The sequence below is a fragment of the Salmo salar genome, chromosome 27, assembly GCF_965601325.2.
Source record: "Salmo salar chromosome 27, fSalSal1, whole genome shotgun sequence".
Classification (NCBI taxonomy): Eukaryota; Metazoa; Chordata; class Actinopteri; order Salmoniformes; family Salmonidae; genus Salmo; species Salmo salar.
The window spans coordinates 14711189-14855367 of NC_138317.1; the positions used below are offsets into that span (position 1 = coordinate 14711189).

General features: G+C 41.7%; 2 protein-coding genes, 1 long non-coding RNA gene, 1 pseudogene and 3 gene segments (V, D, J or C); 2 read left to right on the forward strand and 5 right to left on the reverse strand.

Annotated features, from left to right (window-relative positions):
• Nucleotides 1-22329: 22329 nt before the first annotated feature.
• Nucleotides 22330-115140, reverse strand: LOC106588303 (Ig kappa chain V region Mem5-like). The segment is given in 4 exon segments: nt 22330-22934; nt 24133-24164; nt 114582-114891; nt 115058-115140. Coding segments are annotated over 4 exon segments (720 nt in total).
• LOC123739883 (Ig kappa chain V region Mem5-like) lies at nt 44398-51023 on the reverse strand. The segment is given in 4 exon segments: nt 44398-45002; nt 46029-46063; nt 50428-50725; nt 50906-51023. Coding segments are annotated over 4 exon segments (711 nt in total).
• On the reverse strand, nt 56837-59052 carry LOC123730949 (Ig kappa-b4 chain C region pseudogene; annotated as a pseudogene).
• LOC123730948 (uncharacterized) lies at nt 83715-88840 on the reverse strand. Its single transcript, XM_045709656.2, has 2 exons — nt 86760-88840; nt 83715-86662 (listed from the first exon to the last, which is right to left on the reverse strand). Exon 1 carries the CDS (start codon nt 88254-88256, stop codon nt 86760-86762), a length of 1497 nt encoding a protein of 498 aa, XP_045565612.2. The 5' UTR covers nt 88257-88840; the 3' UTR covers nt 83715-86662.
• Nucleotides 88972-96583, reverse strand: LOC106588301 (uncharacterized). The gene is made up of 3 exons (XM_014177136.3): nt 95005-96583; nt 94570-94632; nt 88972-92047 (listed from the first exon to the last, which is right to left on the reverse strand). The coding sequence occupies exons 2-3, from the start codon at nt 94593-94595 to the stop codon at nt 90466-90468; spliced, it is 1608 nt and encodes a 535-aa protein (XP_014032611.3). The 5' UTR covers nt 94596-94632; nt 95005-96583; the 3' UTR covers nt 88972-90465.
• LOC145864348 (uncharacterized) lies at nt 108025-113097 on the forward strand. The gene is made up of 2 exons (XR_014382920.1): nt 108025-108248; nt 112368-113097. It is a non-coding gene; the product is annotated as an uncharacterized LOC145864348 (long non-coding RNA).
• Nucleotides 115141-137461: 22321 nt separating the features above from the next.
• The window catches only part of LOC106588257 (Ig kappa chain V region GOM-like), an 11841-nt gene continuing 5123 nt past the window's right edge, over nt 137462-144179 (forward strand). The window contains 2 exon segments of the V gene segment in view: nt 137462-137769; nt 143552-143592. Coding sequence covers nt 137474-137769; nt 143552-143592 — 337 coding nt within the window.

A 144179-nucleotide genomic window follows, 5' to 3' on the forward strand; every position in this document is an offset into this window, starting at 1 on the left:
TGGTGAAAGAGGGACTCAAGTATCACATTTATTTGTACATATCCACTGTGTACATGATTTGTGGCAAATCTGTTTCAATCATGTCTTTGGTCACTTTCACGTGGGTCAAACAAAAACACCCTAATGATTGGTAGACAATAGAGTCTCCCGCATTGCAGGTGATGGCTGCAAGTTACAACTGCTGAGGAGGAACTGCAGAAACTTGCAGTCGACTACAGTCAAAACTTCATGACCTTTGATGAAATGGTTTTTGTAAAGTTCATACAGTTGTTACGAATGTTTCCCCCCATAATGCAACACACTTTGGAAGACGTGTTCAATGATGGTCATGGACTTGACAAAAGTGATCTTGTCGAACACGCTAATTTTCTCTTTTCTGTGTTCTGCCTTGTTAGGATAGAAGGAAAGTCAATGAAGAAAATAAAATGTGTATAATATATACTTGTCTGTAACGTAAAGCAATGCAGAAGCAATAAGCATTGTAAATGATGACCAATCACTGCACATTTACTGCATAATGTGGTTCAATCAAGCCAGACGTCAACACAGTTTTTTCCCTTGTCAGCGCATTTTTGCCACAAATTGGACAAAACAATTGCATATTGCTATGCAAAATGTCATAATTGTCGCTGCAAAATCTAGCATATTTATCAGCTAATATCAAAAAAATCCATGTGAAATCCTGGAGAGATTCACCGGAGTATGTAAATGTATACACTCACTACTGTAAGTCGCTCTGGATAAGAGCGTCTGCTAAATGACTAAAATGTAAAATGTAAAAGATGAAGGGAGAATGTCGGTAGGCTATATATGAGAACTCATAGTCGCTTCCCACTCTTTATACAAATGACCAGTTATTGTCAATATCTTCCAAATTAAGATAACATAAGATAGCAGTCATGGTAGATTAATGCTAGAATCTGTGGCAGGGAGGAAATGAAAAGTGCATTCATCCCACTGGGCAGATGTCATTTCAATGTTTGTTCCACGTTGGTTCAACATCATTTCATTGAAATGACGTGGAAACATGGAGTAGCGGTCTAAGGCACTGCATCACAGTGATTGAGGCGTCATAACAGACCTGGGTTCGATCCCAGGCTGTGTCACAGCCGGCCGTGACCGGGAGACCCATGAGGCGTCGCACAATTGGCCCAGCATCTTCCGGGTTAGGTGAGAGTTTGGCCGGCCTGGATTTCCTTGGCCCATCACGCTCTAGCGACTCCTTGTGGTGGAATGGGAGCCTGCAAGCTGACCTCGGTTGCCAGCTGGACAGTGTTTCCTCTGACACATTGGTGCGTCTGGCTTCTGAGTTAAGTGAGCAGTGTGTCAAGAAGCAGTACGGCTTGGCAGGATTGTGTTTTGGAGGACGCATGGCTCTCGACCTTCGCCTCTCCTGAGTCCATAGAGGAGTTGCTGTGATGGGACAAGACTGTAACTACAAATTGGGGAGAAAAGGGGGTAAATCTGCAAAAAAAACACACACACAGCTCATCAGGAGGAATCTGACCAGAGGCAGTTAACCCACACCTTTCACTTATTATCACTCTATGACATGAGATCAAGAGAAGAGATAAACTTGCAAGGATTTCAAGCAGACTCTGTTTACTAGTGTAGAGACTGTTTTAACAGTATACATTTTTTTTTTAGAAACAAAGAATTAGTTGTCAAAAGTCTACTGTCTTCCAGATACCTGAACTCCTCCAACACCTCCAGCATGTACCCCACCTCCCTGGATTTAGACCCCCTGATTTAGAACATCGTCCTGGGGCTGTGCTGTGTGCTGGGCCTCCCTGGTAACATAGCTGTTCTGGTGGTCACACTGCACAGCTCGTCCCGATGCCCAAACTTTACCCTGTGTCTCATGCTGAACCTGGCGTCCTCCGTCATCTTGTGCATGGCCACGATACCTGTGTGGATCAATACTCTCCTGACTGGCTGGACTCTGGGCCGCCTGCAAGCTGTCTGTATAGCCTGTACTTTCTATGTATCCATATGGTAGCCTAGATTAGTTCCTTTGGTGATCTAACCCATTCAAGCTTGACCTCCATTGGTAAAATCCAGCTTTCCCATGCATGAATAAATTGATTTCGTATTAATTAATAAATATATGTTTTATTTCTCTTACAGTTGGCTACATAGAGGCTACTTCTGCTTTCGTTCAGAGGAGCTCCAACTTCCCATAAAGTGTTAAACTACTTCATCACACTTGTTAAGTTGCCTCAAAATCTTGACAGGTATTGTACTATTGAGCACCATGGAAAAACACATTAGATCAATCCAACAACATTTCTGTTTAAACAGATGAATAAAAGCATGTATTTCATACCTTACACCACTCTGTTGCCCAACATGGGTTCAACAATGCCCGTTTCAGTCTAAGCCACAACAAGAAGTGAAACAACTTGTCAACATGGCCAAACAAAATGTTTCTGGACCAAATGAAGGTAGAACTTGTGATATGTCAGATGTAACACATTATGTAAACAGACAGACAACTTTATCCCCACCTAAAGGACCATGTCTTTTGGTTCAAAATGAGAGAAAAGGCTGAATCATCAACATAAGTAGATACTGTAAACCATGTACTCAACACTATAGGCCATATTTCTATATGAATGAGAAGCCCTCAACTCCTCTGATATGAGGTATGACTGATATAACTGTCAGTCCTCCCTCCTATCGTTAGTCCCCAGTGTAGATGCAAGGATTGACACACCATGAGATCAACATGATACTGTAGTTTAAAACATATTTTGAAACTATAAACAGTTTTTTGGGGTTTATAATAGGGTGGTGAAAAGCACGAGCTGAAGCACACACCAAAAATGCTTCAATAGGTGCTGACTAATGGAAAGTAAACTGGATAAAAATAAATAAAGTTGTAAACTACATATGCTCCCAACAACTTTATGGATATATAGAGTGTGTAACTCTCATTTAATACGGATCTGGGGGAGCTTGAACTCATAGTAAAACACCCAGTTTACTCATCACACAAACTGCCATTACACAGTCTGGTCAAAGGAGGGAGACAGAGCACCACTACTGTCCATCTTGAGAAGGTTTGAAACATACAGAGGCAGTAATTCTACTGTGAAACTTAATTGACCTTCTGAGACTGACAACCACTGTTGATGGACATAAACCACTGTGTAAGTGAGTCAAAGTAGGCCTCATTTAAGATATAGTTGTTATATTGTGTGGTATATGAGTTCAGTATTCTCAAATGTAATATACAATAGGCCTACCTTTGGAAACTGTTGACTTCTTTTATCTGTGTAGTGTATTTGCATGAAATATTGGTGTTTTGCATATATGTCCTGCCTCACTGCTCCACATACTTTTAAACCCCAGTGTTGATCAGTGACTGTTCACTCCTTTCAGAGCCACTGACACGCAGCACAATGATGATGTCACTGATTCTACTGCTGGGGACACTGGGGCTCCTTGTTCAGGGTGAGAGACACTTTGACCAACTTTGATTAATGATGAGTTTGGCTTCAGAATTACATTTCCTTTTGTGAATATTGAAGATATTAATAAAAACAAATCTGGTTTTGCCTGAAGTTTATTAATTGGCTTTGGAAGATTAGCAATGTCTATTTGTTGTGATAACATTACTTACTAATCAGCCTTTCTTCACTTTTATTTTATTTTTCAGAATCATCAGCAGATATAATTCTGACTCAGTCTCCTAAATCTCAGTCTGTTCGCCTGGGAGAGACTCTCTCCATCAGCTGTACAGCCAGTTCAAGTACTGGTAATAATCTCCAGTGGTACCTGCAGACACATGGAGACACTCCCAAACTTCTGGTTTATCATGGTACAAACCGTCAGTCTGGGATTCCAGGTCGTTTCAGTGGGAGTGGATCTGGTAGTTCATATACTCATTACACTCTGACCATCAGTGGAGTCCAGGCTGAAGATGCAGGAGATTACTACTGTCAGCAGGGTGGTTATTTTCCGTTCACACAGTGTTAAAGCGTCGTACAAAAACCTTGTTCAGCTAAAGAGGAACTGCTCTGACTCAACAACTGCAGAGCTACGGAGTCTCCTGTATTCTAAAGTATTCTAAACACCAAATCTTCGAAATATGACATATACTGGCACATATCTCTCAATATATTCTCCAAAAATGTTTAATCTTTTTAAACACACTAGGACCACTAAGGATACAGAGCTGTAGAAAATGCTTTCTTTTGAAGGACATGTTAATCAAAATTCAGAATAGGTTTATATTTACGCTTTGATTTCTCTTCATATTGTAAGAAGAACCCATTTCAGTATGCAATAGCATGAAAGTTGACCCTGTCCAAACCCAACTATTCATGCCCTACTCAACTTCTTTACCCCTCCAAACTTCAAAGAGTGAACACTGTCATATCGATTGCATTCAAGTACCACTTTGATATCATTAAGATACAGTATATATCTGTCACAAAACAATGTAGTTTACATAGCCATATAAAGACCTGAGAGTGAAGTCCCCAACTTGAACGTTATGCAAAGTCCAGCGTGAAGTCTGGTTCCCCAGCACTAGTCAGCCCTAGTCAGACACACACAGCTGCCCAAGTCCCAGATGGTTTGACGCTGGGCGATTGTGAGCTGTGGTGTGGTTAAAGTAATATTTGCATGGGCAGGGTTACTGCAACACTCCCAAAATAGACCAGCACTGTAGCCAGATGTTCTCTTGTCCACAGAGAGTTCCAGTGAGTTTAGAGCACATGGCGGTATTAGTAACATCATGAAGACTGGGGAGTGTAGAGAACATGGCTTCAGTATTAGTATCACCGTAGATATCATTTTGACTGGTATTATATTTGGCCCAATCAGCCAAGCTTTCATTGAGAGAGGTTAATTAACTGAAATGTATCTGTAACATTATGTTTCGTGGCAGAGCTCTCCATTCCTTATGACATCTAAACAAATCATAAAGAAAAATATAACTCATTAAAGAATGATATCCAGGCACACAATTTAAAAGATTGACTGTCTTTATTATCTCAACATGTCAGAACCAACAGCATTACTGTAAGGGCTTTCGTCGGAATGAGACAAAGTGCAGCGTGGAACGTGTTCATGATTTTTATTATCCAATGAAACACTAGAACAAAATAAACAAAACGAAAAGCCAAACAGCTTTGTCAGGTAACGAATACAAAAACAGAAAACAATTACCCACAAACACAGGTGGGAAAAAGGCTGCCTAAGTATGATTCCCAATCAGAGACAACTATAAACAGCTGCCTCTGATTGGAAACCATACTCGGCCAAAACAAAGAAATAGAATTCATAGAATGCCCACCCCATATCACACCCTGACCTAACTCAACAGAGAAAAACGGCTCTCTCAGGTCAGGGCGTGACAATTACAGTAATAAGGTTCAGAACACGTGATATGAAAGCCAAACAGATCTATTTGACATCAGAATCAGACATATATTATTTTGTTTGTTCCACTATGCTAAAAGCTCCAGCTGGAGGAAGGATTCCCACACAGGACCCAGCCCAGCATTAGACCAGTGTGCTGGTATTGCTGGAACAGTAAGAAGGAGAGGTGCAGAGTAAAAACAGTGGAGTTAGAGGGGGGAGCTCATTAATCAGAACACTGGTCTCTCCTCAGTGTCTCAGAGAGTGGAGACTGGGAGCCCTGGGTGGCCTCACAGACCACAGAGCCCACCTTCTTCCACTGGTCGACAGGGAGGGTCAGGGTGCTGCTCCAGCTGTAGTGGCCGTCCTTCTCCAGGACCCCGGGGCTCCCGGTCACCTCCCAAATGAGCTTTTGGAGAAGTCATTAGCCTAGGTGTTAACATACTTTTTCCAACCTACACTGTGAATGACAATCACTGATTACAAAGAGAAAACCAGCCACGTCGCGTACACAGACGTCATCGTCCCGGACAAGCCAAACACATTCTTTGCCCTGTTTGAGGATAACACAGTGCCACTGACACGGCCTGACTGGGTGCGGGCCGTGTCGGTGGCACTGTGTTTTCGTTAATTACAACTTGAGTTGGAGCTAAAACCTACAGGAGGGTAGCTCTCCAGGAACAGGGTTGGAGAGCCCTGGTGTAGAAAATCATTGTACTGTCTGAACTGCTGTGAAATATATTTTCCAGAACCATAAATATTGTATTTTTAGCTGTTTGAAGCAGGTGTACAAAACCTGAAGTAAAAGATGCAAAAATGGAACTTAAAAATTTGAAGCATAGAACAATCTACCACTTCTTAGACGATTCTTTCAATGAGAATGACAGATCTATAACTCGTCATTTCTACGTGAATTTGGTCAGGTTGCTGAAAAAGTTACATATTGCAGTTGAATTTAAAATAAATAATCTTTTAATGTTTTCATGATTATCAAAATAAAATGAATAAAGTTATGCTGTAATTTACAAGACATTCTATAACAAATTGAAACCAAAAATATATTCCACAGGAGGTTGGTGGCACCTTAATTAGGGATGACGGGCTAGTGGTAATGGCTGGAGCAGAATAGGTTTCCAGAGGCCGACCCAAAACAATGCCGCTGGAGGAGAGGGTGCCGGAGCGGTCTTCTAGTGAGGCTTCAGATGCGCGCACACCACCTACCGCTTACGAGTATATTACTCGCTAATGTCCAGTTCCTGGTTAACAAAGTCGATGAAATCAGGGCAAGAGTTGCTTTGCAAAGAGATATCAGGGATTGTAACATACTCTGTTTCACAGAAACATGGCTAGCTTGGGACATGCTGTCGGAGTCAGTACAGCCAAAGGGATTTTCAGTTCGTCGCGCCGACAGGAATAAACATCTCTCTGGTAAGAAGAAGGGTGGGGTTGTATGTTTCATGATTAACGACTCATGGTGTAATTGTAACAACGTACAGGAACTCAAGTCCTTTTGTCCACCTGACCTAGAATTCCTCACAATCAAATGCCGACTGTATTATCTCCCAAGAGGACTCTCCTCGGTTATTGTTACAGCCATTTATATCCCCCGCAAGCGGATACCAAGATGGCCATCAAGGAACTTCACTGGACTTTATGCAAACTGGAAACCATATATCCTGAGGCTGCATTTATTGTATGTGGGGATTTTAACAAAGCTAATTTGAGAACGAGGCTACCTAAATTATATATGCATATTGATTGCAGTACACGGGCGAGTAACACACTCGACCATTGGTACTTTAACTACGGTAATGCATATAAGGCCCTCCCCCGCCCTCCTCGTTTATAAGGAAGTGTATAGGAGAGGTTGCACCCACTGTGACTATCAAAACCTTCCCTAACCAGAAATCGTGGTTTGATGGCAGCATTCACACAAAACTGAAAGCGCGTACCACCACATTTAACCATGGCAAGGCAACTGGGAATATGGATGAATACAAACAGTGTAGCTAGCAAAGTGTCAGTATAGAAACAAAGTGGAGAGGGTCTTGTATGTGGCAGGGTATGTGGCAGGGTCCTCAGACAATCATGGATTACAAAAGGAAAACCAGCCCCGTTGCGGACATCGATGTCTTGCTTCCAGACAAATTAAACAACTTCTTTGCGCACTTTGAGGACAATACAGTGCCACCGATGCGGCCCGCTACCAAAGATTGTGGGCTCTCCTTCTCCGTGGCCGACGTGAGTAAAACATTTAAATGTGTTAACCCTCGTAAGGCTGCCGGCGCAGACAGCATCCGTAGCCACGTCCTTAGACCATGACCAGCTGGCTGGTGTGTTTACGGACATATTCAATCAATCCCTATACCAGTCTACTGTCCCCACATGCTTTAAGATGGCCACCGTTGTTCCTGTTCCCAAGAAAGCTAAGGTAACTGAACTAAATTACTATCGCCCCATTGCACTCACTTCTGTCATCATGAAGTGCTTTGAGAGACTAGTCAAGGATCATATCACCTCCACCCTACCTGATACCCTAGACCCACTTCAATTTGCTCACCACCCCAATAGGTCCAGTGACGATGTAATCGCCATCACACTGCACACTTCCCTATCCCATCTGGACAAGAAGAATACCTATGTAAGAATGCTTTTCATTGAATACAGCTCAGCATTCAACACCATAGTACCCACTGTCATGACGTTGCCCTCTTTGGGTACAGTGAGCACCATCCCCCTCTCTCTGCACCATCCCCCTCTCTCTCTTCCCCCTACACCAGGCTCTGTTAGGCAGGTCATAAATTCCTTGAGGGGTTCTCTCCTCATGGCCAGAGTATAAGAGAGAGTGAGTTTTCATAGAGAGAACAAAATAAGTTCTTCCACCTCACAGAACTTGAGAACTGAACAATATTCATGTTCTGGAGAATGTATAAATGGTCGGTGAAGTAGCCTGCTATGAACTGGTCCGTTTTGAACAATTTTGTGAAACTCATGAGAGACAATACAGCCACATTACCATAACCCTGTATATACAAGAGTCTCAGTTATGAGGCTGGCATCTAATTGTAGTTTAAAATGAATGAGTAAAGATGCATTGTTAGCCGAGAACGAATAGATAGGTCTAGATTCACTGTGATGGTATTGACAGACCCACCCATCCACATTGTATAGTCATCAGAGGATCTGATTGAGATCATACAGACTCAATGAGACTTGATAAGGATTGGGAATTCTGGTTGGAAAGAATGGACTGGCTGTTTGAGATGGTGACAGTTACTGTAAAAGGTTGAGGTTTCAACTGACAAAAGATAATATACTGCTCAAAAAAATAAAGGGAACACTAAAATAACACATCCTAGATCTGAATGAATGAAATAATCTTATTAAATACTTTTTTCTTTACATAGTTGAATGTGCTGACAACAAAATCACACAAAAAGAATCAATGGAAATCCAATTTATCAACCCATGGAGTTCTGGATTTAGAGTCACACTCAAAATTTAAGTGGAAACCACACTACAGGCTGATCCAACTTTGATGTAATGTCCTTAAAACAAGTCAAAATGAGGCTCAGTAGTGTGTGTGGCCTCCACGTGCCTGTATGACCTCCCTACAACGCCTGGGCATGCTCCTGATGAGGTGGCGGATGGTCTCCTGAGGGATCTCCTCCCAGACCTGGACTAAAGCATCCGCCAACTCCTGGACAGTCTGTGGTGCAACGTGGCATTGGTGGATGGAGCTAGACATGATGTCCCAGATGTGCTCAATTGGATTCAGGTCTGGGGAACGGGCGGGCCAGTCCATAGCATCAATGCCATTGTCTTGCATTAGGAGGAACCCAGGGCCAACCGCACCAGCATATGGTCTCACAAGGGGTCTGAGGATCTCATCTCGGTACCTAATGGCAGTAAGGCTACCTCTGGCGAGCACATGGAGGGCTGTGCGGCCCCCCAAAGAAATCCACCCCACACCATGACTGACCCACCGCCAAACCGGTCATGCTGGAGGATGTTGCAGGCAGCAGAACGTTCTCCACGGCGTCTCCAGACTCTGTCACATCTGTCACGTGCTCAGTGTGAACCTGCTTTCATCTGTGAAGAGCACAGGGCGCCAGTGGTGAATTTGCCAATCTTGGTGTTCTCTGGCAAATGCCAAACGTCCTGCACGGTGTTGGGCTGTAAGCACAACCCCCACCTGTGGACGTCGGGCCCTCATACCACCCTCATGCAGTCTGTTTCTGACCGTTTGCACATTTGTGGCCTTCTGGAGGTCATTTTGCAGGGCTCTGGCAGTGCTCCTCCTGCTCCTCCTTGCACAAAGGCGGAGGTAGCGGTCCTGCTGCTGGGTTGTTGCCCTCCTACGGCCTCCTCCACATCTCCTGATGTACTGGCCTGTCTCCTGGTAGCGCCTCCATGCTCTGGACACTACGCTGACAGACACAGCAAACCTTCTTGCCACAGCTCGCATTGATGTGCCATCCTGGATGAGCTGCACTACCTGAGCCACTTGTGTGGGTTGTAGACTCCGTCTCATGCTACCACTAGAGTGAAAGTACCGCCAGCATTCAAAATTGACCAAAACATCAGCCAGGAAGCATAAGAACTGAGAAGTGGTCTGTGGTCACCACCTGCCGAACCACTCCTTTATTGGGGGTGTCTTGCTAATTGCCTATAATTTCCACCTGTTGTCTATTCCATTTCGTCAGAATGCACTCCCAGGACTGCTACTTCCACAACAAATGTTGTTTTTGTTCCAAATAATCCATAGTTATGTCCAAATACCTCAGTTTTGTTCGTGCGTTCAGGTCACTATCCAAAGGGTAACGCGCGAGCGCATTTCGAGACAAAAAAGTCAAAATGTTCCATTACCATACTTAGAAGCATGTCAACCGCTGTTTAACCTGTTAGGGCTAGGGGGCAGTATTGACACGGCTGGATAAAAAACGTACCCGATTTAATCTGGTTACTACTCCTGCCCAGTAACTAGAATATGCATATAATTATTGGCTTTGGATAGAAAACACCCTAAAGTTTCTAAAACTGTTTGAATGGTGTCTGTGAGTATAACAGAACTCATATGGCAGGCCAAAACCTGAGAAGATTTCAAGCAGGAAGTGGCCTGTCTGAGAAGTAGTGTTTCATCTTAGCTCTTTTTATTGAAGACTCAGGATCTGTGCAATAACGTGACACTTCCTATGGCTCCCATAGGCTCTCAGAGCCCGGGAAAAAGCTGAACGATATCGAGGCAGCCTCTGGCTGAAACATATTATCGCTTTTGGCAAGTGGCCGATCAGAGTACTATGGGCTTAGGCGCGTGCCCGAGTCGACCCCATGCTTTATTTTCTTTCGTCTGTTTACCTAAACGCAGATTCCCGGTCGGAATATTATCGCTTTTTTATGAGAAAAATGGCATAAAAATTGATTTTAAACAGCGGTTGACATGCTTCGAAGTACGGTAATGGAATATTTAGATTTTTTTTGTCACGAATTGCGCCATGCTCGTCACCCTTATTTACCCTTTCGGATAGTGTCTTGAACGCACAAACAAAACGCCGCTGTTTGGATATAACTATGGATTATTTTGAACCAAACCAACATTTGTTATTGAAGTAGAAGCCCTGGGAGTGCATTCTGACGAAGACAGCAAAGGTAATAACATTTTTCTTATAGTAAATCTGACTTTGGTGAGTGCTAAACCTGCTGGGTGTCTAAATAGGTAGCCCTGTGATGCCGGGCTATCTACTGAGAATATTGCAAAATGTGCTTTCACCGAAAAGCTATTTTAAAATCGGACATATCGAGTGCATAGAGGAGTTCTGTATCTATAATTCTTAAAATAATTGTTATGCTTTTTGTGAACGTTTATCGTGAGTAATTTAGTAAATTCACCGGCAGTGTTCGGTGGGAATGCTAGTCACATGCTAGTCACATGCTAATGTAAAAAGCTGGTTTTTGATATAAATATGAACTTGATTGAACAAAACATGCATGTATTGTATAACATAATGTCCTAGGGTTGTCATCTGATGAAGATCATCAAAGGTTAGTGCTGCATTAAGCTGTGGTTTGGGTTTATGTGACATTATATGCTAGCTTGAAAAATGGGTGTCTGATTATTTCTGGCTGGGTACTCTGCTGACATAATCTAATGTTTTGCTTTCGTTGTAAAGCCTTTTTGAAATCGGACAGTGTGGTTAGATTAACGAGAGTCTTGTCTTTAAAATGGTGTAAAATAGTCATATGTTTGAAAAATTGAAGTTTTTGCATTTTTGAGGTTTTTGAATAACGCGCCACGGGATTACACTGGCTGTTGAGTAGGTGGGACGCAAGCGTCCCACCTAGCCCATAGAGGTTAATAAAAAGATCTGTCAGCGGTATTTTGTGGAAGAGTCACACTATCTGGAACATTCTCCCTAGTAAGTGGTACCTGCTCCACGGAGCAAGCATATGCTAGGCAGGACATGACTCCAATGCTTGTCACAGTTGTGTCAAGTTAACTGGATGTCCTTTGAGTGGTGGACCATTCTTGAAACAAAAGTTGAGCATGAAAAACCCAGCAACGTTACAGTTCTTAATATAAACCGGTGTGCCTGGCACCTACAACCTACCATACCCCATTCAAAGGCGATACAATCTTTTGTTTTGCCCATTCACTTTCTGAATGGCACATAATACACAATCCATGTCTCAATTGTCTCAAGGCATAAAAATGCTTCTTTAACCTGTGTCCTCCCCTTCATCTACACGGATTGAAGTGGATTTAACAAGTGATATCAATAAAGGATCATAGCATAGCATTCACCTAGATTCACCTGTTCAGTCCTTGTCATGGAAGAGCAGGTGTCCTTAATGTTTTGTACACTCAGTGGAAGGTGATTTGTAGACCTGTCAGTCGGCATTGGCCTGCACTGTCTGCTGCAATGTCGAACATGTAAGGATCGACGCTGGAGATGAGAAGCAGGTACAGGGAGTGAACATTTAATAACCACGGACAGGAACATAAAATGGAAACGACAATAATGTTGACACGGGGACGAAAGAGAGGAAACAGACAGATATAGGGAAGGCAATCAAAACGTGAAGGAGTCCAGGTGAGTACAATGAGCGCTGATGCGCGTAATGATGGTGACCGGTGCGCGTAATGAAAGGCCTGGCGCCCTCGAGAGCCAGAGAAGGAGAGCGGGAGCAGGCGTGACAGAACAAACCCAAGGAGGGAAGTTGTGGGAGGTGCCTCTGCGACAGTTGAAGTAAGCATGTCTCCAACCCCCATATCCCACACTCACAAACTGAAAAGATGTGTGAACATTGAACAATCAATTGGTGAGAGAGGGACTCAAGTATCACATTTATTTGTACATATCCACTGTGTACATGATTTGTGGCAAATCTGTTTCAATCATGTCTTTGGTCACTTTCACGTGGGTCAAACAAAAACACCCTAATGATTGGTAGACAAAAGAGTCTCCCGCATTGCAGGTGATGTCTGCAAGTTACAACTGGTGAGGAGGAACTGCAGAAACTTGCAGTCGACTACAATCAAAACTTCATGACCTTTGATGAAATGGTTTTTGTAAAGTTCATGCAGTTGTTATGTAGGCTCAAGTCAGAATCCCCCCCCCCCCCCCCCCCCAATAATGCAACACACTTTGGAAGACGTGTTCAATGATGGTCATGGACTTGACTAAAGTGATCTTGTCGAACGCGCTCATTTTCTCTTTTCTGTCTTCTGCCTTGTTAGTTTAGAAGGAATAGATGAGTCTAGAATCTAGATTGACTGCGAATAGTATTGACAGACCCACCCATCCACATTGTATAATCAGTCATCTGTGGATCTGATCAAGTTTACAAAGACTCAGTGAGACTTTATAAGGACTGTGAATTACGGTTGGAAAGAATGTTTGAGATGTTGACAGTTACTGTAAAAGGTTGAGGTTTCAACTGATAAAAGATAATATTTGGACAGTGAAACTAACTCAATCAAGAAACAAAGGAGAGAATAAATAGAAGAAGGAAAGTCAATGAAGAGATGAAGGGAGAATGTCGGTAGGCTATATATGAGAACTCATAGTCGCTTCCCACTCTTTATACAAATTACCAGTTATTGTCAATATCTTCCAAATTAAGATAACATAAGATAGCAGTCATGGTAGATTTATGCTAGAATCTGTGGCAGGGAGGAAATTAAAAGTACAATCATCTCCCTGGGCAGATGTCATTTCAATGTCTGTTCCACGTTGGTTCAACATAATTTCATTGAAATGACGTGGAAACGTGGAGTAGCAGTCTAAGGCGCTGCATCGCAGGGATTGAGGCGTCATGACAGACCTGGGTTCGATCCCAGGGTTCATTACAGACCTGGGTTCGATCCCAGGGTTCATTACAGACCTGGGTTCGATCCCAGGGTTCATTACAGACCTGGGTTCGATTCCAGGGTTCATTACAGACCTGGGTTTGATCCCAGGGTTCATTACAGACCTGGGTTCGATCCCAGGGTTCATTACAGACCTGGGTTCGATTAAACGAACAGTGTCAAGAAGCAGTGCGACTTGGCAGGATTGTGTTTCGGAGGACGCATGGCTCTCGACCTACACCTCTCCTGAGTCCATGGGGGAGTTGCTGCGATGGGACCAGACTGTAACTACAAATTGGGGAGAAAAGGGGGTAAATCTGAGAAAAAAAAACACACACACAGCTCATCAGGAGGAAGCTGACCAGAGGCAGTTAACCCACACCTTTCACTTATTATCACTCTATGACATGAACTTGTGAGGATTTCATTCACTCTGTTTACTAGTGTAGAGACTGTTTTAACAGTATACATTTTTTTAGAAACAAAGAATTAAATGTCTAAAGTCTACTGTCTTCCAGATAGGTCTTAGATCTCTTATCTTTCATCGACCTTGCAGCACCTGAAATCCTCCAACACCTCCAGCATGGACCCCAGCTCCCTGGATTTAGGCCCCCTGATTTAGAGCATCGTCCTTGGGCTGTGCTGTGTGCTGGGCCTCCCTGGTAACATAGCTGTTCTGGTGGTAACACTGAGCAGCTCGTCCCGATGCCCAAACTTTACCCTGTGTCTCATGCTGAACCTGGTATCCTCCGTCATCTTGTGCATGGCCACGATACCTGTGTGGATCAATACTCTCCTGACTGGCTGGACTCTGGGCCGCCTGCAAGCTGTCTGTATAGCCTGTACTTTCTATGTATCCATATGGTAGCCTAGATTAGTTCCTTTGGTGATCTAACCCATTCAAGCTTGACCTCCATTGGTAAAATCCAGCTTTCCCATGCATGAATAAATTGATTTCGTATTAATTAATAAATAGATGATTTATTTCTCTTACAGTTGGCTACATAGAGGCTACTTCTGCTTTCGTTCAAACGAGCTCCAACTTCCCATAAAGTGTTAAACTACTTCATCACACTTGTTAAGTTGCCTCAAAATCTTGACAGGTATTGTACTATTGAGCAGCATGGAAAAACACATTAGATCAATCCAACAACATTTCTGCTTAAACAGATGAATAAAAGCATGAATTTCATACCTTACACCACTCTGTTGCCCAACATGGGTTCAACAATGCCCGTTTCAGTCTAAGCCACAACAAGAAGTGAGACAACTTGTCAACATAGTCAAACAAAATGTTTCTGGACCAAATGAAGGTAGAACTTGAGATATGTCAGATGTAACACATTATGTAAACAGACAGACAACTTTATCCCCACCTAAAGGACCATGTCTTTTGGTTCAAAATGAGAGAAAAGGCTGAATCATCAACATAAATCGATACTGTAAACCATGTACTCAACACTATAGGCCATATTTCTATATAAAAAAGAAGCCCTCATCACCTCATATGAGGTATGACTGATATGACTGTCAGTCCTCCCTCCTATCTTTAGTCCCCAGTGTAGATGCAAGGATTGACACACCATGAGATCAACATGATACTGTAGTTTAAAACATATTTTGAAACTATAAACAGTTTTTGGGGTTTATGATAGGGTGGTGAAAAGCACGAGCTGAAGCACACCCCAATTTTTTTTGAATAGGTGCTGACTAATGGAAAGTAAACTGGATAAAAATAAATAAAGTTGTAAACTACATATGCTCCCAACAACTGAATGGATATATAGAGTGTGTAACTCTCATTTCATACGGATCTGGCGGAGCTTGAACTTATAGTAAAACACCCAGTCTACACATCACACAAACTGCCATTACACAGTCTGGTCAGAGGAGGGAGACAGAGCTCCACTACTGTCCATCTTGAGAAGGTTGGAAACATAACGAGGTAGTAATTCTACTGTTAAACTTAATTGACCTTCTGAGACTGACAACCACTGTTGATGGACATAAACCACTGTGTAAGTGAGTCAAAGTAGGCCTCATTTAAGATATAGTTGCTATTTTGTGTGGTATATGATTTCAGTATTCTCAAATGTAATATACAATAGGCCTACCTTTGGAAACTGTTGACTTCTAAAGAGGAACTGCTCTGACTCAACAGCTGCAGAGCTACGGAGTCTCCTGTATTCTGAAGTGTTCTAAAGACCAATTCTTCTAAATATGACACATACTGGTACATATCTCTCAATATATTCTCCAAATATGTTAAATCTTTGTAAACACATTGGGACCACTAAGGATACAGAGCTGTAGAAAATGCTTTCTTTATAAGGAGATGTTAAGCAAAGATCAGAATAGGTTTAGATTTACTCTTCGATTTCTCTTCATATTGTAAGAAGAACCCATTTCATTACACAACAGCATGAATGTTGACCCTGTCTGAACCCAACTATTCATGCTCTACTCAACTTCTATACTCATCCAAACTTGAAAGAGTGAATACAGTCATGTCATTTGCACTAAAGAAATACTACTTTGACATCATTATGATACAGTATATCACATGGCGTCAGTATTATTTTTCACTTGGCTCTGTCATATCCTCACATGGTCTCTCCTATCATTGCTATGCAGACGACACACAATTCATCTTCTCCTTTCCCCCTTCTGATAACCAGGCGGCGAATCGCATCTCTGCATGTCTGTCAGACATATCAGTGTGGATGACGGATCACCAGCTCAAGCTGAACCTCGGCAAGACGGAGCTGCTCTTCCTCCCGGGGAAGGACTGCCCGTTCCATGATCTCGCCATCACGGTTGACAACTCCCTTGTGTCCTCCTCCCAGAGTGCTAAGAACCTTGGCGTGATCCTGGACAACACCCTGTCGTTCTCCACTAACATCAAGGCGGTGACCCGATCCTGTAGGTTCATGCTCTACAACATTCGCAGAGTACGACCCTGCCTCACACAGGAAGCGGCGCAGGTCCTAATCCAGGCACTTGTCATCTCCCGTCTGGATTACTGCAACTCGCTGTTGGCTGGGCTCCCTGCCTGTGCCATTAAACCCCTACAACTCATCCAGAACGCCGCAGCCCGTCTGGTGTTCAACCTTCCCAAGTTCTCTCACGTCACCCCGCTCCTCCGCTCTCTCCACTGGCTTCCAGTTGAAGCTCGCATCCGCTACAAGACCATGGTGATTGCCTACGGAGCTGTGAAGGGAACGGCACCTCCATACCTTCAGGCTCTGATCAGGCCCTACACCCAAACAAGGGCACTGTGTTCATCCACCTCTGGCCTGCTGGCCCCCCTACCTCTGAGGAAGCACAGTTCCCGCTCAGCCCAGTCAAAACTGTTCGCTGCTCTGGCACCCCAATGGTGGAACAAGCTCCCTCACGACGCCAGGACAGCGGAGTCAATCACCACCTTCCGGAGACACCTGAAACCCCACCTCTTTAAGGAATACCTAGGATAGGATAAAGTAATCCTTCTAACCCCCCCCCCCCTAAAATATTTAGATGCACTATTGTAAAGTGGTTGTTCCACTGGATATCATAAGGTGAATGCACCATTTTGTAAGTCGCTCTGGATAAGAGCGTCTGCTAAATTACTTAAATGTAAATGTATTAGTAACATCATGAAGACCAGTGGGTTTAGAACACATGGTTTCAGTATTAGTAACATCATGAAGACCAGTGGGTTTAGAACACATGGTTTCAGTATTAGTAACATCATGAAGACCAGTGGGTTTAGAACACATGGTTTCAGTATTAGTAACATCATGAAGACCAGTGGGTTTAGAACACATGGTTTCAGTATTAGTAACATCATGAAGACCAGTGGGTTTAGAGCACATGGTTTCAGTACTAGTAACATCATGAAGACCAGTGAGTTTAGAACACATGGTTTCAGTATTAGTAACATCATGAAGACCAGTGGGTTTAGAACACATGGTTTCAGTATTAGTAACATCATGATGACCAGTGGGTTTAGAACACATGGTTTCAGTATTAGTAACATCATGAAGACCAGTGGGTTTAGAACACATGGTTTCAGTATTAGTAACATCATGAAGACCAGTGGGTTTAGAACACATGGTTTCAGTATTAGTAACATCATGAAGACCAGTGGGTTTGGAACACATGGTTTCAGTATTAGTAACATCATGATGACCAGTGGGTTTAGAACACATGGTTTCAGTATTAGTAACATCATGAAGACCAGTGGGTTTAGAACACATGGTTTCAGTATTAGTAACATCATGAAGACCAGTGGGTTTAGAACACATGGTTTCAGTATTAGTAACATCATGATGACCAGTGGGTTTAGAGCACATGGTTTCAGTATTAGTAACATCATGAAGACCAGTGGGTTTAGAACACATGGTTTCAGTATTAGTAACATCATGAAGACCAGTGGGTTTAGAACACATGGTTTCAGTATTAGTAACATCATGAAGACCAGTGGGTTTAGAACACATGGCTTCAGTATTAGTAACATCATGAAGACCAGTGAGTTTAGAACACATGGTTTCAGTATTAGTAACATCATGAAGACCAGTGGGTTTAGAACACATGGTTTCAGTATTAGTAACATCATGAAGACCAATGGGTTTAGAGCACACGGTTTTGGCCCAATCATCCAAGCATTCATTCAGAGAGGTTCATTAACTGAAATGTATCAGTAGCATTATTTTCCACGATACCTGTGTGGATCTATACTCTCCTGGACGGCTGGACTCTGCAATCTAGCCACCATCCTGCTCTCCCTCAGCCTGTATGCTAACATGCTATTTGTATCTCCAGGTGCTCTACCCGCAGATGTGGAACCGGCTGGTGCGCAAGGGGGAGGTGGCACTGCTCCTGGCCCTGTGGGGGCTTGCATGCGGCCTGACTGCCCCCGCTGTGACCACTCGTGAAGTGGGCGATGAGTGCCGCCGAGACACGGGCTGGGGTTCATGATCCCATTCTCTGTGCAGGTCACATCTTACTGCTGCCTCCACGGGCTGCTGAACCAAGTTGACGCAGCAGATCACCAGTGTAGTGGTTGCCTTTCTTCATCCTCTGGATCCCTGTGATCCATCAGCGTGGTGGACATCGCCGGAATGGTGCTGTGTCTGTCTGAAGTCGGTCTCTGCAGGTTTGACTAAAGGGATGTGGCGGGCATGCCAACCCATAACTCTAACCCTCACCCTACCCATAACCAAACCCCTTAACCCTAACCGTAACAAATTAGGATACTCACAAAATTAAAAAAAACGTACAGTGTTTTGGTTTGGTTTTTAGAGCAGACAATTTTTCTATTTTGTCCTCAACAAACCCCACTTTTTGGGTTGCTGACTCTGGATCTGTATAGCCTATAATCATAGGATAGCCGAGATTAGTTCCTTTGGTGGTCTATCTCCCTTCGAGTATGGCCTCCATTGGTCAAATCCTAAATTCTATTACATCTGTCAGCTTTCAAATGCATAAATACATTGATTTTGTTTTCATGAATACATTGATTTGTTGTTTCTCTTATAGTACATCTACTTCTGCTTTGGTTCAGAGGAGCCCCAACATCCCATAAGGTGTTGGACTATTTCATCATACTTGTGAAGTTGCCTCATTCTATGTCAAAATCTTGACAGGTATTTTAGTATTGAGCACAATGGAAAAACACACTCAAGATCTATGCAACAACATTTGTGCCTGAATAGATCAACAAAAGGATGCATTTCAAACCTTTCACCAGTCTGATGCCCAACATGGGTTCAACCATGTCAGATTCAGTCTAAACCGCAAGAAGAAGTTACCAACACTGCCAAGCATCATGATGATGAGGCTGGAGACACTTTTCTTCTTAAAGTCCATGATTTTGACAACTTGACTACTGACATGCAGTACATTTTGGGACTGTGTCAACAGTGGACTGATGAAATTTTTTCCAAAAGATAGTTTTTGAGTGAAGTTCCCCTTTAATTAGAACACCACTCTACTCATCATACAGACTGCCATTACACACTGTGGTCAGAGCAGGGCGACAGAACACCAGTACTGTCCACCATTAGAAGGTCTGAAGGATACAGAAGAAGATGTTCTACTTTTAAAAGGGCAATCAGCAGTTGCTACATTTATTTTGTACTCATAAATTCATTAAATGTTCCCATTGATTCTTGAAGAATATAGTGTAACTTATAAATGCCTCATGAGCTTCGTTTAAATGTCATACACCATCAAAATGGAAAATATAAGCTTGTTGGACTCCAATGTTTCTAAACAAATTAAATGTCAACCAACACCATATAGCCTAAAAAAATATAATTGTATTATAATTTTAGTGTCATGGAAGTCCAGTCCTTACTGGACTTCCCTGTCGATGAATTTGAGAGTGGTTACATTTCTCCAGCCACATCCCACAGCTTTTTACCGAAACAGGGACGTTAAAAATACTTTGTTATTGCCGTTTAAAATGTTATTTACCTTCTCCTGAGACTGACAACCACTGTTGAGGGACATAAACCACTGAGTCAGTCGGTCAAACTAGGCCTCATTTAAGACATAGTTGTTAAAATCTGTAGTTTTTTATTTTAGTATTCTCAAATTTGATATATAGTAGGCATACCTTTGGAAACTGCAAACTTCATTTATCTCTGTGTGTGTGTGTGCATGTGCACGGTGTGTGTATTTGTGAAAAATATGAAAGCTTTGCATAGCTGTCCTGCCTCACTGCTCCACGTACTTTAAAACCCGTGTTGATCAGTGACTGTTCACTCCTTTCAGAGCCACTGACACGCAGCACAATGATGATGTCACTGATTCTACTGCTGGGGACACTGGGGCTCCTTGTTCAGGGTGAGAGACACTTTGACTAACTGTGATTCATGATGAGTTTGGCTTCAGAATTAAACTTAGTTTGTGAATATTGCAGATAAGGATACAAATAAATCATCTGGTTTTGCCTGAAGTTTCATGATAGGCTTTGGAAGATTAGCAATGTCTATTTGTTGTGATAACCTTACTTACTAATCAGTCATTCTTCACTTTTGTTTTATTTTTCAGAATCAGCAGCAGATATAATTCTGACTCAGTCTCCTAAATCTCAGTCTGTTAGTCCAGGAAAGACTGTCTCTATCAGCTGTACAGCCAGTTCAAGTACTGCTGATTATCTCCACTGGTACCTACAGAAACCTGGAGAAGCTCCTAAACTCCTGGTTTATTATGCTACAAACCGTCAGTCTGGGATTCCAGGTCGTTTCAGTGGGAGTGGATCTGGTAGTTCATATACTCATTACACTCTGACCATCAGTGGAGTCCAGGCTGAAGATGCAGGAGATTACTACTGTCAGCAGAGTAACAGTTATCCGTTCACACAGTGTTAGAGCATCGTACAAAAACCTCCTTCAGCTAAAGAGGAACTGCTCTGACTCAACAGCTGCAGAGCTACAGAGTCTCCCGTATTATAAAGTATTCAAAACACCAAATAATCAAAATATGAAACTACAATAATGTAATTGATTAGACTTGTCTATGGACTATGATACTGTACATATCTCTCAATATATTCAGCAAAAATGTTAAATTTTTGTTAAACTCGCTGGGACCACTAAGGATACAGAGAAGAAATAGAAAATGTTTTCTTTTGAAAGACATGTTGAACAAAATTCAGAATTGGTTTAGATTTTTTTTCACGCTTTGATTTATCTTGATATTGTAATAAGCACTCATTTCATTCCACAACAGCATGAATATCGACCCTGTCCGAACCCAACTATTCATGCCCTGCTCAACTTCTATACCCCTCCAACCTTGAAAGAGTGAATACAGTCATATTGATTCCATTCAAGAAGTACTACTTTAATAGTATTACTTTTCATATGTCACAAATGAATGTAGTCCACATACTGTATACAAAGCCATAAAAAGACTGTGAATTCCCCGATTTGAACGTTATGCAAAGTCCAGTGAAAAGTCTGCTTCCCCAGCCCATGTTCAGTTCTTTAGTCAGACACACAGATGCCCCAGTCCCAGAGGATTTGAGGCTGAGTGATTGTGAACTCTGGTGGGGTTGAAACTCAGATTTACATGGGCAGGGTGACCACAACACTCCCAGAATAGAGCAGTACCATGGCCAGATGTTCACCTGTTCACAGAGAGTTCCATTGAGCTTGGAGCACATGGCTTCAGTATTGGTAACATCTAGAGTCATACATTTAGAGAGTTAGGCCAACTTTTAGAGTTTGTAATATTGTTCTAATTCTAGACATTCAGTTACACAGCATTGTTGTAATGTTAATGGGGAGCTACTATGTCTGCCACAGAATGTTGAAGTGTCATGTAAATACATCATAATGCAGAAACCTCAATGTCCTCTCTAATACATGGCTCTGGTAACATCATAAAGTCTGGGGAGTCTAGAGAACATGGCTTCAGTATTAGTATCACTGTAGATATCCTTTGGACTGGTACCAAATCAGCCAAACATTCATTGAGAGAGGTTGATTGAGTAAAATGTATTAGGAAAATAACTTTCCAGGGTAGAGAGATCGACATTCCTTATAAAATGCAATAAATCAAAAAGATCTCAATGTCTAATGGTAAAAGTCATTAAATAATGATATCCAGGCAAACCATTTAAAATATTGAATGTCTTTATTATCTCAACATGTCAGAACCAACAGCCTTACAGTAATAAGGTTCAGAACACATGTGATATGAAAGCCAAGCAGATCTATTTGACATCAGAATCAGACATATATTCTGGTGTTTGTTCCACTATGCTAAAAGCTCCAGCTGGAGGAAGGATTCCCACACAGGATCCAGCCCAGCATTAGACCAGTGTGCTTGTATTGCTGGAACAGTAAGAAGGAGAGGTGCAGAGTAAAAACAGTGGAGTCAGAGGGGGGAGCTCATTAATCAGAACACTGGTCTCTCCTCAGTGTCTCAGAGAGTGGAGACTGGGAGCCCTGGGTGGCCTCACAGACCACAGAGCCCACCTTCTTCCACTGGTCAACAGGGAGGGTCAGGGTGCTGCTCCAGCTGTAGTGACCATCCTTCTCCTGGACCCCGGGGCTCCCGGTCACCTCCCAGGTGTTACTGCTGCTGCTACCGTCCACCTTCCAACTCAGCTTCCAGTCTGAGGGGAAGCCCTTGTTGGCCAGGCACATGAGAGTGGCCTTCCCCTGCTGCAGCTCCACACTGGAGGGGGGCAGGACTGTCAGGGTGGGACGAACATCACCTAAAAGAAAGGTGGGAAGTTATGGAGAGGGGAACTATCAATCAATCACCAGACTGATACGACAATAATGATGCAGCAGTTTAACATCTTAGCTGTAAATGAAGGCTTTGTCCATCAGTAGGTTTCTGTTCCTCAAACAAACAGACAGCTGGTTTATCAGTCTTTATGTCACTCTTTCACTTCCCTTTGACTAGCTACTGAAGCATATTATAACTACATGAGATGACTGAAAATACATTCAACTATCTTCAAAGTGTAACTATTTAAAATGTGAAATATTTACATTTACATTTACATTTAAGTCATTTAGCAGACGCTCTTATCCAGAGCGACTTACAAATTGGTGCATTCACCTTATGATATCCAGTAGAACAACCACTTTACAATAGTGCATTTCAGTATACTCCTCCCTTATTGTAATGGATTAAACTCCTAGGAATCAAACTGCATTTCATTATTAATTATTATTATTATTATTTTAAAGAACATTTCACAGAATGTATGAACAATTCTTAAATTATGAATTCAATTAAAATTGGTTGATAAGCCTATGCTGAAGAAATGAATTCCAGTTGACTGTAAACATCTAACAATGATATACATTTAATTTAAAAGACACACTAAAACATTTAAGTTTTAATTTATCGAAAGAAAATGAATAAAGTTATGTGTAATTTACAAGATTTTGTATCAAATTGAAAATAAATCTATATTCATATGAACAGCAGAAAGCTGGACTTCGCAAGATAGCAAGTCTTTTCAATAGATAGCAAATAGATAGCAAATAGCAAATAAAACAGCAAATGAGATCAAATAAGATAGCAAAATAGTAAATAGCAAATAGATAGCAAAGCGAAGCAAAACTTTGCAGCTGAATGCTGAAGGAGTAAATTTATGTTGAATTTAACCATCTTACAACAATTATATACATTTAAAAGACACATTTAAATAAAATGAATAGTGATATTATTTACGAGAATGGGTCTGTTAACCAAAAATAATAGCTTCAAATTTGAGGTTTAACCAAAATATATTTTTACACAAATGTGGACTCCTATGAAGAGAATAACTCTTTTACCAAAAACATAACTATGCATAGCATTTATTTCAATTTTAATCTTAGTTTCTTCTCTCACAAGATCAATGCATCTATATGCAAGGTCAGAACATTTTCTTTATTAGAGGTAGGTAAACTTACTTCCAATATCCAGTCTAGTGCCTCCACCAAAAGTGTAACCACAGTGATACAATCTCATTCAGCGGCCGTACAAAAACCTCTGACACTATAGAGACACTGCTTTTGCTCTTTGTAAAACTACATTTATCTAAACCACTCTGATTTGAACAGTATCCCTGTTCCAAATGAATACACACTGTATAACCTTGTTTGATATATTACATCTTGAATAGGCATTTTGATTTAACTAAATTTATTTTAAGGAAAATAAATGCAAAACAAATTCTCCAAAAATAAATATACATGTCTACTTTCTATTTAAGGGAGTTGTAATACTGTTAAGAAAATTAATTGGGATTTTGATATCAGAGGTCAAGATCTAGAACTGAATACTTACTGCCAACACTCAGTTTGGTCCCTCCACCAAAAGTCCACCACAGTGATAGAGTCTGATTGACTGGCTGTTCAAAAACCTCCAGACAGACACAGAGGGGAATGGTAACAGAGGCATGGAACTGATCACTGAATTCTGCATTGTAACTGATGCCCCCTACTGGTACACTCTGGAGCTCCAGTAGACTGGACACATTCATGTTCCCCATTGAACTTTCAACATTTTGAAAACGGCTGTGGACTATGTAGATATACAGTGCCTTCAGAAAGTATTCACACCCGTTGACTTTTTCCAAATGTTGTTGTCTAACAGCCTGAATCGAATGGGGACTTTTTAAGAAAGTTACAGAGTGTGATGGCTGTGATAGGAGAATACTGAGCATGGATCAACAACATTATACGGTAGTTACTCCTCAATACAGTACTAACCTACATGACAGAGTGAAAATAAGGAAGCCTGTGCAGAATACAAATATTCCAAAACATTCATCCTGTTTGCAATAAGGCACTAAAGTAAAACTGCAAAAATGTGGCAGAGAAATTACCTTTATGTCCTGAATACAAAGTGTTATGTTTGGGCCAAATCCAATAAAACACATCACTGAGTACCACTCTTCATATTTTCAAGCATGGTGGAGGCTACATCATGTTATGGGTATGCTTGTCATCGGCAAGGACTCTGGAGTTTTTTGGGGGGATAAATTAAATGGAATAGAGCTAAGCACAGGAAAAATCTTAGAGGAAAAGTTGGTTCAGTCTGCTTTCCACCAGAAACTGGGAGACAAATTCATCTTTCAGCAGGACAATAACTTAAAACACAAGACCAAATATACACTGGAGTTCCTTACCAAGATGACATTGAATGTTTCTGAGTGGCCTTTAAGTAGTTACAGTTTTGAACTTAGATAGTTGACAAAAATATGACAATTAAATTCATTAGAATCCCATCTTGTTACACAACAAAATGTGGAAAAAGTCACACAAGTCCACATTTTTTACATTATTACTAATAAAAAGATCTGTCAGCGGTATTTTGCGGAAGAGTCACACTCTCTGGAACATTCTCCCTAGTAAGTGGTACCTGCTCCACGGAGCAAACATATGCTAGGCAGGACGTTAGATACTCTAGTTCGTTCAAACAGTATCGTCAGTGTCTGATATATTTTAGATGCCGGTTATGGGCGGGACACGCAGAAGGTGTGTTTGTGAATGAATTTGATCAAGCTATGTAGCCTTTTGATTCATTCTTCATGAATAAATTCAACGGACATGTTTTGTTGATTCTTTGTAATACTCGCCACCTAGCAATTTTATCAGGTTGGCTTTAGCTAGCCAGCTAGAAAGGTTCTCAATCTCCCATCCTCATAATTAGCTACCAATCTCTTGCCCTCAGAACAGCCCAGCCTCAATTCGTCAGGGCATGGACTCTACAAGGTGTTGAAAGTGTTCCACAAGGATGCTGGCCCATGTTGACTCCAATTCTTGTCACAGTTGAGTCAAGTTAGCTGCATGTCCTTTGAGCGGTGGACCATTCTTGAAACAAAAGTTGAGCATGAAAAACCCAGCAATGTTGCAGTTCTTAATATAAACCGGTGTGCCTGGCACCTACTACCTACCATACCCCATTCAAAGGAGATTCAATCTTTTGTTTTGCCCATTCACCTTCTGAATGGCACATAATACACAATCCATGTCTCAGTTGTCTCAAGGCTTAAAAATGCTTCTTTAACCTGTGTCCTCCGCTTCATCTACACGGATTGAAGTGGATTTGACAAGTGACATCAATAAAGGATCATAGCATAGCGTTCACCTAGATTCACCTGTTCAGTCCTTGTCATGGAAAGAGGAGGTGTCCTTAATGTTTTGTACACTCAGTGGAAGGTGATTTGTAGATCTGTCAGTCGGCATTGGCCTGCACATTCTGCTGCAATGTCGAACATGTAAGGATCGAAGCTGGAGATGAGAAGCAGGTACAGGGAGTGAACATTTAATAACCACAGACAGGAACAGAAAACGGAAACGACAATAATGCTGAGACGGGGACGAAAGAGAGGAAACAGACAGATATAGGCAAGGCAATCAAAACGTGAAGGAGTCCAGGTGAGTACAATGAGCGCTGATGCGCGTAATGATGGTGACCGGTGTGCGTAATGAAAGGCCTGGCGCCCTCGAGCGCCAGAGAAGGAGAGCGGGAGCAGGCGTGACAGAACAAACCCAAGGAGGGAAGTTGTGGGAGGTGCCTCTGCGACAGTTGAAGTAAGCATGTCTCCAACCCCCATATCACACACTCACAAACTGAAAAGATGTGTGAACATTGAACAATCAATTGGTGAGAGAGGGACTCAAGTATCACATTTATTTGTACATATCCACTGTGTACATGATTTGTGGCAAATCTGTTTCAATCATGTCTTTGGTCACTTTCACGTGGGTCAAACAAAAACACCCTAATGATTGGTAGACAATAGAGTCTCCCGCATTGCAGGTGATGGCTGCAAGTTACAACTGCTGAGGAGGAACTGCAGAAACTTGCAGTCGACTACAGTCAAAACTTCATGACCTTTGATGAAATGGTTTTTGTAAAGTTCATACAGTTGTTACGAATGTTTCCCCCCATAATGCAACACACTTTGGAAGACGTGTTCAATGATGGTCATGGACTTGACAAAAGTGATCTTGTCGAACACGCTAATTTTCTCTTTTCTGTGTTCTGCCTTGTTAGGATAGAAGAAGGAAAGTCAATGAAGAGATGAAGGGAGAATGTCGGTAGGCTATATATGAGAACTCATAGTCGCTTCCCACTCTTTATACAAATGACCAGTTATTGTCAATATCTTCCAAATTAAGATAACATAAGATAGCAGTCATGGTAGATTAATGCTAGAATCTGTGGCAGGGAGGAAATGAAAAGTGCATTCATCCCACTGGGCAGATGTCATTTCAATGTCTGTTCCACGTTGGTTCAACATCATTTCATTGAAATGATGTGGAAACATGGAGTAGCGGTCTAAGGCACTGCATCACAGTGATTGAGGCGTCATTACAGACCTGGGTTCGATCCCAGGCTGTGTCACAGCCGGCCGTGACCGGGAGACCCATGAGGCGTCGCACAATTGGCCCAGCGTCTTCCGGGTTAGGTGAGAGTTTGGCCGGCCTGGATTTCCTTGGCCCATCACGCTCTAGCGACTCCTTGTGGTGGAATGGGAGCCTGCAAGCTGACCTCGGTTGCCAGCTGGACAGTGTTTCCTCTGACACATTGGTGCGGCTGGCTTCCGAGTTAAGTGAGCAGTGTGTCAAGAAGCAGTACGGCTTGGCAGGATTGTGTTTTGGAGGACGCATGGCTCTCGACCTTCGCCTCTCCTGAGTCCATAGAGGAGTTGCTGTGATGGGACAAGACTGTAACTACAAATTGGGGAGAAAAGGGGGTAAATCTGCAAAAAAAAACACACACACAGCTCATCAGGAGGAATCTGACCAGAGGCAGTTAACCCACACCTTTCACTTATTATCACTCTATGACATGAGATCAAGAGAAGAGAAAAACTTGCAAGGATTTCAAGCAGACTCTGTTTACTAGTGTAGAGACTGTTTTAACAGTATACATTATTTTTTTAGAAACAAAGAATTAGTTGTCAAAAGTCTACTGTCTTCCAGATACCTGAACTCCTCCAACACCTCCAGCATGGACCCCACCTCCCTGGATTTAGACCCCCTGATTTAGAACATCGTCCTGGGGCTGTGCTGTGTGCTGGGCCTCCCTGGTAACATAGCTGTTCTGGTGGTCACACTGCACAGCTCGTCCCGATGCCCAAACTTTACCCTGTGTCTCATGCTGAACCTGGCGTCCTCCGTCATCTTGTGCATGGCCACGATACCTGTGTGGATCAATACTCTCCTGACTGGCTGGACTCTGGGCCGCCTGCAAGCTGTCTGTATAGCCTGTACTTTCTATGTATCCATATGGTAGCCTAGATTAGTTCCTTTGGTGATCTAACCCATTCAAGCTTGACCTCCATTGGTAAAATCCAGCTTTCCCATGCATGAATAAATTGATTTCGTATTAATTAATAAATATATGTTTTATTTCTCTTACAGTTGGCTACATAGAGGCTACTTCTGCTTTCGTTCAGAGGAGCTCCAACTTCCCATAAAGTGTTAAACTACTTCATCACACTTGTTAAGTTGCCTCAAAATCTTGACAGGTATTGTACTATTGAGCACCATGGAAAAACACATTAGATCAATCCAACAACATTTCTGTTTAAACAGATGAATAAAAGCATGTATTTCATACCTTACACCACTCTGTTGCCCAACATGGGTTCAACAATGCCCGTTTCAGTCTAAGCCACAACAAGAAGTGAGACAACTTGTCAACATGGCCAAACAAAATGTTTCTGGACCAAATGAAGGTAGAACTTGTGATATGTCAGATGTAACACATTATGTAAACAGACAGACAACTTTATCCCCACCTAAAGGACCATGTCTTTTGGTTCAAAATGAGAGAAAAGGCTGAATCATCAACATAAGTAGATACTGTAAACCATGTACTCAACACTATAGGCCATATTTCTATATGAATGAGAAGCCCTCATCACCTCTGATATGAGGTATGACTGATATGACTGTCAGTCCTCCCTCCTATCTTTAGTCCCCAGTGTAGATGCAAGGATTGACACACCATGAGATCAACATGATACTGTAGTTTAAAACATATTTTGAAACTATAAACAGTTTTTGGGGGTTTATAATAGGGTGGTGAAAAGCACGAGCTGAAGCACACCCCAAAAATGCTTCAATAGGTGCTGACTAATGGAAAGTAAACTGGATAAAAATAAATAAAGTTGTACACTACATATGCTCCCAACAACTTTATGGATATATAGAGTGTGTAACTCTCATTTCATACGGATCTGGGGGAGCTTGAACTCATAGTAAAACACCCAGTTTACACATCACACAAACTGCCATTACACAGTCTGGACAGAGGAGGGAGACAGAGCTCCACTACTGTCCATCTTGAGAAGGTTTGAAACATACAGAGGCAGTAATTCTACGGTTAAACTTAATTGACCTTCTGAGACTGACAACCACTGTTGATGGACATAAACCACTGTGTAAGTGAGTCAAAGTAGGCCTCATTTAAGATATAGTTGTTATATTGTGTGGTATATGAGTTCAGTATTCTCAAATGTAATATACAATAGGCCTACCTTTGGAAACTGTTGACTTCTTTTATCTGTGTAGTGTATTTGCATGAAATATTGGTGTTTTGCATATATGTCCTGCCTCACTGCTCCACATACTTTTAAACCCCAGTGTTGATCAGTGACTGTTCACTCCTTTCAGAGCCACTGACACGCAGCACAATGATGATGTCACTGATTCTACTGCTGGGGACACTGGGGCTCCTTGTTCAGGGTGAGAGACACTTTGACCAACTTTGATTAATGATGAGTTTGGCTTCAGAATTACATTTCCTTTTGTGAATATTGAAGATATTAATAAAAACAAATCTGGTTTTGCCTGAAGTTTATTAATTGGCTTTGGAAGATTAGCAATGTCTATTTGTTGTGATAACATTACTTACTAATCAGCCTTTCTTCACTTTTATTTTATTTTTCAGAATCATCAGCAGATATAATTCTGACTCAGTCTCCTAAATCTCAGTCTGTTCGCCTGGGAGAGACTCTCTCTATCAGCTGTACAGCCAGTTCAAGTACTGGTAATAATCTCCAGTGGTACCTGCAGACACATGGAGACACTCCCAAACTTCTGGTTTATCATGGTACAAACCGTCACTCTGGGATTCCAGGTCGTTTCAGTGGGAGTGGATCTGTTAGTCCTTATACTCATTACACTCTGACCATCAGTGGAGTCCAGGCTGAAGATGCAGGAGATTACTACTGTCAGAAGGGTGGTTCTTTTCCATTCACACAGTGTTAGAGCGTCGTACAAAAACCTTGTTCAGCTAAAGAGGAACTGCTCTGACTCAACAACTGCAGAGCTACGGAGTCTCCTGTATTCTAAAGTATTCTAAACACCAAATCTTCGAAATATGACATATACTGGCACATATCTCTCAATATATTCTCCAAAAATGTTTAATCTTTTTAAACACACTAGGACCACTAAGGATACAGAGCTGTAGAAAATGCTTTCTTTTGAAGGACATGTTAATCAAAATTCAGAATAGGTTTATATTTACGCTTTGATTTCTCTTCATATTGTAAGAAGAACCCATTTCAGTATGCAATAGCATGAAAGTTGACCCTGTCCAAACCCAACTATTCATGCCCTACTCAACTTCTTTACCCCTCCAAACTTCAAAGAGTGAACACTGTCATATCGATTGCATTCAAGTACCACTTTGATATCATTAAGATACAGTATATATCTGTCACAAAACAATGTAGTTTACATAGCCATATAAAGACCTGAGAGTGAAGTCCCCAACTTGAACGTTATGCAAAGTCCAGCGTGAACGCTGGTTCCCCAGCACTAGTCAGCCCTAGTCAGACACACACAGCTGCCCAAGTCCCAGATGGTTTGACGCTGGGCGATTGTGAGCTGTGGTGTGGTTAAAGTAATATTTGCATGGGCAGGGTTACTGCAACACTCCCAAAATAGACCAGCACTGTAGCCAGATGTTCTCTTGTCCACAGAGAGTTCCAGTGAGTTTAGAGCACATGGCGGTATTAGTAACATCATGAAGACTGGGGAGTCTAGAGAACATGGCTTCAGTATTAGTATCACCGTAGATATTATTTTGACTGGTATTATATTTGGCCCAATCAGCCAAGCTTTCATGGAGAGAGGTACATTAACTGAAATGTATCTGTAACATTATGTTTCGTGGCAGAGCTCTCCATTCCTTATGACATCTAAACAAATCATAAAGAAAAATATAACTCATTAAAGAATGATATCCAGGCACACAATTTAAAAGATTGACTGTCTTTATTATCTCAACATGTCAGAACCAACAGCATTACTGTAAGGGCTTTCGTCGGAATGAGACAAAGCGCAGCGTGGAACGTGTTCATGATTTTTATTATCCAATGAAACACTAGAACAAAATAAACAAAACGAAAAGCCAAACAGCTTTGTCAGGTAACGAATACAAAAACAGAAAACAATTACCCACAAACACAGGTGGGAAAAAGGCTGCCTAAGTATGATTCCCAATCAGAGACAACTATAAACAGCTGCCTCTGATTGGAAACCATACTCGGCCAAAACAAAGAAATAGAATTCATAGAATGCCCACCCCATATCACACCCTGACCTAACTCAACAGAGAAAAACGGCTCTCTCAGGTCAGGGCGTGACAATTACAGTAATAAGGTTCAGAACACGTGATATGAAAGCCAAACAGATCTATTTGACATCAGAATCAGACATATATTATTTTGTTTGTTCCACTATGCTAAAAGCTCCAGCTGGAGGAAGGATTCCCACACAGGACCCAGCCCAGCATTAGACCAGTGTGCTGGTATTGCTGGAACAGTAAGAAGGAGAGGTGCAGAGTAAAAACAGTGGAGTTAGAGGGGGGAGCTCATTAATCAGAACACTGGTCTCTCCTCAGTGTCTCAGAGAGTGGAGACTGGGAGCCCTGGGTGGCCTCACAGACCACAGAGCCCACCTTCTTCCACTGGTCGACAGGGAGGGTCAGGGTGCTGCTCCAGCTGTAGTGGCAGTCCTTCTCCAGGACCCCGGGGCTCCCGGTCACCTCCCAAATGAGCTTTTGGAGAAGTCATTAGCCTAGGTGTTAACATACTTTTTCCAACCTACACTGTGAATGACAATCACTGATTACAAAGAGAAAACCAGCCACGTCGCGTACACAGACGTCATCGTCCCGGACAAGCCAAACACATTCTTTGCCCTGTTTGAGGATAACACAGTGCCACTGACACGGCCTGACTGGGTGCGGGCCGTGTCGGTGGCACTGTGTTTTCATTAATTACAACTTGAGTTGGAGCTAAAACCTACAGGAGGGTAGCTCTCCAGGAACAGGGTTGGAGAGCCCTGGTGTAGAAAATCATTGTACTGTCTGAACTGCTGTGAAATATATTTTCCAGAACCATAAATATTGTATTTTTAGCTGTTTGAAGCAGGTGTACAAAACCTGAAGTAAAAGATGCAAAAATGGAACTTAAAAATTTGAAGCATAGAACAATCTACCACTTCTTAGACGATTCTTTCAATGAGAATGACAGATCTATAACTCGTCATTTCTACGTGAATTTGGTCTGGTTGCTGAAAAAGTTACATATTGCAGTTGAATTTAAAATAAATAAGCTTTTAATGTTTTCATGATTATCAAAATAAAATGAATAAAGTTATGCTGTAATTTACAAGACATTCTATAACAAATTGAAACCAAAAATATATTCCACAGGAGGTTGGTGGCACCTTAATTAGGGATGACGGGCTAGTGGTAATGGCTGGAGCAGAATAGGTTTCCAGAGGCCGACCCAAAACAATGCCGCTGGAGGAGAGGGTGCCGGAGCGGTCTTCTAGTGAGGCTTCAGATGCGCGCACACCACCTACCGCTTACGAGTATATTACTCGCTAATGTCCAGTTCCTGGTTAACAAAGTCGATGAAATCAGGGCAAGAGTTGCTTTCCAAAGAGATATCAGGGATTGTAACATACTCTGTTTCACAGAAACATGGCTAGCTTGGGACATGCTGTCGGAGTCAGTACAGCCAAAGGGATTTTCAGTTCGTCGCGCCGACAGGAATAAACATCTCTCTGGTAAGAAGAAGGGTGGGGTTGTATGTTTCATGATTAACGACTCATGGTGTAATTGTAACAACGTACAGGAACTCAAGTCCTTTTGTCCACCTGACCTAGAATTCCTCACAATCAAATGCCGACTGTATTATCTCCCAAGAGGACTCTCCTCGGTTATTGTCACAGCCATTTATATCCCCCGCAAGCGGATACCAAGATGGCCATCAAGGAACTTCACTGGACTTTATGCAAACTGGAAACCATATATCCTGAGGCTGCATTTATTGTATCTGGGGATTTTAACAAAGCTAATTTGAGAACGAGGCTACCTAAATTATATATGCATATTGATTGCAGTACACGGGCGAGTAACACACTCGACCATTGGTACTTTAACTACGGTAATGCATATAAGGCCCTCCCCCGCCCTCCTCGTTTATAAGGAAGTGTATAGGAGAGGTTGCACCCACTGTGACTATCAAAACCTTCCCTAACCAGAAATCGTGGTTTGATGGCAGCATTCACACAAAACTGAAAGCGCGTACCACCACATTTAACCATGGCAAGGCAACTGGGAATATGGATGAATACAAACAGTGTAGCTAGCAAAGTGTCAGTATAGAAACAAAGTGGAGAGGGTCTTGTATGTGGCAGGGTATGTGGCAGGGTCTTCAGACAATCATGGATTACAAAAGGAAAACCAGCCCCGTTGCGGACATCGATGTCTTGCTTCCAGACAAATTAAACAACTTCTTTGCGCACTTTGAGGACAATACAGTGCCACCGATGCGGCCCGCTACCAAAGATTGTGGGCTCTCCTTCTCCGTGGCCGACGTGAGTAAAACATTTAAATGTGTTAACCCTCGTAAGGCTGCCGGCGCAGACAGCATCCGTAGCCACGTCCTTAGAGCATGACCAGCTGGCTGGTGTGTTAACGGACATATTCAATCAATCCCTATACCAGTCTACTGTCCCCACATGCTTTAAGATGGCCACCGTTGTTCCTGTTCCCAAGAAAGCTAAGGTAACTGAACTAAATTACTATCGCCCCATTGCACTCACTTCTGTCATCATGAAGTGCTTTGAGAGACTAGTCAAGGATCATATCACCTCCACCCTACCTGATACCCTAGACCCACTTCAATTTGCTCACCACCCCAATAGGTCCAGTGACGATGTAATCGCCATCACACTGCACACTTCCCTATCCCATCTGGACAAGAAGAATACCTATGTAAGAATGATTTTCATTGAATACAGCTCAGCATTCAACACCATAGTACCCACTGTCATGACGTTGCCCTCTTTGGGTACAGTGAGCACCATCCCCCTCTCTCTGCACCATCCCCCTCTCTCTCTTCCCCCTACACCAGGCTCTGTTAGGCAGGTCATAAATTCCTTGAGGGGTTCTCTCCTCATGGCCAGAGTATAAGAGAGAGTGAGTTTTCATAGAGAGAACAAAATAAGTTCTTCCACCTCACAGAACTTGAGAACTGAACAATATTCATGTTCTGGAGAATGTATAAATGGTCGGTGAAGTAGCCTGCTATGAACTGGTCCGTTTTGAACAATTTTGTGAAACTCATGAGAGACAATACAGCCACATTACCATAACCCTGTATATACAAGAGTCTCAGTTATGAGGCTGGCATCTAATTGTAGTTTAAAATGAATGAGTAAAGATGCATTGTTAGCCGAGAACGAATAGATAGGTCTAGATTCACTGTGATGGTATTGACAGACCCACCCATCCACATTGTATAGTCATCAGAGGATCTGATTGAGATCATACAGACTCAATGAGACTTGATAAGGATTGGGAATTCTGGTTGGAAAGAATGGACTGGCTGTTTGAGATGGTGACAGTTACTGTAAAAGGTTGAGGTTTCAACTGACAAAAGATAATATACTGCTCAAAAAAATAAAGGGAACACTAAAATAACACATCCTAGATCTGAATGAATGAAATAATCTTATTAAATACTTTTTTCTTTACATAGTTGAATGTGCTGACAACAAAATCACACAAAAAGAATCAATGGAAATCCAATTTATCAACCCATGGAGTTCTGGATTTAGAGTCACACTCAAAATTTAAGTGGAAACCACACTACAGGCTGATCCAACTTTGATGTAATGTCCTTAAAACAAGTCAAAATGAGGCTCAGTAGTGTGTGTGGCCTCCACGTGCCTGTATGACCTCCCTACAACGCCTGGGCATGCTCCTGATGAGGTGGCGGATGGTCTCCTGAGGGATCTCCTCCCAGACCTGGACTAAAGCATCCGCCAACTCCTGGACAGTCTGTGGTGCAACGTGGCATTGGTGGATGGAGCTAGACATGATGTCCCAGATGTGCTCAATTGGATTCAGGTCTGGGGAACGGGCGGGCCAGTCCATAGCATCAATGCCATTGTCTTGCATTAGGAGGAACCCAGGGCCAACCGCACCAGCATATGGTCTCACAAGGGGTCTGAGGATCTCATCTCGGTACCTAATGGCAGTCAGGCTACCTCTGGCGAGCACATGGAGGGCTGTGCGGCCCCCCAAAGAAATCCACCCCACACCATGACTGACCCACCGCCAAACCGGTCATGCTGGAGGATGTTGCAGGCAGCAGAACGTTCTCCACGGCGTCTCCAGACTCTGTCACATCTGTCACGTGCTCAGTGTGAACCTGCTTTCATCTGTGAAGAGCACAGGGCGCCAGTGGTGAATTTGCCAATCTTGGTGTTCTCTGGCAAATGCCAAACGTCCTGCACGGTGTTGGGCTGTAAGCACAACCCCCACCTGTGGACGTCGGGCCCTCATACCACCCTCATGCAGTCTGTTTCTGACCGTTTGCACATTTGTGGCCTTCTGGAGGTCATTTTGCAGGGCTCTGGCAGTGCTCCTCCTGCTCCTCCTTGCACAAAGGCGGAGGTAGCGGTCCTGCTGCTGGGTTGTTGCCCTCCTACGGCCTCCTCCACATCTCCTGATGTACTGGCCTGTCTCCTGGTAGCGCCTCCATGCTCTGGACACTACGCTGACAGACACAGCAAACCTTCTTGCCACAGCTCGCATTGATGTGCCATCCTGGATGAGCTGCACTACCTGAGCCACTTGTGTGGGTTGTAGACTCCGTCTCATGCTACCACTAGAGTGAAAGTACCGCCAGCATTCAAAATTGACCAAAACATCAGCCAGGAAGCATAAGAACTGAGAAGTGGTCTGTGGTCACCACCTGCCGAACCACTCCTTTATTGGGGGTGTCTTGCTAATTGCCTATAATTTCCACCTGTTGTCTATTCCATTTCGTCAGAATGCACTCCCAGGACTGCTACTTCCACAACAAATGTTGTTTTTGTTCCAAATAATCCATAGTTATGTCCAAATACCTCAGTTTTGTTCGTGCGTTCAGGTCACTATCCAAAGGGTAACGCGCGAGCGCATTTCGAGACAAAAAAGTCAAAATGTTCCATTACCATACTTAGAAGCATGTCAACCGCTGTTTAACCTGTTAGGGCTAGGGGGCAGTATTGACACGGCTGGATAAAAAACGTACCCGATTTAATCTGGTTACTACTCCTGCCCAGTAACTAGAATATGCATATAATTATTGGCTTTGGATAGAAAACACCCTAAAGTTTCTAAAACTGTTTGAATGGTGTCTGTGAGTATAACAGAACTCATATGGCAGGCCAAAACCTGAGAAGATTTCAAGCAGGAAGTGGCCTGTCTGAGAAGTAGTGTTTCATCTTGGCTCTTTTTATTGAAGACTCAGGATCTGTGCAATAACGTGACACTTCCTACGGCTCCCATAGGCTCTCAGAGCCCGGGAAAAAGCTGAACGATATCGAGGCAGCCTCTGGCTGAAACATATTATCGCTTTTGGCAAGTGGCCGATCAGAGTACTATGGGCTTAGGCGCATGCCCGAGTCGACCCCATGCTTTATTTTCTTTCGTCTGTTTACCTAAACGCAGATTCCCGGTCGGAATATTATCGCTTTTTTATGAGAAAAATGGCATAAAAATTGATTTTAAACAGCGGTTGACATGCTTCGAAGTACGGTAATGGAATATTTAGAATTTTTTTGTCACGAATTGCGCCATGCTCGTCACCCTTATTTACCCTTTCGGATAGTGTCTTGAACGCACAAACAAAACGCCGCTGTTTGGATATAACTATGGATTATTTTGAACCAAACCAACATTTGTTATTGAAGTAGAAGCCCTGGGAGTGCATTCTGACGAAGACAGCAAAGGTAATAACATTTTTCTTATAGTAAATCTGACTTTGGTGAGTGCTAAACCTGCTGGGTGTCTAAATAGGTAGCCCTGTGATGCCGGGCTATCTACTGAGAATATTGCAAAATGTGCTTTCACCGAAAAGCTATTTTAAAATCGGACATATCGAGTGCATAGAGGAGTTCTGTATCTATAATTCTTAAAATAATTGTTATGCTTTTTGTGAACGTTTATCGTGAGTAATTTAGTAAATTCACCGGCAGTGTTCGGTGGGAATGCTAGTCACATGCTAGTCACATGCTAATGTAAAAAGCTGGTTTTTGATATAAATATGAACTTGATTGAACAAAACATGCATGTATTGTATAACATAATGTCCTAGGGTTGTCATCTGATGAAGATCATCAAAGGTTAGTGCTGCATTAAGCTGTGGTTTGGGTTTATGTGACATTATATGCTAGCTTGAAAAATGGGTGTCTGATTATTTCTGGCTGGGTACTCTGCTGACATAATCTAATGTTTTGCTTTCGTTGTAAAGCCTTTTTGAAATCGGACAGTGTGGTTAGATTAACGAGAGTCTTGTCTTTAAAATGGTGTAAAATAGTCATATGTTTGAAAAATTGAAGTTTTTGCATTTTTGAGGTTTTTGAATAACGCGCCACGGGATTACACTGGCTGTTGAGTAGGTGGGACGCAAGCGTCCCACCTAGCCCATAGAGGTTAATAAAAAGATCTGTCAGCGGTATTTTGTGGAAGAGTCACGCTATCTGGAACATTCTCCCTAGTAAGTGGTACCTGCTCCACGGAGCAAGCATATGCTAGGCAGGACATGACTCCAATGCTTGTCACAGTTGTGTCAAGTTAACTGGATGTCCTTTGAGTGGTGGACCATTCTTGAAACAAAAGTTGAGCATGAAAAACCCAGCAACGTTACAGTTCTTAATATAAACCGGTGTGCCTGGCACCTACAACCTACCATACCCCATTCAAAGGCGATACAATCTTTTGTTTTGCCCATTCACTTTCTGAATGGCACATAATACACAATCCATGTCTCAATTGTCTCAAGGCATAAAAATGCTTCTTTAACCTGTGTCCTCCCCTTCATCTACACGGATTGAAGTGGATTTAACAAGTGATATCAATAAAGGATCATAGCATAGCATTCACCTAGATTCACCTGTTCAGTCCTTGTCATGGAAGAGCAGGTGTCCTTAATGTTTTGTACACTCAGTGGAAGGTGATTTGTAGACCTGTCAGTCGGCATTGGCCTGCACTGTCTGCTGCAATGTCGAACATGTAAGGATCGACGCTGGAGATGAGAAGCAGGTACAGGGAGTGAACATTTAATAACCACGGACAGGAACATAAAATGGAAACGACAATAATGTTGACACGGGGACGAAAGAGAGGAAACAGACAGATATAGGGAAGGCAATCAAAACGTGAAGGAGTCCAGGTGAGTACAATGAGCGCTGATGCGCGTAATGATGGTGACCGGTGCGCGTAATGAAAGGCCTGGCGCCCTCGAGAGCCAGAGAAGGAGAGCGGGAGCAGGCGTGACAGAACAAACCCAAGGAGGGAAGTTGTGGGAGGTGCCTCTGCGACAGTTGAAGTAAGCATGTCTCCAACCCCCATATCCCACACTCACAAACTGAAAAGATGTGTGAACATTGAACAATCAATTGGTGAGAGAGGGACTCAAGTATCACATTTATTTGTACATATCCACTGTGTACATGATTTGTGGCAAATCTGTTTCAGTCATGTCTTTGGTCACTTTCACGTGGGTCAAACAAAAACACCCTAATGATTGGTAGACAAAAGAGTCTCCCGCATTGCAGGTGATGTCTGCAAGTTACAACTGGTGAGGAGGAACTGCAGAAACTTGCAGTCGACTACAATCAAAACTTCATGACCTTTGATGAAATGGTTTTTGTAAAGTTCATGCAGTTGTTATGTAGGCTCAAGTCAGAATCCCCCCCCCAATAATGCAACACACTTTGGAAGACGTGTTCAATGATGGTCATGGACTTGACTAAAGTGATCTTGTCGAACGCGCTCATTTTCTCTTTTCTGTCTTCTGCCTTGTTAGTTTAGAAGGAATAGATGAGTCTAGAATCTAGATTGACTGCGAATAGTATTGACAGACCCACCCATCCACATTGTATAATCAGTCATCTGTGGATCTGATCAAGTTTACAAAGACTCAGTGAGACTTTATAAGGACTGTGAATTACGGTTGGAAAGAATGTTTGAGATGTTGACAGTTACTGTAAAAGGTTGAGGTTTCAACTGATAAAAGATAATATTTGGACAGTGAAACTAACTCAATCAAGAAACAAAGGAGAGAATAAATAGAAGAAGGAAAGTCAATGAAGAGATGAAGGGAGAATGTCGGTAGGCTATATATGAGAACTCATAGTCGCTTCCCACTCTTTATACAAATTACCAGTTATTGTCAATATCTTCCAAATTAAGATAACATAAGATAGCAGTCATGGTAGATTTATGCTAGAATCTGTGGCAGGGAGGAAATTAAAAGTACAATCATCTCCCTGGGCAGATGTCATTTCAATGTCTGTTCCACGTTGGTTCAACATAATTTCATTGAAATGACGTGGAAACGTGGAGTAGCAGTCTAAGGCGCTGCATCGCAGGGATTGAGGCGTCATGACAGACCTGGGTTCGATCCCAGGGTTCATTACAGACCTGGGTTCGATCCCAGGGTTCATTACAGACCTGGGTTCGATCCCAGGGTTCATTACAGACCTGGGTTCGATTCCAGGGTTCATTACAGACCTGGGTTTGATCCCAGGGTTCATTACAGACCTGGGTTCGATCCCAGGGTTCATTACAGACCTGGGTTCGATTAAACGAACAGTGTCAAGAAGCAGTGCGACTTGGCAGGATTGTGTTTCGGAGGACGCATGGCTCTCGACCTACACCTCTCCTGAGTCCATGGGGGAGTTGCTGCGATGGGACCAGACTGTAACTACAAATTGGGGAGAAAAGGGGGTAAATCTGAGAAAAAAAAACACACACACAGCTCATCAGGAGGAAGCTGACCAGAGGCAGTTAACCCACACCTTTCACTTATTATCACTCTATGACATGAACTTGTGAGGATTTCATTCACTCTGTTTACTAGTGTAGAGACTGTTTTAACAGTATACATTTTTTTAGAAACAAAGAATTAAATGTCTAAAGTCTACTGTCTTCCAGATAGGTCTTAGATCTCTTATCTTTCATCGACCTTGCAGCACCTGAAATCCTCCAACACCTCCAGCATGGACCCCAGCTCCCTGGATTTAGGCCCCCTGATTTAGAGCATCGTCCTTGGGCTGTGCTGTGTGCTGGGCCTCCCTGGTAACATAGCTGTTCTGGTGGTAACACTGAGCAGCTCGTCCCGATGCCCAAACTTTACCCTGTGTCTCATGCTGAACCTGGTATCCTCCGTCATCTTGTGCATGGCCACGATACCTGTGTGGATCAATACTCTCCTGACTGGCTGGACTCTGGGCCGCCTGCAAGCTGTCTGTATAGCCTGTACTTTCTATGTATCCATATGGTAGCCTAGATTAGTTCCTTTGGTGATCTAACCCATTCAAGCTTGACCTCCATTGGTAAAATCCAGCTTTCCCATGCATGAATAAATTGATTTCGTATTAATTAATAAATAGATGATTTATTTCTCTTACAGTTGGCTACATAGAGGCTACTTCTGCTTTCGTTCAAACGAGCTCCAACTTCCCATAAAGTGTTAAACTACTTCATCACACTTGTTAAGTTGCCTCAAAATCTTGACAGGTATTGTACTATTGAGCAGCATGGAAAAACACATTAGATCAATCCAACAACATTTCTGCTTAAACAGATGAATAAAAGCATGAATTTCATACCTTACACCACTCTGATGCCCAACATGGGTTCAACAATGCCCGTTTCAGTCTAAGCCACAACAAGAAGTGAGACAACTTGTCAACATAGTCAAACAAAATGTTTCTGGACCAAATGAAGGTAGAACTTGAGATATGTCAGATGTAACACATTATGTAAACAGACAGACAACTTTATCCCCACCTAAAGGACCATGTCTTTTGGTTCAAAATGAGAGAAAAGGCTGAATCATCAACATAAATCGATACTGTAAACCATGTACTCAACACTATAGGCCATATTTCTATATGAAAGAGAAGCCCTCATCACCTCTGATATGAGGTATGACTGATATGACTGTCAGTCCTCCCTCCTATCTTTAGTCCCCAGTGTAGATGCAAGGATTGACACACCATGAGATCAACATGATACTGTAGTTTAAAACATATTTTGAAACTATTAACACTTTTTGGGGGTTTATGATAGGGTGGTGAAAAGCACGAGCTGAAGCACACCCCAATTTTTTTTGAATAGGTGCTGACTAATGGAAAGTAAACTGGATAAAAATAAATAAAGTTGTACACTACATATGCTCCCAACAACTGAATGGATATATAGAGTGTGTAACTCTCATTTCATACGGATCTGGCGGAGCTTGAACTTATAGTAAAACACCCAGTCTACACATCACACAAACTGCCATTACACAGTCTGGTCAGAGGAGGGAGACAGAGCTCCACTACTGTCCATCTTGAGAAGGTTTGGAAACATAACGAGGTAGTAATTCTACTGTTAAACTTAATTGACCTTCTGAGACTGACAACCACTGTTGATGGACATAAACCACTGTGTAAGTGAGTCAAAGTAGGCCTCATTTAAGATATAGTTGCTATTTTGTGTGGTATATGATTTCAGTATTCTCAAATGTAATATACAATAGGCCTACCTTTGGAAACTGTTGACTTCTTTTATCTGTGTAGTGTATTTGTGTGAAATATTGGGGTTTTGCATATCTGTCCTGCTTCATTGCTCCACATACTTTTAAAACCCCAGTGTTGATCAGTGACTGTTCACTCCTTTCAGAGCCACTGACACGCAGCACAATGATGATGTCACTGATTCTACTGCTGGGGACACTGGGGCTCCTTGTTCAGGGTGAGAGACACTTTGACCAACTTTGATTAATGATGAGTTTGGCTTCAGAATTACATTTCCTTTTGTGAATATTGAAGATATTAATAAAAACAAATCTGGTTTTGCCTGATAGTTTCATGATAGACTTTGGAAGATTATCAATGTCTATTTGTTGTGATAACACTTACTAATCAGCCTTTCTTCACTTTTGTTTTATTTTTCAGAATCATCAGCAGATATAATTCTGACTCAGTCTCCTAAATCTCAGTCTGTTCGCCCAGGAGAGACTGTCTCTATCAGCTGTACAGCCAGTTCAAGTACTAGTAATAATCTCCACTGGTACCTGCAGAAACCTGGAGAAGCTCCTAAACTCCTGGTTTATTATGCTACAAACCGTCAGTCTGGGATTCCAGGTCGTTTCAGTGGGAGTGGATCTGGTAGTTCATATACTCATTACACTCTGACCATCAGTGGAGTCCAGGCTGAAGATGCAGGAGATTACTACTGTCAGCAGGGTGCCAGTTATCCGTTCACACAGTGTTAGAGCGTCGTACAAAAACCTCCCTCAGCTAAAGAGGAACTGCTCTGACTCGTCTCCCGTATTCTAAACACCAATTCATCTAAATATGACACTACAATGTGATAATGTAATTGCTTAGACTTGTCTATAGACTATGACACTGTACATATGTCAATATAGGTTTAAATGTATGCTTTGATATCATATGGTAAGTAGTACCCATTTCAGTATGCAATAGCATGATTGTTGATCCTGTCCAAAACCAACTATTCATGCCCTACTCAACTTCTATACCCCTCCAACCTTGAAATAGTGAATACAGTCATATTGATTCCATTCAAGAAGTACCACTTTGATATCATTGTGATTACAGTATCATCTGTCACAAATGAAATGTAGTCCACATAGCCGTATACAAGAGCCATAAAGAGACTGTGAAGTCCCCGACTTGAACGTTATGCAAAGTCCAGCGTGAAGTCTGGTTCCCCAGCCCATGCTCAGTTCTTTAGTCACACACACAGCTGCCCCAGTCCCAGAGGGTTTGAGGCTGGGAGATTGTGAGCTGTGGTATCGCTGAAAGTGATATTTGCATGGGCAGGGTTACTGCAACACTCTCAGAATAGAGCAGCACCGTGGTCAAATGTTCACCTGTTCACAGAGAGTTCCATTGAGCTTGGAGCACATGGCTTCAGTATTGGTAACATCTAGAGTCATACATTTAGAGAGTTAGGCCAACTTTTAGAGTTTGTAATATTGTTCTAATTCTAGACATTCAGTTACACAGCATTGTTGTAATGTTAATGGGGAGCTACTATGTCTGCCACAGAATGTTGAAGTGTCATGTAAATACATCATAATGCAGAAACCTCAATGTCCTCTCTAATACATGGCTCTGGTAACATCATAAAGTCTGGGGAGTCTAGAGAACATGGCTTCAGTATTAGTAACATCATGAAGACCAGTGGGTTTAGAACACATGGTTTCAGTATTAGTAACATCATGAAGACCAGTGGGTTTAGAACACATGGCTTCAGTATTAGTAACATCATGAAGACCAGTGGGTTTAGAGCACATGGTTTCAGTATTAGTAACATCATGAAGACCAGTGGGTTTAGAACACATGGCTTCAGTATTAGTAACATCATGAAGACCAGTGGGTTTAGAACACATGGTTTCAGTATGAGTCATACTGTAGATATCCTTTGGACTGGTACCAAGATCGGCCCAATCAGCTAAGTGTTCATTGAGAGAGGTTGATTGAGTGAAATGTATTCAGGAACATAACGTTTCCAGGGTAGAGAGATCGACATTCCTTATAAAATGCAACAAATCAAAAAGAACTCAATGTCTAATGGTAAAACTCATTAAATAATGATATCCAGGCAAACCATTTAAAATATTGAACGTCTTTATTATCTCAACATGTCAGAACCAACAGCCTTACAGTAATAAGGTTCAGAACACATGTGATATGAAAGCCAAGCAGATCTATTTGACATCAGAACCAGACATATATTCTGGTGTTTGTTCCACTATGCTAAAAGCTCCAGCTGGAGGAAGGATTCCCACACAGGATCCAGCCCAGCATTAGACCAGTGTGCTGGTATTGCTGGAACAGTAAGAAGGAGAGGTGCAGAGTAAAAACAGTGGAGTCAGAGGGGGGAGCTCATTAATCAGAACACTGGTCTCTCCTCAGTGTCTCAGAGAGTGGAGACTGGGAGCCCTGGGTGGCCTCACAGACCACAGAGCCCACCTTCTTCCACTGGTCGACAGGGAGGGTCAGGGTGCTGCTCCAGCTGTAGTGGCCGTCCTTCTCCAGGACCCCGGGGCTCCCGGTCACCTCCCAGGTGTTACTGCTGCTGCTACCGTCCACCTTCCAACTCAGCTTCCAGTCTGAGGGGAAGCCCTTGTTGGCCAGGCACATGAGAGTGGCCTTCCCCTGCTGCAGCTCCACACTGGAGGGGGGCAGGATTGTCAGGATGGGACGAACATCACCTAGGAGACAGGTGGGAAGTTATGGAGAGGGGAAATGTCAATCACCACACTGATACGACAATAATGATGCAGCAGTTTAACATCTTAGCTGTAAATGAAGGCTTTGTCCATCAGTAGGTTTCTGTTCCTCAAACAAACAGACAGCTGGTTTATCAGTCTTTATGTCACTCTTTCACTTCCCTTTGAGTAGCTACTGAAGCATATTATAACTACAGAGAGATGACTGAAAATACATTAATAAACTATCTTACATTTTTTACTATTTAAAATTTGAAATATGTTAGCATACTTCCCTTATTATAATGGTATAAACTCCTGTGAATCAAACTGCATTTCATTATTAATTAGTATGATTGTTTTGAAGAACGTTCAACAGAATGTATGAACAATTCTTAAACGATGAATTTATTTAAAATCGGTTGATAAAATGCCTGTGCTGAGGAAGTAAATTCCAGTTGACTGTAAACATCTAACAATATTATACATTTAATTAAAAGTTTTCATTTAAATTAATGAATTATAGTTGTGTAATTTACAAGACATTCTATCACAAACTGAAAATAAAAACATATTGATACGAACAGCAGAACAGCCCGACTTCGCAAGACAGCAAGACTTTTCAACAGATAGCAAATATCAAATAACATAGCATATAAAATAGCAAATGAGATCAAATAAGAATACAAAATAGGAAAATTATAGCAAAACTAAGCAATACTTTGCTGCTGAATGCTGAAGGAGTAAATGTAAGTTGAATATAACCATCTTACAACAATTATATTCACTTAAAGACACATTACAATATAATGAATACTGATATGATTTATGAGACAGGGTCTTTTAACCAACAATAATAGCTTAATATTTGAGGTCCAACGAAAAGGTATATTCAGCTATTCACACAAATTGTGACTCATGATCATGCATAGTATGCATTTTTAATCTTAGTTTCTTGTCTCATAAGATGCGCAATACATCTATATGCAAGGTCAGAACATGTTCTTTATTAGAGGTAGGTAAACTTACTTCCAATATCCAGTCTAGTGCCTCCACCAAAAGTTAACCACAGTGATACAATCTCATTCAGCGGCCGTACAAAAACCTCTGACACTATAGAGACACTGCTTTTGCTCTTTGTAAAACTACATTTATCTAAACCACTCTGATTTGAACAGTATCCCTGTTCCAAATGAATACACACTGTATAACCTTGTTTGATATATTACATCTTGAATAGGCATTTTAATTTAACTATATTTACATCTAAGGAAAATAAATGCAACAAAAATTCTCCAAACATAAATATACATATTGTTAAGAAAAAGTATTAGCTTTTGATATCAGAGGTCAAGATCTAGAACTGAATACTTACTGCCAACACTCAGTTTGGTCCCTCCACCAAAAGTCCACCACTGTGATAGAGTCTGATTGACTGGCTGTTCAAAAACCTCCAGACAGACACAGAGGGGAATGGTAACAGAGGCATGGAACTGATCACTGAATTCTGCATTGTAACTGATGCCCCCTACTGGTACACTCTGGAACTCCAGTAGACTGGACACATTCATGTTCCCCATTAAACTTCCAACAGTATGAAAACTGCTGTGGATTATGTTGATATACAGTCACTTCAGAAAGTATTCACAGCCATTACTTTTTCAAGAAATTTAAGATTTGAGATTTTGTTTTACTGGCAAGCACACAATACCCCATAATATCAAAGTGGAATTATGTTTTTATAATTGTTTTACTAATTAATATAAAATGAAGAGCTGAAATGTGTTGAGTCAATAAGTATTCAACCCCTTTGTTATGGCAAGTCTAAATAAGTTCAGGAGTACAAATGGGTTTAACAAGTCACATAATACGTTTCATTGACTCGCTCCTTGTGCATTAATAGTGTTAAACATGATTTTTAAACAACTACCTCATCTCTGTACCCCACACATACAATTATCTGTAAGGTCCCTCAGTCGAGGAGTGAATTTCAAACACAGATTTAACCAGAAAGACCAGTGAGGTTTTCCAATGTCTCGCAAAGAAGGGCAACTATTGGTAGATGGGTAAAAATAAAAAAGAAGACATTGTATATCGCTTTGACCGTAGTGAAGTTATTAACTACACTTTGGATAGTATTTTTTTTTTCTCCAGGTAAATGAAACGGAATAGAGCTAAGCACAAACAAAATCCTAGAAGAAAACCAGTTTCAGTCTGCTTTCCAACAGACACTGGGAGACAAATTCATCTTTCAGCAGGAAAATAACCTAAAACACAAGGCCAAATATATCAAATCAAATCAAAGTTTATTTGTCACGTGCGCTGAATACAGCAGGTGTAGACCTTACAGTGAAATGCTTACTTACAGGCTCTAACCAATAGTGCAAAAAAAGGTATTAGGTGAACAATAGGTAGGTAAAGAAATAAAACAACAGTAAAAAGACAGGCTATATACAGTAGTGAGGCTACTGTATAGCAGTAGCGTAAAAGAGGGGTTGGCGGGTGGTGGGATGGACACAATGCAGATAGCCGGTTAGCCACTGTGCGGGAGCACTGGTATACACTGGAGTTTCTTGCCAAGTTGACTGAATGTTTCTGAGTGGCCTACATGTAGTTACAGTTTGGACTTAAATCTGATTGAAAATCTATGGCAAGACTTGAAAATGGCTGTCGAGCTATGATCAACAACCAACTTGACAGAGCTTGAAGAATTTGTGAAAGAATAATGTGCACATATTGTAAAATCCAGGGGTGCAAAACTCTTAAAGACTTACCCATAAAGACACACAGCTGTAATCACTGCCAAAGGCCAAAGGCATGTATTGACTCAGTGATGTAAATACTTATGCAATCAAGATAAGAGCGTTTGCTAAACGTGTCTGCTAAATGACTAAATGTAATATTCATTTTGTATTTTTCATAAATGTTTTACAAATGTTAGAATTCTTCCTCCATTTTGACATTACAGTATTTTGTGTAGATCAAGGACCAAAATGACAATACATTTTTTTTATACCACTGCACTGTTGAATACATGTTTCTAATTGGCTTGAAGGGCATTCTAGAGCTTGCATTATTTAATTGATTATGCCCGAGAAGCCGGTGTTTGGAGGATATATTGTCACCGGTGTTGTTAGGCCCGAGGCGATGTCGAGGGCTGGCAAACTGTGCCAATATATCCTCCAAACATGGGCTTCGAGGGCATTATCACTTTTATACAATGGGTTACCAACATTTATTCATGCTATTTCATCCTTCCATGAGATTTAGTCCTGACAAAAATCTGAGGTTCGTTCTATTGGTTCGGTTGCCAGAGACGCGACCCAGTCGTTCAGTCTTTTTGTTCTCTATCTATGGACCCAACCCAGTCGTTCGTACTAAATGTTCCATTGCAATACTGGCTGGCAACATACTTATTCCTTGCATGCTAGCTAGCCTACTACGGCTAACTTACAGTCGTGTCAAACAGTGCAGCCAGAATAACAACAATAGCTGCATTTGCATTTGTTTAAACTGTTTTTTAGTGACATTTATTTGGATACCTCCATAACAATGAGGTGCGATATTGCCTGGCCTAGAAAATGTGCTGACTCATCAGGACACTGTTGTTCAGAGGAGCAAGCCAACAACACACCTAACACAATCACTTCAAACTGAAGCTGGAAAGACTGCAAACTAGCCACATTTTGTTGAACCTTTTTTCAATTGACATTTCTTTGTATATATCCATAAAAATGATGCCAGCTGATCCATGATTTAGACTGGCTGAGAAACACTTCCTGTCTGTCTCGTCCCGACACGTCCATTACTATGGGACAGCTGGAGATCGAATTTGAATATTGAAACAATGTTGCACATTTTGAAGAGACAGACAGCAAGGTTTATACAAATCTCTGCTTTTGAAAATGAAATGTTAGTCTGAAACAAATGTGAGACAAAGCCTAGATACTTTTTATAGGGGTTATCAAGTTTATAAATTGGCTGGCTGGGCTGATGAGACAATGGTTTGAGCAGTCAGGTGGAACAGAGTAAATAGGCATTTTAATATCATAGATTTTGCTGGTGGTAACTCGTGGAATAGAAACCGTCTGGAATGCGGTTTTACCCAATCAGCATTCAGGATTGGACCCACCTGTTGTATAATTCCCTTTAAAAACTATGTGGTTCGAGTTCTGTGTGCTGATTGGCTGACAGCCAGCCAGGCCGTATACCACAGGTATGACAAAACATGCATTTTACGGCTCTCATTATGTTGCTAACCAGTTTCTAATAGCAATAAGGCACCTCAGGGGTTTGCGGTATATTGACAATATACCAAAGCTAAGGGCTGTATCCGCGTTGCGTCGCGTTGCGTCGTGCTTAAGAACTGCCCTTTAGCCTTGGTAAATTGGCCATATACCACACCCCGTCTTGCCTTATTGCTTAAATAATGCACGGTGAATCAGCACGGTAGAATTCAATGGCTGTAGTTAATTCTTACATGTTCTATTGAGCTACTTTTGAAAGCAAAAGTTGAATTAAAAACATTATTGGCATTGTTTTATTCAATTTTCATAATAGCAAGCTAAGACTGATGGTTTGGTTTGCTGGTTTGTTTGCTTGGTTACCAAGCCAACTTTTGGAGCTATCTAGAAATCTACATCAGTGGATGTTAAACACATTTCTGCCTGCAAATTAACACATTTCTAGCGACAAATGTGTTGAATTATAGTCACGGTATAAAAGGGATAATCAATTCGGGCTCTCTGTGTTCTGTGGAAAATAATACAACTCAGTGGAAGGTAGCGTAAATTCCACTCTGCTGTATGAGACATGAGCCGTGAAGACAGTTCTTATTGTACAGAAACCAGAGTTTGGCCCCTAAGACAAGGTTCCTCTCATCATTATCCATACCCAAGCCATCTCTCCCTGGTACCTTACATTAAACAAACACCAACTCGTTCTATGAAATGCATGCTGTAGGTTTTATCACTTCCCAGAATAGAATTGATATGATTGAATTCACTCTTTCAGGGTTTGTAGGGCATGAATAGTTGGGATGTTGGATTTGGACAAGGTCAACATTCATGCTATTGTGTACTGAAAAAGGTTCTCCGTACAAGATGAAGATAAATCATAGCTTTTAAAAACTATTCTGAATTTTGTTCAACATGTCCTTCAAAAGAAAGCATTTTCCACAGCTCTGTATCCTTAGTGGTCCCAGTGTGTTAACACATTTTGTTGCAGAATATATTGAGAGATATGTACAATATCATAGTCTATTGACAAGTCTAACCAAATACATTATTCTATTGTAGTGTCATATTTAGATTATTTGGTGTTTTGAATACTTTAGAATACAGGAGACTCTGTAGCTCTGCAGCTGTTGAGTCAGAGCAGTTCCTCTTTAGCTGAGGGAGGTTTTTGTACGACGTTCCAACACCGTGTGAACGGAAAGCTGTTACGCTGCTGACAGTAGTAATCTCCTGCATCTTCTTTCTGGACTCCAGTGATGGTCAGAGTGAATTGAGAACCAGATCCACTCCCACTGAAACGACCTGGAATCCCAGACTGACGGTTTGTAGCATCATAAACCAGGAGATTAGGAGCTTCTCCAGGTTTCTGCAAGTACCATTGGATATAAATACTAATATATGAACTGGCTGTACAGCTGATAGAGACAGTCTCTCCTGGACTAACAGACTGAGATTTAGGAGACTGAGTCAGAATTATATCTGCTGATGATTCTGAAAAATAAACAAAAGGAAAGAAAGGTTGATTAGTAAGGTTATCACAACAACAAGCATATCGTAAAGCATAGCCTATCAAGCTAAATCCGTATTTAATCTGTCATGTTAAATTAACAAATGAAGTGCAACTCTGAAGCCAAACCCTTAATGAATCACAGTTGTCAAAGTGTCTCTCACCCTGAACAAGGAGCCCCAGTGTCCACAACAGTAGAATCAGTGACATCATCATTGTGCTGCGTGTCAGTGGCTCTGAAAGGAGTGAACAGTCACTGATCAACACTGAGGTTATAAAAGTATGTGGAGCAATGAGGCAGGACATATATGCAAAGCTCGATCTTTATGCAAATACACGCACCGCGCACATACACACAGATAAATGAAGTCAGCAGTTTCCAAAGGTAGGCCTAGTGTATATCACATTTGAGGATACGAAAATCATAAACAAACCACACATTATAACAACTATATCTTAAATGAGGACTAGTTTGACCCGCCTACATAGTAGTTTATGTCCCTCAACAGTGGTTGTCAGTCCCAGGAGAAGGTCAATTAAGCTGAACAGTAGAATTACTGCTTTGGGGCTCCCGAGGGGTGCAGCGGTCTAAGGCACTGCATGTCAGTGCAAGAGGGGTCACTACAGTCAATGATTCGATTCCATGCTGTATCACATCCGGCCGTGATTGGGAGTCCCATTGGGTGTCTCACAGTTGGTTCAGCGTTGTACGGCTTTGTCTGGGGTATGCCGTCATTGTAAATAAGAATTTGTTCTTAACTGACTTGCCTAGTTAAATAAAGGTTAAATAAAACATTTAAAAAAATAAAACATTCTACTGCATATCCTTCAAAGCTTCTCATGGTGGACAGTAGTGGAGCTCTGTCGCCCTCCTCAGACCACAGTGTGTAATGGCAGTCTGTGTATGTGTAGAGTGGGTGTTTTACTGTCGCACTCTCTATATACCCATTCAATTGTTGGGAGCACATCTAGTGTGTGCAACTTTTCTTGTTTATTTTCATAGGGTTTACTTTCCGTTAGTCAGCACCTCAACAAAGGTTTTTTGTGTCAGCTCATGCTTTTTACCCTCCAATCATAACCCCCCCCATAAAACAACAACATTATTATAGTTATAAACTATGTTTTAAACTACAGAATCATGTCGATCTCATGGACTGTCAATCCTTACATCTACACTGGGGACTAAAGATAGGAGGGAGGACTGACACAGTCATATCAGTCATACCTCATTTTAGAGGAGTTTGGTATTTTAATAGCTGTTGCAAAAGCAGCAGCTACTCTTCCTGGTGTTCACACAAAACATGAAACATGACATAATACAGAACATTAATAGACAAGAACAGCTCAAAGACAGAACTACATCAACAATCTGGTATGTGTGTGTGTGTGTGTGTGTGTGTGTGTCAGAGCTCTGTGTAAGTTGACTTAGCAAACAATTTGGAATTTTCAACACATGAATGTTTCTTATAAAAAGAAGAAGTGATGCAGCCAGTCTCTCCTCAACTCTTAGCCAAGAGAGACTGGCATGTATAGTATATACAGTGCCTTCGGAAAGTATTCAGACCCCTTGACTTTGTACATATTTTGTTACGTTACAGCCTTCTTCTAAAATTGTTTAAATATGCTTTTTTTCTCAGCAATCTACACACAGTACCCCATGATGACAAAGTGTGTGGTGCTGCAGACTTCCCAATTGAGGCGTCGACAGTGCTGCTGTGCCACAGGAGCGCAGCAGCACATGTTGTCCGGAGCTTTACGTTTATCAACAGCTGCCTGGACCCCTTCTTGTACGTCTTCATCTCACAAAGGAGGCCAAGTAATCGTCTGAGACCAGGATGCAGGTACTCCAAAAACAAAATATACATTTTTAAGGTGTTTTGGCTTGGTTTTTAGAGCAGCCAAATAGGGGTCCATCACCCCTGCTATTTTTCCCTCAACAAAACCCTCATTTTGGGTTGCTGACTTTGGGTCTTCATAGCCTGTACTTTCTAGGTATCCATATGGTAGCCAAGATTTGTTCCTTTGGTGACCTATCACCCTTTAAGGTTGTCCTCCATTGGTGAAATTCATATTCTATTGCTTCTCAGCTCTCCCATACATAAATAAATAGATTTGGTTTTCATGAATAAATATCTGTTTTATTTATCTTAAAGTAGGCTACAGGTAGGCTACATCTGCTTTGGTTCGGACGAGCTTCAACTTCCCATAAAGTGTTGGACAATTTCATCATAGAATGTGCCTCATTCTATGTCAAGATCTCGACAGGTACATGATCAGTGAGCACAATGGAAAAACACACTAGAAAAACAACCACACTACTGTACGCAACAACATTTCTGCCTAAATAGATCAATAAAAACATGACTTTCAAACCTTACACCACTCTAATGCCCAACATGGGTTCAAGCATGTCCGTTTCAGTCTAGGCCACAACAAGAAGTGAGACAACTTGCCAACACTGCCAAACAACATTACCATATACTGTATTTCCTGATCTAACAACACCTGGTACACGGACAAACAACTTTATCCCACCCAAAGGATCATGCCTTTCGGTTCAAAATTAGAAAAAGGCTAAATCCTCAATATTGATACTGTAAGCCTTGTATTAAAGACTATAGGCTAAATTTCTTTATGAAAGAGAAGCCCTCAACACCTTTTGATATGATATGACTCTATCAGTCCTCCCTCTGCCTCCTATCTTTAGTCCCCAGTGTAGATGCAAGGATTGACAATACATGAGATCGACATGATACTGTAGTTTTAAACATATATTGAAACTATATATTTTTTCCCGTTGATTATGATACGGTGATGCACACCCCAAAATGTTTTGTAGAGGTGCTGACTGTACAAAGTAAACTGTATAAAAAAGAAAGAATGAAAGTTGCACACTACATATGCTCCCAACAACTGAATGGGTATATGGAGTGTGTGACTTTCTTTTTATAGAGCTTGAACTTATAGTAAAACACCAGGTCTACACATCACACAAACTGCCATTACACAGTCTGGTCAGAGGAGAGAGACAGAGCTCCACTACTGTCCGACTTGAGAAGGTTTGAAACACGTCGAGGCAGCAATTCTACTGTTAAACTTAATTTACCTTCTCCTGGGACATAAACCACTGTTGAGGGACATAAACCACTGTGTAAGTGGGTCAAAATAGGCCTCATTTAATGAGAGGAAGAGCTAGGGACTGACATTTCTGTGGCAGACTGGGAAGATAGCTTGGAGTATATCCACACCTGCTCCATTAACTCCAGACATCGTCTCATACAAGTCAAGGTATTACACAGATTACACTATTCCAAAACCAAACTGCATAGGATATTTCCTGATACATCCCCTATGTGTGATAAATGTCATGCTGTGAAGGGTCCACTACTCCACTGCTTTGCCCTATGCTCTAACTTTTATGGTTGTTGGTGTGGAATTTTTAGGATCCTCTCTGAAGTTCTGGAGACTTCAATAGACCCAGACCCGCTTCTGATCATTCTGGGAGTGTCAGAAACCGTAAACAGATTAACCAACCCCCCAAAACAACTAGTCTCTTAAAGCCTCATTTCAGCAAAAAAAATGTATCTTGTTGTTTTGGAAAAGGAAGGAAGTTCCCTCTACCAAATTATGGATCAGCGAATTGGCAAACACTGTACACTTAGAAAGAATTAGATATATTCTGAACAATAAATTATCAACATTTGATCAAATCTGGCAGCCTTTCCTCTCTTACTTCCACCAGTCGGCGCTGGGAATTTGTACATTTTAACGCACTCTCAATTGTAATATTTTTATCTACCTTTGGGCAGCATGTGCTGGCCCCGCCACCCGAGCAGTCGGGAGGTGAATAGGGGGGGTGACATCTACCCTTTTTCTTTCTACCTGTCCTTGTTCTGTATGTCGTGTTTTGTATTATTTGTTTTGTACCCAGAACTGTGGGTCTTGTTGTTTCTGTCTGCTCTTTTATGTTTAGATAAGAATTGTATACCTGTCTTTTATACCTATACACCATTCTTGTGTGTGTTCAATCCAAAAAAAATTGCACGAAAAATAGGCCTCATTTAAGATATAGTTGTTACATTGTGAGATTTATGATTTCAGTATTCTCAAATACAATACACAGTAGGCCTACTTCTGGAAACTGTTCACATCATTTATCTGGGTGTCTACACAAGCACAGTGTGTGTATTTGCGTAAAATATGAAAGCTTTGCATATCTGTCCTGCCTCATTGCTCCACATACGTTTAAACCCCAGTGTTGATCAGTGACTGTTCACTCCTTTCAGAGCTACTGACACGCAGCACAATGATGATGTCACTGATTCTACTGCTGGGGACACTGGGGCTCCTTGTTCAGGGTGAGAGACACTTTGACCAACTTTGATTCATGATGAGTTTGGCTTCAGAATTACACTTCATTCGTTAATTTAACACGACAGAATTTTTTCAAACATGTTAACATTTAGCTTGATAGGCTATACTTTAAAAAAATAATTGTTGTTGTGATAACCTTACTAAACAACCTTTCTTTACTTTGGTTTATTTTTCAGAATCATCAGCAGACATAATTCTGACTCAGTCTCCTAAATCTCAGTCTGTTCGTCCAGGAAAAACTGTCTCTATCAGCTGTACAGCCAGTTCAAGCACTGGTAATAATCTCCAGCTGGTACCTGCAGAAACCTGGAGAAGCTCCTAAACTCCTGGTTTATCGTGCTACAAGCCGTCAGTCTGGGATTCCAGGTCGTTTCAGTGGGAGTGGATCTGGTTCTCAATTCACTCTGACCATCAGTGGAGTCCAGGAAGAAGATGCAGGAGATTACTACTGTCAGCAGGGTGCCAGCTCTCCTTTCACACAGTGTTAGAGCGTCGTACAAAAACCTCCTTCAGCTAAAGAGGAACTGCTCTGACTCAACAGCTGCAGAGCTACAGAGTCTCCTGTATTCTAAAGTATGCTAAACTCCAAAAAATCAAATATGACACTACAATAGAATAATGTATTTGGTTAGACTTGTCAATAGACTATGATATTGTACATATCTCTCAATATATTCTGCAACAAAATGTGTTAACACACTGGGACCACTAAGGATACAGAGCTGTGGAAAATGCTTTCTTTTGAAGGATATGTTGAACAAAATTCAGAATAGGTTTAAAAAAAATTCACGCTTTGATTTATCTTGATATTGTAATAAGCACTAATTTCATTCCACAACAGCATGAATGTTGATCCTGTCCGAACCCAACTATTCATGCCCTGGTCATCTTCTATACCCCTCCAACCTTGAGAGATTGAATAGTCATATCGATTCCATTCAAGAAGTACTACTTTAATAAGATTATTATACGTGTCACAAATAAAAATAGTCTACATACTGTATACAAACCCATTAGACTGAATTCCCCATTTGAACGTTATGCAAAGTCCAGTGTAAAGTCTGCTTCCCCAGCCCATGTTCAGTTCTTTAGTCAGACACACAGCTGCCCCAGTCCCAGAGGATTTGAGGCTGAGTGATTGTGAACTCTGGTGGGGTTGAAACTCAGATTTACATGGGCAGGGTGACCACAACACTCCCAGAATAGAGCAGTACCATGGCCAGATGTTCACCTGTTCACAGAGAGTTCCATTGAGCTTGGAGCACATGGCTTCAGTATTGGTAACATCTAGAGTCATACATTTAGAGAGTTAGGCCAACTTTTAGAGTTTGTAATATTGTTCTAATTCTAGACATTCAGTTACACAGCATTGTTGTAATGTTAATGGGGAGCTACTATGTCTGCCACAGAATGTTGAAGTGTCATGTAAATACATCATAATGCAGAAACCTCAATGTCCTCTCTAATACATGGCTCTGGTAACATCATAAAGTCTGGGGAGTCTAGAGAACATGGCTTCAGTATTAGTATCACTGTAGATATCCTTTTGACTTGTACCAAATCAGCCAAACATTCATTGTGAGAGGTTGATTGAGTAAAATGTATTAGGAAAATCACTTTCCAGGGTAGAGAGATCGACATTCCTTATAAAATGCAATAAATCAAAAAGATCTCAATGTCTAATGGTAAAAGTCATTAAATAATGATATCCAGGCAAACCATTTAAAATATTGACCGTCTTTATTATCTCAACATGTCAGAACCAACAGCCTTACAGTAATAAGGTTCAGAACACATGTGATATGAAAGCCAAGCAGATCTATTTGACATCAGAATCAGACATATATTCTGGTGTTTGTTCCACTATGCTAAAAGCTCCAGCTGGAGGAAGGATTCCCACACAGGATCCAGCCCAGCATTAGACCAGTGTGCTGGTATTGCTGGAACAGTAAGAAGGAGAGGTGCAGAGTAAAAACAGTGGAGTCAGAGGGGGGAGCTCATTAATCAGAACACTGGTCTCTCCTCAGTGTCTCAGAGAGTGGAGACTGGGAGCCCTGGGTGGCCTCACAGACCACAGAGCCCACCTTCTTCCACTGGTCAACAGGGAGGGTCAGGGTGCTGCTCCAGCTGTAGTGGCCATCCTTCTCCTGGACCCCGGGGCTCCCGGTCACCTCCCAGGTGCTGCTGCTGCTGCTACCGTCCACCTTCCAGCCCAGCTTCCAGTCTGAGGGGAAGCCCTTGTTGGCCAGGCACATGAGTGGCCTTCCCCTGCTGCAGCACCACACTGGAGGGGGGCAGGACTGTCAAGGTGGGACGAACATCACCTAGGAGACAGGTGGGAAGTTAGGGCAAGGGGAACTGTCAATCAATCACCAGACTGATACGACAATAATGATGCAGCAGTTTAACATCTTAGCTGTAAATGAAGGCTTTGTCCATCAGTAGGTTTCTGTTCCTCAAACAAACAGACAGCTGGTTTATCAGTCTTTATGTCACTCTTTCACTTCCCTTTGAGTAGCTACTGAAGCATATTATAACTACATGAGATGACTGAAAATACATGAAACTATCTTCAAAATTGTAATATTTAAAATATTTGAACATGCTTCCCTTATTATAATGGAATAAATCCTATGAATCAAACTGTATTTAGATAATTATTTATAATATAATTTTTTTGAAGAACATTCAACAGAATGTATGAACAATTCTTAAATGATGAATTTATTAAAATAGGTTGATAAAATGCCTGTGCTGAGGAAGTAAGTTCCAGCTGACTGTAAACATCTAACAATAATATACATTTAATTTAAAAGACTCATTAAAAAATGTATGCGTTTTAGAAAATTAATATAGGTATGTGTAATTTAAAAGAAAGAAAAAAAAAAAACGTAATTGATATGATTGATATGAACAGCAGAACAGCCTAACTTCGCAAGACAGCAAGACTTTTCAACAGATAGCAAATAACATATAACATAGCATATAAAATAGCAAATGAGATCAAATAAGATAGCGAAATAGGAAATTGATAGCAAAACTAAGGAAGACTTTGCAGCTGAATGCTGAAGAAGAAAATGTAAGTTGATTATAACAATCTTACAACAATTATATACACTTAAAAGACACATTACAATATAATGAATACTGGTACGATTTACTCGACAGGGTCTTTGAACCAAAAATAATAGCTTAATATTCGAGGTCCAATGAAAAGGTATATTCAACTATTCACACAAGTTGTGACACATGATCTTGCATAGTATTTATTTCATTTTGAATCTTAGTTTCTTGTCTCATAAGATCATCAATGCATCTATACAGTATGCAAGGTCAGAAATGACCTTGTCCCATCGCACTCTAGCGACTCCTTGTGGTGGGCCAGGAGCCTACAAGCTGACTTTCATCACCAGCTGGAAGGTGTTTACTCCGACACATTGGTACGGCTGGCTTCCGGGTTAAGTGAGCAGTGTGTCAAGAAGCAGTGTGGCTTGACAGGGGTGTGTTTTGGGGGACGCATGGCTCTCAACATACGCTTCTCCCGAGTCCGTAGGGGAGTTGTAGCGATGGGACAAGACTGTAACTACAAATTGGGGAGAAAAATGGGTAAATGCAACAACAAAAAATACACAGCTCATCAGGAGGAAGCTGACCAGAGGTTAACCCACACCGTTCACTTATTATCACTCTATGACATGAGACAAAGAGAAGAGAAAAACTTGCGAGGATTTTAAGCAGACTCTGTTTTCTAGTGAACAGACTGTTTTAACAGTATCCATTATTTTCGAGAAACAAAGAATTAGATGTCTAAAGTCTACTGTCTTCTAGATAGCTCTTAGATCTCTTATCTTTCATCGACCATGCAGCACCTGAATTCCTCCAACACCTCCAGCATGGACCCCACCTCCCCGGATTTAGGCCCCCTGATTTCGAACATCGTCCTGGGGCTGTGCTGTGCGCTGTGCCTCCCTGGTAACATACAGTTGAAGTCGGAAGTTTACATACACCTTAACGAAATACATTTAAACACAGTTTTTCACAATTCCTGACATTTAATCCTAGTAAAAATTCCCTGTCATGTCACTTAGGATCACCACTTTATTTTAAGAATGTGAAATGTCAGAATAATAGTAGAGAGAATTATTTATTTCAGCTTATATTCATTTCATCACATTCCCAGTTGGTCAGAAGTTTACATACACTCAATTAGTATTTGGTAGCATTGCCATTAAATTGTTTAACTTGGGTCAAATGTTTTGGGTAGCCTTCCACAAGCTTCCCACAATAAGTTGGGTGATTTTTGGCCCATTCCTCCTGGCAGAGCTGGTGTAACTGAGTCAGGTTTGTAGGCCTCCTTGCTCGCACATCCTTTTTCAGTTCTGCCCACAAAAGTTTCATCAGACCAGAGGGCATTTCTCCAAAAAGTACGATCTTTGTCCCCATGTGCAGTTGCAAACCGTAGTGTGGCTTTTTTTCTGGCGGTTTCGGAGCAGTGGCTTCTTCCTTGCTGAGCGGCCTTTCAGCCTATGTCGATAAGGGCTTGTGTTACTGTGGATATAGATTATTTTGTACCTGTTACCTCCAGCATCTTCACAAGGTCCTTTGCTGTTGTTCTGGGATTGACTTGCACCTTTCGCACCAAAGTACGTTCATCTCTAGGAGACAGAACGCGTCTCCTTCCTGAGCGGTATGACGGCTGCGTGGTCCCATGGTGTTTATACTTGCGTACTATTGTTTGTACAGATGAACGTGGTACCTTCAGGCATTTGTAAATTGCTCCCAAGGATGAACCAGAATTGTGGAGGTCTACAATTTTTTTCTGAGGTCTTGGCTGATTTTATTTTGATTTCTCCATGATGTCAAGCAAAGAAGCACTGAGTTTAAAGGTAGGCCTAGAAATACATCCATAGGTACACCTCCAATTGACTCAAATGATGTCAATTAGCCTATCAGAAGCTTCTAAAGCCATGACATCATTTTCTGTAATTTTCCAAGCTGTTTAATGGCACAGTCAACTTAGTGTATGTAAACTTCTGACCCACTAGAAATGTAATACAGTGAATTATAAGTGAAGTAATGTGTTTGTAAAGAATTGTTGGAAAAATTATTTGTGTCATGCACAAAGTAGATGTCCTAACCGACTTGCTTGTCAAAACTATGGTTTGTTAACAAGAAATTTGTGGAGTGATTGAAAAACGAGTTTTAATGACTCCAACCTAACTTCTGACTTTAGCTGTTCTGGTGGTCATCCTGCGCAGCTCTTCCCGACACCCCAACTTTACCCTGTGCCTCATGCTGAACCTGGCATCCTCCGACATCTTGTAAATATGTTCCCAACAATTGAATGGTTATATTGAGTGTGTGACTTTCTTTTTATACGGTTCTGTGTGGATCAATACTCTCCTGCCTGGCTGGACTCTGGGCCTCCAGCAAGCTGTCTGTATAGCCAGTACTTTCTATAGGGTAGTCTAGATTAGTTCCTTTGGTGATTCAACCCCGATTCAAGCTTGACCTCCATTGGTCAAGTCCTAAATTATATTGCTTCTCATATTTCCCATGCAAGAATAAATAGATTTTGTTTTCATGAATAAAAATATATTTCATTTCTCTTACAGTTGGCTACATAAAGGCTACTTCTGATTTCGTTCAGACGAGATCCAACTTCCCATAATGTGTTAAATTACTTCATCACACTTGTTAAGTTGCCTCATTCTATGTCAAAATCTTGACAGGTTTTTTAGCATTGAGCACAATAAAAAAACGCAGATCTATTCAACAACATTTCTGCCTAAATAGATCAATAAAAACATGCATTTCATACCTTACACCTCTCTGATGTCCAACATGGGTTCAACCATGTCCGTTTCAGTCTAGGCCACAACAAGAAGTGAGACAACTTGCCAACACTGCCAAATAAAATGTTTCTGGACCAAATTAAGGTAGAACTTGCCATATATGTCAGATGTAACACATTTGGTACATGGACAGACAAATTTATCCCCACCCAAAGGATCATTCATACCTTTCGGTTCAAAACAAGAAAAAGGCTAAATCCTAAATATTTATACTGTAAACCATATAATCAACACGATAGGCTTTATTTCTATATGAATGAGAAGCCCTCAACACCTTTGATATCAGATATGACTGATATGATTGTGTCAGTCCTCCCTCCTCCCTCTGCCACTAATCTTTAGTCCCCAGTGTATATGCCAAGAATGACAGTCCATGAGATCGACATGGCATGGTAGTTTAGAACATATTTTGAAACTATAACAGTTTTTTGTGGTTATGATAGGGTAATATAACGCATGAGCTGATGAACAGCCCAATAATGCTTGAATAGGTGCTGACTAATGGAAACTAAATTGTATAAAAGAATGAAAGAAAGTTGCACACTACATTTGCTCCCAACAACTGAATGGTTATATAGAGCGTGTGACTTTTTTTTAATACGGTTCTGGAGACCTTTAACTTAAATTAAAACACCCACTCTACCCGTCACTCAAACTGCCATTACACACTGTGGTCAGAGGAGGAAGACAGAGCTCCACTACTGTCCACATGAAAAGGTTTGAAGGACATACTCTAGAGCCAGCAATTCTACTGTTAAGCTTAATTTACCTTCTCCTGGGACATCAAACACTGTTGAGGGACATCAAACACTGTGTGGGCGAGTCAATTTAGGCCCCATTGTCACGTCCTGACCAGTAAAGGGGTTATTTGTTATTGTAGTTTGGTCAGGACGTGGCAGGGGGTTGTTTGTTTTGAGGGTTTCGGGGTTTGTTTGGCTATGTGTTATGTAGAGGGGTGGTTGTTCAGAGTGTTCCGGGGTTTTTGGGTCACGTGGTATGTAGAGGGGTGTTTGTTTAGAGTGTTCCAGGGTTTTTGGGGTTATGTTCTAGGTTAGTGTATTTCTATGTTAGATCTAGGTTGTTTAGTTCTATGTTTAGTTTATTGGGATTGGCTTTCAATTGGAGGCAGCTGTTCCTCGTTGCCTCTGATTGAAGGTCCTATGTATAGGGGTGTGTTTGTAATGGGAATTGTGGGTTGTTGTCTCCTGTTTAGTGTCTATGCACATGTTTGGATTGTTAGTGGCGTTTGTTGTCTTGTATACGTGTTTCTTTTGTTTTTTCTTCTTTTTATTTAATAAAGAAGATGTGTGTACACGTTCCCGCTGCACCAATTTGGACCAATTTTTACGACACTCGTGACACCCATTTAATAGTTGTTACAATGTGTGGTTTGTCTATGATTTTAGTATTCTCAGATTTGATATAGAGTAAGCATATTTTTGGAAACTGCTGACTTATTTTATCTGTGTGTGTGTGCGCGCGCACATTTGCGTAAAATATGAGACATTTGCATAGCTGTCCTGCTTCACTGCTCCAAATACATTTAAAACCCCAGTGTTGATCAGTGACTGTTCACTCCTTTCAGAGCCACTGACACGCAGCACAATGATGATGTCACTGATTCTACTGCTGGGGACACTGGGGCTCCTTGTTCAGGGTGAAAGACACTTTGACTAACTTTGATTCATGATGGGATTGGATTCAGAGTTACACTTCATTCGTTAATTTAACATGACAGAATTTTAAAAAACACTTTAACATTTAGCGTGATAGGCTATGCTTTATGATATGCTTGTTGTTGTGATAACCTTACTAATCAGCCTTTCTTGAATTTTGTTTAATTTTTCAGAATCATCAGCAGATATAATTCTGACTCAGTCTCCTAAATCTCAGTCTGTTCACCCAGGAGAGACTGTCTCTATCAGCTGTACAGCCAGTTCAAGTACTGGTAATGTGCTTAGCTGGTACCTGCAGAAACCTGGAGAAGCTCCTAATCTCCTGGTTTATTATGCTAAAAACCGTCAGTCTGGGATTCCAGGTCGTTTCAATGGAGGTGGATCTGGTACTCAATTCACTCTGACCATCACTGGAGTCCAGGCTGAAGATGCAGGAGATTACTACTGTCAGCAGGGTTACAGCTATCCGTTCACACAGTGTTAAAGCATTGTACAAAAACCTCCCTCAGCTAAAGAGGAACTGCTCTGACTCAACAGCTGCAGAGCTTCGGAGTATCCCATATTCGAATAACAAATTCTTTGAAATATGACACTACAATACAATAATGTAATTGGTTAGACTGTCTACGGACTATGATCATGTACATATCTCTCAATATATTCTGCAAAAATGTTAAATCTTTGTAAACATACTGGGACCACAAAGGGTATAGAGCTGTAGAAAATGCTTTATTTTGAAGGACGTGTTGAACAAAATTCAGAATAGGTTTAGATTTTTTTTAAGCTTTGATTAAAATTCATAGCTATATAAAGACCTGAGAGTGAAGTCCCCAACTTGAACATTATGCAAAGTCCAGCGTGAAGTCTGCTTCCCCAGCACTAGTCAGCCCTAGTCAAACTCACACAGCTGCCCCAGTCCCAGAGGATTTGAGGCTTGGAGATTGTGAGCTGTGGTATGGTTGAAAGTAATATTTGCATGGGCAGTGTTATTGCAACACTCCCAGAATAGAGCAGCACCGTAGCCAGATGTTCACATGTCCCCAGAGAGTTCCAGTGAGATTAGAGCACACTGCTTCAGTGTTAATACCATCATGAAGACCAGTGGGTTTAGAACACATGGCTTCAGTATTAGTAACATCATGAAGACCAGTGGGTTTAGAACACATGGTTTCAGTATTAGTAACATCATGAAGACCAGTGGGTTTATAATATGTCTTCAGTATTAGTAACATCATGAAGACCAGTGGGTATATAATATGTCTTCAGTATTAGTAACATCATGAAGACCAGTGGGTTTATAATGTCTTCAGTATTAGTAAAATCATGAAAACCAGTGGGTTTATAATGTCTTCAGTATTAGTAACATCATGAAAACCAGTGGGTTTATAATGTCTTCAGTATTAGTAACATCATGAAGACCAGTGAGTTTAGAGCACATGGCTTCAGTATTAGTAACATCATGAAGACCAGTGGGTTTAGAACACATGGTTTCAGTATTAGTAACATCATGAAGACCAGTGGGTTTAGAGCACATGGTTTCAGTACTAGTAACATCATGAAGACCAGTGGGTTTATAATGTCTTCAGTATTAGTATCGCTGTAGATCTCCTTTTGACTGGGACAAAATGTGGCCCAATCAGCCAAGCGTTCATTGAGAGGTTCATTAACTGAAATGTATTAGTCAAATCAGTTTCCAAAGCTGAGCTTTCCATTCATTATGAAAACTAAACAAATTATAAAGATCTCAATGTCTAATGGTAAAACTCATTAAATAATGATATCCAGGCAAACAGTTAAAAATATTGAACGTCTTTATTATCTCAACATGTCAGATCCAACAGCATTTTAGTAATAAGGTTCCTGTCACGACTTCCGCCGAAATCGGTCCCTCTCCTTGTTCGGGCGGTGTTAGGCGGTCGACGTCACTGACCTTCTAGCCATCGCTGATCCATTTTTCATTTTCCATTGGTTTTGTCTTGTCTTACATCACACCTGGTTCCAATCTCATCAATTACATGTTGTGTATTTAACCCTCTGTTTCCCCCCATGTCCTTGTCTGTGATTGTTTGTTTGTATGTGATGTGCAAGTTATGTTCTGGTGTGAAGGGTTTTGTACCCACTTTTATTATTTTGTATATTTTGGTTTTCGGAGTTTTGTGAGCACTTATTAACCTGTTCGGGGTAGGGGGCAGTATTGACACGGCCGGATAAAAAACGTACCCGATTTAATCTGGTTACTACTCCTGCCCAGTAACCAGAATATGCATATAATTATTGGCTTTGGATAGAAAACACCCTAAAGTTTCTAAAACTGTTTGAATGGTGTCTGTGAGTATAACAGAACTCATATGGCAGGCAAAAACCTGAGAAGATTCCTTACAGGAAGTGCACTCTCTGACAAGATCTTGTTCTTCTTGTCTCTGTTTATTGAAGACTGAGGATCTTTGCTGTAACGTGACACTTCCTACGGCTCCCATAGGCTCTCAGAGCCCGGGAAAAAGCTGAATGATATCGAGGCAGCCCCAGGCTGAAACACATTATCGCTTTTGGCAAGTGGCCGATCAGAGAACTATGGGCTTAGGCGCGTGCACGAGTCGACCCCGTGCTTTATTTTCCTTTGTCTTTTTACCTAAACGCAGATTCCCGGTCGGAATATTAGCGCTTTTTTACGAGAAAAATGGCATAAAAATTGATTTTAAACAGCGGTTGACATGCTTCGAAGTACGGTAATGGAATATTTACACATTTTTTGTCACGAAATGCGCCGTGCTCGTCACCCTTCTTTACCCTTTCGGATAGTGTCTTGAACGCACGAACAAAACGCCGCTGTTTGGATATAACTATGGATTATTTGGGACCAAACCAACATTTGTTATTGAAGTAGAAGTCCTGGGAGTGCATTCTGACGAAGAACACCAAAGGTAATCAAACTTTTCTAATAGTAAATCGGAGTTTGGTGAAGGCTAAACTTGCTGGGTGTCTAAATAGCTAGCCTGGCTGGGTACTCTGCTGACATAATCTAATGTTTTGCTTTCGTTGTAAAGCCTTTTTGAAATCGGACAGTGTGGTTAGATTAACGAGAGCCTTGTCTTTAAAATGGTGTAAAATAGTCATATGTTTGAGAAATTGAAGTAATTGTAACGATCGTCGTGCAGGAAGGAAGAAGTGGACCAAGGCGCAGCTGGGAGCGAACTCATGTTATTTATTACAGACTGAAATAACACGGTCAAAACAGAGAATAAACGTATCGCTACTGCTCCAACAAAAAGAGACAACAACCCACAAACATCGTGGGGGGAAAAGGAACTTAAATATGATTCCCCAATCAGAGGCAACTAGTGACAGCTGTCTCTGATTGGGAATCGACAGAACCCAACATAGAAATACGCCCCAAAGCAAGGCTATACCAAAAACATAGAAAATAAACTATAGAAATGCCACACCCTGACCCAAAATAGAAGAGTTCACCTGGTCAGGGCGTGACAGTAATAGCATTTCTAAGGTATTTGAATAACGCGCCACGGGATTTCACTGGCTGTTACGTAGGTGGGACGAAATCATCCCACTGGCCCTAGAGAAGTTAAACGACTCCGTTTATACCATGTTCGTTCTCCTGCGCCTGACTTCCCTGCCACCAGCACACACCCATTACAGAATCACCGACCGGCACTGTGGAGTCAGCAGGAGGAAAAGGTACCCCGGCCATTGAGGTGGAGGAGCGCGTCCAGGAGCATGCAGTAATACTTCACCATCTTGGTACCGCCATGGATCGCGTTGTCTGGACAATGGACCGCTGGGAGAGACAGGGAGTTCTTCCAGCACCTCCACCAGCACAACCGGGGTCTCTCTTGAGCACCCCTTTCCCACCTGAACCCAGTGGGATCCGTCTCTCCTTGCCCCAGGAGTACGACGGGGGGGCTGCGAACTGCCAGGGGTTCTAATTACAATTAGACCTCTATCTGGCCACCGTTCACCCGGCTCTATCGGGCCGTGAGAGGGTGTCCGCCCTCGTCTCGTGCCTCACCGGGAAAGCCCTGGAGTGGGCCAACGCCATGTGGTGAGAGGGAGATGCGGCGTTGGACCAGTTTGAGGAGTTCACCTGCCGTTTCCGGGCAGTCTTCGACTGCCCGCTCGAGGGTAGAGCGGCGGGTGAGCGCCTCTACCATCTGAGGCAGGAGATGAAGAGCGCCCAGGAGTTCACCCTGGAGTTTAGGACCCTGGCTGCCGGCGTGGGATGGAACAACAGGGCCCTGATCGACCATTACCGCTGGTAGTTCCATCCTCCCGCACCCCCTCTCCGATACCCATGGAGCTGGGAGGGGCAGTGCGCAGGGAGACCGGAGGGGGTTCTCGCTCGTGCACCATCTGTGGATGCAGAGGTCACACTGCCGGTCGGTGCCGGGTTGGTTCCTCTGGGAGTTGAGGCAGCAGGCAGGGCGCTCTGGTGTCACCCCAGGTGAGCCGGCACCATTCTCACCCAGAGTCCTCTGTTGCACAGATGTTTGTGTTTGTCACGTTCCCTGAGTTTTACCCGCATTCCCAGCATAATGCTCAGGTCGATTCAGGCGCGTCTGGGAATTTTATTGATAGTGCTTTAGCCCATAGTTTAGGGATCCCCATCGTTCCCGTCGATATGCCCTTCCCCGGTCATGCCTTAGATAGTCGACCATTAGGGTCAGGGTTAATTAGGGAGGTCACCGCGCCTTTGGGCATGGTGACGCAGGGGGGTCATTCGGAGAGAATTAGTCTCTTCCTTATTGACTCTTCTGTGTATCCCGTGGTGCTGGGCCTACCCTGGTTAGCTTGTCATAACCCCACTGTTTCTTGGCCACAGAGGGCTCTCACGGGGTGGTCGCAAGAGTGCTCAGGTATGTGTTTAGGGGTTTCCATTGGTGCCTCTACGGTGGAGAGTCCAGACCAGGTCTCCACCGTGCGCATCCCCCTGAATATGCCGATTTGGCTCTCGCCTTCTCCAAAAAGAGGGCGACTCAATTACCACCTCATCGACGGGGCGATAGATCTCCTGGTAGACGCTGCGCTTCCCAGGAGTCACATGTATCCCCTCTCACAAGCGGAGACGGAGGCTATGGAAACATATGTCTCCGAATCCCTGCGTCAGGGGTACATTCGGTCCTCCACTTCACCCGCCTCCTCGAGTTTCTTTTTTGTGAAGAAGAAGGAGGGAGGTCTGTGCCTGTGTATTGACTATCGGGGTCTGAATCAGATCACTGTAAGATATAGTTACCCGCTACCGCTCATAGCCACAGCGATAGTCAATGCACGGGGCGCGCTTCTTCACCAAACTAGATCTCAGGAGCGCTTACAACCGGGTGCGTATCCGAGAGGGAGATAAGTGGAAGACGGCTTTCAGTACCACCTCTGGGCACTATGAGTACCTCGTCATGCCGTTCGGGTTGATGAATGCGCCATCAGTCTTCCAAGCCTTTGTAGATGAGATTTTCAGGGACCTGCACATGCAGGGTGCAGTGGTGTATATTGATGACATTTTGATATACTCCGCTACACGCGCTGAGCATATACTCTGCTACACGCACTGAGTGTCCCTGTTGCGCAGAGTGCCTGGTCGCCTGTTGGACAATGACCTGTACGTCAAGGCTGAGAAATGCCTGTTCTTCCAAAAGTCTGTCTCCTTCCTAGGGTATCGCATTTCCACTTCAGGGGTGGAGATGGAGAGTGACCGCATTGCAGCCGTGCGTAATTGCCGAATCCCACCACGTAAAGGAGGTTCAGCGGTTCTTAGGGTTTGCCTACTACTACCGGAGGTTTATCTGGGGTTTTGGTCAGGTAGCGGCTCCCATTACCTCACTGCTGAAAGGGGGCCCTGTGTGCTTGCAGTGGTCAGCTGAGGCAGACAGGGCTTTTAGTCACCTGAGGGCTCTGTTTACCACGGCTCCCGTGTTGGCCCATCCGGATCTCTCTTTGGCGTTCATAGTGGAGGTGGACGCATCCGAGGCTGGGATAGGAAATGTGCTCTCTCAGCGCTCGGGTACACCACCGAAGCTCCCCCCCTGTGCCTTCTTCTCGAAGAAGCTCAGCCCGGCAGAGCGAAACTATGATGTGGGGGACCAGGAGCTGTTGGCTTTCGTAAAGGCCTTGAAGGCATGGAGACATTGGCTTTAGGGGGCTAGACACCCTTTTCTCATTTGGACTGACCACCGCAATCTGGAGTACATCCGGGCGTCGAGGAGACTGAACCCTCGCCAGGCAAGGTGGGCCATGTTTTTCACCCGCTTTTTGTTTAGCCTTTCCTACAGACCAGGCTCCCAGAACGTAAAGGCAGTCGCATTGTCCGGGCTGTATGACACAGAGGAGCGGCCCATGGATCCCACTCGCATATTCCCTGCCTCTTACAAGGTAGCACCGGTAGTGTGGGAGCTGGACACGGACATTGAGCAGGTGTTACGTGCAGAGCCCGCTCCCCTCCAGTGTCCAGCTGGGCATCTGTACGTTCCATCTGCTGTCCGCGACCGGCTGATCTATTGGGCCCACACGTCACCCTCCTCTGGTCATCCTGGGATCGGTCGGACGGTGCGCTGTCTTAGTGGGAAGTACTGGTGGTCCACTTTGGCCAAGGATGTGAGGGTTTATGTTTCCTCCTGCTTGGTGTGCACCCAGTGTAAGGCTCCTAGGCACTTGCCCAGAGGTAAGTTACAACCCTTACCCGTTCCACAACGGCCGTGGTCGCACCTGTTGGTAGATTTCCTGACCGATCTTCCTCCTTCACAGAGTAACACCACAATCCTGGTCGTTGTGGATCGTTTTTCTAAGTCCTGTCATCTCCTCCCTTTGCCTGGTCTCCCTACGGCCCTACAGACTGCAGAGGCCCTGTTTACACACGTCTTCCGGCACTACGGGGTGCCTGAGGATACAGTGTCTGATCGGGGGGCCCCAGTTCACGTCGAGGGTCTGGAGGGCGTTCATGGAACATCTGGGGGTCTCGGTCAGCCTTACCTCAGGTTTACACCCCGAGAGTAACGGGCAGGTGGAGAGAGTTAACCAGGATGTGGGTAGGTTTCTGAGGTCTTATTGCCAGGAATGTCCGGGGGAGTGGGCAGTGTTCGTGCCCTGGGCAGAGATGGCCCAGAACTCGCTCCGCCACTCCTCCACTAACCACTCTCCCTTCCAGTGTGTATTGGGCTATCAGCCGGTTCTGGCTCCTTGGCATCAGAGTCAGACCGAGGCTACTGCGGTGGACGACTGGTTCCGGCACGCGGAGGAAACATGGGACACCGCCCATGTCCACCTTCAGCGCGCTGTGCTGCGCCAAAAAGTTGGCGTAGTGAAGTGAAGCCCCGGTGTTCGCAGTAGTGAAGCCCCGGTGTTCGCACCGGGGGATCGGGTCTGGCTCTCGACCCGAAACCTGCCCCCCCGCCTGCCCTATCGGACGCTGGGTCCGCAGTTTGTGGGGCCATTTAAAGTCCTGAGGAGTGTGAACGAGGTTTGTTATAGGTTAGGGGGGGGTCGAGGGGGCCCCGGCGTACTTCATTCGTTCCATACTGGATTCGAGACGTCGGGCGAGGGGCCTTCAGTACCTCGTAGACTGGGAGGGGTATGGTCAGGAGGAGAGATGCTGGGTTCCGGTGTTGGATCCTTCAATGCTGCGAGAGTTCCACCGTCTCCATCCGGATCGCCCTGCGCCTCGCCCTCCGGGTCATCCCCGAGGTCGGTGTCAACACGGGTTTATAATATGTCTTCAGTATTTGTAACATCATGAAGACCAGTGGGTTTATAATGTCTTCAGTATTATTAACATCATGAAGACCAGTGGGTTTAGAGCACATGGCTTCAGTATTAGTAACATCATGAAGACCAGTGGGTTTAGAGCACATGGTTTCAGTACTAGTAACATCATGAAGACCAGTGGGTTTATAATGTCTTCAGTATTAGTATCGCTGTAGATCTCCTTTTGACTGGGACAAAATGTGGCCAAATCAGCCAAGCATTCATTGAGAGGTTCATTAACTGAAATGTATTAGTCAAATCAGTTTCCAAAGCTGAGCTTTCCATTCATTATGAAAACTAAACAAATTATAAAGATCTCAATGTCTTATGGTAAAACTCATTAAATAATGATATCCAGGCAAACAGTTTAAAATATTGAACGTCTTTTATCTCAACATGTTAGAACCAACATGTCGGTCTCTCTCCTTGTTTGGGCGGTGTTTGGCGATCGACATCACCAACCTTCTAGCCATCGCTGATCCATTTTTCATTGGTTTTGTCTTGTCTTACATCACATCTGGTTCCAATCTCATCAATTACGTGTTGTGTATTTAACCCTGTGTTTCCCCTCATGTCCTTGTCGGTGATTGTTTGTTTGTATGTGATGTGCAAGTTATGTTCTGGTGCGCGACGGGTTTTGTACCCACTTTTATTATTTTGTATATTTTGGTTTTCGGAGTTTTGTGAGCACTTATTAAAACGACTCCGTTTATACCATGTTCGTTCTCCTGCGCCTGACTTCCCTGCCATCAGCACGCACCCATTACAGTTCAGAACACATGTGATATGAAAGCCAAGCAGATCTATTTGACATCAGAATCCGACATATATTCTGTTTGTTCCGCTATGCTATTTAGATTTTAGTGATGTTACATATATGCAGGCTTCAACCACTACCCTGAGAGCACTTGATTCAGTATATCATGCGGCCCTCAGGTTCCTTACCAATCAAAAACGTCTTAAACATCATTGTGATCTCTTCAGCGCCGTTGGCTGGTTGTCATTGACCTTGCCACTTTATCTCGGTTCTTTTTAAAAATGTATCAGGTGGGTAAATTATTATCAATTTTGGTCCCATTCTCATTTGCTTTTAGCAGTACCAAGAATTAGAACAGCTCATGGTTATTCAGCTCCGAGGTCCTGGAATTCTCTCCTGAACATTGAAATATTTTATGATCTTGTCACGTTTGTGGAGTTTAAACACTTGATTGATGAAAATATCATAGAAGAGCGTAATTGTCTTTAGGACAGCTGTTATGTTTTTTAGTCATGACATATGTAATTGTACTGTATGTGTGTCTATAGTTTTGTTTAATGTTGTGTTAGTGTATGCAAGTTGTTTTGTCTGAAACTTTATTCCCCCTGCTGCTATTGGACCAGGTCTCTCTTGAAAAAGAATGTCTCATTGAGAAAAACCTGTATAAAGGTAAAAAAAAAAAAAAAAATGATATAAAAAATAAAAGCTCCAACATGAGGAAGGTTCCCACACAGGGTCCAGCCCAGCACAAGTGTGCAAGTCACCTCCCAGGTGTTGCTGAGGGGAAGCCCTTGTTGGCCAGCCACATGACCGTCAGGGTGGGACGAACATCACCTAGGGAGAGGGGAGCTGTCAATCATTCACCAGATTGATACGACGATGTTGCAGCAGTTTTACATCTTAGCTGTTAATTAAATGTTGTTTTCCATTAGTAGGTTTCTGTTCCTCAAACACAGTTTATCAGTCTTTCTGTAACTTTTGAGTAGCTACTGAAGCATATTATAACTACATGAGATGACAGAAAATATATTCAACTATCTTCCAAATATTTATTATTTAAAATGAAAAATATTTCAGCGTACTTCTTCCTTATTGTAATGGGATAAATCCTCGGAGTCAGACTGCATAATAATTCATTAAAAATAATTATTTGAAAGAAATCCACAGAATGTATGACCAATTCATACATGATCAATTCATTTAAAAGCTGTTGATAAGCCTATGCTGAAGTAAATTCCAGTTGACTAACCATTCTACAATAATATTACATTTAAAGATGCACTATGCAGAAATGACTGTCATTTCCTGGTTGCTAAAATTGTAGTTTGACTAATTTCAGCAGATTTGGCAAAACAAGCAAGTATAGTGAATCATTGTACCATCTAAACTGCTGTGAAATATATTTTCCATAACAAAAAATATTGTATTTTTAGCTGTTCGAAGCTGGTGTACAAAACCTAAAGTAAAAGATGCAAAAATTAAACTTAAGGATGGGAAGCATATAAATAGCTCACAGAATAATCTACTGCTTCTTAGACTTGCTTTCAATAAGAATTACAGATCTATAACATGTGAATTTGGTCTTGTTGCTGAAAAAGGTACATATTGCAGCTTGAATTTAAAATATATAATCTTTTAATGTTTTCATGATCATTAAAAGAAAAAAGTTAGAATGTCTCATAAATTACAGTATATCACAAGTTGAAACCAAAAGTATATTCCTCAGGAGGTTGGAGGCACCTTATTTGGGGATGACAGGCTAGTGGTTATGGCTGGAGCAGAATAAGTGGAATGGTATCAAACATGCTATCTCCTCCCCTCAGCAGCCTCCACTGGTGTATTAATAAGAACAGTAGGAGTTTAAGATAGCAACACTTTGCAAAATATAGCAAATACAACTGCAAAATAAGATAAAGATGGCAAAATAGCAAAACTAAGGATCATTTTTTTTAATGAGAAATTATATGTAGATAAACTTACTTCCAACATACAGTCTAGTGCCTCCACCAGAAGTGCACCACAGTGATACAAAACTCGAGTCCTTCTGCTCACCCGACCAAGAATTCCTTACAATCAAATGCTGGCCATTTTACATCAAGGGAATTCTCGTCAGTTATATTCACAGTTGTGTACATTCCCCCTCAAGCAGACACCAAGACGGTGCTCAATGAACTTCACTGGACTCTGTAAACTGGAAACCATATCCAAAGCCTGCATTTATTGTAGCTGGGGATTTTAACAAAGGAAATTTGAGAACAAGGCTACCTAAATTCAATCAGCACATTGATTGCACTACGTGCAGGGCTAATACACTCGATTGAAGAGGCGCGACAACTTACATACACTAACACAACATTAAACAAAACTATAGACACATACAGTACAAAAAACTGAAATACCTTATTTACATAAGTATTCAGACCCTTTGCTATGAGACTAAAAATTGAGCTCAGGTCCATCCTGTTTCCATTGATCATCCTTGAGATGTTTCTACAACTTGATTGGAATCCACCTGTGGTAAATTCAATTGATTGGACATGATTTGGAAAGGCACACATTTGTCTATATAAGGTCCCACAGTTGACAGTGCATGTCAGAGCAAAAGGGGTCTAAGGAATTGTCCATAGAGCTCCAAGACAGGATTGTTTACCAAAACATTTCTGTAGCATTGAAGGTCCCCAAGAACAGTGGCCTCCATCAGTCATAAATGGAATAAGTTTGGAACCACCAAGACCCATCCTAGAGCTGGCCTTCTGGCCGAACTGAGCAATCGGTGGGAGAAGGGCCTTAGTCAGGGAGGTGACCAAGAACCCAATGGTCACTCTGACAGAGCTACAGAGTTCCTCTGTGGAGATGGGAGAACCTTCCAGAAGGACAACCATCTCAGCAGCACTCCACCAATTAGGCCTTTATGGTTCCGTGGCCAGATGGAAGCCACTCCTCATTAAAAGGCAAACCTGGCACCATCCCTACGGTGAAGCATGGTGGTGGCAGCATCATGCTGTGTGGATGTTTTTCAGCGGCAGGAACTGGGAGACTAGTCAGGATTGAGGGATAGATGAACGGAGCAAAGTACAGAGAGATCCTTGATGAAAAACTGCTCAGGACCTCACACTGGGGCGAAGGTTCACCTTCCAACAGGACTACTACCCTAAGCACACAGCCTAGACAACACAGGAATGGCGTTGGGACAAGTCTCTGAATGTCCTTGAGTGGCCAAGCCAGAGCCCGGACTTGAACCCGATCGAACATCTCTGGAGATACCTGAAAATAGCTGTGCAGCAATGCTCCCCATCCAACCTGACAGAGCTTGAGACGATCTGCAGGGATGAATGGGAGAAAAATCCCCAAATAAAGGTGTGCCAAGCTTGTAGCGTCATACCCAAGAAGACCCAAAGCTGTAAACGCTGCCAAAGGTGCTTCAGCAAAGTACTGAGTAAAGCATCTGAATACTTATGTAATGTGATATTTTTTTCATTTTTATAAATGTGCAAAAATTTCTATGTTACGCACGCCTCTAGTAAGAGGGAACGCAACACCCTGCTACAACTCAACTCTCCGTGGTGTGAAAGAGGTATGGACTGTAGGTGTGAGTAAGGATGACAAAAGGCAGAGAATTACCATTTACAGGGTCACACGGTAATTTTGGGGACAAGGGGCTGGACGGAACCAAAGCAAAAAAGTAAATATCAAAGCCCCCTCTCCTACCTTACCTCCCTATTTACCTAACTAGCACCACCTGGTGCACTAACCAAATTACAGGGGGTGGTCCGCCCAGGTCTTACCTAGTGTGCATAGCCAGAGTACATACTACGGGTATATGTATGCCCGCGGGCCTCTTGCCTAAGCACTCCCTAGGTGCCTTCCCCTTCCCCCCTGGGAACAAATTAACCTGTTAGGGCTAGGGGGCAGTATTGACACGGCTGGATAAAAAACATACCCGATTTAATCTGGTTACCACTCCTACCCAGTAACTAGAATATGCATATACTTATTACATATGGATAGAAAACACCCTAAATTTTCTAAAACTGTTTGAATGGTGTCTGTGAGTATAACAGAACTCAAATGGCAGGTCAAAACCTGAGAGATTCCTTTACAGGAAGTGGCCTGTCTGACCATTTCTTGAACTTCTTTTCCATCTCTATCATTTACTAAGGATCTCTGCTCTAACGTGACACTTCCCACGTCGTCAATAGGCGCTCAGAGCCCGGGAAAAAACAGAATGTCGTCATTCCAGCCCCAGGCTGAAACACATTATCGCCTTTCTCAAGTGGCCGATCAAGGGACACTGGCTTATGCGCGTGACCCCGACCGCCCCCGCCTTTGGGATTTTTTCCTCTGTTTGCCGAAAAGGAGATTCCCTGTCGGAATATTATCGCTTTTCTACGAGAAAAATGTCGTAAAAATTGATTTTAAACAGCGGTTGACATGCTTCGAAGTACGGTAATGGAATATTTAGAATTTTATTGTCACGAATTGCGCCATGCGCGCGACACTTCTTTACTATTTCGGATAGTGTCTGGAACGCACGAACAAAACGCCGCTATTCGGATATAACGATGGATTATTTTGGACCAAACCAACATTTGTTATTGAAGTAGCAGTCCTGGGTGTGCATTCTGACGAAGACAACAAAAGGTAATCAAACTTTTATAATAGTAAATATGATTATGGTGAGTGCTAAACTTGCCGGGTGTCTAAATAGCGAGCCCGTGATGCCTGGGCTATGTACTTAGAATATTGCAAAATGTGCTTTCACCAAAAAGCTATTTTAAAATCGGACATATCGAGTGCATAGAGGAGGTCTGTATCTATAATTCTTAAAATAATTGTTATGCTTTTTGTGAACGTTTATCGTGAGTAATTTAGTAAAATGTTAGCGAATTCCCCGGAAGTTTGCGGGGGGTATGCTAGTTCTGAACGTCACATGCTAATGTAAAAAGCTGGTTTTTGATATAAATATGAACTTGATTGAACAAAACATGTATAACATAATGTCCTAGGGTTGTCATCTGATGAAGATCAAAGGTGAGTGCTGCATTTAGCTGTCTTCTGGGTTTTGGTGACATTATATGCTGGCTTGAAAAATGGGTGTCTGATTATTTCTGGCTTGGTACTCTGCTGACATAATCTAATGTTTTGCTTTCGTTGTAAAGCCTTTTTGAAATCGGACAGTGTGGTTAGATTAACGAGAGTCTTGTCTTTAAATGGCTGTAAAATAGTCATATGTTTGAGAAATTGAAGTAATAGGATTTTTAACGTTTTGAAAATCGCGCCACAGGCTGGCAGTGGCTGTTACGTAGGTGGGACGCAAGCGTCCCACCTAGCCCATAGAGGTTAAACAGAATAACACAAACAATTTCAATATTGAAAACACAGCATCCTATTGACACACAACAGACATAACCAATCAGTTCCCTCAGCAACAACTAACATAGTACATACCAAATCTCTTAGTAACAACCAACATGCTATAACCCTCAGCAATCCTCTCTCTTCTGAGCAACAGAACACTGGCTTATAAAGCTTCAGAAGGAGTTGGTAATTGTAGAAAGCTGCGTCCTGACGAGGGGCGGGGTCAGCTCTCCAATTAGCAATGGGGCTGACCTAACTAGGCGCTGAAAAGTAGCAGGTGCATTACACATTCAAAAGGGCATCAGTGTATTGTACGAAGTTATCTGGCGTAATGAAAGCTGAGATGTCAGAAGCTCGAGAGGTCAGAGGCACCTGCCAATAACCTTTTAGCAAATCTTCCTTACTAATGTAAGCAGCAGAGCCAATTCTATCAATGCAGTCACCTAAGCGAGGTAGAGGAAAAGACTCATACTTTGTAACGGCATTTACTTGACAATAGTCCGTACATAAGCGAGACGTACCGTCAGGCTTAGGAACAAGAATACACGGGGAACTCCAGGAACTGTTACTGGGTTTTGCCATGTCATTCTGTAATAAATAAGTGACCTCACTTTTCATTACCTCCCTTTTCTTTGCATTAACCCGGTACGGATGCTGACTTATAGGAGCAGTGTTCCCCACATCCACGTCATGTTCCAAGATGGACGTGCGACTTGAAACGTCCTGAAACGCAGAGAAAATTGTTTATTAATAGGATAAGATCCTTAGTTTGATCGTTATCCAAATGTTCCATTTGAGAGGGTAACTTTTTCAGCATCTCTGAATTACATAAGCATTCACACTGCTGTAACGTATGGCGTAACTCCAACCTGTCCTCCTTATTCTCTAGGTCCCAGCCAGGCTTCAGCACCACCGCAGCCACACTGGAGACGGCGGGCTGGACCGGCTTACCTGAGGAACTGTTGGGAGAATCACGCACATAATATGCTTTCAGCATGTTAACATGACACACTCGGGAAGAACGCCTCCGATCTGGGGTCTTTATCACATAATTGGTGTCACCGAGTTTCTTTTCCACAAGATATGGTCCAGACAAATGTGCTGACAGATGAGCCAGGGATTGGCAACAAAACTAAAACTTGATCCCCTGGTGCAAAAGAACGGCCAACAGCCTTTTTGTCATAATGCAACTTCATGCATTTTTGAGTAGAGGAGAGAGACTTTTGGGCTAACGCACATGCGGCGTGCAGTCTCTCCCGCATCTTACTGACATAATCCAACACATTTTTAGGGGCGCTACTGTGTGTAGGAGATAAGATATGCTCCTTCAAAACTTTTAGCAGACCCCGTGGGTTGTGTCCAAATACAAGGTCAGCAGGGCTGAACCCTAAGGACTCTTGTATTGTTTCCCTAATAGCAAATAGGACAAAGGGCACCCCCTCATCCCAATCGGTACTGGTATCCATGCAATACTTGCGTAGCATTGCCTTCAGCATCTGATGCCAGCGTTCGAGAGCCCCTTGACTCTCCGGATGATACGGACTGGAGACCTGATGGGAAATACACAGCGTCTTTAACACATTAGAGAACAGCTTTGACATAGTTGGATCCCTGATCACTTTGGATTACTTTAGGGACTCCAAACGTAGAGAAGAACGTCACCAGTGCTTTCACCAAAGTCTTAGCCGTTATAGTACGGAGAGGAATAGCCTCTGGGTATCGAGTAGCACTGCACATTGTTAGTAAGAACTGGTTACCTGACCTGGTTTTCGGCAACAGACCTACACAATCAATTATCACTTTTCCAAACGGCTCCCCCACCACAGGAATCAGGCAGAGGGGCGCACGAGGAACTGTTTGATTCGCTTTCCCAGCGAGTTGACATACGTGGCATGTTTTACAAAATTGGACAACGTCATACTGCAAACCTAGCCAAAAAAAAGAAAAAATGTTGAAGGACTTGGTTATAAGTCTGATCCCCAAGTGTCCGGATCACGCCTGGTCATGGGCGAGTGACAACAGCTGCTGTCGGAACGGTGTAGGAACAACCACTTGACACACTTCACTCCAGTCACTAACGGTGTCATGTGCTGCCCATTTACACATCAAAACTCCTGCTTCCATAAAGTAGGCGGTCTCCTCAGTTTTAGCTTCCTCAGTGGAAATTACCAAAGCAAAACACTTGCGAAGACTGGTGTCTCCTGTTTGACATTCAATCACCTTCTTTGGGGTGACAGACAAAAGAATGTCATGTAATTGGGGCGCGATTTCGCTTTCCCCTGCCTTAGTTTTTACGGGGGTAAAAACTGTCGGCATTGCAGAAGGAATACTCGGTGCATTGTCTTCTACCTCAACCTTCTCAAAAATGGAACTAGCCAAATCCACATCTCCTAGCTTGTGAGATTTTCCAGCTTGTGTGTTAACGAGGGCACACACACGTGGAAATGCTTGAACCAATTAACCATCTAATTCTGATTTCAGGGTTGTCTACTACCTCTAACACAGGAGTGACGTTACCACCAGCGATATCATTCCCTAGTAACAATGGGACTCCTTTTACTGGCAATGTAGACACTACACCAACACGGAAACGTCCTGATACCAAGTCTGACACTAAGTGGACCCAGTGTAATGGTGCAGGTACTGTTTTTGTCTCTATCCCCTGTAATATGACATGTATGCCACAATATGTTTCAGGAGACCAGGGTAAAGCATCAGTAACGATTACTGACTGCGCCACCCCGGTGTCTCGTAAGATTCGTATAGGCTTTTGATCAGCTTGTTCTCCAGTTAAGGAAACAACTGGCAGATAAACAGAGCATAGTCAGGATCCGGTTTCTCAAATGCTGAATCAATAACTCGGTCCAACGGACGAGCCATAGACTTGACTAAAGCCACACTTCATTTTTGGGGACGGTGACAGGGACTGTTTATTTTTCAAAACCGGGTAGTCTGCAATCACATGACCCTTTTGGTGACAGTAAAAATAGTCACGGATTTCATGAAAAGGCTTAGGGTTGTCAGAGGAAAAGCGACCTGAACGAGGCACCGATGCCGTAATCGTTCGGCCTTCAAAACGAGGTGCACCAAAGACAGACTTGTGTGTCAAAGCGTACTCATCAGCCAACACTGCTGCCTGGGCCAAGGTCGCCACTTTCTGTTCATTTAAATGAACTACAATGCTATCAGGGAGGTTGCTTTTAAAATCCTCCAACAGTATCAACTCCCGAATATCAGCAAAGGTGTTAGCTTTGCTGTCTGAACACCAGCGATTAAACAGAGACTTTGTCCATAGCAAACTCAACAAAAGTACATGAGATGTTTTTTTTGTGGTTACTGAAGCGCTGTCTATAAGCTTCAGGCACCAACTCATAAGCCCGCAACAGTAGTTTTAACTGCACCATACTTTAAACTGTCTTCCAGGGAGAGAGCAGATACTACTTCCTGGGCTTTCCCAGACAATTTACATTGTCACAGGAGCGGCCAAACCTCGAGTGGCCAATGCAGCGCAGCGGCCACACGCTCAAATGCAGAGAAATAGGAATCAACTTCCGACTCTCGGAATGGAGGGAATAAAGCTATATTTTTACTTACATCAATGTGGGCTTAATGATAAGCAGCTTGTGGAGTTGCACTGGAGTCAGCGTCTAGCTCCAGTTGTTGGATCCTCACCTCCTTGTCAATTTCCATTCTCCTAATTTAAAGATCGAAATTAATCTGTCTCTCTCTTTTTGCTGCATTTCTAAACGGGCCAGCCTCACCTTCAGCCTTGCGGTCCCGTCTGAATGACCTGAAGCAGAAGATAAAGGATCGAATCGGGGCAATGTAAAGGGGGTACGAGCAACCCCTTCCTCCGCCCTGTCCTCCGACTTGGCACCGGAAGGTCTACTCGTCTCCTCTCCTGAAGCCTCCCGAGCCTCATCTTGAAATGAGAGAATTCGTTCTCTCACTAAACCCTCCCTGACTAGCACCAAAAGCTCAGCCTTTTGGTCTTTCTCAGGGACGAAGAGTCCATAATGGTCAGCTATAGCGAAAAGGTCTACTTTCCGCAACCTCACCAAACTATCAATAGAGGGCGCTTCAAAAAACTTGGAGATGGCTGTGGCAGCCATCTTGTACACAGAAGTCTACCGAACATACAAACTACACAAGTCATCCAAACTCACAACCTACCATCACACCTCAATCACTAATCACAGAGAGCTCAGTGCAGCAGGGTCCGGTGTGTTTAATGGAATCCCGGATGAGCCCCCATTATGTTACGCATGCCTCAACGCAACACCCTGCTACAACTTAACGTGGTGTGAAAGAGGTATGGATTGTAGGTATGAGTAAGGATGACAAGGCAGAGAATTACCATTTACAGGGAATTTATTCCATCGCACAGTAATTTTGGGGAAAAGGGGCTGGACGTAACCAAAGCAAAGAAAGTAAATATCAAAGCCCCCTCTCCTACCTTACCTCCCTACTTACCTAACTACACCACCTGCTGCACTAACCAAAATACAGGGGGTGGTCTGCCCAGGTCTTACCTAGTGTGCATAGACAGTAAACTACTACGGGTATATGTATGCCAGCGGACCTCTTTCCTAAGCACTCCCTAGGTGCCTTCCCCTTCCCCCTGGGAACAAATGAAACAGAATAACACAAACAACTTCAATAATGAAAACACGGCGTCCTATTGACACACAACAGACATAACCAATCAGCTCCCTCAGCAACAACTAACATAGTTTAAATACCAAATCTCTTAGCAACAACCAACATGCTATAACCCTCAGCCATTAGCCTCCTCTCTCTCAGCAATCATCTCTCTTCTGAGCAACAGAACACTGGCTTATAAAGCTTCAGAAGGAGTTGGTAATTGGAGACAGCTGCGTCCTGACGAGGGGCGGGGTCAGCTCTCCAATTAGCAATGGGGCTGACCAATCAGCTGCTTGGAGAGAATTTCAGGAAGCCATTTCCTGAAATACATACAAGAAAATACACAAATCACAACACAGAAACTGGGGAACGTAACAGTCTAAAAAAATGGTTTCTGCTAAGTCATTATGGGGTGTTGTGTGTAGATTGATGAGATTTTGTTTTTATTTCATCCATTTTAGAATAAGGCTGTAACGTAACAAAACGTGGAAAAAGTCAAGGGTTCTGAATAATTTCAGAATGCACTGTAGGTAGAAATTTTAAGATAAATCGGCATTGCTCATGAAAAAGTTTGCCGACTCCTTTGTAGCCTATTACCGGTAATTCAGGAGAGTAATGGCAGAATATGCGAAAGCCAACAGTAGGAAGATGGTCGGGTCAGGTTAAGGTTTTTTCTTCTGGTTATCTTGATCTCTGCCTCCCTCTTGAGTCTTTTGTGTCTTATTTAATCAAACAGTGTGCTGAAAGCATCGGACAAGCTCAAAGCATATAGTTGATTTTATTAAAACACATAGGGTGTGTCTATACATGGAAAAATACGTTTTTATACATTTTGACCAACAGACAACCCCAGTAGGCCTACATCCATTGTACAACCTGTGTGTACTCTAAACAAAGCCAAATATATGGAATTTGACTGCAGATCAGAATGATCATGGGTTTCCCTCCAAAAAAGTGAGTATTGTTAGATGATTTTGGATTGGTATTTACAGCAGGGAAACATGGGTTCTATCATAACCCTAGCTGTTTTGCACTAAATGACTAATACTAAACTGTAGCAAAACAAACTCTCTGGGTCTGTAGAACATTTTGCATTCACTTTAATTGTAAATAAGAATATAATATGTTTTTAAACACTTCTACATTAATGTGGATTCTGCCATAATTACAGATGATTACAGATAATAACGGGAGGTTAGCATTTTGGGGAGGTATGATATTAATGCCTCTGTAACTTTCTCACTCATCATTATTCAAGATTCATTCAGGATTATCCGTCATCATGGTAGCATACACATGAATGTAGAAGTGTTTGGAAACATATTATATTCTTATTTACAATAAAAGTGACTTCAAAATGACACAATACATGATTTACCTATTTCTATTGGACACAAAATAATCTGAAACACAACCAAAACAAACAGCAAATGCATCCAAGTTTGTACAGCCACAAGCTTAATGTAGTCAATGCATATATAGGACCAAATGCTAAGATATGGGACCAAATACTAATGTTTTTACTACTTTAAACAAATAAGTGAGTTTGTCACAATCATTTTTGGGGGACTATGGACAAAAATGCTGTAATTTCTAAACGGTTCAACCGATATGAATGAAAATACCCTCAAATTAAAAGTGACAGTCTGCACTTTTAGAGTCATAGTCATTGTATAATTTCAAATACACAGTGCTGGAGTACCTAGCCAAAACAACCAAAAATGTGTCACTGTCCTAATATTTTTGGATTTCACTGTACTTTCGAGGTATCCATAAAATGGGTACATTTGTTATTTGGGGGAACTATTCCTTCAAGCTTGCTCCAGCCCTACGTCAAGCCTATATTCCATTGCTTCCGTCAGCTTTCCATCCATGAATAAATAGATTTTGTTTTCACTTTCTCTTACAGTACATTTTACTTCTGCTTTAGTTCCAAGCAACAGTAACTTCCCATAAAGTGTTGGCATATTCCAACATACAGTACTTTTGATGTGGCCTGAGCATGTCATAGAATGTTGTCATCGGTATGCCAAAATGATTAACTACAGAACTATTTATTATATACAGGGCCTTCAGAAAGTATTCACACCCCTTGACTTTTTCCACATTTTGTTGTGTTACAGCCTGGATGAAATTGTGATTTCTTTTTTGGTCACTGGCCAACATACAATACCCTAAAATGTCAGAGTGGTATTAGGTTTTCAAAATGTTTACAAATGAATTAAAAATGAAAAGCTGAAATGTCTTGAGTCAATAAGTATACAACCCTTTGTTATGGCAAGCCTAAATAGATTCAGGTGTAAAAATGTGCTTAACAAGTCACATTATACGTTGGACTCAATCATGGACTCACTCTGTGTGCAATAATAGTTGTTTACCATTCATTACCATCCAACCACCCTCCCTCCACACAGCACATCCACCCAACCACCCTAGTCCCTCCCTACCTCTCCTCCCTACCTCAGTCCACCCACCTCGATTCCCTCCCTCCCTCCCACCACCCACCCCCTTCCAACCACACCCCTCCCAGCCACCCAACCTAATCACCCCATATAGCCAACCGCCCCACCCCCTCCCTCAATTCGGTCCTAGAAAACAACAATTCTACAGAGATATCACAACAAATAAACAATGAAGAATACAGGGGGGGGGGGGGGGGGATATACAAATTAACTCAATACAGATTCAAAATACAAAAACAGAAATAAATAAATGATCAGTAAACCTTAGACAAACGTGCTTGGACTGAATAACATTATATTGATGACCGTACCTATTATGTAATGACTACTGGTAATGCCTACTGGGAAACCTTAAAGCATCTCATCAGAGGGGAGCCTCTGCAAGCCATTGAAGTATGATATAAATGGTTGCCATTTTCTAACAAACATATCATTGGAACCCTTAAGAGAATACTTAATTTTCTAAAGCTTAATGACTAAAATGTAAGAACATTACATCATTGAATCATTGAGAAGTAGAGGGGGGCTGAACAGACTTCCACTGGAGAAGAATTCTACGTCGAGCTAATAAGGATGTAAAAAGCAACAACATTGGCATGTTTGGGATCCAAGCAGAACAAGTCTCCTGGAATAACAAAAACAGCTATCAAGGTACATGGCTGCAGGTTCATTTCATGCACCTCAGATAAAGTTTTAAAAATAGAATCCCGGTAATTTTGTAGTTTAGAGCATTGAACGAACATGTGACTAAGGTCATATGGTGAGACACGACATCTATCACACTCATCATTTACATTTGGATATATTTCAGACAATATGGATTTTGAAAAATGCACTCTATGTAAAACCTTAAATTGTATGAGACCAAGATGAGCACAAGATGTAATGGAGCGTACCCTATCAATAGCCTCGTCCCACCACTCCTGTGTAAATTCAACACCCATTTCCCGTTCCCAAGCAGATATAGTTTTGTTAGTGGAGTGTTTGTCCCATGACAAAATACACAGATAGATCTGAGAAATGACTGCTTTCTGTCGAGGTAAAAGAGTCAATATACCATCCCAGGGTTGGCAAGGGGGTGGAGCAGGGAAGCCAGATAATTTGGAGGAGACACAGTGCCTAATTTGAAGGTAACGGAAAAAGTGAGATGGAGGCAAAGAGTATTTAGAGACCAGGTTGGGAAAACTAGAAAAAAATAAATTTACATATAAGTCTTGGAAGGACTTTAATACCTTTCCTCGTCCAGTGAGAGAAAGCATTATCAATTAGAGAAGCGGGAATAAGTGATTCCTATCAATAGGACCCATAGTAGATGCAGAGGAGAATTTAAAATACCGTTGAAACTGGTATCAAATCTTAAGTGTGGAAAGCACTACAGGTTTGCGAGTATAGCGAGAGGGGGATGTTGGGAGAGAAGAGCAGAGTAATGCAAGAAGAGAAGCAAAAATACAAGAATGTGCCTTTAGGTGGCACCTTGGGGTATCTGGAGCATGTAACCAGAATGGCAATTTCTGAAAGCTGGCTGCCCAGTAATAGAATAAAACGTTGGGTAGTGCCAGCCCTCCACTAAACTTGCATCTCTGAAGTAAAGATCTATTGACTCTGGGTACCTTTCCTCCCCAGATAAATGTGGTAACCGCCTGATTGATTGACTTAAAAACAAAACACTTTGGTAAAAACAATGGGATAGATTGAAATAGAATTTGGGTAAACTGTTAATTTTTACAGCATTAATCCTCCCTATAAGTGATAGTGGTAAGCTACCTCATCTCTGAAAATCAGTTTTCATTTGCGCAAGAAGGGGAGGAAAGTTTGCAGAAAAAAGAGCAATGAACGAGTTACGTTCACCAAGGTATTTGAAACCAGAGCGGCTAACCTGAAAGAGCAAATCTAACTGCTGGCGCTGTAGCGCTGCTGGATTGATTGGGAAGCACTCACTTTTCCAGAGATTCAGGTTGTAACCGGAGAAGGAGACAAAGTTCTCAAGAATAGAAAGGATAAAAGGTAAACAGGTTACAGGGTTATTTACATAGAGTAACAAATCATCTGCATATAATGATAACCTATGTTCAACTCCTTCCCGTGTTAAACCTTGGAAAGAGGAAGATGCCCGTAAAGCTACTGAAAGGGGCTCAATGGTGATGGCAAATAATAAAGGGGGCAGTGGGCAGGCTTGGCGTGTCCCACGTTCCAGAACAAAATAATCAGAATGGGTGTCATTGGTACAGACACTGGCCTGGGGAGATGTATACAAGAAATGGATCCATGAGCTACATTTTTCCCCAAATCCAAATGTTCTAAGAACAGCAAATAGCTACTCCCATTCAATTCGGTCGAATGGACGTCTAGGGAGTTACCACCACAGGGGAGTTGGAGAATTGTTTAGAATAAATAATGTTAAACAGCGTCTGAATGTTAAAAAATGAATACCTGTCCTTTATAAAGCCGGTCTGTTCCTGTGATATGAGTCCTGGTAAGACTACTTCCAGACTGGAGTTGGCGCCATTACCATTATCGACTGGAGTCAGCACCATTACCATTCACATTTGCCATCGCGGTTGAAACGTTAGTTACAGGTCTTCTGCTCCTCAAGTCGTGTGACATTTGCGTCAAAAAGGTAACTTATGAACTCGCCAATCAAATCTGATATGTAAGAAAGTGGAATGCAACGTCAAATTTGGCAAAATTAACTAATGCATAGGAGCCACGTCCACGAGATTCTTCTCCATTCACATGCTAAACCGGAAGCCAGACAAAATATTTTTCTAACAAATATTATGTCAATAGAATAAAAGTATCAATGGATTATCAAACAACAAAAATATTTCACACATTACAGAAAATTTACAAGAGTAATGAAAATGTATCATTTTTTAAACTATACACACTCATATCAATTGTACTTTGAGCAGAGGATCCAATGAATGGATGGCCCCACTATGTAATTGTACATTTCATTTGACATTAGCACTATAAACATGTCTTAATAATTATTTATTATGTAGACTTAACTCTCAACTCTTCCTGTGGTGGTTATTGACAGGATACACCTCTGTAGAACACAGGAAAGCAGAACAAAATGCAGGTTAACCATTTGTTTGCCAATCATTGAGGTATTGGAGAAGACATTAAATGCAGTTTTTACTCACTTATTCATCAACCAGATTGGCGAAGTTACTCTTAAGCTTTTCTTGCTCTTTCATATCTGTCAGTGTCTTGACTCTCTCGGGGTTGTGATCCCTTTGTGCTTTTTCAATCAGGAGTTCAAGGTATTTGGCTGCACTCATTGGATTTGGTCTCAGAGCGATCTCATCCAGCTTTTGAACAATGGTGAGTATTTTAAGAATCAAGATGAAGCTGGCAATGAGTTGCAGGTGAAGTTCTTTTATAAGGAGGACGACGAACATCTTTGCTGTCAGTGATTGCCCTTCCAATTCTTCATACTTTCTCTTTAGGTCCAGGTATGTTGATTCACCTTCTTCTGTTTTAAAGACATAAATGAACTTCTCTTTACAATGATCGTTCCAGCTGCATTTCTTTATGCAGACGGTGCATCTGTCTTGCTGCATGCGTGTACACCCAAAATATTCTCTGCAAGGGTGATGGCAAGTTTCCCTGCAAGAATTACAATTTGTTGCCTTCTTTTTTACGGCACATTTCTCCTTCACACTTCCATCTAAAAGAATGGAGAAGTTTCTGTTGGCTTCCATGTCCTCTTCATGTTGTTCTAATTGGTCTCTGACCCTCCTCAGTGCTTCTACCCGCTGCATTGCAACTTGTAGCTGCTTTGTTAATGTCTGGATTTCCATTTCCAGTTGTTTGCGTTTCTCTAAAACTTGACGTGATAATACCAAGCTTTTTGCTTCCATTGTATTTAGTGATTCAAAAAACATGGCCATGTTTTTCATGCTCATTTTCCAAGATGATTGACACACCTCATCATTTTCCTCCTCCTCATCCTCTTCATCGTTATGTTCTTCATCATCTTCATCCATTTGTAAACCAGCAAACACATTGTTGAATTTGAAGTAAACAGGTGTACCAATTTCATTTCTGACACATGGAACTTCTGCCATTACCAGTGCTTGAAGGACTAAAGGCTCCCCACTGTCTGCAAAAGTACTGAGTGCCACAATGTTATTTTCTATGTCCTTTCCAAAAATTGAGAGGACAGAATCAAAAATGTACCGCTGTGTAGGTGTGAGGCGCACTTGTGCAGCTTTTACAACAAAGCACACTGCATCAATGTGGTGGACTCCTTTTGGAGATTGAAACAGCTCCTGTAGATTTTTTGTGATGAGTTTGTCTTGTTCTATTTCGCTTGTGTCACCAAATCCTGGAGTGTCGATGATGGTTAGAGAAAATGGAATGTGATCACCTTCGTGACCAAAGATCTCATACACAGTGATGGCGGTTGTTTGTGAACTAGTTTGACTTTTACTCTCATCGGCAATGATTTCAAATCTGTATTTATCCTCCCACTCTACGCCAAGGATGTAGTTCACCATCACATTGATGAGGGTTGATTTTCCTGATCCTGTTTCTCCCATCATCAATATCGTTCGGTTCATTTTGCTCGGGTCCTTTTTACCAAAAGTCCATCGCCTGATATTTTCACTGTCATGCAGAATCTCTTTCTCTGTCATTAGCAGATACTTTGTTGGAGGTCCTACATTCAGGGATTTAGGGACGTCTTCTACGTTAATCTTGATTGGTATAATCTTTTTTCTAAAAGTACATATTAAACCCTGAATATTTTGAGTAAAACAACAGTGTTATCTGATATTCAAGAAACATCCGAGAATCACTACCAAAGCTGTTAAATATGCAAATATAAAAAGTTAAAATTTCTGTTGGTTTATGGTGATCTCTGTTATGTCCTTATCTTTTCTAATTATCTCTGCTAGCATGATGACTCATGGAAAACAAGAGTGGGGAGAGTGGTCAGCCTTGTTTAGTCCCTATCTCAAATGGGAATGGTTCAGAAGTGCTTGGGGTGCTTATATTGTTTTAAGCAATTCCAAAGGAAAAGTAAATGATTCAAATAAGGTAAAATTATAAAGTAAAATTATAAAGTAATATAAAGTTTAAAAAATTCAATCCCCACTGGGCTTGACAACCTTAAAGTGCTTTCATCACGTTAGGAAAAAGGGATCCAGATCGATCACCGTAGACCTCAGCAAAATGTAGTGTAAAAGCATTCTTAATTTTCCTGGACTGATAGGCTGTCCATTAGACCTTCCAAACAGGTGGTCCCCTGCGATTAGATGCAGACACTTGCGAGGCATTTTCAGTCAAACTTCACTTGCAGTGTGCAAGATGCTCATATGCATATATGATCTAAATTAGATATAATGTTGGTTGAAAATAAAACAATTTTTAATAGAACATAGTCATGACATACCTGGACTGATGCATTGCTATACATGTGAAAACAAAAAAGACAACATTCCATGATGTGGATAGATGTGGATGTAATCCACCCGGATCTTAGGCTGCATTTACACAGACAGTCCAATTCTGATATTTTTTCCACTAATTGGTCTTTTGACCAATCACATCAGATCTTTCCATATCAGATATTTTTCAGAGCTGATCTGATTGGTCAAAAGACCAATTAGTGAAAAAAACATTGTGCTGCCTGTGTAAATGCAGCCTTGGTGATCTAATTTGAAATCACTTAAAATTATTTAAAGTTTACTAAAATTGTTTGTGCAATAACAGTGCTGATTCTAATTCCTGTCTTCACAAGACACCTCAACAGTTATGTTCCATTACAGTGCCTTTAATTGTTATGCATGTTCTTAATAGTGATTGATTCCCTACATGGAAATAACAACATTTGGTAAAAAAAACGCCTACTGAAACAAAACATACAATGACCATTACATTGCAATGTCTCCCCATCACCACTGCTCTACATCCCGTTTGACTGTTAAATATGAAGTGAAAAGTATTGTACAATCAACATTATTACTACAGTATATGAACCAATCTTAGTACTTTCAAGATACATTTTTTGACTTAGTATCTAACTAACTAATGATGTTTGATACACAAATCATTGTCAACTGTTAACCTATTTTTGCAGTCCAATGTGCTCCTATTGGATATTTTCATTATGAGCATAATCACATATTCACGTTGCAGTAAAGATGTCCCTCGACATAGTGCATCTTGTAAATATGTTGAGTTGCACCCCCTTTTGCCCTCAGAACAGCCTCAATTCATCGGGGCATGGACTCTACAAGGTGTCAAAAGTGTTCCACAGGGATGCTGGCCCATGTTGACTCCAATGCTTCCCACAGTTATGCCAAGTTGGATGGGTGTCCTTTGCCTGGTGGACCATTCTTGATACACACGGTTGAGCATGAAAAACTCAGCAGCGTTGCAGTGTCAGCGTTGCAGTTCTTGACACACTAAAACCAGTGCACTTTGCACCTACTACCATACCCCGTTCAAAGGCACTTACATTTTTTTGTCTTGCCTATTCACCATCTGAATGGCACACATACACAATCCATGTCTCAATTGTCTCAAGGCTTAAAAATCCTTCTTTAACCTGTCTCCTCCCGTTCATCGACACTGATTGAAGTGGGTTTAACAAGTGACATCAATAAGGGATCACAGCTGGATTCACCTGGTCAGGTTATGTCATGTAAAGAGCAGATGTTCCTAATGTTTTGTGCACTCAGTGTCTTTGTCAGCTTTTGTTTGAGGACCTCTTCTGTCAAACGCTTTTTGATGACTACAGATACTTTTGAATCGGTTCTCTATCATGATTGTCTGATAACAGACAATGTGCTGGGCCAGCTGATTCTATCAATCCTTACACAATCTTACTGGTTTGTATAGCTAATCATGCAATGTCAATCCTTTCATTTTTTTAAGAACCCATCCAGTGCCTTGTTCAATTTTTTCCTTGGTCATTGAAGATATCAGCAGAGCTTTCGCCTTCATTTCCTGAAGTTTCTTTACCCTGTTGATATTTTCGGTTTCTCTATGAATCAGAAGATCAATGTATTCCTCTGCTGTCAATGGATTGGGCCTTAGTGCAATCTCCTCTAGTCTTGCCACACATTTGTATGAAGTCTCGAGCAGTTTGTTTCCTTTGTCTTCTGATTCTTGTATCTCAGACTGAATCTTCTCCTCCATATCCTCTGATGTGATTGTTCCACCTACTCCCTGTCCATACTCAAATTGTATATTATTGTATGTTTTCTTCACTACTTTGGGGGCCCTCTGGTATACCACCTTTTCTTTGACATGATCTTTCCAGGAACATTTTCCGGGGCAAATTTTACACTGCCGGTTTCTCATGGCTTCACAAAGAAATAACAGCTTCTGTGGGGCTAATGGACACCTTAGATGACAAGTCATTCCACAGTTGTTGCAGTTGGTTGCCATCTTTTCAGATTCAATTCTTACAAATGTGTTAGTGATGACCACAAATTCAAAATCTTTTTGAGCATCTATCATTTCCTTGTTTCCTTTCAAGACGTTCTGAATTTCTTTAAGTTCGATCTGTTTGTCAAGGGTTATCTTTAGCTGATCTTCTATCCCATCAATACAAGCCTCAAGATGTCTGCGTTCCGCTAGCACTTCTTGGGTCAGCTGCAAGCTTCTTGTTTCCAGTGTTGTTAGTAGGTTGATGAACTTTGTCATGCTTTTCTCTCCCATTGACCAATTTCTTTTATTATTTGTTATTATTTCTGGATCAGCTGATCTGTTTGTGAAAGATGTAATGTTGAATTTCAGTTTCTCTTTTGAACATGGAATCCCAGCTTCCATTATGGCTTTAAGAGCAGGGGGAGGATGATTGCCTCTGCTTGCAAATGTGACGAGTGCCAGGATGTTTTTTTCAATGTCTTTTCCAAATATGGAAAGGATGGACTCAAAGATGTAGCGTTGGGTGAGGGTGAGACGAACCTCATCCTCTCTAACAACAAAACACACGGCATCAATTTGGTGCACTCCATTTTTGGACTCAAACAATTCTTGAAGGTTTTTAGTAATGAGTTGATCTTGTTCAATCCCATTTGTGTCTCCAAATCCTGGAGTGTCGATGATTGTAACTGAAAAAGGAACACGGTCTCCTTCATGGCCAAAGATTTCATACACGGTGATGGCAGTAGTTTGAGATACAGTTTGACTCTTTTTTTCATCTGGGATTAATTGGAATCTTTTGTTGTCCTCGAAATTGACCCCGAAGATGTAGTTGGCAATATAGTTGATGAGAGTTGATTTTCCCACTCCAGTCGCTCCCATGAGTAACACTGTTTTATTTGGCTTCACATTTTTTGTGCCTACTGTGCATCTTCTAACTGTTCCCTCCTCATTCAGGTCAACTTTGATATTGTCCACTGGATGAATTTCAATCAACTCGTGTGTAGTTAGCAAAGGGTCTACATTTGATCCAGTGCTACCGCTTGTGTCCCTGTAATGAGAGTATACATGCAGGACTATCAATCAGGAGAAAAGTATTGTCACCATGGAAACTCATACAACCATACTATGTGCCAACTTCATAAGGAATTTGTGTCATTCCATGTGTTAATTAAACTAATATTTTCTGAACATTTGATATTTTCCTGAAATACAGTACAAAAACATATCATTTAGATGAAAGATCTTTGATTAATATTCAGACTTCTTGTTCTTTATCTAAAATGGTTATCGAGAAAAAGTATAAAAGTTTGTATAATCATTACAACACAAATCGTGGAGCAAAGTATAGTGAGTTTTTTTGTTTCAACTTGGCATATCAGTGTCGGAAACACATATTTTAAGGACGGGCGTCGTTTTGCTTCATTAGTAGAGCCAAAAATTCCACAGTTGCACCTCTCACACAGAAACTTCAACACAGGAACTGTCATTGGATAATGAAACAAAACAACGAGACAAAAATTCCATAGCTGTGTGAGACGTGCAGCTATGGAATTTTTGTCTCGTTGTTTTGTTTCATTATCCAATGACAGTTCCTGTGTTGAAGTTTCTGTGTGAGAGGTGCAACTGTGGAATTTTTGGCTCTACTGCTGTTAAACCTCAGACACGACATAAAAATTCCACCCCAGTTTAACCTCTGACATTGCTTAAACATGTTGCTATTTTGCATTGGTTTATCTCTGTGTCAATTGAAGCCTTACAATGTGTTGGGAAATATAATCTTTAGCTATGCATAATTAATTTGCCTATAATGCGAAACATAGATGCTAATTGTTTTTTTAAAGTATGGTTGGATTAACAACCCATTTACTTTGAATGAAAATGTAACTTTTTCAAAAGACATGCTATACCAATCAAACGTTTGGACACACCTATTGATTCAAGGGTTTTTCTTATTTGTACTATTTTCTACACTGTAGAATAATAGTGAAGACATCACAACTAGAATGCCAAGAGTGTGCAAAGCTGTCATCAAGGCAAAGGGTGGCTACTTTGAAGAATCTCAAATATAAAATATATTTGTTTAACACTTTTTTGGTTACTACTGTACATGATTCCATATGTGCTATTTCATAGTTTTGATGTCTTCACTATTATTCTACAACGTAGAAAATAAAGAAAGGCCCTTGAATGTGTAGCCAATCTTTTGACTGGTACTGTACGTGAATATACTGACTTGATATCTTTATTTATTTTACCTTTATTTAACTAGGCAAGTCTGTTAAGGATAAATTATTCTTTACAATGACTACCTACACTGGCCAAACCCAGATGACGCTGGGCCAATTGTGCACCTCCCTATGGGACTCGCAATCACAGCCAGTTGTGATACAGACTGGAATCGAACCAGGGTGTCTGTAGTGATGCCTGAAGCACTGAGATGCAGTGCCTTAGACCACTGCGCCACTCGGGAGCCCTAATATACCTGAATATAGCCACATAATGTTACTTGCTCTTAGAACATAGTTCAGATTTTACAGGTTTCACCCTAATTAGGTGTGCAGCCAACAAAAAAACAGTTTTGCGAAGACAGGAAGGTAAGCTGAGTGACTCATCAGGCAGTGACTGTGGCTGCCATTGTAAAAAGTATTCATAAAACATCTGACTTAATTTTCTTTGCAAATGCAAGGGCTGATTAAAATACTAATGATTATTAGCATTCACTGGCACAACTGTTTTTTTGTAAAAAAATTTATCCGGTCGGATAAACACTCCAAACAGCCTACCCGACCGCTCAGAGATGTCCGCATGGTCCTAAAGCACACCGTTGCCTCATTTTGTATCACATTCCAATGATAAAACTGGGGGGGACAATGATGTAATTTTAGAATGTGGGGGGGACGTCCCCCCTGTCCCCAGTGAAAGTTGCGCCCCTGATAGCATTGCTAAATATTACAGGACCTGTTAATTTCAAAACCAGTTCGCAAATCTTGTGTTAAAGAAATACAGCTCCTAATCAATCCGAACGTTTTTTTCTATCAGGGAAAAAGTATGACCTTACTTCAGTTTGTTATTTGAACCTTAACTTTCAAATAGAATATTTAAGAAGTATATTACTTTTCACTGTAAATGTATATTTTCAAACATATTTACAGTATACTCTGGCACACATTGCTTTTTTATAATACTAATAATTTGCTTTCAAAAAGTAAACTTGGAGCATATTGTTTATTCTAAGTTCTAAGTAGGGGTAGGTATTCTGCAATTTGGACAATGTGGGGAAAAGTACTAAAACATATTTAAATGTAAGCAAAACATACATCCTTTCTAAAGTATTGTGAAGCACATATAAAGTATCAAATAGTACAAAGGAGTGGGTCCAACATTTCTTACATTTAATTGAGTTCAATACCATCCTAAAAATTATGTTTTTTATTCAAACATTTATGTCCTCTTACCTTTATTTACCATTGATCTTATTACAGCATCTCAAAATACTAGACACACAACTGTGGTGCACTGTGAAACCCATTGACTTAAAGAAATATAAATAGTTAATTAAAGAAATAGTACCTCTCGGTCATGGAAATGGAAGCCATTTTCCTCTCTTCTGGTCACTTCTGTACTTTATTAAGTCTGTTTTTGACAAGATGCATTGTTTGTATTTCATAGGTTACTCATCAACATCTGATTAATTAATGAACGTTCAAAGATGAAGTCATAATTCAAAATATAAATCATATCTGTATTACACACTTGAACGAGTCATGCAAGTGCTTCTTCTACATATAATCTGATCTTTCGAGCATTATCTCCAAGGTGGTTTAATAAGCAGAGACATTTCTTTGTAAGCGTAAGGTATTTGCATTTTTACAGTAATTGCCAGGAAATGAATTAATTAAAGTAGAAATCGTCTAATTTTGCATGTTGATCTCGTTAGGATATGTACCACTATGAATGCCCACTATGAATGCCCATCTCAAGCATTTCAAATAAAGAAAAACATACCTGGGCAAGTTGATTATGCCATGACTTTGACTTTGATAGTTTTGATTTCTTCTCCTCACTTTGGATATTGCTTTACTTGAGGCTTTTATAACAATCAGCGAGCATCATTATCATGAACACACCCCTCACAGCTTAATGCTTCCAAGTGGGAAATACGAGCTTCAGACTAGGACATAACCACTTGAATGACCCTTCCAGGAGAACAAGACCCTTCCAGGAGAAGAAATCAGAAGTGGGAAAATCAAAGATTGAGATGCCCGAGTTAAGTTGTCAGATTTCATCATTCACCATTCACCTTTTAACCAAAAGATAATAAAGCAAATCCATTTTCACAATCTGTTAACTTGTGAATATTTTATCAATTACTCTCCCTAGACTGGTATGAAGAGGAGAGAAACACAATTAGAGTTTGGTTCTATCTTGTCATGTGGCCTGAGGCAAAGAAAGTAGCCCAAGACTGGTAACATTAGAAAACATTTGTTCCTCCAGCAATCTTGGCAAATATCTACCTGCGTAATGTAAGATAACAGTTTAGTGTTTAAACAACCCATAAACCTGAAGGACAAGATATCACAACGTTGACTCGGTGACAATGTCACTAGACTGGCATGGTGGGTGACATTTGCGAAGTTTCATTACAACATTGACTAAGGTATTTGTTATGCGGACATCTCTGAGCTACTCTTCCCAGGGTACATTTTTGTGTCCCAGCTTGCAATTAAAGACATTTTGAGATCATGGGAATGTATGTCGATGAGATGACAATCTACTCACATAGTCTACAATTTATACAGTAAATTCGGAATGTATTCATACCCCTTGATTTTTCCACATTTTGTTATGTTACAGCATTATTCAAAAATTAATAAAATTGTTTTTTCCCTCATTAATCTACACACAATACCCCATAATGACAAAGAAAAACAGGTTTTCAGAAATGTTTGCTAAAAACAAAAAACTCACATTTACATAAGTATTCAGACCCTTTATTCAGTACTTTGTTGAAGCACCTTTGGCAGCGATTACAGCCAAGAGTCTTCTTGGGTATGACACTAGAAGCTAGGCACACCTGAATTTGGGGAGTTTCTCCCATTCCTCTCTGCAGATCCTCTCAAGCTCTGTCAGGTAGGATGGGGAGCGTCACCGCACAGCTACTTTCAGATCTCTCCAGAGATGTCCGATCGGGTTCAAGTCCGGGCTCTGGCTGGGCCACTCAAGGACATTCAGAGACTTGTCCCGAAGCCACTCCTGTGTTATCTTGGCTGTGTGCTTAGGGTCGTTGTCCTGTTGGAAGGTGAACCTTCGCCCCAGTCTGAGGTCCTGAGCGTTCTGGAGCAGGTTTTCATCAAGGATCTCTCTGTACTTTGCTCCGTTCCTCTTTGCCATGATCCTGATTAGTTTCCCAGTCCCTGCCGCTGAAAAACATCCCCACAGCATGATGCTGCCACCATCATGCTTCACCGTAGAGATAGTGCCAAGTTTCCTCCAGATGTGACGCTTGGCATTCACGCCAAAGTGTTCAATCTTGGTTTCATCAGACCAGAGAATCTTGTTTCTCATGGTCAGAGTCTTTAGGTGCCTTTTGGCAAACTCCAAGCGAGCTCTCATGTGCCTTTTACTGAGGAGTGGCTTCCGTCTGGCACTGTACCATAAAGGCCTGATTGGTGGAGTGCTGCATAGATGGTTGTCCTTCTGGAAGGTTCCCCCATCTCCACAGATGACCTCTAGAGCTCTGTCAGAGTGACCATCCCCCTGACCAAGGCCCTTCTCCCCCGATTGCTCAGTTTGGCCGGGCGGCCAGCTCTAGGAAGAGTCTTGGTGGTTCAAAACTTCTTCCATTTAAGAATGATGGAGGCCACTGTGCTCTTGGAGACCTTCAATGCTGCAGAAATGTTTTGGTACCCTTCTCAAGATCTGTGCCTCGACACAATCCTGTCTCGGAGCTCTACGGACAATTCCTTCCACTTCATGGCTTGGTTTTTGCACTGACATGCACTGTCAATTGTGAGACCTTATACAGACAGGTGTGTGCCTTTCCAAATCATGTCCAATCAATTAAATTTACCACAGGTGGACTCCAATCAAGTTGTAGAAACATCTCAAGGATGATCAATGGAAACAAGATGCACCTGAGCTCAATTGAGAGTCTCATAGCAAAGGGTCTAAATACTTGTAAATAAGGTGTTTCTGTTTTTTATTTTTAATACATTTGCAAAAATGTATAAAAACCTGTTTTCATTTGGTCATTATGGGGCATTTTGTGTAGATTACTGAGGAATTGTTTTTATTGAATCGATTTTGGAATAAGGCTGTAAAGTAACAAAATGTGGAAAAAGTAAATGGGTCTGAATACTTTCCGAAGGCACTGTTTATGTATATTATTACTTTTTCTATAATAATATTTATAGTTTTTATTTCACTTGGTATCCACACCCCCTCAATGGTAGTGCTGATCCCCCAATGGTCATTCCCCCCCACCCCCTCAACTGTCTTTACTCTGCCTCAAACCCAATGGACATTTATTTATTAATCACTGCTACTGATGTTATGATGTATATAGTGCTTTTTATATTTTATTACCATTTTCATTTTTTTATTTCACTTAGACCTGCATGTTGACGCTCAGAGCCAAATATTTTTACTGTACCCCACAATCACACCTGCAACACTGTACATGTGACTATTTAACACTCTGAATCTTGTCAGGTCCAGGATTTTTAGTGAGTCCCGCTTATCATCTTTATTCTATCCTGACAAATATTGACCAGCATAACGTGAGAAGCAGAGAGTGAGAAAACACTTTAGTTTACTGTCATACCATCAACTCATCTACCTACAGGAGAGATAAGATATCCCACCACATGACTTTTTATCTCAAACATCCTGTAGGGCATGAACAATGTCTTCTCATTGATGACGTTGACTTGTTGACAATACCAAGTTTCATTACAACATTGTGAGGTATTTGTTGTGACATAGGGCTACTCTTCTCCGGGTACATTTTTGTTCCAACTTGCAATGAAAGTTCATTTGGGATCATGAGACTGTATTATAGTGGAGATGAAAATGTTATACTGTCTATTTATAGGTGTCTCAAAAAGCACAAGTAAAACCCAAGCTGATCTTCTGCTCTTAGATTTTTTTGAAGGATTCAAAAACCCCATCTGGAACATATTTAAAGGTCCATTTATATTGGAGAAACATGGGACGATTCAGTACCATAGTTTATATGTGAACAAGAGGTTGGAGCAGTCTGACTGAGTCGAATGCCTTTGTATTCTTGAATCCTCCATCAGCTGAGCTGCTATCATGCTACATTTGCCTGTGCCACAGGGGACCATTAATCACACCGATATAAATTGCGTGTCAGCCCGTATGGGGATAAACTCTGAAGTGTCTGAAGTTTGTACTTTCATCCAGAGTCGTTTCATTTGAAATTCAGATTGAAACTGTCATAAGTGTGCCAGGCTCATACCTCTTCCTGTTTCTTAAACAAACAAACACACCTCTCCCTCTTTTCTTTTTGTTTCTTTTTTTCTATTCCGACAGTTGGGTACACAGATAAAGGAGGAGAGGGGGTTCAGAAATAAGGAAGTGAACTCTGGTCTCCGGCTCAGGGACAATATGTGGACTAGAGTTGTGGTGTTACCGACTCAGCTACACTCTGTATCTGTTTCCTAACACAAACACAGTTAAAGGAAACAGTGTAAACAAGCGCTGTATTCTCACTGAGTCCAAGTGGTTGTGGCTTTACAAACTCATGAAAAATGTATGACACACTATCAATCATAAAATGTATTTGGTTTTACTTATAGAGTTTTTAGCCCTTTTTAGCTTTGGTTCCGAGGAGCTCCAACTTCCCATAAAGTGTTGGACGTTTTCATCATACCTGTGAAGTTGACTAATTTAAGCAGTGTGCACAATGGAGAAACACACTGGAAGTATGCAACAACATTTGTGCCTAAATAGATCAATAAAAGCATGCATTTCAAACCTTACACCACTCTGATGCCCAACATGGGTTCAACCATGTCCGTTTCAGTCTAAGCCACAACAAGAAGTGAGACAACTTGCCAACACTGCCAAACAAAATAGCTCTGCACAACACATTTAGTACAAAGACAAACAAATTCATCGCAACAGGACCATGCCTTTAGATAAAACATTTGAAAAATCCATTAAGAACACCTTCCTAATATTGAGTTGCACCCCTTTTTGCCCTCAGAACAGCCCCAATTAGTCAGGGCACGGACTCTACAAGTTGTTGAAAGAGTTCCACAGTGTGCCTGGCACCGACTACCATAACCCGTTCAAAGGCACTTCAATCTTTTGTCTTGGCCATTCACCCTCCGAATGGCACACATACACAATCCATGTCTCAATAGTCTCATGACTTAAAAATCATTCAAGTTTCATCAATAGGGATCATAGCTTTTACCTGGATTCACCAGTTCAGTCCATGTCATGGTAAAAGCAGGTGTTTTTCAATGTTTTATGATTTATGATAGTGTGGTAAAAAGCATGAGCTGACTGACACATGCAAACAAAACAATGTTTGTAGAGGTGCTGACCAATAGAAAAGTAAACTGTATAAAGATATTTTTAAAGTCACACTACATTATGCTCCAGACAATTGAATGGGTATATAAAGTGTGTGACTTTCTTTTTATATAGTTCTGGGAGAACTTTGTCTTAAAGTAAAACACTATTACGCAGTCTGGTCGGAGGAGGGCGACAGAGCACAACTACTGTCCCTCATGAGAAGGTTTGAAACACAGAGGCAGCAATTCTACTGTTAAACTTAATTTACCTTCTCCTGGGACTGGGAGTGACATCCACTATTGAGGGACATCAAACACTGTGTGGGCAAGTCAAACTAGGCCCCATTTAAGTTAAACTATAGTTGTTACATTGTGTGGTTTATGATTTTAATATTCTCAAATATCACACACGGTAGGCCTACTTTTGGAAACTGCTGACATCATTTATCTGTGTGTTCACATGTACAGTGGTGTAAATGCGTAAAAAAGGAACGCTTTGCATAGCTGTCCTGACTCATTCCTCCACGTACTTTTAAAACCCCAGTGTTGATCAGTGACTGTTCACTCCTTTCAGAGCCACTGACACGCAGCACAATGATGATGTCACTGATTCTACTGCTGGGGACACTGGGGCTCCTTGTTCAGGGTGAGAGACACTTTGACAACTGTGATTCATGTTTGGTTTAGCCTCAGATTTAAACTTAGTTTGTGAATATTGCTGAATAAAAAACTAAAATCATGATTTTGCCTGATATGTTTCATGATAGGCTTTGGAAGATGTCTATTTGTTGTGATAACCTTATTAATCAGTCATTCTTCACTTTTGTTTTATCTCTGGAGCTTCATTCACAAACACACTGGGACACGGAGGATACTGAGCTGTAGAGGATGCTTCTCTTTAGGAGAAGATGCTGAACAAAGTGTTAGAAGTAAAGATTGGGATGTTTTCTCTTATGTTCAGGACATCAGGTTGTGATTTACACCACTGTTTATGATTGACCTCTGAAAGTTTAACCTGTCTGACCCAATTCAACTACTCATCTCACAGTCCATATTCAACTTCTATACCCCTTCAAACCTGAAAGAGTGAAGTAAGTCATATTGATTCCAATTTAAGAAGCACCCTTTTCATTTGACTTAACAGTACATAGTAGTAGTCATAAATACACAGTTAACCACACAGTATAAAACCCATAAAAATACCCTTGAGTAGAATACCCCATTTGAACGTTATGCAAAGTCCAGTGTAAAGTCTGCTTCCCCCACCCATGTTCACAGCTGCCCCAGTCCCAGAGGATTTGACTTCAGGACATTGTGAGCTGTAGTGCAGTGGAACTCAGATTTGCATGACCAGAGTGATTTCCACGCTCCCAGAATACAGCAGAACAGTGGCCAGATGTTCACCTCCCCAGAGAGTTTCAGTGAGTTTTTCGGTATTGGTATCAATGATGCCTTCAGTATTAGAATCATCATGAAAACCAGTGGGTTTAGAGCACATGGCTTCAGTATCACTGCAGGTAACATTTTGACAGGTACCAAATTTGGCCCAATTAGCCATGCACCCTACGAGAGGTTCATTGACTGAAATGTATAAGGATTCTTTTGTACATAATATACATTATACATACATATCTCCATGTATAATGGTAAAACTAATTTTATAAGGATATCCAGGCAACAATATTAAGGATGGAAAAAGTATTTATTATCTCAACATGTCAGATCTAACAGCATTACAGAAATAAAGCTTATAACAAATGTAAGAAAGCCAAGCAGATCTATGACATCAGAATCAGACAGATATTCTGGAGTAAGGCCCAGCCCAGCACCAGACCAGTGTGGTAGTAGTGCTGGATCAGTACGGAAGAGAGATAAAAAAACTGTGGAATGTGGGGAGGAGCTCATTAATCAGAACACTGGTCTCTCCTCAGTGTCTCAGAAAGTGGAGACTGGGAGCCCTGGGTGGCCTCACAGACCACAGAGCCCACCTTCTTCCACTGGTCGACAGGGAGGGTCAGGGTGCTGCTCCAGCTGTAGTGGCCGTCCTTCTCCAGGACCCCGGGGCTCCCGGTCACCTCCCATGTGCTGCTGCTGCTGCTGCTACCGTCCACCTTCCAGCCCAGCTTCCAGTCTGAGGGGAAGCCCTTGTTGGCCAGGCACATGAGAGTGGCCTTCCCCTGCTGCAGCTCCACACTGGAGGGGGGCAGGACTGTCAGGGTGGGACGAACGTCACCTAGGAGACAGGTGGGAAGTTATGGAGAGGGGAACTATCAATCAATCAATCACCAGATTGATACGACAATATTGATGCAGTAGTTTAACATCTTAGCCGTAAATGAAGTTTTTTCCATCCGTAGGTTTCTGTTACTCAAACAGACAGTTCATCATTCTTTCTGTCACTCTTTCACTTCCTTTGAGTAGCTACTGAAGCCTATTATAACTACATGAGATGACTGAAAATACATTCAACTATCTTCAAAATGTAACTATTTAAAATGTGAAATATTTCAGTATACTTCTCACTTATTGTAATGGAATAAACTCTTAAGAATCAAACTGCATTTCAATATGAATTATTATTTTTATTTTAAAGAACAATTCTTAAATTATGAATTTATTTAAAATTTGTTTAAAATATGCCTACTGTATGCTGAGGAAGTAAATTCCAGTTGACTGCAACCATCTAACAATGATATACATTTAATTTAAAAGACACACTAAAACATTTAAGTTTTAATTTATCGAAAGGAGGTGAATGAAGTTGTGTAATTTACATGATATTCAAACACAAATTTAAAATAAATGTACATTCATATGAACAGCAGAACAGCCGGACTTCGCAAGATAGCAAGACTTTTCAATAGATAGCGAATAGATAGCAAAGCTAAGCAATACATTGCAGCTGAATGCTGAAGGAGTAAATTTAAGTTGAATATAACCATCTTACAACAATCATATACATTTAAAAGACACATTCAAATAAAATGAATAGTGATATTATTTACGAGAAAGGGTCACTTAACCAAAAACAATAGCTTCAAATTTGAGGTCTAAACTAAAGGTATTTGGTGACTCTTATGAAGAGAATAACTATTTTACGTCAAACATAACCATGCATAGCATTTCATTCAATTTTAATCTTTCTCACAAGATCAATGCATCTATATGCAAGGTCAGAACATTTTCTTTATTAGAGGTAGGTAAACTTACTTCCAATATCCAGTCTAGTGCCTCCACCAAAAGTGTACCACAGTGATACAATCTCATTCAGCGGCCGTACAATAACCTCTGACACTATAGAGACACTGCTTTTGCTCTTTGTAAAGCTACATTTATCTAAACCACTCTGATTTGAACAGTATCCCTGTTCCAAATGAATACACACTGTATAACCTTGTTTGATATATTACATCTTGAATAGGCATTTTAATTTAACTATATTTACATCTAAGGAAAATAAATGCAACAACAATTCTCCAAAAATAAATACACATTTCTACTTTCTATTTAAGGGAGTTGTAATATTGTTAAGACAATGTATTACATTTTGATATCAGAAGTCAAGGTCTAGAATTGAATACTTACTGCCAACACTCAGTTTGTCCCTCCACCGAAAGTCCACCACTGTGATAGAGTCTGATTGACTGGCTGTACAAAAACCTCCAGACAGACACAGAGGGGAATGGTAACAGAGGCATGATGCCCCCTACTGGTACACTCTGGAACTCCAGTAGACTAGACACATTCATGTTCGCCATTGATCTTTCAACAGTATGAATACTGCTTTGGACTACGTTGATACACAGTGCCTTCAGAAAGTATTCACACCCTTTGTATTCACACCCTTTGACTTTTTACACATTTTGTTGTTTAACAGCCAGAATTTAAATTTGATTAAATTGAGATTTTGTGGAACTACACAAAATACCCCATATTGTCAAAGATGAATTATGTATTTTAAACATTTTTACAAATGATTTAAAAATGAAAATCTGAAATGGTGTGAGTCAATAAGTATTCAACCCCTTTGTTATTACAAGCCTAAATAGGTTCAGCAGTAAAAATGTGCTTAACAAGTCACATGACAAGTTGCATGGACTCACTCTGTGTGCATAATAGTGTTTCAAATGTTTTTTGAATGAGTAGCTCCTCTCTAACTTTATGTCCTGAATACAAATCGTTATGTTTGTGGAAAATCCAACAAAAAACATTACTCTTCATTACTCTACAAAAAACACTCTTCATATTTTCAAGCATGGTGGAGGCTACATCATGTTATGGGTATGCTTGTCATCGGTAAGGACTAGGGAGTTTTTTGGGGGATAAATGAAATGGAATAGACCTAAGCACAGGCAAAATCCTAGAGGCAAACCAGGTTCAGCCTGCTTTCCGACAGACACTGGTAGACAAATTCCCATTTCAGCAGGACAATAACCTAAAACACAAGATCAAATATACACTGGAGTTGCTTACCAAGACGACATTGAATGTTCCTGAGTGGCCTACATATAATTACAGATTTGACTTAAAATTAAAATTAAATCCATTTTTCACTTTGACTTTCACTTTTTACCCGTTGACAAAAATGGACAATTAAATCCATCTGAGTCCCACCATGTTACACAACAAAATGTGGAAAATGTCACAAGTCCAAATTCTTACATAGTTATTTATAAAAAAGATCTGTCAGCAGTATTTTGCGGAGGAGGCACTCTGACAACAACAGCCAATAGTCCCCCCCCCCCTCCCCACCACCATTGTCCCTAGTAAGTTGTTCCTGCACGACGGAGCAAACATATGCTAGGCAGGACCCTAGATTCTCTACTGCGTGAAAACAGTATCGACATCGTCTTATTCGATTTTAGCTCTCCTGTGATGGGCAGGACTCGCAGGATATATGTTTCTAAATTAATTTGATCAAGCTATGTAGCCTTTTGATTCCTTCATGGATTAATAAATACAACTAAAATGTTGTATTGTTTCTTGGTAATACTAGCCACCTATCAATTTTATTAAGTTAGCTTCAGCTAGCCAGCTTGACGGGTTCCTAATCTCCCAACCTCATAATTAGCTACCAAGCCAGTTCAGGCTATCAATGAAGTTAGAGCAGCTAGTCTAACTATCGTAGCTGGCATGCCTGCTGGCAAGGTTGCTGGACATTAGAATTGCTTTAATTCTTGGCTTATGACACTATACACTGAGTGTACAAAACATTAAGGACACTTTCCTAATATTGAGCGGTAAGGCGAAAGCAACCAACTGTAAACAAAAGCCAAGGGGATTGTTCGAGAGGATCAAAACCGTAATGTATCATGGGTAAATTGTGACCTACAAATAATAACGAGACATTATTTATGGTGGAAGGTGATTTGTAGATCAGTCAGTCGGCATGTCGCCTAAATGTCGAACAAGCCCAAGGAGTGAAGTTGGGGAGAGGTGCATCTGCAAAAGTTTTTCTTCATAATGTCGAAATAAACATGTCTCTAACCCACATATCACAGTCACAACCTGAAAATGTACAATCAATTGGTGAGAGAGAGACTCAAATATCACATGAATTGTGGAAATGCTGTTTCAGTCATGTCTTTGGTCACGTTCGTATGGGTCAAACAAAAACACCATATTGATTGGTTGACAATAGAGCCTCCCACAATGCAGGGGATGACTGCAATTTGCAACTGGTGAGGAGAAACTGCAGAAACTTGCAGTCAACTACAGTCAAAACTTCATGACCTTTGATCACATGGTTTGTGTAAAGTCGTCATGTAGGCGGAAATCAGATTTTTCTATCCCCATAATACAACACACTTTGGATGGTCACCGAGATCACAAAAGTTTTCCGCTCGAACACGCAAATGTTCTCTTTTCTGTCTTCTGCATTGTTAGCCTAGAACGACAGACCCGCCCATCCATATTGTATAGTCGTCTGTGGATCTGATCGCCTTCATACAGACTCAGTGAGACTTGATAAGGATTATGAATTCTGGTTGGAAAGAATGGACTGGCTGTTTGAGATGTTGACAGTTACAGTTAAAGGTTAAGGTTTTAACTGACAAAAGATAATATTTGGACAGTGAAACTAAATCATTAAATAAAGGAGAGAAAAAAAATAGGGGGATAGACGAAGGAAAGGTCAATGAAGAGATGAAGGGATAATGCCTGTAGGCTATATATGACAACTGATAGTCGCTTCCCCCTAAATGTGTATCTGCAAATAAATGTGCTTTATGCAAATGTACAGTTATTGTCAATAGCTTCCCAAATTAAGATAACAATAGATAGCAGTCATGGTTGATTTATGCTAGAATCTGTGGCAGGGAGGACATTCTATCATCCCACTGGGCACAGATGTCAATTCAATGCCTGTTCCACATTGGTTCAACATAATGTCATTGAAATGACGTGGAAACAACGTTGATTCAACCAGTGCGTGCCAAGTGGCATGTTTGAAATGTTCTTCTACCCTTATCACCCTTATCTTACCACTAGATGGCAGCACTGAAGCATGTCCATACATTCACAGACAGATGGATGAAATGCATGAAGAATTCATTACTCATCCATTTATCCATCAAAAGTTCAAATCAACTTTTTACACACTGTTAAAGTCAAAGGAAAATGATGAATTCATAATGGTGGTAAAATATACAAAACGTAGAGGCTGGCCCCTAGACACATCCACAATCTGCGGTAGAAGTTTTGCACATATACTGTATACTGAACAAAAATATAAACGCAACATGCAAAGTCCTGGTCCCATGTTTCATGATCTGAATGAAAGGATTACAGAAATTGTCCATAAGCAGAAAAAGCTTCTTTCTCTCAAATGTTGTGCACAAATTTGTTTACATCCTAGTTAATGAGCATTTCTCCTTTACCAAGAGAATCTATCCACCTGACAGGTGTGGCATATAAATAAGCTGATTAAACAGCATGATCATTACACAGGTGCAGCGTTTGCTGGGGAAAATAAAAGGCCACTCTAAAATGTGCAGTTTTGTCACACAACCAAATGTTTCAAGTTTGAGAGACCGTGCAATTAGCATTCTGACTGCAGGAATGTCCACCAGAGCGTTTGTGAGATAATTAAATGTTAATTTCTCTACAATAAGCCGCATTCAATGTAGTTTCAGAGAATTTGGCAGTACTTCCAACCAGCCTCACAACCGCAGACCACGTGTATGGCGTCGTGTGGGCGAGCGGTTTGTAGATGTCAACGTTGTGAACAGAGTGCCCCATGGTGGCAGTGGGGTTATGGTGTGGGAAGGCATAAGCTACGGACAACGAACACAATTGCATTTTATCAATGGGCATTTGAATGCACAGAGATATCATGATGAAATCCTGAGGCCCATTGTCTTGCCATTCATCCGCCAACATCACCTCATGTTTCAGCATGATAATGCACTGCCCCATGACGCAAGGATCTGTACACATTTTCTGGAAGCCCAAAATGTCCCAGTTCTTCCATGGCCTGCATACTCATTCGCCAAACAGGTCACCCATTGAGCATGTTTGGGATGCTCTGGATCAACGTGTATGACAGCGTGTTCCAGTTCCCACCAATATCCAGCAACTTTGTCAGTCACTGAAGAGGAGTGGGACAAAATTCAACAGGCCACAATCAACAGCCTGATCAATTCTATGTGAAGGAGATGTGTCATGCTGCATGAGGCAAATTGTATTTTTACCACATACATACATACTGACTGGTTTTCTGATCCACTCCCCTACTTTTTTTAAAGGTATCTGTAACCAACAGATGCATATCTGTATCCCTAGATTAGGGCCTAATTTATTTCTTTTAATTGACTGATTTCATTATATGAACTGTAACTCAGTAAAATCTTTGAAATTGTTGCATGTTGCGTTAATGTTTTTGTTCAGTGTATATATAGCTTGAAAGTATCTTCTCAGTGTCCTATGTTGGGCATAAAATGAACACCAGCCACCTGCCAAATGTGGGTAGATTAACGCAAGAATGTCTATTTCACCAGTCACATTGGCGGGTGGTTAATTTGTTGGGCCTGTCATGCCAAATAATGTCCCCCAGCCAAATAGTGTCCCTCTCTACGTCACAATGGGATTCGATAAACTATTAGCGTCCGTTGCTATATCAAAGGTGTGATTACTTAATGATTCAAATTTTGGAGATCATTACAGCCTAAATGACGTTCTTTTCATCATCGCTATGCAAACAATGCTGATTTTTTCGCCGTTTAAACAAGTTTTGTTTAAACTAATAAAATGAAAACATTAATTCTAACTACTTTCTGGTACCTTGTTAACATTACAACATGAAATCCATGTCTTAAACACGTTGCTACGTGACGCATGGTTACGTTTCGGAAATGGCAAAGTAAACGTGTGATCTGCTTGACACATTAAAGTTGCAGATCACGAAGTCAGTTAATTTCCATTCCATTCATATGCAAATCTATTTGATTCATATACTGGCTTGTCTTTTTTATGAGCTCAGCATAACAACCATTTATTGCTTTCTCAAATGTCAACCAGAGCTTAACATACTTTGTCTCACGGGCTTCACCGAAGTGTAAGGCGTTAGGGATTTCAGTGGTTGACCGTTGATTTTGGCAATCATGCGATTCACTCCAAAATGTCCAGCATGCATCTCTGTCAGCACGGCCTCCATTTCCTCCTTGGTGAAAATCACTCTCCTGTGTGGCTGGCCATCCTTCCCCGGTAGGTATATGTGATTGCCTAACAAATTGGAAGAGAAGAGTTGTTGAAATACTAAAGTCTAAGTAAGTTTGCACTGATGTCTTTCTCTTTCTGTTTCTCTCGCTCTTCATCTCTCTCTGTTTTTCACTCTCTTCCCACCTCTCTCTCTCTCCCTCTGTCACTTTCCTTCTCACTTTCTTCCTCTCTCTTTCTGTATGGGTCTCGCTCTGTCGAACAAAGACACCTAAATTTAGTTAAGGGCAGTTGGAGTTACCATAATTGTTTACACCTATCCATTTGATTGATCAGGGTTAACTTATAGCTAGATACCTCAATCTGACAGACATATAACTAAATGTATAGCTAGCAACATGTAGATGACCAACTAACGTTAGCTAGATGAAAAATAAAATTGTTGTTAAATGGTTGTTCATAAATCCTTCCAGTTATCCAACAGTAACAGAAATTAACTGCTTAACGTTACCCTGAATTGTGCATTTTTCTGCCCCCCTACGAATGATGCGCCTCTTGTCGAGATCAGTGCCTTCATAGTACTTTGCCTGGTTGGAAAGATAAAATAAAATATTTTCAAGGATGCCATTAAAGTGCAAGCTACATACAAACAGAAAGCAGCTACAATAACAGTTAGCTAGCTAGAAAATAAAAAAAAGTTAGCTAGCTAGCTAGACAAACAGAAAGTGGCTACAATAACAGCTAGCTAGCTAACTTAGATAACGACTTTAGCTAAGTAAAACTGTCTGGCTGTGGTAAATAAGTAGCTAGCAATGTCACTATAAAATCTATCTAAAAACACCTTAAAAAACAGCTTTATTCCTATTTAACAATATGTACTTATATAAAGACAAATATATGGTAAAGAAATAGTGTTCTCTTTCCAGTCTCTTCGGTCCTCTGAAGCAGCAGGTAGTCAGCAGGTTGTCACCGTCAAAAACACCGGAGGTAATAATTTTCCACGGACTGGGCGAGCGCTTCTGAGGTGAAATAGAACTAGAACTGCCGGCGTCCTCCTTCCTTCGCGACCGCTACGAGGTAACCAAGCAACCATCATAGCAACGGACGCTTTGATTCATTAAATAATCTGGTCAGAATGTTGCAAATTCGAGCAACACTCCTAGCAACAGAAGCTAGAACTCATCGAATCCCATTGTGACGTCGAGCGGGACACTATTTGGCATGACACGCCCTATGTTAGGGTTAGAAAAATGCTACAGTAGCTCTTTTCAAAGTATTTCTGCTGTTTCGTTTCATAGCCGGTTGATTTTGCGAATACGGGCACGTTTGGATGTTAAATGTCTTTGAAAATGAAACCTATTGAAACTGCTTTTTATCTTTCTGAAAATGTTCGTCACTCTGTCTGGAAACAAGATCTAATAGTGGCTGAGACCATACTATTTAAAAATATAATTTTTTTATCAGTTTCCCCAAATACCAGAGGGGAAACGTCATTACCACCACGTCATAACATTTTCTATTTTAGCCGAAAAGGAATTTACAGAAATTGTGCCTAAGGTATTTTATATATTTCACACAAATTAGATTTTTTCATGTATATTTTTACTATTTGGAAGTTTTCTTAATTAAATGTATTCATCATTGTCATGTCCATATGTGCCTTAATGATTCTCAGAAACCTGAATTTACCACATTAAAATCTTAATATTTATTATCTTAAGAACAAGCATATACGGTCCACATATGGGAAAAATAGTCAATATCAATTGTAATTTAATAAAATATGTACTGTGATGGTGATGACTTGGCATTGGGGTAGTGACAGAGTGTGGTGGAAATTACATTTCATATAAAACAACTGATGAAAAAGACCATTAAACATTGTAATGTCACAGTTGTACATGTTTAATTTGATTGAAGATATAGAACAAACCATTCGTTCCGATTCATCCCAAAAGTGTTCGATGGGGTTGAGGTCAGGGCTCTGTGCAGGCCAGTCAAGTTCTTCCACACCGATCTCAACAAACCATTTATGTATGGACCTGACTTGTGCACAGGGGCATTGTCATGCTGAAACAGGAAAGGGCGTTCCCCAGCCTTTTGCCACAAAGTTGGAATCACAGAATCGTCTAGATGTAATTCTATGCTGTAGCGTTAAGATTTCCCTGGAACTAAGGGGCCTAGCCCGAACAATGAAAAACAATCCCAGATCAGTATTCCTCCTCCACCAAACTTTACAGTTGGCACTCTGCATTGGGGCAGGTAGCATTCTCCTGGCATCCGCCAAACCCAGATTCGTCTGTCGGACTGCCAGATGGTGAAGTGTGTCATCACTCCAGAGAACGCTTGGAATTGCGCATGGTGATCTTATGCTTGTGTGTGGCTGCTCAGCCAAGGAAACCCATTTCATGAATCTCTCAACAAATAGTTATTTTGCTGACATTGCTTCCAGAGGCAGTTTGGAATTCGGTAGTCAGTGTTGCAACAGAGAAAAATATGATTTTTACGCACTACGCGCTTCACCACTCGGTGGTTCCGTTCTCTGAGCTTGTGTGGCCTACCACTTCACGGCTGAGCTGTTGCTGCTCCTAGACTTTTCCACTTTACAATAACAAAACTGAGTAATCGTGGGAGAAGGGCCTTGGTCAGGGTGGTGACCAAGAACCAAATGATCACTCTGACAGACCTCCAGAGTTCCTCTGTGGAGATGGGAGAACCTTCCAGAAGGACAACCTGTCACGTGGAATGACGCTGGAGATACGAAGCAGGTACTGGGAGTAAAACATTTAATGATAACGGACAGAGACAAGGCAGGAACAGCGTCAGAAGCAAATACAAGAGACAAAGACAATACAATGAAGCAGCAGGGAACAGAGCTAGGGAACTGACAATTATAGGGGAGGAAATTAACAGGAGATAAGTGAGTCCAGGTGAGTCCAATAATGCTGATGCAAGTGACGAGGGAAGGCAGGTGTGCATGATAGATGGCAGGAGCGTGTGATGCAGGGTAATCTGGTGCCCTCAAGCGCCAGAGGAAGGGAAGAGCGGGAGCAGACGTGACACAACCATCTCTGCAGCACTCCACCAATCAGGACATTATGGTAGAGTGGCCAGACGGAACCCACTCCTCAGTAAAAGGCACATGACAGCCTGCATACAGTTTGCCAAAATGCACTTAAAGGACTCTCAGACTATGAGAAACAAGATTCTTTGGTCTGATGAAACCAAGATCTAACTCTTTGGCCTGAATGCCAAGCGTCACGTCTGGAGGAAACCTTGCGCCATCTCTACGGTGAAGCACGGTAGCGGCGGCACCATGCTGCGGGGATGTCTTTCAGCGGCAGGGACTTGGACACTAGTCAGGATCAAGGGAAAGATAACTGGAGCAAAGTACAGTGAGATCCTTGATGTAAATCTGTTCCAGAGCACTCAGGACCTCAGACTGGGGCGAAGGTTTATCTTCTAACAGTAAACAACCTTAAACACACTGCCAAAACAACATAGGAGTGGCTTCAGGACAAGTCTCTGAATGTCCTTGGGTGGCCCAGCTAGAGCCCGGACTTTAACCCGATAGAACATCGCTGGAGAGACCTGAAAATAGCTGTGCAGTAACCCTCCCCATCCAACCTGACATAGCCTGAGAGGATCTGCAGAGAAGAGTGGGAGAAACTCATTATGGGGTATTGTGTGTAGATGGATGAGGAAACAAAACAATTTAATCAATTTTAGAATAAGGCTGTAACGTAACAAAATGTGGAAAAAGTCAATGGGTCTGAATATTTTCCGAATGCACTGTAGCCCGTTTATTGTTATTTTATTGTGTTAATTTTTTTACTTTAGTTTATTTAGCATTTTCTTACTCTGCATTACAATAAGTGAGAAGTATGCTGTAATATAACATTTTAAATAATTACATTTTGAAGATAGTTGGTTGTATTTTCAGTCATCTCATGTAGTTATAATATGCTTCAGTAGCTAGTCAAAGGGAAGTGAAAGAGTGACATAAAGAATTATAAATTAACTGTCTGTTTGAAGAACAGAAACTTAAGGATGGAAAAACCTTCATTACAGCTAAGATTTTAAACTGCTGCAACAATATTGTCGTATGAGTCTGGTGATTTGATCGTTATCCCCCTCATTCTCCCTAACTTCATACCTGTCTCCTAGGTGATGTTGGTCCAACCCTGACGATCCTGCCCCCCTCCAGTGTGGAGCTGCAGCAGCGGAAGGCCACTTTCATGTGCCTGGCCAACAATGGCTTCCCCTCAGACTGGAAGCTGATACTCCAGATACACATCTAGTCTAAAGAAGGCCTGTTTTATTGCTTCTTTAATCAGCTAAACAGTTTTCAGCTGTCCAAACATAATTGCAAAAGGGTTTTCTAATGATAAATTAGCCTTTTAAAATTAGAAACTTGGATTAGCTAACACAACGTGCCATTGGAACACAGGAGTGATGGTTGATGATAATGGGCCTCTGTACGCCTATGTAGATATTCCATTAAAAATCAGCCGTTTCCAGCTACAATAGTCATTTACAACATTAACAATGTCTACACTGTATTTCTGATCAATTTGATGTTATTTTAATGGACAAAAAAATTGCTTTTCTTTCAAAAACAAGGACATTTCTAAGTAACCACAAACTTTTGAACGGTAGTGTATGTTTTTTCAGCAATAGGTTATGATTAATGAGCTCTGCACTCAAGCACCTGTCCTTCTTACTGATCCAGCACTACCATCACACTGGTCTGGTGCTGGGCCTTACTCCAGAATATCTATCTGATTCTGATGTCATAGATCTGCTTGGCTTTCTTACATTTGTTATAAGCTTTATTCCTGTAATGCTGTTGGTTCTGACATGTTGAGATATTAAATACTTTTTCCATCCTTAAAAATGTTTACTAATACATTTCAGTCTATTAACCTCTCTCAAAGAATGCATAGCTTATTGGGCCAAATTTGGTACCCCTCAAAATGATATCTGCAGCGATAGTAAAGCTATGTGCTCTAAACTCAATGGTCATGATTATACCAAAACATAAAGCCATGTGCTTTAAACTCACTAGTCTTCATGATTTTACAAATACGGAAGTCATGATTGATACCTATACTGAAAAATTCACTGATTACTCTCTGGGGACAGGTGAACATCAGGCAACAGTGCTGCTCTTTTCTGGGAGTGTGGCAGTCACTTTGGCCATGCAAATTTGAGTTTCCACTCCACCACAATCCCCTGAAGTCAAATCCTCAGGGACTGGGGCAGCTGTATATTTGACTAGAGTTCTGAACATGAGGGGAAGCAGACTTTACACTGGACTTTGTATAATGCTGAAATGGGGAACTTTATTCAAGAGTATTTTGATGGGTTTTATACTGTGTGGTTAACTATGTGCATTTATGTATGTACTGTTAAATCAAATGAAAAGGATGCTTCTTAAATTGGAATCAGTATGACTTCCTTCACTCTTTCAGGTTTGAAGGGGTGTAGAAGTTGGGTAGGGACAGTGTGATGAATAGTTGAGTTGAGTCAGACAGGTTCAACTTTCAGAGGTCAGTCATGAACAGCGGTAAATCAGTACCTGATGTCCTGAACATAACAGGCAATTTATCCCAATCTTTACTTCTAACACTTTGTTCAGCATCTTCTTCTAAAGAGAATCATCCTCTACAGCTCAGTATCCTCCGTGTCCCAGTGTGTTTGTGAATGAAGCTCCAGAGAGAAGAGTGTTCCAAACTAGAGTTGCAATCCAGCAGGACTCCACTGGAAGTCTCCCTTACTCATACTGACCAGAGATCAGAGGACCCCCAGTCATGAATACAACCTCCAATAGGAGATAGAAACACACAGACAGAGACAAAAACACAGACACTTTACTACTCACAGTTAGGACGTGCTAACATTAGGAGATAAAATGTATCTCATAACTGGCTATAGTTGTGAATACAAAAACATAAAAGACTTACTTGTTTTGTTTTCAAATTCAAATATTGATTCAATTTGTAGGACCTATCTGGGTTGGGGTCAAATAGATTTCTATGTATTAAATTCAACACTTCTATTCTTTACATTTTATAATTAAATTATTATTTTTTTAATTCACGAGATATGCAGTATTCATATTAATTTACTAAATTATTCCATTATTGAATCTATGAAAATAAACGGACACTTAGCCTGATTGCAATGGTTTCAATTCTTTTGCATAATACCTTGAAAGCGAATTCTTTATAGTCTAGATTATAAACCAATTATATAGTATGATTGATAATGTGTCATATTTTGATGAAGTTCTCTAAAGTTTTAGTAGCTCTGCAGCTGTTGAGTCAGAGCAGTTCCTCTTTAGCTGAAGGAGGTTTTTGTACGACGCTCTAACACTGTGTGAACGGAGTGCTGTAACCCTGCTGACAGTAGTAATCTCCTGCATCTTCAGCCTGGACTCCACTGATGGTCAGAGTGAATTGAGTATATGAACTACCAGACCCACTCCCACTGAAACGACCTGGAATCCCAGACTGACGGTTTGTAGTAGAATAAACCAGGAGTTTAGGAGCTTCTCCAGGTTTCTGCAGGTACCACTGGAGATTATTATAAGTACTTGAACTGGCTGTACAGCTGATAGAGACAGTCTCTCCTGGGCGAACAGACTGAGATTTAGGAGACTGAGTCAGGATTATATCTCCTGATGATTCTGAGAAATAAAATAAAAGTGAATAAAGCTGATTAGTAAGGTTATCACAACAAACAGACATTGATAATCTTCCCGAAGCCTATCATGAAACATATCAGGCAAAACCAGATGATTAAATCTGAAGCTAAACCAAACATGAATAAAAGTTGGTCAAAGTGTCTCTCACCCTGAACAAGGAGCCCCAGTGTCCCCAGCAGTAGAGTCAGTGACATCATCATTGTGCTGCGTGTCAGTTGCTCTGAAAGGAGTGAACAGTCAATGATCAACACTGGGGTTTTAAAAGTATGTGGAGCAGTGAGGCAGGACAGATATGCAAATGTCCCGTCTTTTACACAAATGCACACACTCTAATGTCCTCATGTGGTTACATATGCAGCTTGCTTGATTTGAGCAAAGCAATTCCAGACAGAGGTATGAAGCGGGCCACTTAATGTTGCCTCGTCCTTGAGCTACCTCTCTAGCGTGGGTCCATTGGTCAATCTTTAGCCTTGCATATAGAGGTTATGTGTTTTAACATAGATTTTTCATGAGTTATCGTAAAGCCACAACCACTTGGACTCAGTGAGAATACAGCGCTTGTTTACACTGTTTCCTTTAACTGTGTTTGTGTTAGGAAACAGATACAGAGTGTAGCTGAGTCGGTAACACCACAACTCTAGTCCACATATTGTCCCTGAGCCGGAGGCCGGAGTTCACTTCCCCATTTCTGAACCTCCTCTCCTCCTTTATCTGTGTACCCAACTGTCGGAATAGAAAAAAAGAAACAAAAAGAAAAGAGGGAGAGGTGTGTTTGTTTGTTTAAGAAACAGGAAGAGGTATGAGCCTGGCACACTTATGACAGTTTCAATCTGAATTTCAAATGAAACGACTCTGGATGAAAGTACAAACTTCAGACACTTCAGAGTTTATCCCCACACGGCCTGACATGCAATTTATATCGGTGTGATTAATGGTCCCCTGTGGCACAGGCAAATGTAGCATGATAGCAGGTCAGCTGATGGAGGATTCAAAATTCTCCAGGGGAATCGGATACAAAGGCATTCGACTCACAGTCAGACTGCTCCAAACTCTTGTTCACATATAAACTATGGTACTGAATCGTTCCATGTTTCTCCAATATAAATGGACCTTTAGATATGTTCCAGATTGGGTCCTTAAAAAAAATCTAAGAGCAGAAGATCAGCTTGGGACACCTATAAATAGACATTATGATATTTTCATTTCATCTACATTCTCATGATCTCAAACAGCCTTTAATTGCAAGTTGGATCACACAAATGTACCATGAGAAGTGTAGGCCTATGTCATAACAAATACTTCACACAATGTTCTAATGAAACTTGGCATTGTCAACGAGTCAACATTTAGAAAGTTATAATATTTAGATAAAACATCACCAAATAACTGATTAAAACAAGCTGTTTTGCAATGGCCTACAGTAGCCTCAGTAGCACCATTGTGTAGCTGGAAGACAGCTATTTTCTGTCCTCCTCGGGTACATAAACTTCCATAAAAACCTAGGATGCTCATGGTTCTCGCCTCCTTCCATAGACTTATACAGTAATTATGACGACTTCCGGAGGACGTCCTCCAACCAATCAGAGCTCATGCAGCATGAACTGACATGTTGACCATCTAATCAAAGTATCAGAGAATGAATATAGTATTGAAATTATAAGCTACAACTAGCTACCTCTGCAGTGAATAAAGTGTGGTGAATAGTTGACTCAAAGAGAGAGAAAGAGAATAGTTGAACAGTTTTTAAATGAATTTATTCAAAATTAAGGAGAAGCAGAGACAGAGAGAGAGAGCGAGCAAGAGAAAGATAGCTATATTTCGTTGTACTTTAGTTTACCTCTCACTTACTTAGCTAGCTAATGCAGCTAATTTGGCCTTCTCAACAACCTGACTTAAACAGAGAGGAATGCTATGTATGCTAGCTAGCTGGCTAAGGCTATCCAACACGGCAACTCTTCCAAGTCAAGGTAAGCTTTAGGTTTTATAAATGTATTGCCACTGGGGCCCGCCAGTGTAACTGCTAAACTTCTTGCTGTACTGCGTGGTTGTACACATGGATTGCATTGTGGGTTTACTAAGTAGTTTTGTTAACTATGACATTATCTTTTACGATTACAATGATGTAGTCTGTGTAGCAGTTATGGTATAAAGGTTTGGCTTGGAGAGGTCTTTTTGGCCTGGTCACAGACAGCTGTTTTGTAGTGCACTGAACTCCACAAGCGAAGGGAAAAGGTGAGAGGAAGAGAGCGCGTAGATACGAGAAGGAATTATACAACGAGCAAAGTGATGATGCTGTATGGCTGCTGCTGTATGAAAGTGAACTGTATGTGGGGGTTATCAGGGGTGTATTCATTCTGCTGATTGTTGCAAAACGCTTCTGAAATGAAACGAAATGCGGATGGACCTACCTGAATTTGTCCAATAGAAACTCAGTTTGGACGAATGATTATATCCCAGATCAGCTAGATGCAAGCAAGAGGTATTGAATGTGTCACTGTCTGTTATTTCCCAGTTGGAATGTTGTATTTCCCACTTCCGAGGAGCATTTGAAGGCAGCATAATGCTGCGTTCATGACATGTTGGAAACTCTGTACATACTACTTGAACTGGGAGCATTCATGTGCATTCATGTGCTTTGAACTCGTTGAGAATGCCGATTGGCTAATGACAAACAAGCTGCGTCTACCATAAAGGTAAAGTACAGCTGTCATGCTAGTGCAAAAAGTATATTGTTCAAAAACCATATAAATAGGTAATTTCCTTACAAGGTGATGTCAGAGTTCAGCATGTGGGGGAAGTCGGAGCATTTATCCCGATGCATTAATGGTCTCCTGTGGCTCCGGCAAATGTAGCAATGGAGGTAATGGAGGTTTCGAGATACTCCAGGGGAATCGGATACAAAGGCATCTGACTCACAGATGTTATTTCTATGTAAAATTTTCTGTAACAACTGTTGTTTTTGTGCTCAATGGTGGATCTATTCATAATTATTTAAGAGAGAGAATCTTATTCACATATAAACGATTGAACTAAAAGTGGAACTGACAGCATTTTAGCAACATGAAATCTTATTCAAATCTGTTCATATACACCCCCAGGAAGAATATGACACTTTAAAAAAAAAATCTGACAAGCGAACACTTAAATATGCTCATTTTCACGTTTTCATAATGATTTATAGTGAGGCATTTGTGAAAATTCTATAGCAATATCAAAGACAGTACACTCTTAAACATTTTTTTGGTTGTCCCCATAGGAGAACCCTTTTTGGTTCCAGAGAGAACCCTTTTTGTAGGAAAGGGTTCTACATGGAAACCAAAAGGGTTTTACCTGGAACCAAAAAGCGTTATTCAAGGTGTTCTCCTACGAGGACAGCCGAAGAACCCTTTTAGGTTCTAGATATAACCTTTTTTTCTAAGTGTACAATATAAAGATAGGCGGAAACTGCTTCTCCAATAGAAATACCCAATCCCGCTTGTAGGCAATTTCATGGTGAAATTGCAGAAACACATCATCGGGTCGTCACGCACCGAACTGTGCATTTGCATGCCGTCAAATCAAAGGCACTTCAATATAAAGTAGTTTTTGACGAAAATGAAAACGTGTCCGTTTGTCACTTTCACAAGGTTGGAGTAATAACATGTTGAACTACTTAAAACCTGTTGTGGATAGGGGGCAGTATTTTCACGGCCGGATGAAAAAAAACGTACCCGATTTAATCTGGTTACTACTCTTGAATATGTAGAAACTAGAATATCCATATAATTAGTAGATTTGGATAGAAAACACTCTAAAGTTTCTAAAACTGTTTGAATGGTGTCTGTGAGTATAACAGAACTCATATGGCAGGCAAAAACCTGAGAAGATTCCAAGCAGGAAGTGGCCTGTCTGCGAATTTGTAGTCCTGTTGCATCTCTATCGAAACTACAGTATCTGAGCTGTTACATGACACTTTCTAAGGCTTCCATTGGCTCTCTAAAGCCTTCAGAAACCGGATTGAGGCGTCTCCTGGGCAGATAACAGGAGTACAGTTTGTCAGTGGACTGCCTGGTGACAGAGAGATTGGAGATGCACGTTCACAAGATCACGCCATTTTTTCTTTTCCTCTTTGAATGAATACAACATTGTCCGGTTGGAATATTATCGCTATTTTACGAGAAAAATAGCATAAAAATAGATTTTAAACAGCGTTTGACATGCTTCTAAGTTCGGTAATGGAACATTTTGAATTTTTTTGTCTGGAAATGCGCTCGCGCGTTACCCTTTGGATAGTGACCTGAACGCACGAACAAAACGGGGGTATTTGGACATAACTATGGATTATTTGGAACAAAAACAACATTTGTTGTGGAACTAGCAGTCCTGGGAGTGCATTCTGACGAAGAACAGCAAAGGTAATCCAATTTTTCTAATACTAATTCTGAGTTTAGTGAGCCCCGAACTTGGCGGGTGTCAAAATAGCTAGCCCTGACGGCTGAGCTATGTACTCAGAATATTGCAAAATGTGCTTTCGCCGAAAAGCTATTTTAAAATCTGACATAGCGATTGCATAAAGGAGTTCTGTATCTATAATTCTTTAAATAATTGTTATGTATTTTGTCAAAGTTTATCATGAGTAATTTAGTAAATTCACCGGAAGTTTTCGGTGGGAATACGATTTCTGAACATCACATGCTAATGTAAAAATCTGTTTTTTGATATAAATATGAACTTGATTGAACAAAACATGCATGTATTGTATAACATAATGTCCTAGGAGTGTCATCTGATGAAGATCATCAAAGGTTAGTTCCGCATTTAGCTGTGTTTTGGGTTTTTGTGACATATATGCTTGCTTTGAAAATGACTGTGTGATTGCTGGGTACTCTCCTAACATAATCTAATGTTTTGCTTTCGCTGTAAAGCCTTTTTGAAATCGGACAATGTGGTTGGATTAACGAGAGTCTTATCTTTCAAATGGTGTAAAATAGTCATATATTTGAGAAATTGAAGTTATAGCATTTTTAAGGTTTTTGTATTTAGCGCCACGCTCTCTCATTGGATATTGGCGAGGCGTTCCGCTAGCGGAACGTCTGTCCTCAACAGGTTTTAAGACATTGGCTCGAATCTAGGTTGTGCCTTTAGATTTTGAGAAAATGAACAACTAAGGAAGAATTTTTCACTTCTCTCACTGACATCTCAAACCCCAAACCCTGACCTGGTCTGCTTGGTCTGCTTCGCAAGTGTTCCCAGAAGTCTTGCGACGTTGCGCCTCTGGGTTTAGAAAGTCTGTGGCTGTGTGTTTGGACAATTAATAGACACTGCAGCAAATAAAACCTAATTAAAACATCTTGTCCAGGACCGGAGTCTACGCAGACCGATGCACCATAGCCAATCAGAGTTACAGTAGGTCTATATGCAAATAATAATAAATGCCATACGGTCCTGCCATCATTCACTTTGAACTGGACTGTGTGTTTACAGGCAGTAGCAACAGCATGACTTTAGATCACTACAACACGTTTGCCAAAATACACAAAATACACCTGAATGGATTTCTGCAAATACGTAAATAGCACAGAAGTCCTCCTACATTTGGGAACTTCACAGTCCTATTGATCAAACAACCATGAAAAGGTAGGCTCTCTCTCCCTCAGTTACCTATGCACATCAACAACAAGATCAACAACTAATGCTAGAGAGAAAGATGAGCTAAATTCTCACGAGAGAACATTAGATAAATCCTCTCAAATTTTATCAGATAGTTGGCCGTCAAAATTGCACTGATACACAAATCAAATCAAATGTATTTATAAAGCAGTTCTTACATCAGCTGATATCTCAAAGTGCTGTACAGAAACCCAGCCTAAAACACCAAACAGCAAGCAATGCAGGTGTAGAAGCATGTTGGCTAGGAAAAACTCCATAGAAAGGCCAAAACCTAGGAAGAAACCCAGAGGAACCAGGCCATGAGGGGTGGCCAGTCATCTTATGGCTGTGCCGGGTGGAAATTACAACAGAACATGGCCAAGATGTTCATAAATGACCAGCATTGTCAAATAATAATAATCACAGTAGTTGTCGAGGGTGCAACAAGTCAGCACCTCAAGAGTAAATGTCAGTTGGCTTTTCATAGCCGATCATTGAGAGTATCTCTAGCACTCCTGCTGTCTCTAGAGAGTTGAAAACAACAGGTCTGTGACAGGTAGCACGTCCGGTGAACAGGTCAGGGTTCCATAGCCGCAGGCAGAACAGTTGAAACTGGAGCCAGGTAGTCCTGAGGCATGGTCCTAGGGCTCAAGTCCTCCGAGAGAGAGAGAGAGAGAGGAGAGAGAGAGAGAGAGAGAGAGAGAGAGAGAGAGAGAGAGAGAGAGAGAGAGAGAGAGAGAGAGAAAGAAAGAGAGAAAGAGAGAATTAGAGAGAGCATACATAAATTCACACAGGACACCGGATAAGACAGGAGAAATACTCCAGATATAACAGACTGACCCTAGCCCCCCAACACAAACTACTGCAGCATAAATACTGGAGGCTGAGACAGGAGGGGTCAGGAGACACTGTGGCCCCATCCGATGATACCCCCGTACAGGGCCAAACAGGCAGGATATAACCCCACCCACTTTGCCAAAGCACAGCCCCCACACAACTAGAGTGATATCTTCCACCACAAACTTACCATCCTGAGACAAGGCCGAGTATAGCCCACAAAGATCTCCGCCACGGCACAACCCAAGGGGGGGCGCCAACCCAGACAGGAAGACCACGTCAGTGACTCAACCCACTCAAGTGACGCACCCCTCCTAGGCACGACATGGAAGAGCATCAGTAAGCCAGTGACTCAGCCCCTGTAATAGGGTTAGAGGCAGAGAATCCCAGTGGAGAGAGGGGAACCGGCCAGGCAGAGACAGCAAGGGCGGTTTGTTGCTCCAGAGCCTTTCCATTCACCTTCACACTCCTGGGCCAGACTACACTCAATCATATGACCTACTGGAGAGATGAGTCTTCAGTAAAGACTTAAAGGTTGAGACCGAGTCTGCGTCTCTCACATGGGTAGGCAGACCATTCCATAGAAATGGAGCTCTATAGGAGAAAGCCCTGCCTCCAGTGCCTCCAATCCATTAACAGCAGAGGAATACATTTATCTTTTCATTCATCAAGAGACAGAAAATATCAACAGGGTAAAGAAACTTCAGGAAATGAAGGCAAAAGATTTGCTAATATCGTCAATGACGAAATAAAAACTTGAACAAGGAACAGGATGAGTTCTTGAGAAAATGAAAGGATGAGAAATTCATGAATAGATATCATACAAACCAGTAAGAGTATGTAAGTATGGATAAAATCAGCTTGCCAGCACATTGTCTGTTGTCAGGCAATGAGGATTATCAAGGGTGTGTACGGAAACGAAGTCAGGTGCAGGAGATCAGAATGTAGTAAATAGGCGCACTTTAATTCCGGTCAAAAATGACAGCACAAAACAACATAACTGTGCCAAAAACACGGAACTTAACAAAAGTATAGCGCCTGACAATACCCACATAACAAGAAACAATTACACACAAAGACATGGAGGGGAACAGAGGACTAAATACATGCAGTGTGATTATGGAATGAAAACCAGGCCTGTATGGAACAAGACAAAACAAATGGACATATGAGAAATGGAGCGGCGATGGCTAGAAAGCCGGTGACGTCGATCGCCGAATGCCGCCCGAACAAGGAGAGGAGCCGACTTTGGTGGAAGTCGTGACAGTGCCCCCCCTTGACACGTGGCTCCAGCGGCGCGCCGACACGGTGAAACTCTCGCAGCAGTTCGGGGTCCAAAACATCCGTAACCGGAACCCAGCACCTCTCCTCCGGACCGTACCCCTCCCACTCCACGAGGTACTGAAGCCCCCCTGCCCGACGCCTCGAATCCAGGATGGAACGAATGGAGTACGCCGGGGCCCCCTCGATGTCCAGAGGGGCCGGAATGACCTCCCGCACCTCAGATTCCTGGAGCGGACCAGCCACCACTGGCCTGAGGAGAGACACATGGAACGAGGGGTTAATAAGGTAATCAGAGGGAAGCTGTAATCTGTAACACACCTCGTTCCCCCTCCTCAGGACTTTGAATGGCCCCACAAACTGTGGATCCAGCTTCCGGCAGGGCAGGCGGAGGGGCAGGTTTCAGGTCGAGAGCCAGACTCGGTCATCCGGTGCGAACACCGGGGTCTCACTGCGGTGACGGTCCGTGCTGTTCTTTTGGCGAAGCGCGGCTCACTGGAGGTGAACATGGGCGGCCTCCTATGTCTCCTCTGCACGCCTGAACCAGTCGTCCATCACAGGAGCCTCGGTCTGACCCTGATGCCACGGCGCCAGAACCAGCTGGTACCCCAATACGCACTGAAAGGGGGAGAGGTTAGTGGAGGAGTGGCGAAGCGAGTTCTGTGCCATCTCAGCCCAGGGCACGAATGCCGCCCACTCCCCCGGCCGGTCCTGGCAATAGGACCCCAGAAACCTGCCCATATCCTGGTTGACTCTCTCTACCTGCCCGTTACTCTCGGGGTGAAAACCCGAGGTAAGGCTGATCGAGACCCCCAGACGTTCCATGAACGCCTTCCAGACTCTCGACGTGAACTAGGGACCCCGATCAGACACTATATCCTCAGGCACCCCGTAGTGCCGGAAGACGTGAGTAAACGGGGCTTCCGCAGTCTGTAGGGCCGTAGGAAGACCGGGCAGAGGGAGGAGACGACAGGACTTAGAGAAACAATCCACAACGACCAGGATCATAGTGTTTCCCTGTGAAAGAGGTAGATAGGTTAAAAAATCCACAGACAGGTGTGACCAAGGTCGTTGTGGAACGGGTAAGGGCTTTAGCTTACCTCTGGGCAGGTGTCTCGGAGCCTTACACTGGGCACACACCGTGCAGGAGGAAACATAAACCCTCACGTCCTTAGCCAAGGTGGGCCACCAGTACTTCCCAGTCAGACAGCGCACCGTCCGACCAATCCCCGGATGACCAGAGGAGGGTGACGTGTGGACCCAATAGATTAACTGGTCACGGACAGCAGACGGAACGTACATACGCCCGACAGGACACTGGAGGGGAGCAGGCTCTGTATGCAACGCCTGCTCAATGTCCGCGTCCAGCTCCCACACGACCGGCGCTACCAGGCAAGAGGCCGGTAGAATGGGAGTCTGATCCATGGGCCGCTCCTCTGTGTCATACAGCCGGGACAGTGCGTCTGCCTTCGTATTCTGGGAGCCTGGTCTGTAGGACAGGGTAAACACAAAACGGGTAAAGAACATGTCCCACCTTGTCTGACGAGGATTCAGTCTCCTCGCTGCCTGGATGTACACCAGATTGCGGTGGTCAGTCCAGATGAGAAAAGGGTGTTTAGCCCCTTCAAGACAATGTCTCCACACCTTCAACGCTTTAACCACAGCCAACAGCTCCCAGTCCCCCACATCATAGTTACGCTCCGCTGGGCTGAGCTTCTTCGAGAAGAAAGCACAGGGGCGCAGTTTTGGTGGCGTACCCGAGCGCTGTGAGAGCACGGCTCCTATCCCAGCCTCGGACGCGTCCACCTCCACTATGAACGCCAAAGAGGGATCCGGATGGAACAGCACGGGAGCCGAAGTGAACAGAGCTCTTAGCTGCCCATAAGCCCTGTCCTCCTCAGCCGACCACTGCAACCGTACGGGACCCCCCTTCAGCATTGAGGTAATGGGAGCAGCCACCTGGCCAAAACCCCGGATAAATCTCCGGTAGTAATTGGCAAACCCTAAAAATCACTGCACCTCATTTACCGTGGTGGGAGTCGGCCAATTACGCACGGCTGCAATGCGGTCACTCTCCATCTCCACCCCTGATGTGGAAATGCGATACCTTAGGAAGGAGACGACCTGCTGAAAGAACAGGCATTTGACGTACAGGTCATGCTCCAACAGTCATCCAAGTACCTTGCGTACCAAGGACACATGCTCGGCGTGTGTAGCGGAGTATATCAGAATGTCATCGATATACACCACTACACCCTGCCCGTGCAGGTCCCTGAAAATCTCGTCTACAAAGGAATTGGAAAACTGATGACTAAGTACTCATAATGCCCTGAGGTGGTACTAAAAGCTGTCTTCCACTCGTCTCCCTCCCAGATGTGCACCAGGTTATACGCACTCCTGAGATCCAGTTCGTGAAGAAGCGCGCCCCATGCATTGACTCAATCGCCGTGGCGATAAGAGGTAGCGGGTAACTGTACCTCACCGTGATTTGATTGAGACCTCTATAGTCAATGCACGGGCATAGACCTCCATCCTTCTTCTTCTTCACAAAAAAGAAACTTGAGGAGGCAGGTGAAGTGGAGGACTGAATGTACCCCTGACGCAGGGATTCAGAGACATATATCTTCATAGCCACCGTCTCCGCTTGTCTCAGGGGATACACGTGACTCCTGGGAAGCGCAGCGTCTACCAGGAGATTTATCGCACAATCCCCCCGTCGATGAGGTGGTAATTGAGTCACCTTCTTTTTACAGAAGACGAGAGCCAAATCGCCATATTCTGGGGGGATGCGCACGGTGGAGACCCGGTCTGGACTTTCCACCGTGGTAGCACCAACGGAAACCCCTACACACCTCCCGAGCACTCTCGCGACCACCCCGTGAGAGCCCTCTGTTGCCAGGAGATAGTGGGGTTATGATGAGCTAACCAGGGAAAGCCTAGTACCACGGGAAACGCAGGAGAGTCAATGAGGAAGAGACTGATTCTCTCCTCGTGACCCCCCTGCGTCACCATGCCCAAGGAGATGGTGGCTTCCCTAATTAGCCCGGACCCTAATGGTCGACTATCCAGAGTGTGAACCGGGAAAGGTCTAACTACAGGAATAATGGGGATCCCTAAGCTAAGGACTAATGCCCTGTCGATAAAATTCACAGCTGCGCCTGAATCGACGAGCGCCTTATGCTGGGAATGTGGGGGGAAAAAAAATCAGGGAAACAAACAGGTATAAACAGGTGGTCAACAGAGGACTCTGGATGAGTGTGGTGCAGACTCACCTGGGGTGACGCCAGAGTGCCCTGCCTGTTGCCTCGACTCCCAGAGGAACCGACACGGCACCAACCAGCAGTATGCCCTCTGCGGCCACAGGCTCCTCCTCCAGTCTCCCTACGCGCAGCCCCTCCCAACTCCATGGGCACCGGAGCGGGGGTGCTGGAAGATGGCACCAACAGAGCCCCCTCTTGACGTCCGCGGGTGACCAGCAGGTTATCCAACCGGATGGACAAATCCACCAGTTGGTTCAAGGAGATGGTGGCATCCCTGCAGGCCAGCTCACGTCTAACGTCCTCGCGCAGGCTGCACCGATAGTGGTCGATGAGGGCCCTGTTGTTCCAGCCTGCTCCGGCGGCCAAGGTCCGGAATTCCAGAGCGAATTCCATGGCGCTCCTTGTCCCCTGCCTCAAATGAAAGAGTCGTTCCCCCGCTGCTCTACCTTTGGGCGGATGGTCAAAGACGACCCGGAAGCGACAGGTGAACTCCCCGAAGTGACGTCTCTTCTTCTTATTGGTGTCCTTCAGTAGTGGTTTCTTTACAGCAATTCGACCATGAAGGCCTGATTCACGCAGTCTCCTCTGAACAGTTGATGTTGAGATGTGTGTTACTTGAACTCTGTGAAGCATTTATTTGGGCTGCAATTTCGAGGCTTGTTACTCTAATGAACTTATCCTCTGCAGCAGAGGTAATTCTGGGTCTTCCTTTCCTGTGGCGGTCCTCATGATAGCTAGTTTCATCATAGTGCTTGATGGTTTTTGTGACTGCACTTGAAGAAACTTTCAAAGTTCTTGAAATTTTCCTCATTGACTGACCTTCATGTCTTAAAGTAATGATGGACTGTCGTTTCTCTTTGCTTATTTGAGCTGTTCTTGACATGATATGGACTTCGTCTTTCATCGAAGAAGGCTATCTTCTGTATAGCACCACTACCATGTCACAACACAACTGATTGGCTCAAATGCATTCAGAAGGAAAGAAATTCCACAAATTAACTTTTAACAAGGCACACCTGTTAATTGAAATGCATTTCAGGTGACTACCTCATGAAGCTGGTTGAGTGAATGCCAAGAGTGTGCAAAGCTGTCATCAATGCAAAGGGTGGCTACTTTGAAGAATCTCAAATATTAAATATATTTTAATTATGTGTAGATTGCTGAGAAAAAAAATATATGTAATCCATTTTAGAATAAGTCTGTAACGTAACAAAATGTTGAAAAAGTCAAGGGGTTTGAATACTTTCCGAAGGCACTGTATATACCGAGTGTACAAAACATTGAGGAAACCTGCTCTTTCTGTGACTTAGACTGACCATGTGAATCCAGGTGCTATGTTACTTTATCACCTGTTAAAACCACTTCAATCAGTGTTGATGAAGGGGAGGAGACAGGTTAAAGAAGGATTTTTACGTCATGAGACAATTGAGACATGGATTAGTATTAGTATCATTAGTATCATTCAGAGGGTGAATGGGCAAGACAAAAGATTTAAGTGCCTTTGAACGGGGTATAGTAGTTGGTGACAGGCGCACCAGATTGATTGTGTCAAATACTGGGTTTTTCACACTAAACAGTTTCCTGTGTGTATCAAGAATGGTCCACCACCCAAAGGACATCCATCCAACGGCAGGCCAGTGGTCGAATATGGTAATTGATGAAAGAGGACAAAGGAGGCTGACACGAATTGTGCAGAGCAACAGACGGGCTACAGTTAGTCAACTGACTGTCCAGTACAACAATGGTGCCTAAAGACCCATAAAAGAATGCACAACTCGTCGTACCATGACACGAATGGAGTATGGCAGCCGACGACGTTACAGAGATCCACTTCTTTCAGCTAAAAAACAAGAAACTGAAGTAGTAGTGGGCTGAGGAATGAAAACACTGGAGAAGTGGAAAAACTGCTGTTTCACTCTGATGGGAGGACTAGGATATGGAGAAAACCACATGAATACATGCATCCATCATGCCGCTTGTCAACATTACAGGCTGGTGGTCGTGTGATGGTGCGGAGTGTGTTTTCATGGCACACATTGGGCCCCTTGATAAAAGTGGAGCAATGTTTTAATGCCTCACGATATCTGAACATCATTGCCAAATCAGGTGCATCCCTTCATGGCAGCAGTGTATCCATCTGCAAATGTATTTTTTAAGCAGGATAATGCCCCATGCCACAAAGCTAGGATTGTCCAGGAAGGGCTCCATGAACATGACACTGAATTCATCTTACTGCAGTGGTCTGCCCAGTCACCAGATCTCAATCAGGTTGAGTTTCTGTGAGACGAGTTGGAACGAGCTATTCGGATTAGGGATCCACTACCAGCCGACTTGACACAACTCTGTGAAGCATTGGAGTCAACATGAGCCAGCATCCGTGTGGAGCGCTTTCGAACACCTTGTAGAGTTCATGCCCCGACGAATTGAGTTGATTGTGATGGAAAAGGGGGTGCAACTCAATTTTAGAAAAGTGATCCTAATGTTTTTTACACTCAGTATAGATCCACACGGGCACCGTGGCCAGGCCACAGGATGTCGGTGGACTCCAGGTTCGGCATGAGGCACAGGGTAAAGTTGGGGCGTCGGGACGAGCGGAGCAGAATGACAACCAGGACAACTACGTTACCAAGGAGGACCAGTGCACAGCACAGCACAGCCCCAGGCTCAAAATCAGCTGGTCCTAATCCGGGGTGATGGTGTCCAAGCTGGAGGTGTTGGAGGAGTTGAGGTTCTCCACAGTCGGTGAAATAATAAGATAAGAGATGTAAGAGCTATCTGGAAGACAGTAGACTTCAGACATCTAATTCTTTGTTTCTCAATTTTTTGCAGGTGCTTGACACCCCAAAATAGATACAGTTAAAACAGTCTGTACACTAGAAAAGTCTGTACACTGCTTGAAATCCTCTCAAGTTTCTTCTCTTCTCTTACCATAGGAATGATGTGGGTTAACTGCCTCTGGTCAACTTTCTTCTAATGAGGTGTGTGTGCGTGAGAGAGAGAGAGAGATTTGTTTGGTATCTAACCATAAACAGTTAGATGCATCCTATTTTGTCATTCAGGCTACGGCCAACCCGATTCTCACAAATAGATATTTTAAAATGTAGCACACGACACTGAGACCCCCCCAAGAGGTGCACGTTTCGGTTTTTTCCCTAACACTAAACAGCTAAGTCAAAATATGAAAGCTTGATGATTAGTTGATTATTTGAATCAACTGTGTAGTGCTAGGGCAAAAACCAAAACGTGCAACCCTCGGGGTCCCGAGAACCGAATTTGGGAAACACTGACATAGGCTAAACTTCTACTGCAGATGATCTAGGGGCCAGCCTCTTAGATTTTGTTATATTTTACCCCCATAGAAAAATCTAAAATGTTCAGTGATTTTAACAATGTGTAAAAAGTTGATTCAAACTTTTGAAGGATAAAAGGATGAGTAACGGATTCTTCATGCATTTAATCCATCTGTCTGTGAATGTATGGACATGCTTCGATGCTTCCATCTAGTGGTAAGATAAGGGTGATAAGGGTAGAAGAACATTTCAAACATGCCACTTGTCACACACTGGTTAAATCAACGTTGTTTACATGTAATTTCAATGAAATTATGTTTAACCAATCTGGAATAGACATTGGTTTGACATGTGTGCCCAGTGGGATGATTGCACTTTTAATTTCCTCCCTGCCACAGATTCTAGCATAAATCTACCATGACTGCTATCTTATTTTATCTTAATATGGGAAGCTATTGACAACAACTGGTCAATTGTATAAATCACATTTATTTGTAGTTCAACATAGAGAGTTCTCATATATAGCCTACCGGCATTCACCTTCATCACTTCATTGACCTTTCCTTCTTCTATCCCTCTATTTTTCTGTCCTTTATTTCATGTTTGAATTAGTTTCACTGTCCAAATATGATCTTTTGTCAGTTAAAACCGTAACCTTTTACAGTAACTGTCACCATCTCAAACAGCCAGTCCATTCTTTTCAACCAGAATTCACAGTCCTTTATAAACTTGATCAGATCCACAGACGACTATACAATGTGGGCGGGTGGGTCTGTCAATACTAGTCACAGTCAATCGAGACCAGTGGAGCCTCCTCAGAGGAGGAAGGGGAGGACCATACTCCTCAGTGAATTTCATAAAAATAAAATTGTAAAGCATACAAAAAAATAGTGCCTTTTAAGATAAAACTATACTTCACCAAATAATTGATTAAAACACAGTATTTTGTAAAGAAGTTCTACAGTAGCCTCAACAGCACTCTGTAGGGTAGCACCATGGTGTAGCCGGAGGACAGCTAGCTTCCGTCCTCTGGGTATATTGACTTCATTACAAAACATAGGAGGCTCATGGTTCTCACCCCTTCCATAGACTTACACAGCTACTATGGCAACTTCCAGAAGATGTCCTCCAACCTATCGGAACTCTTGCAGCATGAACTGACATGTTGTCCACGCAATCAAAGGATCAGAGAATGAATCTCGTAGTGAAAGCATAAGCTACAGCTAGCTAGCACTGCAGTGCATAAATTGTGGTGAGTAATTGACTCAAAGAAAGAGAAAGACAGTAATTGAACAGTTTTGAACAAATTAATTTCTTCCAAAATGAAGGAGAAGGAAGAGAGAAGTAAGTGTCACTTACTTAGCTAACAAATGCAGTGAACGTTAGCTAGTTTAGCCAACTGAAACACCCTGCTCAAACTGAGGGATGCTATGTTAGCGAGCTGGCTATGACTTTCTAACACAACACTGGAACTCTACCAAGTCAAGATAAGCTTTTGGTTTTACTAATTTATTGCCACTGGGGCCCGCTGGTGTAACTGCTTACTGACTGTACACTAACGTTACTGCATGATTGTAGTGGGTTTACTAATGCCTTAGTTCTATTAGCTATGCTGACTATGAGGTGACTTTAGCTAATATGATGACAACGATGTAGGCTGTGTGTAGTGGTTTGGGTTGGAATGTTCTTTTCGCCTGGTCACATACAGCAGATGTGTTGTGCATTGGAGTCCACAAGAAAAGGGAAGAGGTGAGAGGAGGAGAGCACATAGATGCGAGAAGGAATACAACGTGGCTGCTATGAAAGTGAACTGTGTTCAGGCATGATCAGGGGTGTATTCATTCCACCGATTCTGTTGAAAAACGTTTCTTAAAAACAGTAGCAAATGGAACAAAACAGGGATAAACCTACCTGAATTTGTCCAATAGAAACTCGTTGGACTAATGATTACACCCTATATCAGCTAGATGCAGGCAAGAGTGTGCAAGGCAGTATTGAAGGTCACTGTCTGTCCCTCTGTCTGTGTCCCTCTGTCTGTCAAATTTGTCTCTCGGCCTGTATGCACCTACGTTGTAAACTCTCATTCATAGGCTAGGTTGTAGCAACCTCATGATGGGTATAGGGACAATTTGAGTATCATATAGTAACCTAAACCTATCGCTGTTACATTGACAGTCATCCAATTTGAAGTAATAATGCCATGCTCATGAAAAACAAATTGTCCTCCCTCATCTTAAACAGCACTGACCGCCACTGATCGAGACCCATCTATTCAGATGGTATGCAGGGTGCGGAATCGTTCCAGGCTAACAATGCAGAAGACATAAAAGAGAAAATGGGCAAATTCGAGTGGATCACAGTCGTTGGGCAGCACCTTCCAAACTGTGTTGCATTATGGTGATAAGAATTGTCTGACTTGCACCTACATAACGACTGCATGAACTTTACAAAAACCATTTGATTGAAGGTAATTAAGTTTTGACTGTAGTTGACAACGAGTTTCTGCAGTTCCTCCTCATCAGCGGAAACTTGCAGCCATCACCTGTATTGTGTGAGGCTCTATTGTCAAATAGTCATTAGGGTGTTTTTGTTTGACCCACGTGAATGTGACCAAAGACGAAACTGAAACAGCTTTGCCACAATTCATGCATATGTACTGTACAAATGAATGTGATATTTGAGTCCCTCTCTCACCAATTGATTGTACAATGTGCACACACCTTTTCAGTTTGAGTGTGTGATATGGGTGTTGGAGACATGTTTATTTCGACATTATGTGACACACGGGCTCCGATGCTGAAAGAGTAGCGGACCTCATCTTGGAGACCCTTCTGGGTTTTGTGGTCCCGTTCTCTGTGCTGGTCACATCCTACTGCTGAGGGTGCTGTTCTGCGAGCCAGCCGAGTCAGTACTCGACGTCCATCCATGTCTGAGAACGTCAGGAGATTACATGGAAACCGGCCACTAGGGGCAACAGTGAGAGCTGTTACCTTGAAGTTGGTTTCAGTTTTGCTAGGGCGTTGTGGATGGGGATGGCAGATGCGTGCAAACATCTGCCTCTGAGGATCTGATCACATAAGCATCTGCCTCTGATTCCAAAGGTTGCAAGTTCAAATCTAGCAAACAAATGTTGTTTTCGATATTTTTGTTTTAAGCCTATCCCAAAACCCTAACCTTAACCGTTCTGAGTTTATGCCTAACCTTAACACATGGCTTGGTTTTTAGAGCTTGCTGATGTTGTGGCAGAATTTGGGGTGAGCCGTTGTAACTTCTCAAGGCATATTTTCTGTGTTGAACTGTGATTTTATGCCTTGCGTAGACTCCTAGATGTCTGCACCCTAACACAAGGCCATTGTGTTCTGGAACTGTTGCGTTCAGAAAATAACTGTTGTGTAACAATATGATTGTGTTATCACCTCCCACTATATAAGGGACATATAACCATTTAGTCTTCAAATTCTTCCCTTGTGAAATTAGAGACAGATCTCCCTCACAACTGCTTGATTATAGATTGTTCTATGACACTATTAAATAGTCTCTGCCTTATTCTTTGGATCGCGTTTTCCACAAGATTTGGGGGCGTGAACCGGATGAGAGCGACCTGACTATTTTGATCCGTTTTTCTAGGCTTGGACCTAGACATCCCTCTGGCCACAAAAAGAAAATCTTAAGAGACCTTATTCAAAAAGCTCCGTCAAGGACTGTCTGTTTGGTGAAAGATCTCTTATCCTCCTCATCTTCAATTTGGCAAAACTATTTGAGTCTCTCCGGTTAACATTGATCAATGGGAGCACAGCAGTGTCTCCAATAGTAGGGATTGGTTACCTATTAACACATGAAATATACTGTTGGACCAGTACATTAGCAGGAATTGGATAACCTGCAAGTAGGAATTGGATAGCCTAAAAGTCGGATTTGGGTAGCCTACAACTAAATAAGTATTATAATATATATATAATCGGTTTGCACACATGAGAGAGTTACCAAGTCGTATGTGTGTGTATAATGGGTTACTAGAGATTTGTTGCAATAATACGGGACTTACAACTTGCACACCCACACATACAGTACCAGTCAAAGGTTTGGACACACCAACACATTCCAGGGTTTTTCTTCTTTTACTATTTTCTACATTGTATAATAATAGGGAAGACATCAAAACTATGAAATTACACATATGGAATCATGTAGTAACCAAAAAAGTGTTAACCTGTTTAGGATAGGGGGCAGTATTTTCACGGCCAGATAAAAAACATACCCGATTTAATCTGGTTATTACTCCTGCCCAGAAACTAGAATATGCATATAATTGTTTGATTTGAATAGAAAACACCCTAAAGTTTCTAAAACAGTTTGAATGGTGTCTGTGAGTATAACAGAACTCATATGGCAGGCCAAAACCTGAGAAGATTGCATACAGGAAGTGCCCTCTGACCATTTCTTGGCCTTCTATAGCCTCTTTATGGAAAATAGAGGATCTCTGCTGTAACGTGACATTTTCTAAGGCTCCCATAGGCTCTCAGAAGGCGCCAGAAGGTGGAATGATGACTCTGCAGTCCCTGGCTGAAAAACAGTAGCGCATTTGGATAGTGGTCGATCTGAGAACAATGAAACAGTCGCGCGCGTGCACGTGAAGAGTCCATTTTACATTTTCAGTCTTTGAACGAAAACGACGTCTCCCGGTCGGAATATTATCGCTATTTAACGAGAAAAATCGCATAAAAATTGATTTTAAACAGCGTTTGACATGCTTCGAATTTCGGTAATGGAATATTTTGAATTTTTTTGTCACGATACGCGCCGGTGCGTCACCCTTCGGATAGTGTCTTGAACGCAAGAACAAAACGCCGCTATTTGGATATAACTATGGATTATTTGGAACCAAAACAACATTGGGTGTAAACTAGAAGTCCTGGGAGTGCATTCTGACGAAGAATAGCAAAGGTAATCCAATTTTTCTTATAGTAAATCTGAGTTTGGTGAGTGCCAAACTTGGTGGGTGTCAAAATAGCTAGCCTGTGATGGCCGGGCTATCTACTCAGAATATTGAAAAATGTGCTTTCACCGAAAAGCTATTTTAAAATCGGACACCGCGATTGCATAAAGGAGTTCTGTATCTATAATTCTTTAAATAATTGTTATGTTTTTTGTGAACGTTTATCGTGAGTAATTTAGTAAATTCACCGGAGGTTTTCGGTGGGTATGCTAGTTCTTAACGTCACATGCTAATGTAAAAAGCTGTTTTTTTAATATAAATATGAACTTGATTGAACAAAACATGCATGTATTGTATAACATAATGTCCTAGGAGTGTCATCTGATGAAGATCATCAAAGGTTAGTGCTGCATTTAGCTGTGGTTTTGGTTTTTGTGACATTATATGCTAGCTTGAAAAATAGGTGTGTGATTATTTCTGGCTGGGTACTCTCCTGACATAATCTAATGTTTTGCTTTCGTTGTAAAGCCTTTTTGAAATCAGACAATGTGGTTAGATAAAGGAGAGTCTTGTCTTTAAAATGGTGTAAAATAGTCATATGTTTGAAAAATGGAAGTTTGGGATTTTTGAGGAATTTGTAATTCGCGCCACGCCCTATCATTGGATATTGGAGCGGTGTTCCGCTAGCGGAACATCTAGATGTAAGAGGTTAAACAAATGAAAATATATGTTATATTTGAGATTCTTCAAAATAGCCACCCTCTGCCTTGATGACAGCTTTGCACACTCTTGGCATTCTCTCAACCAGCTTCATGAGGTAGTCACCTGGAATGCATTTCAATTTAACAGTTGTGCCTTGTTAAAAGTTCCTTTGTGGAATTTGTGGAATTTCTTTCCTTCTTAATGCGTTTGAGCCAATCAAATGTGTTGTGACAAAGTAGGGGTGGTATACAGAAGATAGGTATTTTTGGTAAAAGACCAAGTCCATATTACTGCAAGAACAACTCAAATAAGCAAAGAGAAACGACAGTCCATCATTGCTTTTTAAGACATGATGGTCAGTCACTCCGGAAAATTTCAAGAACTTTTAAAGTTTCTTCAAGTGCAGTCACAAAAACCATCAAGCACTATGATGAAACTGGCTATCATGAGGACCGCCACAGAAAAGGAAGACCCAGAGTTACCTCTGCTGCAGAGGATAAGTTCATTAGAGTAACCAGCATCAGAAATTGCAGACCAAATAAATGCTTCACAGAGTTCAAGCAACAGATTCATCTCAACATCAACTGTTCAGATGAGACTGCGTGAATCAGGCCTTCATGGTCGAATTGCTGCAAAGAAACCACTACTAAAGGACACCAATAAGAAGAAGAGACTTGCTTGGGCCAAGAAACACGAGCAATGGACATTAGACAGTTGGAAGTCTATCTTTTGGTCTGATGAGTCCAAATTTGAGATGTTTGGTTCCAACAGCTGTGTCACTTTGAGACGCAGAGTAGGTTAACGGATGATCTCCACATGTATGTTTCCCACAGTGAAGCATGGAGGAGTAGGTGTGATAGTGTGGGGGCGTTTTGCTGGTGACACTGTCTGTGATTTATTTAGAATTCAAGGCACACTTAACCAGCATGGCTACAACAGCATTCTGCAGCGATACGCCATCCCATCTGGTTTGCGCATCCCATCATTTGTTTTTAAACAGGACAATGACCCAACACACCTCCAGGCTGTGTAAGGACTATTTGACCAAGGAGAGTGATGGAGTGCTGCATCAGATATATTTTGATTTGTTTAACACTTTTTTGGTCACTACATCATTCCTTATGTGTTATTTCATAGTTTTGATGTCTTCACTATTATTCTACAATATAGAGAGTAGTAAAAATAAAGAAAAACCCTTGAATGAGTAGGTGTGTGCAAACTTTTGACTGGTGCTGTAGATGTAATGTAGTTCCACTTACTGAGGAAGTAGGTTAAGTATACACATTGTGATTCTTGAGTTGATAACGTATTCCCAACGACATGTTAGTGTGGAATGTTCCATTTCTCAACAGTAAAGGCAGGGTTATGTTATTGTAGACAGAAAGGTTATACTTACATTGACTTTCCCCCAACTAGAGACCGGTTCCATTTGCTATATTACACAAATAACCTGGGGGAGAGTAGGCCATGGTGACGGGTTGCTTCGGCAGAGAAGTGGGATTATTACAATCAAATCTTCTGATATAAAACACCTTGTCCTCCACCCAATCAAACCCTCTGTCTGTAAGATTCCCTGCTTTGGTCCACATCAATATTTCATTAAGAAACGAGGGGTAATAAGTAGTAATGGCATAGTCTCAGCACTGGCTGGTAACAATCCACAAACCCAACAATCTGATACATTCTGGAGTACAAAGACATTACTAGCTAATTGTAAGAAAGTGTTTGACCCAGGGAAAACTCCACAATGTTCATGTCCTCTTTTTCTTTGCTTTCCAACAGACACTGGGAGGCAAATTTGCCTTTCAGCAGGACAATAACCTAAAATAAAAGGTCAAATATACATAGGAGTTTCTTATAAAGATGACATTCAATGTTCCTGAGTGGCCTACTTAAATATTCTACTTAAATCGGATTGAAAAGCTAATATTGTACAATCCAGGTGTGCAAAGCTCTTAGAGACTTACCTAGAAAGACTCACAGCTGTAATCACTGCCAAAGGTGAATCTAACACGTATTGACTCAGAGGGTTGAATACTTATGTATTTGCAGAAGCAGCAATTCTACTGTTAAGCTTCATTTACCTTCTCCTGGGACTGACAACCACTGTTGAGGGACAAACTACTGTGTAGGCACATTTGTATTCTCAAATGTGATATACAGTTGGCCTACCTTTGGAAACTGCTGACTTCATTTATCTGTGTGTGTGCGCGTGCGCCGTGCGTGTATTTGCAAAAAATACATAGCATATCTGTCCTGCTTCACTGCTCCACATACCTTTCAAACCCCAGTGTTGATCAGTGACTGTTCACTCCTTTCAGAGCCACTGACACGCAGCACAATGATGATGTCACTGATTCTACTGCTGGGAACACTGGGGCTCCTTGTTCAGGATGAGAGACACTTTCACCAACTTGGATTCATGATGAGTTTGGCTTCATGAATATTGAAGATAATAATAAAAACGAATCATCTGGTGTTAACTGATCTGGTTTAACTGAATCATCTGGTTTTATCATGTTTCATGTTAGAATGTGGAATATTTGCAATGTCTATTTGTTGTGATAACCTTATTAATTATTTCTTCTTCACTTATGTTTTATTTTTCAGAATCATCAGCAGATATAATAATGACTCAGTCTCCTAAATCTCAGTCTGTTAGTCCAGGAGAGACTGTCTCTATCAGCTGTACAGCCAGTTCAAGTACTGGTAATAATCTCCACTGGTACCTACAGAAACCTGGAGAAGCTCCTAAACTCCTGGTTTATTCTGGTACAACCCGTCAGTCTGGGATTCCAGGTCGTTTCAGTGGGAGTGGATCTGGTAGTTCATATACTCATTACACTCTGACCATCAGTGGAATCCAGGCTGAAGATGCAGGAGATTACTACTGTCAGCAGGGTGCCAGCTTTCCTTTCCCACAGTGTTAGAGCGTCGTATAAAAACCTCCCTCAGCTAAAGAGGAACTGCTCTGACTCAACAGCTGCAGAGCTACAGAGTCTCCCGTATTCTAAAGTATTCTAAACACCAATTCATCACAATATGACACTTCAATACAATAATGTAGCTTATTGGTTAGACTTGTCTATAGACTACGATACTGTCCATACAGTATCTCTCAATATATTCTGCAAAAATCTTTGTAAACACACTGGGACCAGTAATGATACAGAGCTGTAGAAAATTATTTCTTTTAAAGGACATGTTGAACCTGTCCAAACCCATCTTCCAAAATATTCATGCCCTACTTCTATACCCCCCCAACTCTGAAAGTGAATAGTCATATCGATTCCATTCAAGAAGTACTACTTTGATATCATTATTCTACATATATGTCACAAATAAATGTAGTTTACATACTGTATACTGTATACTGTATACACAGAGGGTTCTACATGGAACCACAAAAGGTTATCCTATGGGGACAGTTGAAGATTCATTTTGGAAAACGTATTTTTTTAAGTGTAAAGTCTGCTTCCCCAGCCCATGTTCAGTTCTTTAGTCAGACACACAACTGCCACGGTCCTAGAAGATTTGAGGCTGAGCGATTGTGAGCTCTGGTGGGGTTGAAACTCAGATTTGCATGGGCAGGGTGACCACAACACTCCCAGAATAGAGCAGTACCATGGCCAGATGTTCACCTGTTCCCAGAGAGTTCCATTGAGCTTGGAGCACATGGCTTCAGTATTAGTACCATGATAAAGAACAGTGTGTTTAGAGCACATGGCTTCAGTATTCGTACCATGATAAAGAACAGTGTGTTTAGAGCACATGGCTTCAGTATTCGTACCATGATAAAGAACAGTGTGTTTAGAGCACATGGCTTCAGTATTAGTACCATGATAAAGAACAGTGTGTTTAGAGCACATGGCTTCAGTATTAGTACCATGATAAAGAACAGTGTGTTTAGAGCACATGGCTTCAGTATTAGTACCATGATAAAGAACAGTGTGTTTAGAGCACATGGCTTCAGTATTAGCCTTCTTCCAAAACTTGATTTTGTAAATATGTGGATATAAACCACAGACCCCGGATGTATTTATGCTTTCTGAAACCTAGCTCAAAAAAATCTATCACTGACAAAGACATTGGCATTGATGGTTACAATGTTTTTCGAGCAGATCGCAAATCTAAGGGTGGTGGTGTTGCTGTATGCATAAAATATATGTTTTTATCAACCATTCTGACTTCTGTTACCGAACCCAAGCATTTTGAATATCTGTCTTTGAATATAAATCTCTGCGCATCCTTGAATCCTGTTATTATAGACCCCATCTGCTATTGCTGGCTCTCTGGGTTGTGTTTTTTTTTTAATTATTACCACAGAATGTCAAATCTGAATTTGTGCTTTTGGGTAACCTGAACCTAGACTTGTTGACAACCAACTCTGATCAACTCAAAAATCTATGTAACACCTACACTCTTACTCAGATTGTAAACAATGTAACAAGGTTGAATGCAAAGTGTCCTCTAAAATCCACTTTGATTGATCTTATTTTAACTAACACTCGACATCGTTTTAATGCTTCTGGTGTTTTTGCAAATCATATAAGTGATTACTTGCCTAGTTAAATAAAAGGTACAAAAATTAAATAAGAAAATGTTTAAATTACTGCGCTGTGGCCTGTGTAAGGGATGGTAAAATTCCTAAACTACATTATCTCCACATATCCTCATGAAAAGAAAATGGAAGCAGTTTCATACTCAGGGTTTTTTACATTATGTTTTTTAACATTGCCTGGAATAGAGTTGAATTCATCCCTGATGTTGAATTAGCTTTTTCTTTACTTCCATATGCAACAAGTATGCAACAATGTATGCAACAAGCATGCCCCTTTCAAACAATACAGAATTAAGGGCAGAGACAACTCTTGTTTCTCAGATGAACTAGCTGAAATCATAAGGAATGCTATGTAGGCTAAAGCAAGAACGTCTGATTCAGTTGATTGTATGGCTTTTAAAAGCCTTCAGATTCAGGGTGTGGCTGTGACCTGAAAGCAGACCACTACCTCAAATCTACTGCTGAGCATCTGAATAATCCTTCAACATTTTGGCATGTTGTGAAAGGTTTAGAGTGCCCCCCCCCCAAAATGCACAGCTCTCTAAACAACTGCTGGTTGACTCACAGGTGGTAACAGAGAGAACCTCTATTCTGAACTATTTTAATCAACATTTTCTTGATGCAGGCTGATTATTTGAGAGGGTTAAAGATCAACATGAGCTCCCTGTGAAATGACCTTACGCTCCCAAGCACTGTCTCAGAGGTGCGTAGAACCCTGAAAGCAATTGATTGAAAAAAAGAAAAATCCCCTGGCCCTGATAATCTAGACCCCCTACAATTAGCTGCAGACATCATAGCTCCCCCTTTAACATGCATCTTGAACCTCACTCTAGAATGTAATGAAATCTCCAGATTGTGAAAATCAACATTTGTCCTACTTCTTTTGAAATGATGTGATCCCACTTTACTGAATAACTATCGGTCCATATCTAAATCGTCTATTCTGGCAAAGGTATTGGAGTCAATAAGCAGCTTAAGGCCTATCTCTAGGAAAACAATGTTTTGAGTGGTTTGCGATCAGGTTTCAGGTTTGGCCAAAGCACTGTCACAGCAAATTTGAAGGTTTTGAATGATGTTCACTGTGCCCTGGATAGGAAGCTGCATTGCGTATTTGTATTCATAGACTTGTCAAAGGTGGGGTAGCCTAGTGGTTAGAGTGTTGAACTAGTAACTGAAAGGTTGCAAGTTCAAATCCCTGAGCTGACAAGGGACAAATCTGTTGTTCTGCACCTGAACAGGCAGTTAACCCACTGTTCCTAGGCTGTCATTGAAAATAAGAATTTGTTCTTAACTGACTTGCCTAGTTAAAATAAAAAGGTGTTTGACACTGTGGACCTTGGTGCAGAGATTTAAGTGTGTTGGGATTACTGGTTGTGGTCTGTGAACTACCCGTAAAATCAAACCCAGTGTGTTAAGGCAGATGGTTGTAAGTCAGACACTGTAGAGTTGTGCTCGGGTGTGCCTCAAGGATAAATCTTAGGTCCTCTGTTGTTTATTATCTATATCAACAACATTGGGAGACATATTGAGACAGCAATAGCAGATGTGGAGGATGCTGTTCTCTAGTCAAGTGGCAGCAGTTTGACTTCGGATTTTGAAAAAGATCAAAAAGCTTTAAACATCAACAGAATCTGTACAATTTGTTGGCCAGGCACATGATCTAGGTAAGTCAGTTAAGAACAGATTCTTATTTACAATAATGGCCTACCCCGGCCAAACCCGGACTACGCTGGACCAATTGTGCGCCGCCCTATGGGACTCCCAATCATGGCCGGATGTGATACAGCCTGGATTAGAACCAGGGACTGTAGTGACGCATCTTGCATTGAGATGCAGTGCCTTAGACCGCTGCGCTACTCGGGAGCTCTTGAGAGTGGCCTTACCCTGCCGCAGCTCCACACTGGAGGGGGGGCAGGACTGTCAGGATTGGGCGAACGTCACCTAGAAGACAGGTTTTTTGATATTCCAGCAAATGTATTAAATAACAGAAATACCTTGCTTACATAAGTATTCAGACCGTTTGTTATGAGACTTGAAATTGAGCTTAGGTGCATTCTGTTTCCATTGATCATCCTTGAGATGTTTCTACAACTTGATTGGAGTCCACCTGTGGTACATTTAATTGATTGGACATGATTCGGAAAGGATCACACCTGTCTATATAAGGTCCTACGGTTGACAGTTCATGTCAGAGAAAAAACCAAGCCATAAGGTTGAAGGAATTGTCCGTAGAGCTCCGAGACAGGATTGTGTCGAGGTACAGATCTGGGGAAAGGTACCCAAAAAATTATGCAGCATTGAAGGTTCCCAAGGACACAGTGGCCTCCATCATTCTTAAATGGACAACGTTTGGAAAGACAAGTCAGGATCGAGGGAAAGATGAACGGAACAAAGTACAGAGAGATCCTTGATGAAAACCTGCTCCAGAGCACTCAGGACCTCAGACTGGGGGCGAAGGTTCACCTTCCAAGAGGACAACAACCCTAAGCACACAGCCAAGACAATGCGGCAGTGGTTCGGGACAAGGGTCTGAATGTCCTTGTGTGGCCCAGACAGAGCCCGGACTTGAAACCGATCAAACATCTCTGGAGAGACCTGAAAATAGCTGTGCAGCGACGCTCCCCATCCAACCTGACAGCGCTTGAGAGGATCTGCAGAGAAGAATGGGAGAAACTCCCTAAATACAGGTGTGCCAAGATTGTGGCGTCCTACCCAAGAAGACTCGAGGCTGTAATCACTGCCAAAGGTGCTTCAACAAAGTAATGAGTAAAGTGTCTGAATACTTACGTAAATGTTTTTTTTTCTTCTTTTATACATTTGCAAAAATGTATAAAAACTGTTTTTGCTTTGTCATTATGAGGTATAGTGTGTAGATTGATGACAATTTTTTTAAATCAATTTTAGAATAAGGCTGTAACACAACAAATTGTGGAAAAAGTCAAGGGGTCTAAATACTTTCCCGAATGCACTGTCCTTCCAAGATCCAGCCTAGTGCCCCCACCAAAAGTATACCACAGTGATACAATCTCATTCAGCGTCCGTACAAAAACCCCTCACACTGTAGAGACGCAGGTCTAGCTCTTTGAAAACATACATTTAGCCAAACCACTCTGAGTTCAACAATAACCGTGTTTGAAATGAACGCACTGTATAAGCACCGTTTGATATATTACAACTTTAATATACATTTTCATTTTAAGTGTACTATTCTAAAAGGCAAATAAAGGAAACACAAATTCTCCCAAAATAAATGGAGCCTACATTTCAACTTTCTATTTGAGGTAGTTGTAATACCATTAAGAAAATGAATTGTGATGTTGATATCAGAGGTCAAGATCTAGAATTGAATACTTAGAGCCAACACTCAGTTTGGTCCCTCCACCAAAAGTCCACAACAGTGATAGAGTCTGATTGACTGGCTGTTCAAAAACCTCCAGACAGACACAGAGGGGAATGGTAACAGAGGCATGATGCCCCCTACTGGTACACTCTGGAACTCCAGTAGACTGGACACATTCACGTTCCCCATTGAACTTTCAACAGTATGAAACTGTTAATATAGCAAATCATATTGTTTCATCTAATCATACTATTTCATTATGGGGACCATATCATCAGTTAAGACTTGGATAGATCAACTGTGAGTTGAACACTTCGTGACTGAGAGCTGTCCTTCCTTACAACAGAAACCCACGACAACAACGTCTTTGACCACCATCTTTCATGTGTTGTCTAAAAATCATAACAAAAAACATATGTATACAGACAAGATGTATCTCTTTATGCAGAAAAATTCAGAAGGACGTGGATTCCCTCCTTGAAGTATCACATGTAAGCTCCTTTTGATGATTTGATCAAGTGAGTTGGAACTGATATTCATTGAATGGATATTGTTCCATTATAAAATACAATATATGTTACAGATATCAACATAATGCTGAAATGTTGAAAGTTCAACAGCAAACATGAATGTGTCCAATCTACTGGAGTTTCATACCAGCAGAGGGCATCAGTTATAAAGCAGCATTCGGTGAGCTGTTATTGTTGAGATCTGACTGGTTTGGCTAAATGTAGCTTTACAAAGAGCGAGAGTAGTGTCTCTATAGTGTTAGGGGGTTTTACGGCCTTTGAATGAGATTGTATCACTGTGGTACACTTTTGGTGGAGGCACCAGACTGGATGTTGGAAGTAAGATCATCCACATCTTATTTCTAATTAGATCATTTGTTCTGACCATTTTGACACTTTCAACTTTTTGGAATATCGATCATGAAGGTGTACTTTCTAATTTTCTTGTTGATTGATAGATTTTCTGCATTTGCATCTATGATCTCGCAAGACAAGGAAAAAAATGCATTCTATAGTTTTTTGGTTATGCATGATTTAAATGTGTTATTTCATAGTTTATGTCTTCCTTATTATTCTACAATGTAGAAAATATTACAAATAAATAAAAACCCTGGAATGAGTAGGTGTTTCCAAAGTTTTGACTGGTACTGTGTATATATATATTTATACAGTTTAAGTCGTAAGTTTACATACACCTTAGCCAAATACATTTAAACTCAGTTTTTCACAATTCCTGACATTTAATCCTTGTAAAAATTCCCTGTCTTAGGTCAGTTAGGATCACCACTTTGTTTTAAGAATGTGAAATGTCAGCATAATAGTAGAGAGAATGATTTATTTCAGCTTTAATTTCTTTCATCACATTCCCAGTGGGTCAGAAGTTACAATACACTCAATTAGTATTTGGTAGCATTGCCTTTAAATTG

Bases quoted from the DNA above. Each gene is read 5' to 3' on its own strand.
- LOC123730948 (XM_045709656.2), bottom strand. From the start codon at position 88,256: ATGACAGAGAAAGAGATTCTGCATGACAGTGAAAATATCAGGCGATGG.
- LOC106588301 (XM_014177136.3), bottom strand. From the start codon at position 94,595: ATGGCTTCCATTTCCATGACCGAGAG. The intron at 92,048-94,569 runs GTACTATTTCTT...CTCTCATTACAG, and splicing joins TCCATTTCCATGACCGAGAG to GGACACAAGCGGTAGCACTG.